Here is a 113,123-nt window from a genome sequence, read left to right as displayed (position 1 = left end):
ATTTCACCAAGTTTTTGTTCAACTCCGCAGAACTCTGCGTAGTGGTACTCCGCCAACTTTGCCTACCCTTAGAATTCATGACTCCGGCTATTGCACGCTGTGCTCTAGCGTTCTACTGGGTCCACCTTGTGTCCTGATAAATCTACAATCAATTCTTAGTTTGTATGATTCCAAATAATGTGTTCTATTTTGCAATATGTTTTCTCTCTTTTTCTCTCTTCCTTCCACAGTAGGTGTTATTTGACGATGTATTTGTTCTGAGCTGTGATGTGCTGTGATTTACCTGTATACAGAGGAATAACCATTATTAAACGATTCTAGTGCATGTTTGTGCTTTGACCATTCAATCTGAAGTTTAGATAAAGATAACTTAATAACTATTCCATGTGTTTGTCCTTACTTATTGATGATTTTATTAATATTGTGTGAATAATATTAGCTAGGCACTTCTTTATTACAGGTCCTCATGAAGGAGTGGCTTTCCATCTCTAGTTATCTGAGTCCCTATTAGCTCATACGGAGGACCTTAAGATTATGATTAAATTATAGAGTTTCTATGGGCCAAACTCTGTGTTATTGTGAATTGTGTTGCTGAGGATTGGGTTTACGATGTGGTGGGTAACCTATATCTGAGCTCACAAATTTTACACCTCTTCCCATGGATCACCACCGTAGACTGAGGCTGTGTCCAGTTGGCTCAGTGGAATTCACCATTTCAAATTATATGGAGGATAAGGACTTACCTGGTGGCCCGGAACTTGTCACACTCCTTTGACAGGACCCAGACACTCCAACACCTAGAAAAAGAAAAAAAACAGCATAACGGGAAAGGAAAGTAAAATGGGATAAGAAAAGACGAATACTACAGAAACAGAAGAATAATAAAAAAGAGGCTATCTTCCACTCTTCTTCAAAGAGACCCAGTGTGGCCCTGGTGGTGACAAACAGGACAGGAAAGGGCAGGCTGGGAGGACGCAAAGAGCTGGAAGTCAGATCTAGAGAGAAAGAACACGGAAGATATAGACCAAGGAGAGGATAGAATCATGAGGTGTGGAGGAGACAAATGTGTTGATAGTCAAGGGACTGCTGGGGAACATGGGAGGCAAGCGTGCTGATGGCCCAGTGCCTCCCCACCCGAGAAGGGCCCAGACCTGCACTAGGGCCCCACGACATTCATATTCCTTGAGGAATGTGGCTGCATCAGGTGGGTGCCAGGGTTAGTGGAAACTCAAAAAATGATGGGGGAGGTTTGCAGGAACATGGGGTGGCTGCCCACTGCTACAACGGCCATGTGTGGCGGCACGTTTTGCCAGATAAACCTTAGTATTTATAAGAGCCCTAAAGTAAGAGGCAGAAAGAATAAAACTGTTATGAAGAGAATACACTGGCAGAGTTCAACAGTTCTTTATTAGCTTCCAAACCTTCAGGCCAACAGATGATAGATCATTCCAAATGTGGCAGGACAAAGGAGGAATAGTGGGTTGTACCAAGTAGGTTAATTATAACAAAAACATCACACAATTTAGGAACCCGGAGATAAATAGCCTGACCCTGCAGTATACCAACATTTGTACAGAAACACGCTTAAAACAGCTAGCATAAAAACAAATAAGGAAGAGTACTACGTAAAAGCCATGTGTTTGTTTTATTTTATTTTATTTTTTTAAGATCATAAGCTATATAGCTTGAGAATGGTCTGGAGAGGGAGTCAAATTCTTGAAGCTGAAGAGAGATAAAAAACAGAGACACAGAGATACACAGAAAGAGACTTTAGAAGAAATAGAAGAAAAGGAAACAGAAGGCACTAGGAAACGTTACCTGATGGTTATCTTGTTTATTTCTCCAAGGGAGGCAGCCGCACCACCTGGCCCGTCCCAGAATACCTTGAAAGGAAGTAAAGATTTGCTTCAACCAAGAGCTTATCTGCATCAAACGTGAATCTCACTTCCTCTCATCTTCCAAAACAACTGTCCTTAACTTACAAAGAAAAACAAACTCTTGTTCTCTGCAAAACCGTTGTAAAGCACCGTTGGTCTATGATTAAATAGAATATTTTTTTTAACCTTTTTATGCTTCTGGTATCTACGACCAAACCCACAACACCCTCCAAATCCAAACCTTGCACTGCAATGGACACACAATGAACCATGATCACTTGCTGAACAAGGTCCGAGTGAAGACACAGCCCAGCAACAAGCTAAACAAGGTCTGAGTGCTCATACAGCGCACCCACAGGCTGGACAATGTTCGAGTGACGAGACAACGCACCAACAGGCTTAACAAAGTCTAAGTGCACATTCAGCGCACCCACAGGTATAGGGGACTCTGAGTGAACAGACAGCCTACCCACAGGCTGAACAAGCACTGAGTCAAAATGCAGCCCACCCACAGGCAGAACAAGCACTGAGTCAAAATACAGCCCACCCACAAGCGGAACAAGGTCTGAGTCAAAATACAGCACACCCACAGACTGAACAAGGTCTGAGTCAACATACAGCGCAACCACAGGCTGAACAAGGTCTGAGTCAACTTACAGCACACCGACAGGCTGAACAAGGTCTGAGTCAACATACAGCACACCTAGAGGCCGAACATGGTCTGAGTCAACTTGCAGCGCGACCACAGGCTGAACAAGGTCTGAGTCAACATACAGCACACCGACAGGCTGAACAAGGTCTGAGTCAACATACAGTGCACCCACAGGCTGAACAAGGTCTGAGTCAACATACAGCACACCCACAGGCTGAACAAGGTCTGAGTCCACTTGCAGCACACCGACAGGCTGAACAAGGTCTGAGTCAACATACAGCACACCTAGAGGCCGAACATGGTCTGAGTCAACTTACAGCGCGACCACAGGCTGAACAAGGTCTGAGACAATATACAGCACACCCACAGGCTGAACAAGGTCTGAGTCAACTTACAGGACACCCACAGGCTGAACAAGGTCTGAGACAACATACAGCACACTCACAGGCTGAACAAGGTCTGAGTGAACATACAGCCCACCCACAGGCTGAACAAGGTCTGAGACAACATACAGCACACTCACAGGCTGAACAAGGTCTGAGACAACATACAGCGCACTCACAGGCTGAACAAGGTCTGAGACAACATACAGCGCACTCACAGTCTCAGAGAGCATATCCAAACAGCTAAGCTCACTTCTTCATAACCCATTTTTTCTATTTAGCGCCCATGAAATATACAAATTAAACCAACCTGGTTGACAAACAGCAAGTTTAAGTCTTTGTACATATTTCTGCCAACCCTCCATAAATCAGTCAACCACACTCAGATTTACAGAAACCATGCAGCGTCCGACCGAATGCTGAGAAATGGCAGCAATAAGGCATCAATGCATCCAATCCCTGCCCTTAAGGTGAACTAGGAGTGGAAGCGAGGAGACCCACCTGAAGGAACAATGTGTGAGCCAAATGGCTGGTGGGCGATGTTGGAGTCAAATGAGGAACATTTGAGATGGCAAGACCTGAAGGCCCTCCGTTGTGAGGGGAACCAGTCAGCCCATGATCAAGTGAAAAAGACGCAGATTGGATGATGACGTGCAATTAGTGACCTCTGCCCTGGAAAGGCAAGGGGTGAAGCAATGCCTTGAACGATGGATGGTCACCCATTCCCTGGCTGTCAATAGTGAATGGAGGGCAGCAAGGCTTCCCAGCACAGGGTGGGGCAAGTATATGAGCGAACAGGGAAACTATACAAGGGCCCACTGGTCATGCCAATATGGATGAATGTATGTATGTATGTGGTATTACTATCAAATGACACACAATTGATGGACGCAATGCAGAACAAATTAAAACATTCACACCCATTCAAGAGACCTGGGTTAAATCCATCATTATTTTGCTCACCATGCCACCCAGTTTACACCTGACAATATGCAAATCAGTCTTGACCCTGTGCCCCATGGGAACAGTCCAGCCCGAACTGTTAAGCCAGGTCCTCCCTGAACTGGAAACAAGCATCCTTGGACCTATTTCAGGGTTTCACCCGCCTTCAGCCAGGATAGCTTGAATCCAGTGGCACAGGGAGCCCGGACCCATGTCTGGGCATACCTGGCGCACTTGGGGCGAGGAAGCAAAGACACACAATTGAAGGGCGGAACACAGAACAAATCAAAACATTCACCCCCAGTCAAGAGCTCTTGGTTAAATCCATCATTCTTTTGCTCACCATGCCACCCCAAGTTTAGACCTGGCCATATGCAACTCAGTCTTGACTCTGGTCCTCCCTGGACTGGAAAGAAGAATCCTAGGACCGTTTTCAGGGTTTCACACATCTTCAGCCAGGAAGGCTTGAATTCAGATGCACAGTTGCCCGGGACCCACATCTGGGCATACCCGGTACGCTTAGGGCGAGGAAGCAAAGACACATAATTGATGGACAAAATGCAGAACAAATCAAAACATTCACCCCCATTCAAGAGACCTGGGTTAAATCCATAATTCTTTTGCTCACCAGGCCGCCCCGGTTTAGACCTGGCCATATGCAAATCAGTCTTGAACCAGTCTTGACGCTGTGCCTCATGGGAACAGTCCAGCCCGAACTAAAAGCCTGGCTGATGAGGGCTGTTAACCCGAAACCGGTCCCAGGATGCTTGTTTCCAGTCCAGGGAAGACATGGCTTGGCAGTTCGGGCTGGACTCTTCCCATGAGGCACAGAGTCAAGACTGATTTGCAGATAGCTATGTGTTAGATTTGGGGGTCTCTGATTGGCACAGGTAAGTACTTGGGACATACAGGGACCCTCTCCTCTAGTCAGGGCAAGGGACTTACTCTTCAAAATAACCCCTGCTCACCCTCTAGGTTGCGTGGCGCGAGCAGACACGGCTAATCTCAGAGCATTATGGGTTAAGCATTTGTAAATACACACAGTAACTCAATGACAACACCACAAAAGGGATACCACACTATGTTTTCTATCAAAAATAATTACTTTTATATAAGGCTTAGCACAACAACCAATTACGTTTAAAATTAGGCCACAATACTATTCAGGCAAAGCGTCCTTGAACAAATGCGTGATTCTTTTGTTCTGTGCGTGTTGCGCACTGCATACATGTTGCGGACTTCACCGGTCCGGGGCACACACCCTGGGGGTGCACGTCGAATTACAGTACATTTAGAGATGGGGAGTCCGGCTCGAATGAGGCGTGACGGCGGACTTGGAGCGGTGTCGGCCTCTCAGGGCGGTGATCTCGGCTGGTCGCGGCGTCATCTGGACGAGGCGTAGAGCGGGGGCCACGGGGCGATGAGGCGGACGATCCAGGTCCTTACGAGATCACAGTGCAGTGCGTTCGAGCCGTACCTTCCTTTCGGGCTGCTGTGTGGATGCGGGCAGCGCGGCACGAGGCAGCCAGTACGAGGCGTACGGGCCGGCTCTTTAGTGCGGCGCGGTCACAGAAATCAGGAGCGCGGTGCAAGGCGGCCAGTACGCTTCGTGCGTACGGGCCGTACTTCGCCTTGCACTGCACTCCGGTCTGGCTTCCAGTGGTGGGGGGGGGGGGCGGCAAAGCGAGCAGTGCGGCTCAAAGGGGAGAAGGAGGTAGAGTGCGGGCGGCCCAAGCGGAACGGTGCGGACACGGCTCAGGTCAGAGCGGAGTCACCCGGGGCAAGGCGGCCAGGCACAGGCTGGACAACAGACGGAGGGGGCGAAGCACACTTGGTATCGCGGCTCCAGCGGCACAGAAGATCGGGCAAAAGTCCAGCAGCTCGTCAGGGAAGGCAGGGGAGAGTCCAATAATCCTGGGACTCTGTTCAGGGGGCAAGCTCTCCCACAAGCCCTTGGAGATTGTTGAAGCACAAGTTTGCAAAGTGTCTTTAGTCTTTTCCTCTCCTTTCACAGCAAGGCACCCACTGTAGGCCAATCCCCCAGGTTAGGGACAGTAATCCTCCTTCAGATTTTCCAGGTCCTTCTCGTCGGGCAGAGGTACTTCGTGGTTCAAGCAGGATCTGATTTCTTAGGAGCAGGGCTCCTATATTTATACCACATTTCTTTTGTTCTTGCAGGCCAGGGGGCCTTTGCCCAGTTCAACCAGTTCTGGAGCACTTTGTTTACAGGACTCTGGCTTCTTCTTTCAGTGTGCAGGGCAGAGACATCAGACGCTCCACTGGAGGTGGAGCCAGCATTGTGGTGGCAGAGCACAGCCCTATTCAGAGTCAAGGGGCACTCCTCCCACCCACCTGGCTTAATCTTCCTATTCACCACTTGGCCGCCCAGACTGTCTCCTGGAATCCCCCAGCCCTGTCACACACAGAAACCAGACAGCAGATACACATCAGAGCAGAGGCGGGCTGACATGGTTAGGCAAGCAAACACCAGCTTTCTAAAAGTGGTATTTGCAAACACAGAACATTAAAATAAACCTCACTAAAATATGTATTTTATTATTCTGAGTTCAGGCATACTAAACTCGAATTTCTACCATGTTTCCTGAGTCTGTTAGGATCATAGGGTGTAACAATTCTAACAGCCCATTCTGGCCTACGAGAACAGGTAGCCTTGCAATAGTGAAAAACAAAAATGGCTGTAATTCACTATTAGGACATGCCACACACATCATGGCTTGTCCTACCAGTGCTGCAAGCCCACTAGTAGCATTTGGATTTACAAGCCCTGGCACTCCTGGTGCCATTTACTGGGGTCTAATAGTAAACCAAATAAGCCAATCATGGAAATCAATCAACATATACACTTTATATAGGGAGCACTTGCACTGTGGCACTGATTGGCAGTGGAACAGTGCTCTGAGCAGCCAACACCAGCAAAACACATGAGGCAACAGCAGCAAAAATGGAAGGGAGATCCACACCAAGGATGCCAGGTCTAACACTATGTCTGAACTGGGGTAGCGAAGTCAGCTAAAGAACGATGATGGATTCAACCCAGATCTGTGACTGGGGGTGAGTGTCTGAAAAGTTTCAGCGCTCCGTCTATCATTCCGTGTGTTTGCTTTGTTTGCCCTAAGTTGGCAGGGTATGCCCAGAAGTGGGTCCCTTGCTCACTTATCCACTGGATTCAAGCTAGCCTGGCTGATGAGGGCTGTTAGCCCAAAACCAGTCCCAGGATGCTTGTTTCCGGTCCAGGGAAGACATGACTTGGCAGTTAGGGCTGGACTGTTCCCATGAGGCACATGGTCAAGATTGATTTGCATATAGCTGTGTCTGAACTGGGGTGGCGTAGTGAGCTAAAGAACTATGATATATTCAACCCCGATCAGCGCTCCGTCCATCATCTCCTTGTGTTTGCTTTGTTCACCCTAAGTTAGCAGGGTATGTCCTGACGTGGGTCCCTTGCTCACTTTATCACTGGATTCAAGCTAGCCTGGCTGATGAGGGCTGTTAGCCCAAAACCAGTCCCAGGATGCTTGTTTCCGGTCCATTGAAGACATGGCTTGGCAGTTCGGGCTGGACTGTTCCCATGAGGCACAGGGTCAGACTGGTTTGCATATGAACATGTCTGAACTGGGGTGGCGAAGTGAGCTAAAGAACGATGATGGATTCAACCCAGATCTCTGACTGGGGGTGAGTCTGAAAAGTCTCAGCGCTCCGTCCATCATCTCCTGTGTTTGCTTTGTGGTATTACTATGGCATGAACCCAGCGAAAAAGGCAATGGAGTGCTGTAGATGGCCAAAGACAAGCATAAAGTCAGGCGAAAATCCAAGACGACCTCGCGGCCATCTGTGAATGGATGGTAGTTAACTACTTTCAACTGAAGTCCACCAAGTCAGAAGTGCTCCTGGTGGGCTGAGATGCTCATCGATGGGGCAATCAATGGTGGCCTGTGGCCCTTGGAACCCCACCTCAACCGAAATCCATGGTCAAGAAACTGGGAGTTTCTATGGATGTGCTCTCTCATTTGAGGGGCACGCTAAGACAGTGGCTGGCACTTGCTTTGGTGTCTTACATGGCCTGAAACCCATTTTGGGACTTTGACGCACCTGCTCGATAGTTGATTGTCCTATCCACCGTGCTGTCACGACTAGACTGCTGTAATGGGTTGCTACTTGGTGTTAATTGTGCTGTGACCAAAAGACTTTAATGGGCCCAGAACGTGGCTGCCCGCACACTCTTTGCACTACCTAGCTCCCGTTCTTTCTCAGTCCATGCTGCGCTCAATTGTAGCGGCAACATTTATCTCAAGAATAGATTAGGGGAATGCCCTCTATCTAGGTCTCCCCAAAACTCTGACTAATAGACTACAGGTCGTGATAAACGACGTGGCGCGACTGATTTTTAGACTCCCCAGAAGGACCAAGGCCTCTCCCTTACTACAGAGCCTGCATTGGCTCCCCATAAAAGAGAGGGTAGAGTTTAAGAGTCTATGCAGGGCCCATAAGGCAATTTATGGCCATGCACCTGCTTACATCAGAGACCGTCTGGAAGTGTATAGCCCAAAAAGAACACTCAGATCTTCTGATTCTCAGCTGCTGGTCTGCCCTCGGTACAAACTGGTAACCAAGGGAGGGAGAGCCTTCTCAGTGTTGGTCCCTCAGCTATGGAATAAGCTGCCTGAGGGGCTACGCAGAGAAGTGAATCTCCTGCGGTTTAGAAAGTCCTTAAAAACATTGCTGTTTGGAAAGGTTCTGGGTGCAATGTAAGTTGGCTGCTGCACTACCTCTTTGTGTTGCATGAAGTTATTGTGTAAATTCCATAAATTTCCGAGTGCCTAGAGACCTGTAGGTGATTTGGCGCGATATAAATCTAATATAACAATAACAATATAACAAGTACTGCCGTGTTTCAGACCTTCTCTGCCCGCTCCACTGGCTATCTAAAGAACAGAGAGTCTACTTTAAGAATCTGTGTATGACACACAAGATCCTGTATGGCCTGGGTCCACAAATTTTGAGCGAGCTGTGCTCTCTGTATGTCCCGGCTCGAGCCTTGCACTCTGCGGACCTGCATTTAGCCTGTGTCCCACGAGTGCACCGGACAAGAACAAGGGGGCGCTCGTTCAGAGCACTGGCATCAGCCCTTTGGAATTCCATTCTCCTTGCTGCCCGTAGCACGCAAGACCATTGGGCTTTCAGGAAAATTATCAAGTAGTGGCTTCCTCACCGTCTGCTCTGTCAGATTTAGCGCTGTGACGCCCTGTTGTTAGGGCAGCCATGTTCTCTACAAGTGCGTATAACATAACATAAAGTGATAGAAGAGGAGGCAGTTTGTTCACGGTTAATGCACTAGTGATGTAGGGTTCTTTAACGAGATGCATCTTCAACTCTTTCATAAATCGGAGCAGCTTTGGTGCGTCCTGATGGATACGAGGAGGCTGCTTGAATGTGCACTGCTCACCTCTCATCCTTTAGATGAACCTGGTGAAATCTTTTGAGATGAAACATATTTTTGATGGAGAGAAGTTTGTTTGGAGGGAGATCTCCCTGATTTGGGGCCGATTAGAGCACTCGAGGGCAGTCATGTGGGATAAGATATTGGGGGGCTTCTGACATTCTGACAGGTAAGGTCAGGGAATGTACCTGAGTGCTTTGCTTCTGTGCCGCCGCAGCACCGATGGGACTGCACTCGATGGGGAGACTAACAGGAAGTGTCCAGTGTCCACCAGGTGGAAAGGTTCTATTCTGTCTGTAGTTGTTTCAACAGGTGAGCCTGCATTATCTGGAGGGATCAAGAGGGTGGGGTGGGGGAGTGTACACTGGTTTAATATGGACTGAAGGAGGGGCAAAATGAGCAACATTTCTAAGAAGTATTCATGTATTCGTAAATCATGCAGAGTCAGGACAGGCCTCAGCCCACCAGAGCACAGGCCTCACCTCTGCTCTGTACCATCTGGACAGGCCTCACCTCCTCTGTACACCGTGGACAGAACTCCATTCCTCTGTACCCCCTCTGTATTGGTCTCGCCTCCTGGGCATCCCCTCTGGACAGTCCTTACCTCGCCTGCATTCCCTGGACAGGCTTCACCGCCTCCTCACCCCCCTGGACAGGCCTTGCCTCTTCAGCACCCCCTAGAGAGGCCTCAACTCCTCTAAACACCTCCCCCAACACAAGACAGGACTCTCCTCCTCTGCAGCCCCTTGGACAGGCCTCACCTTTTCTGTACCACTTCCGGACAAGCCTCATCTCTTCTGCACCCCTCCTGGACAGACCTAATCTCCTCTGCACCCCTCAAGCCCAGGACAGACTTCACCTCCTCTTTATCCCCAGCACAGGACAGGCCATAGCTACTCTGACCCTCTGGACAGGTCTCACCTCCCCATCACCCTTCCTAGACAAGCCTCACCTCCTCTGCATCCCTTGGACAGGCCTCGCCTCCTCAGCACCTGGCACTGGCAAGTTAAACGTGAACATCAGGCAGCTACAATTCGAAAAAGATTGGATTATCGGTATTGGAATCAGAAGCTCCAAATCTACCAAACAAATGCTCTTGATCAACGTAGATATTTCACCAAGCGCCAGGGAGAAGAGGCTCAAGTTTGATCACCTGCTCCGGATCATGTGTAACCTATTAAGTGAGTATGAATGTCTGACAACTGGAGATTACAACACAAACCTCTTTCAAGACTCTCCAGACAAGCACGACTAATAAGTCCTCCCATCATGAAACAAACAAAGCCTACCAGCAACAAATACAGTAAACTTGGTGAATAGGTGGTACCACAGTTCAACATCTGGGCTATATAACTTTGAATGGTCTTTTCTCCATGGACAACCCTACAAACTGGTCAAAAACAAATTGCCGCACTTATTCTTTTTAAAACTACACTATATTCAATAAGGAGATGCTCGCACTGATCGAAAAAAAATTACACCATCGCTGCACGAGGTGATCGCGACCATCGAACCCAAGTAATCACCTTGTCACTTAGTATAGCTCGGCACGCCAAGACATGTCTGACATCAAAAGGAATTTTTACAGAGAACCTTAAAAAGTTAAAATGGTCAAATCCTTTGATAGCAACAAAATGACAGCATGCCGAGCCCAGTTAGCAACAAGGAACCTTGATGATACCCCGCTCTCTACATCATGGGAGATCTTTTCTAGCCAACTGCTCACAAAAAAACAAAAGAGGCAACTCAACCACAACATCTGCTGAAATTAGGAAATTAAAGCACCTACGTAACTCATCATTGTTGTGTGTTGTCGTCTCTCCTTTTCAACCTCTTCATCTCGGATCTAACACAGTCACGTGAAGATGTGAACTCCCTCCCTCCAAAACTCGGGGGAACCAGGGTCGGCAACCTTTTGTACGCAGATGACTTTATCCTGATTAGTCACACCAGGATAGGGCTGCAGAGGCTGCCTGATCAGTTGTTCTCCAACACCACCTCAAATGACCTGGAATTAAATCTATATCAAAGACAAGGGTGATTACCTACGGGTGAAGGAAATAGCAAGGAGGTGGATAGCAGTATGGAAAAAGCATCGCAAAGCCCGCCTCAGACAAATATTTAGGGGTCCACATGGATAGGAGGTGCACCTTTTCAAAACCCTCTAATACCTGTTTTCAAGGCCAGAATCTCCAATTATCTTACTTACAGTCAGGAGATTATGTTAGGGAAGGACAACAGTCTGGTGAATAAAATAACAACAAGGATCTTTAATCAAGTGTTGAGCCTACCAAAATCCTGATCCCCGGCATTGATTCGACTTGAGTTTGGCCTCCAAATCCTCGAGCAGTTGGAGCTGGAGCATTTATCAAGCTGTGCAACAAGCTACGCTCGCCCAGAGAATCGAGCCTGGAGGCTATGATGTGGCAGGAAATATCACTTGGTCAACAGAGACCATCATATCAATACTACTTAGATGATTCTTTACAACTTCTGGAGGCAAAAGAAATCTGGGACACTAATCCTTCTCAACAAGCCTCAAAATGTTGAATAAAATGACCATTCGTTCCAGGTCTTTTCACTCGGACAGAGCGAAACTGGCATATCGTAAACATACTTGGACGGTTTTATCAGGGTTTACCTATTCAGAGTACTGGAAAAAAATATGTTTGGCACCATACAAATGATAACACCATGTGTAGGGGAGCGGGAGTAGTAAGGAACCCATTGAGCACGTGGTATGTCTTTGCTCTGTATTTCTTAATGACCGAAGAATGTTGTTACGGGGCGAATGGAACAAGCTTGGTGTTCGCTCCTGCCGTCAAGCCAGCCTTACATCCATGAACAAGAGCGGCAAAAAGGCTTACTCAATGTGAGAGCCGATGAGCCAACAATAATCAATTAGCACTGGGCTGCTCCAACACCATAAAAATGCTAATTTGCACATTTTCCGAATCCCTTTAAAGTTGATCTGTACTAAATAAGTGGGATTGTTAGTAGGTTTTTAGTAAAGACGAGAGCCTAGCTCCCTTCTTTTAATACGAAGTTAAAATGTAACAAATTATTAGTGACTTTTGACTGTAACGTAATTGAAGTGGTCTTTGGTTCAGAACTCACCTGGTGACGCAGTCCCACTTGAAGTAGAATGACCCTAAGAGCCCAAAAGATTTGAACAGGTGCTGACTAGGTTTTATGCAATTATTATTGTTAAATATCATAAGTTTCTACCAACTGCTCTCACACATGACACCTTTATTGGCCCAAGGGCCGCATTTGGATTTTATAGATTGTGAGGAAACTATGTAGCATGAATTCAGAAATGAGTGAACCTCCTTTTTATTCTTTTCATTGTGAGTAAACATCTTAACAGTCAATTGATATATGCTTTAGTATCTGTACTTCAATATTGTAATGATTTTTATTAATCAAATAATAAAGTAATCTATCTATCCTCTGCACATCTATCCAGACATGCCTCACCTTCTCTTCATTCCTAGCTGGACAGGCTTAACCCAGGCTGCAACCCCAAGCACAGGACAGGCCTCACCTCCCCTGCATCCTCTGGACAGGCATCCCCTCCTCTGCACCCCCTGAAACAGGCATCACCTCCTCTTCACCCCTGCACACCTGGACAGGCCTCACCTCCTTTGCACCCCCTGGACAGGCCTCACCTCCCCTGCACCCTCTGGACAGGCATCCCCTCCTCTGCACCCCCTGAAACAGGCATCACCTCCTCTTCACCCCTGCACCCCTGGACAGGCCTCACCTCCTTTGCACCCCCTGGACAGGCCTCACCTACTCTGCACCCGTGGACAGGTCTCACCTCCTCTGCACCCCTGGACAGGCCTAACCTGTTCTGCACCCCTCTGGACGGGCCTCACCTCCTCTACACCCCTGGACAGGCCTCACCTCCTCTGCACTCCTGGACAGGCCTAACCTCCTCTGCACACCCTGGACAGGCCTCATCTCCTTTGCACCCCCAGGACACCCCTCCCCTCCTCTGCACCCCTGGACAGGCCTCTCCTCCACTGGACAGGCCTCTCAGGTGCTTCTAACAGGAGCTCTGGTGAAGGATTTTCATTAAGGACAGAGGAGCCCAGAGTTCATTCCACCCCATACAGCGCCTCTGACTTCGCCCTGAGTCTCGGGCGCTATACACAGGCCCGAAGAGAGACACTGCTCCCCTGGATAGGCCTCACCTGCTCTGGACAGGCCTCCCCTCCTCAGCTCCCCATCTGAACAAGCCTCACCTCCTCAGCCCTCCTGGACAGGCCTCACCTCCTCTGCACCCCCAGCACAGGACAGGCCACACCTCCGCTGCACCCCTGGACGGGCCTCACCTCCTCTGCACCACTGGACAGGCCTTATCTCCTCTGCACCCTTGGACAGGCCTCTGCTCCTCTGCTCTTCCTGGACAGGCCTCATCTCGTCAGCACCCCTGGACAGGCCTCACCTCCTCTGCACCACTGGACAGGCCTCATCTCCTCTGCACCATTGGACAGGCCTCTGCTCCTCTGCTCTTCCTGGACAGGCCTCATCTCCTCTACCCCCTGGACAGGACTCACCCCCTCTGCACCCCTGGACAAGCCTCACCTCCTCTGCACCCCTGGACGGGCCTCACCTCCTCTACACCCCTGGACAGGTCTCACCTCCTCTGCACCCCTGGACGGGCCTCACCTCCTCTACACCTCTGGACAGGTCTCACCCCCTCTGCACCCCTGGACAGGGCTCACCTCCTCTGCACCCCTGGACAGGCCTTACCTCCTTTGCACCCGTGGACGGGCCTCACCTCCTCTGCACCCCTGGACAGGCCTCACCTCCTCTGCACCCGTGGACGGGCCTCACCTCCTCAGCACCCCTGGACAGGCCTCCTCTCCTCTGCCCCCTGGACAGGCCTCTCCTCTTCCGCTCCCTAATCAGTCTCAGCAGCAGGAAGAGAGCTCCTACCTGAGCAGAAACCTGTCCGAGCTCTCTCCTCCTCCTGGGGGCCTGGGGGCAGAGGCAGATCTGTGGTGTGAGGGGGGGGGTCTGTGAGGGTTTGTAGATGGAGGTATCTGCCCACCAGACAGGGCTCCTTCCTCCTCTGCAGCAGGCTGGACACATCAGGAGAGGCCGGAAGTGATGTCACAGCTGCTGGTGCTGTCTCTGCCGCCGCTGACCCAGAAGAGGAAACCCTTCTCCCTTTTATCCAATGTGTGCTCGGTGGATTTCATCAGCAGGCGAGGAGCGCCCTCTGATGGCTGCGGACGGAACCACCACCTCCAGGCTCCAGCAGTAAATACATTTCACACAAACAAGCAATTATACCTGTAAAGACCTGGGATTTCAGACGTGAATGGTTTTAAGGGTCATACAGTTCAAGTACAGGGCCTCACACTTGGTTGCTGCTGTAAAAAAGTATTTATAGCATCACTTCAGATGAGCATTTTCAAAACACTGACGTAAAGGACTTGAGAGTGTTTACAGAAAGGTGACAACTGGAAGTGCCAGTCTGTATTTAAATGAACATATCTGAATTTCAATGAATATATCTGTATTTCAATGAATATATCGGTATTTTAATGAATATATGAGTATTTCGGTCAGTTTTGAAATTAAAATGGGCAGCTTATTTATTCTTTTAAATAATTTATTTAGTTTTTCAAATCCACAACGTGCTAGATAGCAAAGTAAACAGAGGTAAATACCATGGAGTTTTATAGACCATATCAGTGACAATGAGGCATAGGTCATGTGTCAAAGCGACAATTGAAGGAATAGCTTATTTTTACTTTTGCTGTGTCTGTGGCTTATTCCTTATATTTGATACGGTTTTATATCCTCGAACAAGACTGAATTGTAGGTTCTAATTAAGTTTTGAGTTTCTGGTTTAAGAGCACAACTGTCTCCTAAAATATTAAGATAGCGGCCTCTTCCAGGCTTTGTTGTTTTGTTTACAATAACCCCCTCCCTCTCTCAACAAAGATTCACTGACAAAAAATAAAGCAATTTATCTTTGAAACAGCTAATTCCTAACACAGAGATATCAAGTATGAACCAGAAATTTCTCACACAGTTTGCATTGTATCATAAAAATGAGTGGGTGTTACTGGTCTAAGGAACAGGGGAGGGGCATTTCACTACTCGAAAATATTTTACTCCTTCACATAGGCCCCTATATCATAGTACGCTCGTCATCAATACACCATTGATTAGTGAGTATGTCAACTCTTTGTAGCATTGTCATGCAAGCAGTCTTGAATGCCTCGACAGCAACATTAGTTCAGATATGCATACATCAGAGCCCTCAAACCTCACTCATCACGAGTGACACTCACATATTTGGAGGTCGGTCTGAAGTGTCACTCAAACCTGGCTCATTCTTCCAAAATATGGGGATTAACTATAACTTCACACGTGACTATTTGGCACAGAGCAGACCCTCCTCACATTTTAGTGGCAAAACTTTTCTCATATTTCACCATAAGTATTGCACACAGTTCAGTGGAATGTTAAATTGAATGTCAATTTTAGTGAGACTTGGTTGTTAATTTTATCACTTTACATTTGTTCTGATCATGTCTATAAATTCAGTAATGTCTTTTTTAAATATGTAATTTTTTTATTGACTTTTCATACACAATGAGCATATAACAGGGATTGAAATTTTTATCAATTCAGCAGAGTCGAAGGGGGGCGTGGCTAGAGCGCCGATGGTGGAGGTCGCCTGAGCGCTCGGCTCCGCAATCGAGCCGCCATTAATCCTGTTTCCCGGGCACTAAGGGCTCCCCAACCCACTGATTGTTAGATGAGGAGGGACGCTGAGCCGGGGGGCGACAACGGAGAGGCGCGGCGAGGCACGGCCGTGGAGAACGAAGACCGATCGAGTGCCTGCAGACCGGACGGCGCCGAGCTCAAAATGGCGCCTGTCCCATCTTAATGCTCCTGAGACGGCCTGCGGTCCTGGGAGGCTGAGGAAACCGGCGGGGCCTTCCTTCCCTTTCCCCACTGTGGTGGAGCGACGCAAGTACCAGCTGCCTGACCGGTCGACGGCGCTCGTAAAATCTTCGAGCGGTGCCCGACGAGGACGCTGCTCGGTTGGACCCCTGGAACGCTGTGTGGCGCGGAGTTGGGGAGAGCGGCGGAAGTGGACTAGAACCCCATCGGACTCTGTGCGCCATTGGCCTCCGCCGCTCCGGACCTCGGGCATGCCGATTTGTGAGCCCGTCCTGACCACGCTGTGAAAATACCGAGCCCAGTGTAGAGGGTTGGAAGCCGAATGCGGGGGAGGGGGTGGCCGGCCTAGCCTTGGGCCCAACGAAGGTGACGGAGGAAGCCTGCAGTTTGAGTCGGTGGTGGAGGTGGTTCGAGAGAGGTGCGGCCTCTGGCCGACTATTGCATATTGGTGGTGGCCCTTCTCCCCCTCCCTACCCTCTTCTCCGAGGGAGACTGCTGCCATCCCACGCTTGGCCCCCTGATACCGCAACCCAACAAAGTGACGACTTGAGTGATTCGTGTGGGCCCACGCCAGGAGGCGATTGCAGCGAGTGCCATTGCTATTTGATCTGAGCAACCCCGGCGGCTCCACTACAGGCCTGACGACAAGTGTTAGTGGACTATAGACACAATTACGAGCGGAGCGACTTGAGTGGGCGAGTGGGCGAGTTCCTGGCTCGGCGCTCCCAGACCACGAGCGGAGAAACCTAGCGGTTGGGACCCTTCCCGTCGCCACACCAGGAGCTGGCTGAATAGAGACCCGTTGGGCCGCGCCGATCCACGAGCTGAGGCGGGGGCTGGCTGCGGCTTGGTTGGTGTCCCTCGGCTGGGCATTCGCCCGGTCCACCGCCGGAGACCACGGCCACTATGGGGAAGCCAAAAGGACCCAAGGGCAGTGCGCAGGCTACCTCGGAGGCGGAGGCACCGGACAAAGGAGACCAGCTGGGCCCGGAGATGTCGCGGGACCCGCACCTCCAACACCAACTGGACAAGATCCTGGCGGCGATAACCGACACGAGATCGGCACTCCAGCAGGACATTGCCCAGGTCGCGACGAGCCTGGGATTGCTCAGGGCTGACCTGGCAAGCTCTCCGACAGAGTTAAGGAGGTGGAGAGCTCGGTTAGCACCCTGGAGCCGGCGCAAAAAACACTGGCTGCCACCATGAAAGACGCCCTGATTCGGATCGACGCATTGGAGAGGAGAGCAGAGGACGTGGAAGGACGCAATAGAAGGAACAACATCCGCATAGTGGGCCTACCCAAAAAAATTGAAGGTGGGGATATGGTGGCCTATCTGGAGGAATGGCTCAGAGCGGTGGTGGCGACCGAGGGGCTCTCCTCTTTTTACACCCTGGAACGAGCACATAGGGTCCCATCCAGACCACCCCAACAAGGCCGACCTCCGCGTCCGGTGGTGGCACGGCTGCTGCACTTCCGAGACAGGGACCTGCTTCTTAATAATGCTAGGATAAGTGGACCCTTCCAGGTGGAGAACAGTAAAGTAAATATCTTCCCGGATTATACCTACTAGACCCAGCGCAAGAGAGCCTCTTTCCTGGCAATTAAGCAAGAACTGAGGAGTGAGGGTATACAGTACTCATTGCTATTTCCAGCGAGGCTCCGAATCATACTAGATGGCACGACTACATTTTTTGATACCCCTGATGAGGCGTGCAGCTGGCTGGAACTGTATAGAGCTGGCAAGGATGGCCCTGGGTCTCCTTTCCCATCAATCCCGGAGGTCAATCCACGGCAGAGGTCTAAAAGGATCCGAAATGGCCGGGGCAGACTTGGTCGACCCTCGACTCTGGAGACAACTGCGGAGCAGCGAGGAGTATTGGAGATGGTATCCAGTATGTGGGGGGCCTCAAGTTGGGCCCATAATCGAAGACACGGAGCCTGGCGGTGGGGAAGACCACACGGACACAGAGGACTCCGAAACTGACAGTGTACCCCTACCTACGATCACCCCAGAGACGGCAGAGGGACTTCTTGATGGTCAAGGGTGATTCCAGGTGAGCTGATTCCAACAATGGAGTGGATGGTGGGAGAGGGGTGAGCCCTCGCGGGGAATGTTAGCTAAAGTGATGATGGAAGGGTTGGGGATAAGACCTATGCTTTCCCTAGACTATAATGGCTCCATCGCAATTAGGTAGCTCGGGCGTAGGGAGGCTTCCTGCCGGTGCTTGACCCCCATATTGCCCTTAAGGCAAGCCTGCGGTGGCTACCGTCATGATAGTCTACGTTTTTCTGGGGACAGTTTGGATGGGAACTAGATTGCGATCTTTGGGACCTGTTCTGGGGAGGGGGGGGGGGAGGTATGGTTTGGGGTTGAAATGTTGTTGTTGGGGGGCGGGTACGCCATCTGTGCAAAGCGACTACTGTGCTTGACCTTACTGGAGCGCGAATGGGGGAGAAGTGGCAGGACACAATGGGACAATGGCTGAACTATCCACTTTGAAATGTATTACCTGGAACGTGCGCGGGCTGCATACCATGTCAAGACGCCACAAGATACATGCTTATTTAGTGCGTAGGGGAGTGCAGATTGCGTTGTTGTAGGAAACGCACCTCACGAAAGCAGAGGGACTAGCATTACAGCGCAGGTGGAGGGGACAGCTATACAACACCACATACTCAGCTTATGCTAGAGGCGCGTTAATTTGGATCAGAGCTGGGGTCCCTCTACAGGTGACGAAATACACAGTAGACCCGGAAGGGAGGTTTGTGGCCATAGCGGGCAAATTGGGGGGTAAAGACATAAATCTGCAGCATTTATGCGCCCAACGTGGACCAACTAGCCTTCTACACGGCACTGTCAGGTTCCTTGGCCCACTATCTGGCAGGGCCACTCCTGATCGGAGGGGACTTCAACTCGGTGGTGGACATAGACCTCGATAGATCACACCCCTTCCCCCCCCTCGCGGACTCACCAACATGCCGGGTGGCCAAGGGAAGACAGGAGTGGCAGACAAAATGGGGACTGATGGACATCTGGCGAGCCCAACACCCGTATACCCGGGACTACTCTCATTTCTCGGGCATGCATGAACTACATGTGAGGCTGGATGGGTTCTTGGGATCAGCGGAATTGGTATCCTCGGCCGTGAGATCTGAGTACTTGGCGAGGACAATTTCCGACCACAACCCTCTTCTGGCCGACTTCAGGTGGTTTCCGGGCACCCCCTGTGTTCCAACCTGGAGATTGCGCCCTGAAATGCTAGAGGATTTACTGTTCCGGAGCGAACTGGAAGACAGGATCACTGACTACTTCGCGGAGAATAAGAACACGACTGGGGAGAGGGCCACAGAATGGGACGCCGTTAAGGTAGTGGTGAGAGGCTATTGCATAACTAAGAAAGTGGGGGTGCAACAGGTCCTTTTGGAGGACCTTGGAAAGGCGGATCGAAAACTCCGTGAATTGGAGCTCTTGCGACCCGGGCGCCCGGAGCTGCAACAGCAGACCGCAGCGGCGAAAGAAGCTGTGGCTGTTGAAGTGGAAAGAATGCGTAGTTTTGATTATAAGACTTACTTGACCAGATCGCTAGTAGAGGGTGACAAATCGGGGGCGCTCCTAGCTTGGCTAGCTAATCCCACGAGGTGAACCTCTCCCACGGTTTCTATGCGTGACGCTGAGGGAGTGGAGGTCTATACCCAGCCCGAAATCCTCAGTTGTTTCATGAACTACTACGAGAACCTGTATCAAAGTAGGATGATAGCGGATACTGCTCCCATTGATAATTTCTTATGGGATTTTCCCATCCCTACACTAGAACCCGAACAGGCGAAGGACTTGGGGAGAGATGTAGAAATAGGGGAGATCCGCAGTGCCATAAAACGTATGGCATGTAACAAAACTCCAGGATTAGACGGGCTTTCAGTAGAGTTCTATGCCGCCTATGTCGACCTGCTGGCCCCACGGCTGTTGGTAGTATATAAGGAGGCAAAACACCTGGGGCGCCTCTCGGGCTCGATGCGTGAGGCCTTAGTAGTCCCCCTACTTAAACCCGACAGGGAGAGTGGCGATCCGGCATCCTATAGGCCGTTATCGATGCTCACGGTAGATTACAAAATATTAAGCAGCATCCTAGCGTCTAGACTACTGGGACACATGGGCTCTCTGGTGCATAAGGACCAAGCGGGGTTCATTCCCAAACGAAACACAACTATGAACATACGCCAGCTGTTCCGCCTGCTGGAGGAGGGCCACGAGGAGGCCCCCCGACCCATGATACTCTCGATTGACCTGGAGAAGGCTTTTGATAGTCTGGAGTGGGAGTACCTCCGTAGGGTGCTCAGCTGCTATGGGGTAGGGGAGGGATTCTTGCGATGGACAACAGTGCTCTATGCTTCTGCGATGGCGAGGGTAAGATCGGGACCGTTAATTTCCCAGCGATCTCCGGTGGAACGAAGTACGAGACAGGGCTGCTCGCTGTCCCCGCTGCTCTTTGCGCTGGCGGTGGAGCCCCTGGCATTATCGATTCGCACCGGGGCCCACTACGGAGGACTGAGGGCCCTATCGGGGCAACAGTTTATTTCCCTTTACGCTGATGACCTGTTGCTTTTCCTGGAGGATGCTGAGGGGGCCTTGGCTGGTGCCGATGCCGTGCTCACTTCCTTTGGTGAGATATCGGGCCTCAGGGTAAACTGGTCGAAAACTTGTTTATTCCCAGTTCGTAAAGGAGACCCTCAACCCGACACGCCCAGAGAAATCAGATGGGCACCCAACCGCCTGAAATACTTGGGGGTTTACATTCACCACTGCCCTGCTGACGTATTGGAGGGCAATATATCCCGTAGCATCAGGGCGCTGAAGGGTAGCATGTCCTTTTGGGCCACCCTACCGCTATCGATAGCAGGACGAATAGCGCTGCTAAAGATGGTGGCGCTTCCCCGACTACTCTATTATTTCAGGACGCTCCCGATTTGGATCCCACCTGCCGTATTCCGGAACTTGAGATCGCTGATTGTAGCTTTTCTCTGGGGACCGGGCCGCCGCAGAGTGGCGATTAAGACTTTGATGAGACCTAAGGTGGAGGGGGTGCTGGCTGTCCCTGATTTCGAAACTTACTACCTGGCAGCCCAGCTGCAGGTCTATACTCAAGAGGTGGCGCGGGAGTTCCGAGGTCCGGAAGAGGAGAGGGGGCTGGGAATACCCAGACATGTTCTCTCTTACATCGCAATGCAGCAGAGGCTTGCCCTACGGGACCTCAGACCGGAGGAACGCACTATTAGATCGTGCTGGAACCGCATGCAGCGTAAAACAGGAATGAACCACCCCTACGCCCCCGAAATACCACTGGGAATGCTTACAGCGCTGCCACATGGTGGGGATTGGTCGCAATTACAAACTTGGGAGGACGCGGGCATACAAGTAATCGGTGACCTGTACGAGGACGGAGCGCTTTTGCCCTTTCAGATAATCTTAGACCGCTTCGACGTACCCAGGGGCGACTTCCTGTTGCACGCGGCGATCACGAGGGCACTTCAGGCACACAGGCAGAGCGGTCTCGAAGAACCGCAGACGTCCATGGCATGTCAATATGTTATGATGGCAGCGGGGACGGTTCAAGCAGTGACGTGTTTATACTTCAGGATGGTTAATGAGCGGCTGCCTCCGCTAGAGGCACTCAAGGTCAAATGGGAGACAGATATAGGGAGAGACATACCGGAGACCACATGGGCCCACCTGATGCGCCGAGCTTGGAAGAGCACACGCAATGCACGGTTCCAATTGGTCCACTTTTATATACTACACCGAGCATATCTGACCCCAGAGAAGATACAAAAACACTTCGCCTCTGACACTGCGGCATGCCCTAGATGCCGGACGAACGGAGCAGACCTAAGCCATATGTTATGGACCTGCCCTGCTTTGACCTCCTACTGGAGGAAAACGATAGGAGATACCCTTAATAGGGTGACAGAGCAAACCCTGCAGTATGACATGGCAGTGGGGATCCTACATTGGTTCCCGCACACCCCCAAAACGAAAATTACCAGCAAATTCATTTACATGGGATTACTTTTAGCGAAACGGGAAATTACGCGACACTGGAAGGCACGAGTTGGTCCAACAGGCACTAGATGGCGCAACGAGTTCCTTAAATGGGCTGAGGGTGAGAGTACCTTGAGATACCAGCTAGCGAGGCGTCAACAGAATGAGAGGGCACTGGAATCTGCTCAAGCATGGGAGGCTTTGGTGCAGGCTTTACGCGACCACGATACGCAAAGTGACACGGACAGTGATAATAGCGAGCAGCCTATGTCCCTGTAACACGACAGGTGTAATGCATTTTACCTAGACTGCGAACAGTCTCCTGCCGTATGCCTTCTGATATTCTAACAATGCACCGATGGCGTGGGTGGGGAGGAGGGGGGGTGGAAAGAGGGAGGAGGGAGCGCTTCCAAGCTTCCAAATAACTTCTTGACAATTCGAAACTGATGACCTGCTGCTAGACCTCTGGGAGAGTTTTGTTGTGTTGGGGGGGATTTATTTCTTTTAGAAAAGCAAATGTAAAAAGGTCTTCATAACTGGTCATGACTGGCTGAGCATAGGACCCACGTTCATCGTTGGATTGAAATCTGCCGCCCGACCCCCGGGTTGTGGGCTGAATGGCTGTGTAACAGTGATACCTGAACCTCGCTGCTGACATCACCGATTGCACTAGTGCTGACCGATGTATAACTGTGAATTTCTATCTTCAATAAAAATATTTTTTTTTTAAAGAAAAAAATTAAGCAGAGTCCAAGATACTGTGTAAACTAGAACTGGTGAGACGACATTGATAACAGGGAAAACGATAAATAACATAACATCTCCAGATAGAGGTGATGTGTCCTAGAAGATACCGCAGAAGATCAGGGAAGGAGGACGAGGGGGAACAGGAGGGGAAGGGACATGGAAACAGGAGAGAAAATTCAGGGTGCCAGGCCCCATGGTCGCCCCCCAAAAAACCAACTCCCACTAAGAAGGCCGTAGCCAGCTTACTCTTACCATGGGGAGTTAAATCATGGAATATTGACATTGGGTGAAGCAAGGTCTGAGGGGCCATCAATTGCGTCGCCACCCCTTGGTTGGTCATCAAGTTATCCCAAACGGAGCCCAGTAGCACAAAGTACTGTGCAGTCCACAGGAAATGCAAAATGTCACAGGCGAGTGCGCTACACCATCAGCACCTCCAGTACTGGAATCGTGTGCCATATGTGCTTTATAGATCCACTCCGGCGTCCAGTGCCAGTGGTGTAGGAACTTGAAATAACTGATTTCAACCTGACCTCCTGAGGTATACTGCCATGATCTTTCCAAAGGTCATGGGAGTCCTGCTCAGAGAGTGAGAGGCCCAGTCTCTGCTCCAGCAAACAGCATAGATTGTAGGCAGCAGTGCTTTAAAAAAGTCGTCAATCACCATGGATCTATCAAGGCATGATCATCAATAATGTCAGAGAGAATGAACCGGTCTCGGGGCTGCCTGGTCGTTTGGTTTCTGGACTTGTCAAGGTGCCATATTCCAGCACCCCCCTCATGAATACCCGGGCAGTCCCAAAAGAGAGCAGGAGTTTGGTCAGCCGCCGGGGCATAGATAGAGCCCACACACAAAGACTCATTGAGAATCTGAACCTTGGCAAAAATATATCTGCCCAGGGTGGTCCCACCATGTCTGCAGTGTGCAAACCCCCAGGGATTTGTGAAAACAGATGTCCAACCCACTCTCCCCATGTTCTAAAGGAGTAGATGGGTGTGTAAGGGTAGACTGGATCCCGCTGGCATGTAGTACCGTACTCATCCAATCCCTTCTGAATATATCATGTTCAATAGGTGACAGGTGTGTGTCCTTGAGCAATGCTACATCATGGCGGTGCATCTTCTGAAATGAGAGGATTTTCTGTCTCTTGATAAAATAGGTCAGGCTGTTGTCATTAAGGGGCATATTTACAAGGAAGTGGTGGAGCACGGTGTTGGGCTCCTTGGCTTAACGCCACGCTCTCCACTTCTGAAATGCAGGACTACACCGTATTTACAAGAATACGGTGCAGCCCTGCATTTCTCCCTGTGCTGGTGCTGAATTTAGCTGCCTAGCGCCAATGCAGGCAGCCTTGCACCATACTGCAAGGGTGCCTGCGTTGAGGGGAGCTGGCCTGCCAAGTACCATGCATCAGGGGTTAGAGTAACACATTTCAATGTGGTGGTCGGCATCACCGTACTGGAATGCAAAGTCACAAATGTTTTTGGCTTTCTGAGCTGTCAAGTGCTGGAGCGCTGCTATAATAATTAGAAGTCAAACTGAGCAAAGCTGGCAGCGCACATTTAGGGGTTCTGGTTTAGCTACATTCAGGCATGGTATGTTTGTTGTTATGTTAAGTTAATTTCTATAGCGCATGACTCACCCGGGGGCATCTCAGCGCTCGCCTAGAAATTTGGCCCGAGGACTGAAGGTCAGAACAGAGTTAGAGCAGGAATACTTTTAGTTGTTTCCTAAAGGTGCTGTATATGGAAATTTTGTTTCGGGACAGCAGTAGTTTATTCCAGTATCTTGGGGCCAGATACATAAAAGCTTTTCCACCAGTCTGACTCAAACGTATACGAGGAACCTGTAGAAGGCCTAGAGTACTGTATCTGAGATCTCTGTTCCGTGTATGAAAGGTGAGTTTCTTTTGTAGATAGTAAGGGCCTCTGCCATTCAGCGCATTGTAAGTGAGACGACAGATTTTGAAAAAGGATCTCTTCCTTACAGGTAACCAATGCAGCTCTCTCAGCAAGGGAGCAGAAGGGGAGCCAGCAGGGCGGCTCAGTAACCAATGCAGCTCTCTCAGCAAGGGAGCAGAAGGGGAGCCAGCAGGGCGGCTCAGTAACCAATGCAGCTCTCTCAGCAAGGGAGCAGAAGGGGAGCCAGCAGGGCGGTTCAGTAACCAATGCAGCTCTCTCAGCAAGGGAGCAGAAGGGGAGCCAGCAGGGCGGCTCAGTAACCAATGCAGCGCTCTCAGCAAGGGAGCAGAAGGGGAGCCAGCAGGGCGGCTCAGTAACCAATGCAGCTCTCTCAGCAAGGGAGCAGAAGGGGAGCCAGCAGGGCGGCTCAGTAACCAATGCAGCGCTCTCAACAAGGGAGCAGAAGGGGAGCCAGCAGGGCGGCTCAGTAACCAATGCAGCTCTCTCAGCAAGGGAGCAGAAGGGGAGCCAGCAGGGCGGTTCAGTAACATTGCAGCTCTCTCAGCAAGGGAGCAGAAGGGGAGCCAGCAGGGCGGTTCAGTAACCAATGCAGCTCTCTCAGCAAGGGAGCAGAAGGGGAGCCAGCAGGGTGGCTCAGTAACCAATGCAGCTCTCTCAGCAAGGGAGCAGAAGGGGCGCCAGCAGGGCGGCTGAGTAACCAATGCAGCTCTCTCAACAAGGGAGCAGAAGGGGAGCCAGCAGGGCGGCTCAGTAACCAATGCAGCTCTCTCAACAAGGGAGCAGAAGGGGAGCCAGCAGGGCGGCTCAGTAACCAATGCAGCTCTCTCAGCAAGGGAGCAGAAGGGGAGCCAGCAGGGCGGCTCAGTAACCAATGCAGCTCTCTCAGCAAGGGAGCAGAAGGGGAGCCAGCAGGGCGGTTCAGTAACCAATGCAGCTCTCTCAGCAAGGGAGCAGAAGGGGAGCCAGCAGGGCGGCTCAGTAACCAATGCAGCGCTCTCAGCAAGGGAGCAGAAGGGGAGCCAGCAGGGCGGGTCAGTAACCAATGCAGCTCTCTCAACAAGGGAGCAGAAGGGGCGCCAGCAGGGCGGTTCAGTAACCAATGCAGCTCTCTCAGCAAGGGAGCAGAAGGGGCGCCAGCAGGGCGGTTCAGTAACCAAAGCAGCTCTCTCAGCAAGGGAGCAGAAGGGGAGCCAGCAGGGCGGTTCAGTAACCAATGCAGCTCTCTCAGCAAGAGAGCAGAAGGGGAGCCAGCAACGCGGCTCAGTAACCAATGCAGCTCTCTCAGCAAGGGAGCAGAAGGAGCGCCAGCAGGGCGGCTCAGTAACCAATGCAGCTCTGTCAGCAAGGGAGCAGAAGGGGCGCCAGCAGGGCAGCTCAGTAACCAATGCAGCTCTCTCAGCAAGGGAAGAGAAGGGGAGCCAGCAGGGCGGCTCAGTAACCAATGCAGCTCTCTCAGCAAGAGAGCAGAAGGGGAGCCAGCAGGGCAGCTCAGTAACCAATGCAGCTCTCTCAGCAAGGGAGCAGAAGGGGCGCCAGCAGGGCGGCTCAGTGACCAATGCAGCTCTCTCAGCAAGGGAGCAGAAGGGGAGCCAGCAGGGCGGCTCAGTAACCAATGCAGCTCTCTCAGCAAGGGAGCAGAAGGGGCGCCAGCAGGGCGGTTCAGTAACCAATGTAGCTCTCTCAGCAAGGGAGCAGAAGGGGAGCCAGCAGGGCGGCTGAGTAACCAATGCAGCTCTCTCAGCAAGGGAGCAGAAGGGGAGCCAGCAGGGCGGCTCAGTAACCAATGCAGCTCTCTCAGCAAGGGAGCAGAAGGGGAGCCAGCAGGGCGGCTCAGTAACCAATGCAGCTCTCTCAGCAAGGGAGCAGAAGGGGAGCCAGCAGGGCGGTTCAGTAACCAAAGCAGCTCTCTCAGCAAGGGAGCAGAAGGGGAGCCAGCAGGGCGGCTCAGTAACCAATGCAGCTCTCTCAGCAAGGGAGCAGAAGGGGAGCCAGCAGGGCGATTCAGTAACCAATGCAGCTCTCTCAGCAAGGGAGCAGAAGGGGAGCCAGCAGGGCGGTTCAGTAACCAATGCAGCTCTCTCAGCAAGGGAGCAGAAGGGGAGCCAGCAGGGCGGTTCAGTAACCAATGCAGCTCTCTCAGCAAGGGAGCAGAAGGGGAGCCAGCAGGGCGGCTCAGTAACCAATGCAGCGCTCTCAGCAAGGGAGCAGAAGGGGAGCCAGCAGGGCGGCTCAGTAACCAATGCAGCTCTATCAGCAAGGGAGCAGAAGGGGCGCCAGCAGGGCGGATCAGTAACCAATGCAGCTCTCTCAGCAAGGGAGCAGAAGGGGCGTCAGCAGGGCGGCTCAGTAACCAATGCAGCTCTCTCAGCAAGGGAGCAGAAGGGGAGCCAGCAGGGCGGCTCAGTAACCAATGCAGCTCTCTCAGCAAGGGAGCAGAAGGGGCGCCAGCAGGGCGGCTCAGTAACCAATGCAGCTCTCTCAGCAAGGGAGCAGAAGGGGCGCCAGCAGGGCGGCTCAGTAACCAATGCAGCTCTCTCAGCAAGGGAGCAGAAGGGGCGCCAGCAGGGCAGATCAGTAACCAATGCAGCTCTCTCAGCAAGGGAGCAGAAGGGGAGCCAGCAGGGCGGCTCAGTAACCAATGCATCTCTCTCAGCAAGGGAGCAGAAGGGGCGCCAGCAGGGCGGCTCAGTAACCAATGCAGCTCTCTCAGCAAGGGAGCAGAAGGGGCGCCAGCAGGGCGGCTCAGTAACCAATGCAGCTCTCTCAGCAAGGGAGCAGAAGGGGAGCCAGCAGGGCGGCTCAGTAACCAATGCAGCTCTCTCAGCAAGGGAGCAGAAGGGGAGCCAGCAGGGCGGGTCAGTAACCAATGCAGCTCTCTCAGCAAGGGAGCAGAAGGGGAGCCAGCAGGGCGGGTCAGTAACCAATGCAGCTCTCTCGGCAAGGGAGCAGAAGGGGAGCCAGCAGGGCGGGTCAGTAACCAATGCAGCTCTCTCAGCAAGGGAGCAGAAGGGGAGCCAGCAGGGCGGCTCAGTAACCAATGCAGCTCTCTCGGCAAGGGAGCAGAAGGGGAGCCAGCAGGGCGGATCAGTAACCAATGCAGCTCTCTCGGCAAGGGAGCAGAAGGGGAGCCAGCAGGGCGGCTCAGTAACCAATGCAGCTCTCTCAGCAAGGGAGCAGAAGGGGCGCCAGCAGGGTGGGTCAGTAACCAATGCAGCTCTCTCAGCAAGGGAGCAGAAGGGGCACCAGCAGGGCGGGTCAGTAACCAATGCAGCTCTCTCAGCAAGGGAGCAGAAGGGGAGCCAGCAGGGCGGTTCAGTAACCAATGCAGCTCTCTCAGCAAGGGAGCAGAAGGGGAGCCAGCAGGGCGGCTCAGTAACCAATGCAGCTCTCTCAGCAAGGGAGCAGAAGGGGAGCCAGCAGGGCGGCTCAGTAACCAATGCAGCTCTCTCAGCAAGGGAGCAGAAGGGGCGCCAGCAGGGCGGGTCAGTAACCAATGCAGCTCTCTCAGCAAGGGAGCAGAAGGGGCACCAGCAGGGCGGGTCAGTAACCAATGCAGCTCTCTCAGCAAGGGAGCAGAAGGGGAGCCAGCAGGGCGGTTCAGTAACCAATGCAGCTCTCTCAGCAAGGGAGCAGAAGGGGAGCCAGCAGGGCGGCTCAGTAACCAATGCAGCGCTCTCAACAAGGGAGCAGAAGGGGAGCCAGCAGGGCGGCTCAGTAACCAATGCAGCTCTCTCAGCAAGGGAGCAGAAGGGGAGCCAGCAGGGCGGTTCAGTAACATTGCAGCTCTCTCAGCAAGGGAGCAGAAGGGGAGCCAGCAGGGCGGTTCAGTAACCAATGCAGCTCTCTCAGCAAGGGAGCAGAAGGGGAGCCAGCAGGGCGGTTCAGTAACCAATGCAGCTCTCTCAGCAAGGGAGCAGAAGGGGAGCCAGCAGGGCGGCTCAGTAACCAATGCAGCTCTCTCAGCAAGGGAGCAGAAGGGGCGCCAGCAGGGCGGCTGAGTAACCAATGCAGCTCTCTCAACAAGGGAGCAGAAGGGGAGCCAGCAGGGCGGCTCAGTAACCAATGCAGCTCTCTCAGCAAGGGAGCAGAAGGGGAGCCAGCAGGGCGGCTCAGTAACCAATGCAGCTCTCTCAGCAAGGGAGCAGAAGGGGAGCCAGCAGGGCGGTTCAGTAACCAATGCAGCTCTCTCAGCAAGGGAGCAGAAGGGGAGCCAGCAGGGCGGCTCAGTAACCAATGCAGCGCTCTCAGCAAGGGAGCAGAAGGGGAGCCAGCAGGGCGGTTCAGTAACCAATGCAGCTCTCTCAGCAAGGGAGCAGAAGGGGAGCCAGCAGGGCGGCTCAGTAACCAATGCAGCTCTCTCAGCAAGGGAGCAGAAGGGGAGCCAGCAGGGCGGCTCAGTAACCAATGCAGCTCTCTCAGCAAGGGAGCAGAAGGGGAGCCAGCAGGGTGACTCAGTAACCAATGCAGCTCTCTCAGCAAGGGAGCAAAAGGGGAGCCAGCAGGGCGGCTCAGTAACCAATGCAGCTCTCTCAGCAAGGGAGCAGAAGGGGAGCCAGCAGGGCGGTTCAGTAACCAATGCAGTGCTCTCAGCAAGGGAGCAGAAGGGGAGCCAGCAGGGCGGCTCAGTAACCAATGCAGCTCTCTCAGCAAGGGAGCAGAAGGGGAGCCAGCAGGGCGGGTCAGTAACCAATGCAGCTCTCTCAGCAAGGGAGCAGAAGGGGAGCCAGCAGGGCGGTTCAGTAACCAATGCAGCGCTCTCAGCAAGGGAGCAGAAGGGGAGCCAGCAGGGCGGTTCAGTAACCAATGCAGCTCTCTCAGCAAGGGAGCAGAAGGGGAGCCAGCAGGGCGGTTCAGTAACCAATGCAGCTCTCTCAGCAAGGGAGCAGAAGGGGCGCCAGCAGGGCGGCTCAGTAACCAATGCAGCTCTCTCAGCAAGGGAGCAGAAGGGGAGCCAGCAGGGTGGTTCAGTAACCAATGCAGCTCTCTCAGCAAGGGAGCAGAAGGGGAGCCAGCAGGGCGGCTCAGTAACCAATGCAGCTCTCTCAGCAAGGGAGCAGAAGGAACCAATGCAGCTCTCTCAGCAAGGGAGCAGAAGGGGAGCCAGCAGGGCGGCTCAGTAACCAATGCAGCTCTCTCAGCAAGGGAGCAGAAGGGGAGCCAGCAGGGCGGCTCAGTAACCAATGCAGCTCTCTCAACAATGGAGCAGAAGGGGAGCCAGCAGGGCGGCTCAGTAACCAATGCAGCTCTCTCAGCAAGGGAGCAGAAGGGGAGCAGAAGGGGAGCCAGCAGGGCGGCTCAGTAACCAATGCAGCTCTCTCAGCAAGGGAGCAGAAGGGGAGCCAGCAGGGCGGCTCAGTAACATTCTGGCCACCGTGTTCTGAATCAGTTGTAATTTAGTAGGCAGGGTCTCTCCCACTTCCGCCAACAGAGCATTACCATAGTCTAATCGGCTGATGACCATGGCTTGAACTGAGGTTCTGCGGTGATTAGTGGGCAAGTAGGGAAGAATTTTGCAGAGTAAATGCATACTATAGTAGCAGGAGCTAGTAGTAGCAGCAATGTGGTCTTTCATGGCTAATGACTGATCTAATTTTAGGCCTAGATTTTTAACACATTTTTTAGGAACAGGAGCTGCTCCCAATTGTGAGGGCCACCATTCATCAGTCCAGCGAGCTGAGGCTTTCCCCGTTAGCATGACCTTGGTTTTTCCAGGATTCATATGGAGGCAGTTCTGTGTCATCCAGCTAGAGATTACAAGTATTCTGCTGGAGAACCGCAATTTCTCTGCTTCTATCTTTGGGCCAATAGTAAATATAAGCTGAGTATCATCAGCATATGAAATTATCTCAAAACCTAGCTGTTCTACAATTTTTGCCAAAGGTGCCATATATATGTTAAATAATGTTGGGCTTAGGCAGGAGCCCTGAGTTATGCCCCTGCCTAGATGATTGTTTTTTCTGACAGATATGGCCCTAGCATGATAGTTTGCATTCTGTCTGACACAAAGTTCTGCAACCACTTCAAGGCTGTCCCTTGAATGCCACAGGAAGCTAGTCTCTCCGCGAGCACTAAATGTGAGATGGTATCAAAAGCCACGGAGTGATCTAGAAGGATCAGATCCTCCAATGTCTATTTTCTGTCTGAGCAAGTCAGTTACAGCTAGCGTGGCAGTCTCGGTACTGAAGTCGGGTTGAAACCCGGATTGTGATGGATCCAGAATTTCGTTGGACTCCAGGTATAGACTTAGTTGTTTGTTAATTATACTTTCCAGCAGCTTGCCCAATAAGGGTACCAAAGAAATAGGGTGGTAGTTTCTGAGTTCTCGGGGATCCGCAGTCAGTTTCTTCAATATTGGACGTACGAACGCTTCCTTCCATGTTATTGGAATGGTACCTGATTGTATTGAATAAATATTGATATTTAGAATTGCTGGCACGCAACGAGTGGCTAATAGGGCCATTGTCTTTGGAGGACAAAGATCTTGGGGTGAGCCAGATTTTGAGAAGGAGAGAGCATTGGAAACTTCCTCAAGCGTGGTTAACTCGAAACAATCTAAGGTGCTAGCTGCAATTTTTTCTAAGCCCTCTGTTCTAGTAGAGGCTTCAAGGTCTTGAGAGGTGATCAATGAAAAGTTAGCATAAATATCAATTATCATTTCTTGAAAATAGATTGCTAACGAAGTACAAAAATCTTGTGTTTTCATAGGAAATTGTCTACAGACATGAAGAGATACGAAGTCTTTTACTATATTGAAAAGGGCCTTTGGGACATTACTGGCACGTTCAATTTGGTTAATAATAAATAGACGTCTGGCTGATTTTAAATTCAAATTACAGCTAGACAAGAATTGTTTAAACCATAGTTTGTTTTGTGGGTCTTTACTAACTCGCCAAAGTCTCTCCAATCTCTTGCATTTGTATTTTTCAATCTTTAGCTCCGAAGTGCACCAGGGGGCTGACGGTGGACAATAGGGAGAATGAAAAACTGTCACAAAGGCGGTATTAAATTCTTCCAACGTCGTAGGAGCGTCCTTATCCTTCTTTGGTGATTCCAGGTGAACATCCTCATTAAAGGCTTCTACAGAAAGATTTCGCCAAGGTCTTGCACCACTTGTTTTTTCCCTGCACTTAAGTCTGCGCTCTTAGGGCATGGCTGTTGGATAGAGAACTTAATCATTGAATGATCGGTCCAAGTGAGAGAGTCTGGGAGGTTACAGGTTGGATGATCAATATTAAAAAAGATTAGGTCTAGCGAGTGGCCAGCTGGATGAGTTGGGCCTGTAACTCTTTGGGTGAGTTCAATCATGTCAAGAGTAGAGAGGAGTTTATTAACCTCAGGGTTCGTATGATTTTCACCATGAAAATTAAAATCCCCCAACAAAAGAAATGTATTTGAGGAGAGCACATGTATAGCAATTAGATCTATCAGTTGGTCCGTGAAATTGGTCTTAGGAGAGCTCTTCCAGGGAACCCTCCCTGCTCCCGGGACCGACGTTACAGAGCCTAACAGCAACCTAGGTCTGATGCCGATGCCTGACACAATTCTGCCCTCCTGATGCTGGACCATGGCCGAGCAGGGGAAGGTAGTACAATAGGTTTCCTGTCACAGGGAGGTCGCTCCCCACACTGCATCAGCACCACCTGTCTGCCCGTGTCTCCCAGCTCCCTGCTGTTGCCTCGGACACAAGTTCAAGGCCCTCCTCCACCCGCTGGCTACCACCTGTGCTTCATCCCTGGTGACCAGTGGTCGGTTGCTTTGTGTAATTGTATTGCTTGTTGTATTGTTTATTTTGTTTGCTTCATTCCCCCTGTTACCTCTTGCGCTACTTCTGTGCCCTTCTGCCTTCTCGCCGTTCCTCCTGTGGTTTCTCCGTCGCTGCGTCTCCTGCGGCCCTGCCCCCCGCTCGCAACACTTCACCTTAATGTATTTTGTTGGATTGTTAGTTGTTCTCCTTTCCATTCCTTCTTTTCCTATTGTGCCGTTTCTGTGCCCTTTTTGCCTTCTGTACCGTCGCCGTTCCCCGTTTTCCCGCCGCTGCGCCCCCTGCGGCCCCAACCCCCCGCTCACCCATTCATGCGCCCCCACCTCCCAGATGCTCCTCCCTCCCATCTTCCCTTCTTATGGCGGCTGCTGCACGGTGAGGAGAACGACCCTTGACCCTTTCACAGGCAGGTGGCTCCCCACGCCGCAACAGCACCACCTGTCTGCCCGTGTCCCCCAGCTCGCTGCAGCTGCCTTGGACGCGAGTTCGGGCCCTCCTCCACTTGCGGGCTACCACCTGTGCCCCATCCCTGGTGACCAGTGGTAGGTTGCTTTGTGTAATTGTATTGCTTGTTGTATTGTTAATTTTGTTTGTTTCATTCCCCCTGTTGCCTCTTGCGCTACTTCTGTGCCCAGTGCCCTTCTGCCTTCTCGCCGTTCCTCCCATGGTTTCTCCGTCGCTGCGTCCCCTCCGGCCCGTCCCCCCACTTGCTACACTTCGCCTCAGTGTATTTTGTATTGGATTTTGTTGGATTGTTAGTTGTTTTCCTTCCCATTCCTCCTTTTCCTCTTGTGCCATTTCTGTGCCCTTTCTGCCTTCTGTACCCTCGCCGTTCCTCCCCAATTTTCCTGCCGCTGCGCCCGCGCTCCCCCGCTCGCCCATTTGTCTGCCCCACCACCCAGCTGCTCCTCCCTTCTACCTCCCCTTCTTATGGCGTCCACGCCTGGACCGCGCCCAGAGCCAGAACACCTGGTCCCCGCGAACGCCACAACGCCCGTCTCTGCTACTACTTCAGCTCCCTCCACGTACTCAACCCCGGATGATCATTCACCTGCTGCCTGGCTGCCCCGAAACGCACCCAAGGACCCTTCTCCTGCCGGAACTGCAGCTTCACCGGCATCCGGCCCGCCAATCCTCCTACCAGGAAAGAACCCGACTCCCTTAGATGAATTCATCTCAACACTCGCAACACTAGAAAGCATGTTAAGACTCACTTACCAGCCGGGATGAGATTAAAACTGTGGATCAATGTTTTGTCCACGGGGCAAAGTAACATAATTAGGAAAATTAGTTAAATTAGGATTGCTATATAAGATATAGTGCCAAAGTTCATGATGCCATCTTTGATGTAATCTTTCCTAGTTTTTCAGTGCAGGGCAGTAGAAAAACGAATTTGCAGGAAGTCGCGCTGAGGTTGGCACTTCTTTACGATCCCATAGGGATTCTATAAGGACAGTATCCACTTGTCCTAGCTCAAATTTACATTTTGTTACAATCAGTCAGGGAACTTGGAGTCAAAGAACTTAAAGTATAAGTAAAAGATTCCTATATTCATTTGAAATTTCAATGCTCCACGTTCGATTTCTGAAGAACGAATAAATCATTGTGGCTTCTCTCTGCGCTTCTGGTTAACGAAACACGGCAGAGAAGACCTACAACATAAACGGGATGCAGCTGGCAGCCGCAGCGTGTACATGCCGTGTTCAAAGGCCTCGTGTAAGATGATCAGTTGAGTGGCGGTTTAGCTGCCGCTTGCGGTGTGGTACACGTGGGATTATACGAAGTATGCATCTAAGACTACCCAAGGTTACAGTCCTGTTTTTCTATTACAAACTTACTTCAAATGTTTTGTTTGATTTAAGTTATTCCTGTAACTGTTCAAAACGAAGAGATTGATCTTGAGAACACAATTTGTCACAAGGGTAGGCTGAGAATTAAGAAAAACAACAAATCTCCTGGTTTTATAGATGCCATCTTGTTTTTTAGTGGATGTCACTGTCTGTGATGGTGAGACCGGGACTGTTCTCAAAGATTCACAAGGATTTTTTTAAAGCACTCGCTACCTTAACAGAGCCAGTTTCCAAGCAATCAAAGTGTTATGGAGCTGATGTAATGTGATGAACGGACAATTGAATTTATATGTATCGCTTTTCATGACTTTTTATCTATTGATTTGTTTCATTTGCCATCCCCATGTAATTTTATTCTGATTTGTGTCAATACAATTTATCTTCAAACATAACCTTTCCTGCTGTGTGTCTATTCTCTTTTACATTGATTGTTATCATTGTTCTGATATAACTGCTGACTAATGCTTCAAGTAATCCTAAGGATACATTGAGTTCAATTTTGTGAATGAACTTGTTAATAACAGATATTGATTTAAGAAATTGCGTATAAAACAAATCCCTTGTAGACATCTACACTAACCACATGTGCACACATGCACGATTCAGGGGTGTAACAGGGTGTCAATGTGACACCCTGCCACCCTTGAATATGCTCCCACTATTACCAATTCGGTATTTACCGAATCGGTAATAGTGAATGGCTTCCTATTCATTCCAGGGCCATAGGAATAAATGGGAAGGTATTCCTCATTACCAAATCGGTATTACTGATTCGGTAATAAGGAATATTACGGAATCAGTAAATTTTACCTATTTTTACCTACATCATATTTACCGATTCTTAAATTCCGAATCGGTTAAATTCGGTATTTAAGAATCAGTAAATTGAGATTACCTACATCAGGCCCTAAAGGTATAATAAGGAGATAGCGATGCCTAAGATCTTATTTCATACCAATCAAGTTACTTCCTGTGTAGACTTGGCTCACCAAATGTAGCAATAGCAGGCAGAAAAGGCTTACTTTAAGGTCCAGTACCGTCTAATCTATGTTTCTTCTAAACACTAAGGGATTCAATAAACTTTATTCGGTTTTATAAATGGAAAAAAACATAAAAGTCATAGATAGGATGACATCTACACAATAGTGTTTGGTGAAGGTGTATGTAGGAGAACATGTTGCTGCCTTACAAATGTCTTCTAGGGGAATGTTCCCTAAGAATGCCATGGAAGCCCCTAGATGGCGTGTTGAGTGCGCTCTAGGGGGAATTGTTTACATGCATTTTGCTTTCTGATAGCATATTTGAATGCATTTTACTATCCACCTGGCAATTCCAGCATTGAAAATTGGGTTGCCTTTATGAGGTGGTGAGAAAGCCACAAACAGTTGTTTTGTTTTCCTAAAGGCTTTAGTCCTGTCTATGTAATAAAGTAAAGCTCTTTTGACATCAAGCGTGTGAAGACCTCTTTCCGCTACAGAATCAGGGTTTTGGAAAAATACTGGTAACTCTACTGATTGATTAAGATATAATGGAGAAATCACCTTTGGAAGAACTGTTGGGTTTGTTCTAAGAATCACTTTGTTGCGATGTATTTGTAAAAATGGTTCTTGTAGGATGCTTTTATACAGCATGCTGCTGGGGTTCTGGACAAGGAGATTGAACTGGCTATTAGACAATTATCTTGCTCACCTTTCCACCCTTTCCTAGGGGTTTCTTCTATTGCTCCATATGCCGGTTCCCATACTCAGTCCCCTCAAGTAGGCTTGGTGGACATACCTCAAGATATGCCTCAAGACCAGGCTGGGGGTATCGTCCCCCTTACACCAGTTGTTGTCACACGGGTCGGTGCCCAGTCTCCAATTTTAGGTCAGCCCCTGGCATGACCCCTGGCAATGGGTGGGGCTCAGGAGGCGCTAAGAGGAAGCTCCCCTCGGTTGGGCGCCCTTGTAAACGCAGAAATAACATTGGATCACAGTCATCTTCAGCAGTCCACCCAGAAGTGCCTAACCTGGATGCTATTTCGTTAGACATGCTCAAAGCAGCCTTGCTGTCAGCATTTGAAACTAAATTGGACCCCATCCTACTCCGATTTTCTACACTGGAAAGCAACCTGTCTGCACTGATAGCTACTTGCAAAGGGACCGTGTCCTTCTCTCCACAAGTATCCCTCCTACAAGGCCTACGATCTCGGCCACTATTTCCAGTCCCAGTAGTAGTGGCACAGAAGCAGGAGACAGAGCAGTGTCTATCACGAAGCAGCCTAGTCACATGGTAGGAGATACAACGGCACCTTTTGCCCAGGACTGACCCTCAGCACCGTCCAGCCAACCGGAGGGGGGTGGGGGCACCCAGAACCCAGTATCTTTTCAGTCTCAGGGTTTCAAAGTGGGCGGATTGTACAGTTCCGATGATAGGTGGGAAGGGCTGGAAGCCATGCCCCCGGGACTAGAATAACTATTATCCTAGTTTGGGCTCTATTCATCTCCTACCAGAGTCCACGACGCTTGTTGTGGTGTTAGCTAGAGTACCATGCCTCAACCCCGGGACCAGGGAAGACTTTTACCAGCTGAACAATAAGGTGGTGCACTGGCTCAATTCTAACACTGACCCTGGGCTAAGGGTGGAAAACCAAATTTTCATGGTGCGCCAGACACAGTGGGTTGGTAGCGCCAAGAAATCCTGGCTGGGGGACTGCATTATTGTCAATTTTAACAATCCAGTCATGGTAAGCCGAATCTTAAGCACGGTTGCCCAGTCTAACTACAGGTGTTGGAACTCAGCAATCTTGACACTCCCGCTGGGATACTTCTACAGACCCAAATATTACCAACTACGGTCCCAGCGCGAGCGGCTCCAAGAGGTGGGCAATAGGAGTCGTGCAGAGGGGATTATAGTGGTAAGCACAGCAAATAGGTTTACTCCTCTGAGCTCATAGGAAGATTGCGATTGACGATGAGTGGGTCCCTCGGACCCTGTGGCACCCGCATCCCAGGGAAATGTATCGCCACCAGAACAGGTATTGAGTGTGAATGGAGGGTGTAAATTTCTTTCTTGGAATATCACAGGGCTAGAGAGTAAGATTGAGAACACTGAATGGTTGGCCCTTGTTAAGAGTTTTGATGTGATATGCCTCCATGAAACTTGGGCTGGAGACAATAATTAGCACCTGGATGGCTATAAAACCCTCTTTGTTCCAGGTACCCCATCCAGGTCAGGGAGAGCCAAGAGGAGGCTTATCACCTTTGTTTCTCTAGCTGTCCTTGGCATCTCCGCTACCTGTAGGAAGGAAAATGCCATTTACCAGTGTGCATCTGTTCTTGGCATGTAGAGCTGCAGAGATTCACACTCTGTGCATAGATCGCCATCTGGTGTGGGGCTCGGATGCTTGCACCTTGTTGTTGTCTTGGAAGAAGTCTTTTTAGTCACAAGATAGGTGACTTCTCCTTTGGAGGATAGTGCGCATGGGCATCAACTCCATCCTCAGATTGTTTTTCGCCATGAAGGGAAATGATGGAGTTTGTAAGAAACAGAGATGTCCATGAGAATGTATCTAAGATAACACTGGAACTGATACAGGGTCCGGGGAGATGGGGGTGGGGGCGTGTGAATCTCTGCAGCTATACATGCCAAGTTCAGATGCATACTGGTAAGTAGCATTTTCCGTTTGAGGCATATGAGTCGCAGAATTCACACTCTGTGCATAGACTGTACAGCTGTGTCTCCCCTAGCGGTGGTCGCCTGTATCTGTTGCAGTGGTTTGAAAAAGTGTTTGCCTGTACATCTACACAATAGTGTTTGGTGAAGGTGTATGTAGGAGAACATGTTGCTGCCTTACAAATGTCTTCTAGGGGAATGTTCCCTAAGAATGCCATGGAAGCCCCTAGATGGCGTGTTGAGTGCGCTCTAGGGGGAATTGTTAACATGCATTTTGCTTTCTGATAGCATATTTGAATGCATTTTACTATCCACCTGGCAATTCCAGCATTGAAAATTGGGTTGCCTTTATGAGGTGGTGAGAAAGCCACAAACAGTTGTTTTGTTTTCCTAAAGGCTTTAGTCCTGTCTATGTAATAAAGTAAAGCTCTTTTGACATCAAGCGTGTGAAGACCTCTTTCCGCTACAGAATCAGGGTTTTGGAAAAATACTGGTAACTCTACTGATTGATTAAGATGGAATGGAGAAATCACCTTTGGAAGAACTGTTGGGTTTGTTCTAAGAATCACTTTGTTGCGATGTATTTGTAAAAATGGTTCTTGTACGGTTAAAGCCGGAATCTCACTTACTCTCCTGAGAGAGGTGATTGCGACAAGAAAAGCTACTTTCCATGTAAGGAATTGTAATTCGCATTTGTGTAAAGGCTCAAACGGGGGACCCATGAGCCTAGTAGGAACATTGTTTAGGTTCTACACTGGAGACGGTGGCAGTCTGGTTGGAATTATTCTTTCAAGGCCTTCCATGAAGGCTTTGATAGCAGGTACCCTAAACAATGACCAATGTTTCCTGTTTTGTAAGTAGGCTGCAAGAGCAGCTAGATGTAATCTGATTGATGAGTATGCAAGATTTCATCTTTGTAGATGTAGTAAATAGCAAATAATGTTCTGAATTGAAGCATCGAATGGGTCAATTTTGTTGTTATTGTAGTAAATGACAAATCTTTTCCATTTAGCTGCATAGCAAGCTCTAGTAGTGGGGCGTTTGGCTTCTTTAATAATATTCATACAGTCCGTGGGAGGTACAGGTAACGGAACTCTAAGATTTCAGGAGCCAGAATGCTAGATTCAGTTGTGCTGGATCTGCGTGCCTTATCTCTCCATTGTTCTGCGTCAGCAGTTTTGGGGACAGATGTAGTTTTTGGTGTGGAACTATTGAGAGTTCGAGGAGTGTTGTGAACCATGGTTGCCCTGACCATGTGGGAGCAACCAGGATCATCTTGAGAGACTAATGTTTGAGCTTGCGTACTACTAGTGGGATGAGTGGGAGTGGCGGAAAAGCGTATGACCAGTTCATCCATATTGCATTGCCCTTGGACAATGGGTTTGGGAAACTGGCAGCCAAGGTGTGGCATTTTGCGTTTGAGTGTGTGGCAAACAGATCTATGTCTGGTTGGCCCCACATTTGGAAGAAAGGTTGAAGGACTTGTGGATTAAGTTCCCATTTGAGTATTTGTTGAGTCTGACGTCTTAACAGATCCGCTATCTGATTGTTTACTCCTGGAAGATGTTCTGCCAGGAGATATATGTTTTGTGTAATGGCCCACCTCCATATACTTTGCGCTAGGTGAGACAGCTGCAAAGAATGTGTTCCTCCTTGCTTTTGTATGTAGTACATTGCTGTCATATTGTCCATCCGGACTAAGGCAGCCTTGTTGAGAAAATGTATTTAGGAACAAGAAATATTGCCAGTGGTTCTAGGTGATTGATGTGGAGCGCTTTTTGTTGAGTGGGCCACTTGCCCTGAATTGTGTGATTTAGGAGATGGGCTCCCCAGCCGGTGAGTGATGCGTCTGTTGTTAGCACTATTTGTGAAACTGGCTCTAGGAACGGTCGTCCTTTGGAAAGGTTTTGTGTGTTCCACCACTGCAGAGAGCGATGTGTTTGGCTGTCTACCAACATCAGATATGTAAGTTGTCCCTGACCCTTATTCCACTGACATGCCAAACATGCTTGTAAAAGGCGCATCTGAAGTCTTGCGTGAGGTACGATGAAAATGCAAGAGGCCATCATCACTATTAGCTGCATAAACACTTGTGCTTAGAGAGAGTGTTGAGGCTGAAACCTGGTGATGAGGGTTTGCATGCTGTCTATCCTGGCTGGATTGGGGTATGCTAGAGCTTTGCAAGTGTCTATTGTAGGTTGAAGGTGTGACTTGGTGTAGTTTAGTGTGATCCCAAAGTTGTGTAATAGCTGGAACATTTGATAAGTGTGATGAACACACTGGCTGTATGACTTGGCTTTTATGAGCCAGTCGTCGAGGTATGGAAATACGTGGATTTGCTGCCTTCTTAAGTGCGTTGCTACTACTGCAAGGCACTTTGTGAACACCCTGGGTGCTGTGGTTACCCCAGATGGAAGGATCTTGAACTGATAATGCTGGCCGTCCACTGTGAATGCTAGGTATTTCCTGTGAGAGGGGCGAATGGGAATTTGGAAGTAGGAGTCCTTGAGATCTAGTGTGGCAAGGAAGTCGCCTCTTTGAAGCAGTGGAAGGATCTGCTGAAGAGTGATCATGTGAAAATGCTCTGATTGAACGTAGAAATTAAGAGGTCTGAGGTCCAGTATTGGTCTTAGAGTCCCGTCTTTTTGGGGGATTAGGAAATACAGGGAGTAAACCCCTGTTCATTGATGTTGTATGGGAACTGGTTCTATTGCGTGCTTTTGTAGCAGTGAAAGAACTTCTTGTTTGAGGAGTGTTAGATGTTCCCCGGACATTGGACACTGTTTGGGAGGTAAGTTGAGGGGAGTAGCAGAAAGTTCCAGGCAGTAACCATACTGGATAATATGTCTTATCCACTTGTCCATAGTGATTGAATTCCAGAAAGGTAGGAACTGTGATAGTCTCCCTCCGACCGGAGTGGAATGGGCTGGAGGGAAGTCACTGCTTACTAGTGGGGGAGGTGCGAGTGTTGTTGTTACCTCGACCTCTCCCTTTGTTGTTACTTTCCCTGTATCCACCTCTAAAATATCCCCTACTTGAAGAAGTTTGTGTGGTGTTTTGTATGAAGAGGAAGAGTTTGGTGGAAGTATAGGAGAGTGTGGAGGAGGAGAGATAGGATTGGTAGGAAGAACAAGAGAGTGTTGTATGGGTTTAGTAGCACAGTTTTTTTTCTTAACATGCACTGCAGGAATGCCTGCTGTATCCAGTTTCCTCTTCGTGTGGAACAGTAGACACATGTCCGGTTTTAGGGTCTATTTGGAGTGTTTTTTTATTCGGATCGATAGGATCTGGTCGAAAAAGTTCTTCCTCTTCGATAGACGCTTTCGGTGCTGATCTTTTCGGGTCCAATCGAGGTTTGGATTTCTGCTCCGGAGCCTTGGAAGGTGTTTTTGGATCCTTCGGCTTCGATGTGGAGGAGGAAATCTTTTTCAGTTCCGAATGTGTTGGTTTCGGATCAGATGCCTTTTCTTTCGGTGCCCGGGGTGGTCGATGCTGATTTCTTTCTGGGAGTAGGCTGTGCTTCAGACTTCAGTGCCGATGGAGCCTGTGGGACACTTACATGCGGCTTGCTCGGTCACGAGCTGCCTGAAGCGTGTCCTTGGTCTTTGGAGCCGAGCCAGGGGGCGGGGCTTCTGAACATTGTTTTCAGTCACGACTGGGGCCAACAGGCGAAGTCTTGACCAGGGCCTTCTTTTTTGCAGGTGGGGTTGGGGTTGCGGAAGTGGTACTCACTCGTTCTGGAGGGATGGGGTGGTCTGAGTCGGAGTCGTCTGCTTCAGACACGATTTCCAGTTCCTCAGAATCTTCTCCGGGACATAGGGCCTTCATCAAAGATGTCCACCGGTACCAGAGCTGGTTGCTGCGCCATGATGTGTCTTTTTGGATCGAAAGGAGGAACAGGCCTGGCAATTATTCTCGTTGTGCTCTGTGCTCTGTCGAGAGACCCAGATTACAGACCTTGCGGTGGTCACTGTGTGGAGTCCTTTCCATGAGCCGTAGGCCTGAATGGCGTCGTGAGGCCCAGCGGCCCGTGTCGACGACCGGAATGGGATTTTTGAGGAGCGCATTGAAGGTCACGCGATCGAGAAACAATACCGTCGAATTTTATGATGGTTTGCGTGTCGAAAAGGTTTGGAGATATGATGCCGAACCGGACCGTAGAAGTTACATCCGGACCCGATGGCGGAAAAAACCAATCTGAGGATGGAGTCGATACCCATGCACACTATAGTCCAAGGGAGGAGTCACCTATCTCGTGACTACAAAAGACTTCTTCAAAGACAACAAGGTGCAAGCATCCAAACCCAACACCAGATGGCGATCTATGCACAGAGTGTGAATTCTGTAGCTCATATGCCTCGAACAGTGTGTTTCTGTTGCAGTAACTTGGTGCAGAAAAAAGTGAAGAGTCGACATGGCACACATCCTTGTGTGCCACGCCCATAAACCACTGCCCTGGCATACATCAGTCACTCCTCTAGCTAGGTGCACTATGCCAGTGGTGAGTGTACAGGTGCATGAGCCCTATATCCCTACAGTGCCCAAGTCTATTTCTGGGCATTGTAAGTGCAGTGCTGCCATTAAGAATATATGGTGCTGTGAGTTTGTCATTACGAACTCCACAGCACCATAATGGCTACACTGAAGACTGTGAAGTTTGGTATCAAACTTCTCAGCACATTAAACCCACACTGATGCCAGTGTGGGATTTAATGTAAAATGCACAACAGAGGACATCTTAGAGATGCCCCCTGAAACTCAACCAACTCCTGGGGACCTGACTGAGTGGCTGCTTAGGCTGCCACCACCAGACATGTTTCTGGACGCCTGGGTCGAGAGCTTGCTGCTCTCGGGGGCCTGAAACAATGCACATCCTGGAAAGTGCCAAGCCTCCTCCACCAGAATAGGCAGGGTTCACGAAGGGGAAACTTCAAAGGCATGCCACCTTTGTGAGACTCTCCAGACCATTTGCCGCTTTCAGCAATGGGTCCCCACGGGTTCTACCCCCCCACTTCGGGCGGGAGAACTGGCGGGAAAAACAAGTGCGGCACCTCTGCCAACTCCACCCCTAATGTGGGGGAGGCGAGGTGAAGCACAACCATCTTGAGGATGGGGGTACCCATCCAACCAGGGACAGGCTCCTGCCCCCCTCCCACTGAATTGTGACAGAATAGGGGGTGTACCCACCCCAGGGAAGGGACCCATTGGTCCCTGCCCTTTACCTACCTGTAACGCCCCTAAATTTAGTATTTATTGACAGCCTGAACCTTCCTTCCTCAGATCCAGCAACAAGAAAAGAAGATAAGAAGGACGAGAAGCCGTGCAGAGCTAAGAGGATGACGCCCACTGACTTGGCCCCAGCCCTACAGGCCTTTCTCCCCTTGAACCTGCTCCTGCGAAACCCCGGCCTTTCCAGCAGCCAGCACCCTCATAACCCCCAGAGGACCTGGCTGCCTTCACTTTCAAGACTGTTTCTCCTGTGAACACCGGACGTGTTTAAACTGCAGCTTCTGGTGCCAACCAGAAACCGAGAATCCATCCCACTCCACACTCGCCGAACCAGACCCGAGCTCTAGTGGAAAAACACCACAAGGAGGTCCCCCCGGCGATCCTAACCCGAGATCCGGCGACCCAAGACTTGCCTCAAGCCTCCAGAAGACGTCTGTAGCCTCAATCCAGAGGACCCCCCTACCGTGACCGGAGCGGGTAAGAAAATCCGGCGTCCAAAGGCACCCCTACATCCGACGCCCCACGGCCTTGTGTGCCCAACCCAGCGGTGCCTAACCAACCTTCAAGATCCCATCTTACCACTAGAAGTGGTGGTCGCTCCTGGAAGATCCTCGTCCACAAGCCTGCAGTGTTTCTTTGTCCTGGAGAATCTCCATTGAAATCAACAGGGCACCCGACCTCAAAACAGCCCCTGCGCCCGGCCGCCCTAGTGCCGCTGAGGGTGCACCTTTGGTCCCCAACTTGCCCTGAGGTAAACCCTAGGAGCTTTGCTCCCACAATCCTGTGGCCTGCTTGCCAGCCGCCACCAAACGAAGCCCCCTATCCTCCATAGGATAACATTGGGCCTCACTCTGCAACCGGCCGTCCTAGTGCCGCTGAGGGTGCAACAACAGTGCATCACTGACCCTGGGAGACCCCCTGAGCCTAACCCCAGAACATTAACTCCCACAGTCAATTTTCTTGCCTGAAAACCGTTAACCTGTTTTCCCTCCATAGGATAACATGGACACTTTTTCTCCAAAATGTTTCGAAGTGTGGAGTTTTGAAATCTAAAAATATTTTTTTAAACTGCACAAATAACCAAAACGTGTTTACTTACCTGTTTCAAGGGAATGTCCCAGTGCTGAATCTAGGTATCCAAAGCAATACAAAAGGGCAGAGCGTTTGAGCAAACCAAACACTCACCCCCAGTCAACTGATCTGGGTGTAATCCATCACCATTCTTTAGCTCACTCCGCTACCCCAGTTCAGACATGGCCATATGCAAATCAGTCTGACCCTGTGCCTCATGGGAACAGTCCAGCCCGAACTGCCAAGCCATGTCTTCCCTGGACCGGAAACAATTATCCTGGGACCGGTTTCGGGTTCATAGCCCTCATCAGCCAGGCTATCTTGAATCAAGTGGCAAAGTGAGCAAGGGACTCACATCTGAGCACACCCTGCCAACTTAGGGTGAACAAAGCGATACAAAAGGGGATGATAGACGGAATCTAGGTATCCAGCACTGAGTTAGAAAAGTAACACGAAAAGTTTATTGTAGAAGCCCATTCATTTCAATGTACTGCTCCAAAAAGTTTCCAAGTGTGGAGTTTTGAAAACTGAAAATATTCTTTAAAAATCATGCGAATAACCAAAACCTAATTACCTAGCTGTTTCTATGAAATGTACCAGTGCTGAATCTAGGTATCCAGCACTGAGTGAGAAAAGAAAAGCAAGAAGTTACTTACCTGCAATTTAGTGAAAAAGCCTATTCATATCAATGTACTGTATTTGCTAAGTGTTGCATACTTCTTCTCCCCTGTAAATCAAACAAAGTACAATTTCTACTGCATACTTGAACTGTGTTCATACAAGTAAATGATTACCGCAAAGTATTTTTATGCTTACCTGTGCCAGACTTGCTTGGTTCTAGAAATAAAACAACAGTATATTTTTTATACAAAAACAATTGGCCTAGAGTTCAGTTCTTGAGTGTGTGAATTCATTTGCTGACTGAGTGTGTACATCAAATGCTTAACACTGTCCTCTTATACTACATGTGTAGGGACATCATGCAAGGAGGAGTGGAAGCTATGGGCTGTGCACGACAAGCAGGCTTACACATGGAACATACTCCCAAGGGTGTTGAGCTTAACTTCATCTTGCTTGAATTTGATCTAACATCTGTAATAAATAAGCTGCCTCAGGGGAAAACAGACATTACTCCCACCTTTATTGGGAGAGGGTGTGAGACCGTTATTGATTTCACCTTTGTATATACCCCCTTTTACTCTCTGGTTACCGATTTTTCTGTGCAGGCGAGTGAATGCAGTGACCACAACCCCATTTGTGTCTCAACTGGCTGGACCCTAACACTCGGACAAATCAAGGTGGGCGGGGGGCTGGTGTCCCCCTTACAGAGGTGGAAGCGGGAAGGAGCGTAAAGTGCGGGTGTATTGTCCACAAGCTACTCCACGAGTCCCTTTTAACTCGGTGTTGCAGCGAGTTTGCCACCTGTCTCGACGATGAGGCAAGTGCTCCAGACATCATGGGTGCATTTGGATCCATGTCTACTGTCATAGTTACTACAGGCCCCGGGTGGGGTCTGTAAGCAACCAGGTCCACGATGGTTTGACTCGGGGTGCTCCCAGGCTTCCAGGAACCTGAGACAGGCCTTGGGTGTTAAGCCCCGAGACTGGGTGGCGGTCAAAGGACTACGAAGAGCATATAAGGCTGCTCTAGCAACTCGCGAGTCTGTCCTGAAGGAGGAGGCCTGGATCAATTTAGTGGAGGCTAGTACACTGCGTAATAGCTCAAAGTTCTGAGGCATTATTAACAGCCCATTTCTATCTGGAAATAATGCTAATTTACTGGATGCCCAAATCACAGAGGATGATTGGGTACATCATTTCGAGGGTATCTAGGGGCAGGAAAGGGTGGAAGGCAAGTCAGAACTTATTTTCACCACGCAAGAGGTGAGTGCCGGTATTCTGGGTCTATCTAAAAACAAGGCCCCCGCGCCAGATGGGATCCCACCAGATCTCTACGTCGCCCACTTGAAAACCTGGGTGCCTGTCCTTACAGCTGTCATCAATGCTGCAGTCCAGGTTGGACGCCCAGATTCTTGGGCTTTATCGATTATAGTACCGGCATTTAAAAAGGGAGATCGGTACAGTACCTATTGTTATAGGCTCATTTCTCTTCTGGACTCAGTGGTGGGCCGCATGGTACTTGACACACTTGTATCTTGGGTTGATGAAAACAACTTTTTATCCGATATCCAATAAGGCTTTCGCCCAGGTCGTTCCACTGTGGAACAGTGTTTAAACCTGTACATGGTTCTGAACAAATACACTGTGGCTCGTTCCAGCCCCATATACCTAGCCTTCAAGGACCTGTCCTCAGCATTCGACTGTGTCAATAGGTCCAAGCTGTGGCAGTTGATGTCCTCCATTGGCATTGACAGTAACATCATTTTATTTCTGAGGGATCTTCACTGTGATTCAACCGCGGTTGTCCGCTATTCAAAGGATCTGAAAGTGTCCAGTCAGCTTGACATCAAGAGAGCGGTGTGTCAAGGGTGCATTTTAGCACCCGTTCTTTTTAATCTATATATTAATTCCTCAGAGAAGGCCCTTTGATCACACATGCTGATTGTCCCCAGGTAGGCAAGCGTAGCCTGCCAATCCTATACGCAGATGACGCAGTCCTTGGGCGAGAACAGCTAGGTGCCTACAAATTCTTCTGAATTCTTTTGCCCTTTTTATGAAGGAGTTAGACCTTTCGTTTAATCATTCCAAGTCGTTCATTATGCAGGTGGGACCTCGTAAAGCTAAGCAGTTCACTTTTAAATTCGGACTTTCGTCAATACCGAAGACCAATATTTTCTCCTATTTGGGAGTTGTGTTTGACGATTCCTTGAGTTGGTGCCCTTTGCTTACTTGGAAGAAAGGTGATCTAGTGAAAGCTTTTGCAGCTGTTTTTAACTTTGCCAGCAGAAGGGGAGGGAAGCCAATAGGGTCTCTTTTGAAGACATATGAAGACAAATATATCTCAAAGGTTAGTTATGGGAGTGAGATATGGGGCCACATTGGGGTAGGGGCAGAGCAAAGTGCTGAAAACTCTTTCCTGTGATGGGCCCTTTCTGTCCCACAAAGCACCCCGGTTAATGTTGTGCACAAAGAGTTGGGGATGCCTTTCCTCTCAGATGTACTGGATTTCCGTCCCCTGGCTTTGTGGCTTAATATTTGGGCTAATTAAGAAAATACACTTAGCAAAGATGTCCTACAGGAATGCCTTTCACTTGACCATGTCTCAAGCATCCGATGGCTCCAGTATAGAAGAGTTGGCCTTACCAGGGTAGGTGGGAACTATTCGCTAACCCTGAGCGCATATGTAAGAGGGACCTTTCTCTGGTCAAAGAGTGTTTTTTAAAGAATGAGCTGCTGTGATAGAGAGGGAAATGAGCTGTGTAAGCCTAGTGTGCATAAGTACATTGTGTTAAAAACTGTACCAACCACCGAACCGTATCTTCTAGGGCTTAAAAGCATTCATGATCGTTTTCTATTGATCCGGTTTCGGCTCAACATCTTCTATTACCTCATGGCACACCCTTGCGTCCTCCACAGAGGCTTATGTCTCATGCCCTGTGGCTGCAACAGTGAGTCTCCTCAGGACATGATGCACTTTTTATTGTTTTGTAGTTTTTATGCTGTCCCTAGAAAGTTATTTATTATTCCCATTCTCAAAAAAGTGGGTTTTAGGCGGGTGAGACCAGCTCTTATCTTTTACAACTGCTCTCTAATGACACTGTTTTGCATATGCTTAACTTTTTACGGTTCGCTGCTAGACTCAGGTCCAGCTGCGATTAACTTCTGTACTGTAATTCATGAATTTTTATCTTGTGTTCTGATTAACTTGGACATATTATAATTGTCAATCTGTAATTTGGAAGATGTTTTATCATTTTATGTATGACTTTTATGGTTTTCTATTATGAAACCGAATAAATACAATAATCACTAGGGGATTCATTTAGAGGGTAGCATGGTATCCCTCACAATAACTCCAGGAGTCACAGTTCACACAATGGACATGCTTTGTTCCCCCTACTTCCAACATTACATGTACCCCTAATCACCCCTAATCACCTGCCCAAACCTCTCCCTGCTGATGCCAATGTGGTCCTCCGTCATCCCACAGACCATCTTTTTGGCCCCTTTGAAAGTGCCCATACAATAAAAATGCTGCAGTTGTAAATACATATCAACTACCATTTGTTGTGTTTGAAACATTTTATTGAATAATGAAACCTAATAAACATAAGCTGATTATTAAAACAAAACAAAACATCAGTTGCCATACACATAAGAGACAAAAGTTGTACATAAAAATCAACATACTGTAACACAGCAAAGTTATGTAGAGCACAATTCTTAATTTCGGGCAATCTTTAAAGTTTAACAATAGAAACGTTCATAAAGAACAGGAAAGGAAAGAAAGAAGGTGGGATACAGTGATTTCATTAATGTAATGCTTCCTACATATAGAAAAAAAAACTAATTATTTTCCTTAAGCAATAAAGTCTGCAAACTAAAATACTAAGAGAAATATATTGAACAATGAGCATTTCATGTGTAAATTGAATTTATTTTGAATGTTTTAACCTCCTCAGCATAATTTGACTCATGAGTACATCCTGAATGCTTTCTGGAAAGGAACCGCCTCATGGGGTTCAAATCACATCTCTTCTAACATTAGGATTAAAATGATAAACTTGAATTTCAATTCAATTCTTGGAGATCAACAACTTTAAATATATACAAAAACCATACACTTTGGTAAAATTGTCACCTAAACTTGAATTCAATCCACCTTTTTAATAAACACTTCCCATTCCAGCAAGCATTACAGGACCACTTGTGGTTATCTTCCCAATTAGTGATGTTTCAGATGTCAACAACAATAAATATGTTTAGAATTTTACCTCTGAAAGCAAAAACATGCCATTTCTGAATCATGGTGCAAAATAAAATGTAGGAACAGAAGGGCATCTTTAGGTATAGCATTCATTAAGGTTTGACCATGCTTGAAACTAGAATTCCTGATTGTTTGGACATTTAAATGTCATATTTTTGAAAGAGTTCAAACAGACCCAGCAAGAGTTCCGCGAAAAATAGAAGATGACTGAATTGTACTTAGAGAAAATGTGCTGATAATTAATCTATTGATGTAAAATACAGTGGTCAGGCAATGCTTGTGAATCGAATCTATTCAGATTTTAACTCCATAGTTTGTTCAATAAATTGACTGAGCATAATACTTGAGGGTCCATCTCTCAGATCAGTTGTATTACAGTTTTATTTGCGATAACACTAAAAGATCAATGATATATAGATTTTAAAAGCCATGGGTGGAATTGATCCTTCGTCTAAATTTAGATTATTGTCTGGAATAGAAACCAGTTCAAACAGATCAAATTTAAAAGGAGTGAATATGTTTGTTATATTGGTTTAGAGTAAACCCAGAAGACACACATTGGACCTAAAACTCAGAAAATGTATCTAAAGATTATGATTACATCCTATGTATGTCCATAGACCGCTTAGGTGCTTTCCTGTTTAAGTGACAACATTTGCGAATATATTTAACAAAACATTAAAGCTGGATGTCAGAAAGTCTTTAAGTATTGTGTAAGAGTTATGTGTAATGGTTTTTATTTGATCTGAAGCAACACTTACACTAAATAGGTACGTGCACAGGTTATCATTCAACTAACATTATTAGCAAACTTAATTTGGAGGGAATTGCGAAAAATTGTCTCATGTACCAAGGGTTTTATTGTTCAAAAATCCACTGGTTGGGTAATTCACAGAGTTTGCAAATGCTACCCCCTTTTTGAAATGTACTAAGCCCATTTAACAATTCAGAATTTGGAAGGGGAATGTTAATAGTGTCCCTTTTGAATATGTAATACATCCTTAAGGTATGTATTAAGCTTTGAAACCATATGTGGACTGCAAAACAGTAACAGGAGGTAGTAACCCGAGGGGGAGTTTCTGAATCTAAAAGTAAAATGGGGTGCATTAAAAATGCATTTATTTAAACGCAATAACAGACACAGGAGTGAGCTGACTCCACAAGCAATCACTTTTACCAAATGGATTATTAATGCAAGAACCTCAGTATTTTCTATATTGCTGAAATGTAGTCTCTAATATTTTTGAAATGTGGTGTAAATATTTGTTCCTGTTATTTCCCATTTCAATATTGTCATGAAATGTACCTATTCTTTTTGTCAAACATATTGAAATATCTTTTTTTTAATCTGTTTTATTTTCTAAATCAGGAGTAGAACATAGGTCCAGATGTGCACAGCGTTAAGCCCACAACCCATTGAGGGCCGGCCGCGTTGGTTTCAAGAGTTTCCCAGCATAGAAAAAGGCAATAATAAACTAATTGGAACACAGCATGTCGCCTACAACCCATGTTAGGTCGGCCGCGTGATCTAGTACATATAACAATATTAGCGTGTTGTGGGAAGTCTCAGGACCTGTTTAAAACCAATAACATTGAGAACACAGGCTAGAACCCCATATAAAGTGGATAGCGGTAGATGGACAGAAAAGGGTCGAAAAAAGAGATAGAAAGGAGAGGTATACAGCAAAGTAGGCGGTTGGGTGGACGGACGGGAATAGGCGTGTGACAGTGTCAGGTGTGGCGAATGAAGGTCTTAATGCTTGTTGAAGGGGTTGGCGGGCACTACTGTTCTAATTATGTGAGAAGCCTGTTAGGATCTGGCGGAAGTATAGCATCCTCAAAGAGTCGCAGCGCTTTTTAACTTTTGAGGGTAAATAACGTGCATGTTCTATTTTATAGAGGTATTAAACTAAGGGTCGCCAAACAGCTGTGAAGCGGGTGTCTCGTGATTGCAGTCGCGCTGTAAAAAGTTCCATAGTTATTACATACCACTAGCGCACAAACCAAGCGGCAATTGGGGGAGTCTCCGCTTTTTTCCAGTATAGTGCTATAAGTTGTTTAGCCGCCCCAAGCATGTGAAGTGCTATAGTCCAATCGCTGTGAGTGAGTGAGTGCATTTAGGTTATCAGGTTTGAGGTACTGGGCTTCCCCCTGGCTGTGGACTCAGGCAGGGGGAAGCCCAATACCTCCTTAATATGACTAAGGACTTCCTTCCAGAGCAGGATCAGGAGTGGACAATCCAATCAAATGTGATCATAGCCCGAATATCCTGGACTTGCTGCTAGGGAGGATAGACCCAAAACTGTGCTGTGTCCAGAACCGCTCCGATGAAAAGGAGCTTATAGGAGGGAATCAGGTGCGACTTCAGCACGTTAACTGTGAACCCCAGCAAATGCAGGAAGTCCGTCGTAGTCTGGAGGTGGGAGACGACAGCCTTGGCGAGCTCGCCTTCAACAGCCAGTCGTTAAGATAGGGGAAGACTGGAACCCCTGATCTGCGCAGATGAGCTGCGACCACCGCCATCACTTTCGTGAACACCCGGGGGGGCTGGTAAGGCCAAAGGGTAGCGTGGTAAACTGTAAATGCGTGTGGCCTACCGTAAACCGCAGGTAATGCCGGTGGGCAGGCAAGACGGGGATGTGAAAGCAAGTGGCCTGCAAGTCCAACGCTACCATCAAATCTCCAGGGTCGAAGGCAGACAAGACCTGAGCCAAGGTTAACATCTTGAACTTCTCCTTTCGGAGGAAGCGGTTGATGTCCCTGAGGACTAAGATAGGATGCAGGCCTTTGTCCTTCTTCGGTAACAAGAAGTAGTGGGAGTAGCAACCCCGACCTAATTCTGGCACAGGGACGCGTTTGATAGCTCCCTTTGCAAAGAGATCCATAACTTCCTGGAAGAGAAGGGCCAAATGATCCTCCGACATGGGATGAAATCACCATAAACGGCATGACCCTTATGCGCTCCGCTGCTTGCGGAACTCCGCGTAGACCCAAGAGTTTTTTTGTCACTTTGCGGAGTTCCTCACTGAGGAACTCCGCATAGGCTTAATCTTATCATTAATAAATAGATATCAGTCATATGTTAAGAAACAAGGGTGAGTAGAAACCTTTTGGGTGGAGTAAAATTTAAGACATTATTATTGTGATTTCTGGGCAATTAGTTGATTTTTGCAAGCACTAACACTTCTCTGTGTATAGTAGAGACCTTGAGAGTTTTGTAACTTTCAGATACTCAAATTGTGGATTCTGTTGCAATTAAAAATATTTCCAGGCCTGAAATTTTTTTGGATGTTGCATGCGGGCAGCCTAAGTTATCCTGCAAGAGTTTCTTGATGAATTCTATTGCAACTACAATATGTGCTCTCTCATGTAAAGTCAGGTTGTTAGAAGCTTTTCTGCAAACTCAAGATACACCTTACTTTTCACCTGGTGTGGATGCATTTCTCATGTTTAGTGAGATCTCTTTTCTGAGTATAACGTTTCTGGCTTTCCCCTCCTGTATATGGCTTTAGTCCAGTGTGAATTCTCTCATGTGAAATGACATTGTATTCAAGACTGAACCTTATCTACAATTCAGAACACACATAAGGCTTTCTTCCCCCGTGTGAGTTCGCTCAAGTCAAGTGAGAAGTAATTTGTAACCAAAACATTGCTTGCATTTCGATAAGGTTTTTCCCCAGAGTGGGATCTCTCATGAAGCATAACACTGTCTTTCAGATTCAACCTTTTATGTCATAAGGATTTTCTCCAGTGTGGAGTTTCTCATGGTGAAATAGCGTTTTTCTCTGCAGCTTTTCTGGCATTCAGAACACTAATAAGGTGTTTCATCAGTATGGAGTCGCTTATAGTTAGTGAGGCTGTGCCTATCAAATAGGAATTTCTGGCATTCACAGAAATTGGTAATGTTTTTCCCCTGTGTGCGACTGCTCATGTAGAGTGAGATTGAGTTTATAATTGATGATTTTCTGGCATTCGGAGAACTGAATCATTTTGATGGTGTGTTTTCTTATGGCGCTAGTAACCATCTCTACCTCTGAATCTTTTCTGACATTTAGAGCACTGATAATTTTATTCACCAGTGTGGATTCTCACATGTTCAGTGAGATATGATTTTTGGCTGAAACATTTTTGGCATTCGGAGCACTGATAAGGTTTTTCCCCAGTGTGGGTTCTTATATGCTGAGTGAGACTGCTTTTTTGAATGAAACATATCTGGCATTCAGAGCACTGATAAGGTTTTTCCCCAGTGTGGATTTTTATATGCTGAGTGAGACGGCTTTTTACACTGAAACATATGTGGCATTCGGAGCACTGATAAGGTTTTTCTCCAGTGTGGATTTTTATATGCTGAGTGAGACTGCTTTTTTGAATGAAACATATCTGGCATTCAGGACACTGATAAGGTTTTTCCCCAGTGTGGATTTGTATATGCTTAGTGAGACTGCTTTTTACACTGAAACATATCTGGCATTCGGAGCACTGATAAGGTTTTTCCCCAGTGTGGATTCTTATATGCACAGTGAGATGGCTTTTTTGACTGAAACATTTGTGGCATTCCGAGCACTGATAAGGTTTTTCCCCAGTGTGGATTCTTATATGCTGAGTGAGATCCCTTTTTTGCCTGACACATATCAGGCATTCAGAGCACTGATAAGGTTTTTCCCCAGTGTGGATTTTTATATGCTCAGTGAGATTGCTTTGTTGACGGAAACATTTGTGGCATTCAGAGCACTGATAAGGTTTTTCCCCAGTGTGGGTTCTTATATGCTGAGTGAGACTGCTTTTTTCACTGAAACATGTGTCGCATTCAGTGCACTGATAACGTTTTACCCAAGTGTGGGTCCTTGTATGTTTAGTGAGTCTTTTTTTGTCACTGAAACATTTCTGGCATTCAGAGCACTGATAAGGTTTTTCCCCAGTGTGGAATCTCACATGTGCAGTTAGAAGTGATTTAAGTTTGAAATGTTTTGGGCATTCAGAGCACTGATAATGTTTTTCCACAGAGTGGGTTAATGCATGTTGATATAGACTCGCTTTGACTCTAAAGCTTTTCTGGCATTCAGAGCACTGAAAAGGTTTTTCCACAGTGTGGATTCTCATATGCTCAGTGAGATAAGATTTACGCCTGAAACTTTTTTGGCATACTTTGCACTGAGAGTGGTTTTCCCCTGTGTGCATTCTGCCAAATTCTGTGAGATATGATTTATGGCTGTATCTTTTTGGGCACAGGTAACTTTTTTCCCTAACTTCGGTTATTTTGCCTCAATTTTAAAGTCGGGCTTGTTTAGATAATGTTCAGCACTTATCTCTAAAAGAAATTGTGTGTAATCTTCTCAACACTTGAATTGAGCAAAAAATGTCGGGAAGCAGTCCTGTAACACCTGTTGAAATCTTTCTAACAGATAATAGTCTTTAGGTAATAGCCTCTCCGGCAGCAACTTAATTTGTGACTGAAGTTTTTCTCAAATCTATTTGTATAGGTTCTTAGCAATGCAGTAATAAGGTGTTAGTCTGATATTTAATGATTAAACTGATAAGTACCTTTTTGCACTGGTGTAATGGCAGTAACTGAGGGCTTTAGAACGTGCAGAGTACTATTGTGGATCATTAGTCGCAGAACATCAGTTCCTTCTACTCTTTCTATGTTTGGGGTAAGTTTAAGGTTTGTAGTTCTGAGGATGAGGATTTATTTACATTAGATATAGCGCAACAGTGCTCCTTTAATCCATTTTTATATTTAACAGTTTTACATATGACTCCTGCACAACAGATAATGTTGAGGCGATTTACATAGAATTACAGAACAGTACACAATAAAAAGGAAACAATCTGAGATGGTCATTAACACAATAAAGTGGTGAATTTTTAAGGTTTTCGCAAGAAAGAGCAGAGTGGGTGAAGGTGTTTTATATCCCGAGGCAGATAGTCTCAAACTTGCGTAACTGGTTAAAAACGGTTGTTGAACAAAGGTGATTTCCCAATCTTTTGGTTGTTAACGTGTCAGCTTCGGAGTCTTCTTTCAGCGTGTTTTCTTTGATGGTATCCAGAAGAAACCTTTAGTTGTAACTTTCTTTTATGTAGTGTGTGCTTCCTCTCTAAAATTACATGATGCTTTAGATGAACGTTATTCTGTCATGCTGAGGCAATTTGTCTTTCTGATAATATTTCAGATGAGGATGCTGAAGCAGTCTTTCTACATTATTTCTGATGCTGTGTGCACAGATATGGCTTTGCTCTGGGTTAATGAAATGCAAAATTAAAGACTTCACTTACAGGTATAGTACTTTCCTCGCCACACTTAGATTTTTGGAAATTGTTTAAACGTAGAATGCTGGATGTTCTTCAGTTTTTCAAAATAATACTTCTTATGGCACTGACATTCAGTTGCTTAGTGCTAAATCTTGCTTTCTTCGTCCGTAATTTCAATCACCTATAGTATTAAAATTAAATAGTTAATACATGTACATTTCCAAAAATATAATTTACAAGCCAAATCAATGCAGAATTTTGAATATGCTGAGCTGTTTTTCAGACAGAGCAGAGTGCAGAATGGTAGCATGAGAGTACTTGGATGTAGGAGTGAGGTTTTGTAGAATTTTCAACATTTTATTAAGCTCACAAAGGATACATGTACCCTATGGAGTTGCAACATCGAATCCCAAAGGCAGATTTGAAAGTCATATGGACTGGTACCAAACAGATATTAAAAAACTATATTCTATTAATTAATTTGTAATGCAGATTTCAGGGAAGGGAATGACTCCTCCACGGACAACAGGAGTTTTCCCCTGCCCTGAGTTACCACCTACTTGTATCTGGTTTCCTGACTTTTGAGTTGTGGCCTCTGCCTCAAGCAAATCTATTGTGTGTTGCGAGGACTATGCCTAGACCAGGGGTCTCCAACCTTTTGTGTAGTCAGAGCTACTTCTGGCCAGTGAAAATCGTCGTGAGCTACTGAACCCGAAGCAACTCGCGCATTTTTCCGAGAGACCCCCCCCACGCCCAGTTTCATTGACTTTAAGCCTAATTTCATCAGAGCCCATACTGTGCATTTCTGCCCTCCATTTCACTCGTTTTTTGTGCCTTTCTGCCCTCTGTTTCACTCGTTTTCCCCTTGTTTTTTGTGCACTTCTGCACTCTGTTTCACTCGTTTTTTGTGCCCTTCTGCCCTGTTTCACTCGTTTTTTGTGCCCTTCTGCCCTCTGTACCCTCGATTTTGTGGCCTTCTGCTCTCTGTTTCACTCGTTTTCCCCTTGTTTTTTGTGCACTTCTGCCCTCTGTTTCACTCGTTTTCCCCTTGTTTTTTGTGCCCTTCTGCCCTCTGTTTCCCTCGTTTTTTGTGCCTTTCTGCCCTATGTTCCACCCGTTTTCCCCTTGTTTTTGTGGCCTTCTGCCCTCTGTTTCACTCGTTTTTCCTTTGTTTTTTGTGCCCTTCTGTCCTGTTTCCCTTGTTTTCTGTGGCCTTCTGCTCTGTTTCCTTCGTTTTTAATGCCCTTCTGCCCTCTGTTTCCCTCGTTTTTTGTGGCCTTCTGCCCTCTGTTTCACTCATTTTCCCCTTGTTTTTTGTGCCCTTCTGCTCTGTTTCCCTCGTTTTTAATGCCCTTCTGCCCTCTGTTTCACTTGTTTTTTTTGGCCTTCTGCTCTCTGTTTCACTCGTTTTCCCCTTGTTTTTTGTGCCCTTCTGCCCTCTGTTTCACTCGTTTTCCCCTTGTTTTTTGTGGCTTCTCAACTCTGTTTCACTCGTTTTCCCCTTGTTTTTTGTGCACTTCTGCACTCTGTTTCACTCGTTTTTTGTGGCCTTCTGCCCTGTTTCACTCGTTTTTTGTGCCCTTCTGCCCTCTGTACCCTCGATTTTGTGGCCTTCTGCTCACTGTTTCACTCGTTTTCCCCTTGTTTTTTGTGCCCTTCTGCCCTCTGTTTCACTCGTTTTCCCCTTGTTTTTTGTGCCCTTCTGCCCTCTGTTTCCCTCGTTTTTTGTGCCTTTCTGCCCTATGTTCCACCCGTTTTCCCCTTGTTTTTGTGGCCGTCTGCCCTCTGTTTCACTCGTTTTTCCCTTGTTTTTTGTGCCCTTCTGTCCTGTTTCCCTTGTTTTCTGTGGCCTTCTGCTCTCTGTTTCCCTCGTTTTAATGCCCTTCTGCCCTCTGTTTCACTTGTTTTTTTTGGCCTTCTGCTCTCTGTTTCCCTCGTTTTAATGCCCTTCTGCCCTCTGTTTCACTGGTTTTTAATGCCCTTCTGCCCTCTGTTTCACTTGTTTTTTTTGGCCTTCTGCTCTCTGTTTCACTCGTTTTCCCCTTGTTTTTTGTGCCCTTCTGCCCTCTGTTTCACTCGTTTTCCCCTTGTTTTTTGTGCCCTTCTGCCCTGTTTCCCTCGTTTTTTGTGCCTTTCTGCCCTCTGTTCCACCCGTTTTCCCCTTGTTTTTGTGCCCTTCTGCCCTCTGTTTCACTTGTTTTCCCCTTGTTTTTTGTGCCCTTCTGCCCTCTGTTTCCCTCGTTTTTTGTGCCTTTCTGCCCTCTGTTCCACCCGTTTTCCCCCTTGTTTTTGTGCCCTTCTGCCCTCTGTTTCACTTGTTTTCCCCTTGTTTTTTGTGCCCTTCTGCCCTGTTTCCCTCGTTTTTTGTGGCCATCTGCCCTGTTTCACTCGATTTCCCCTTGTTTTTCGTGCCTTTCTCCCCTCTGTTTCCCTTGTTTTTTGTGCCCTTCTGCCCTCTGTTTCCCTCGTTTTTTGTTTGTTGCCTTCTGCACTTTGTTTCCATCGTTTTTCGTGCCCTTCTGCCCTCTGTTTCCCTAGTGTTTCGTGCCCTTCTGACCTGTTTCCCTCGTTTTTTTGTGCCTTTCTGCCCTCTGTTCCACCCGTTTTCCCCTTGTTTTTGTGGCCTTCTGCCGTCTGTTTCACTCGTATTCCCCTTGTTTTTTGTGCCCTTCTGCCCTGTTTCCCTTGTTTTCTGTGGGCTTCTGCTCTCTGTTTCACTCATTTTCCCCTTGTTTTGTGCCCTTCTGCCCTCTGTTTGCCTCGTTTTTTGTGGCCTTTTGCCCTCTGTTTCACTTGTTTTCCCATTGTTTTTTGTGCCCTTCTGCCCTCTGTTTCCCTCGTTTTTTGTGGCCTTCTGCTCTCTGTTTCACTTGTTTTTTTTGGCCTTCTGCTCTCTGTTTCACTCGTTTCCCCCTTGTTTTTTGTGCCCTTCTGCCCTCTGTTTCACTCGTTTTCCCCTTGTTTTTTGTGCCCTTCTGCCCTCTGTTTCCCTTGTTTTTTGTGCCTTTCTGCCCTATGTTCCACCCGTTTTCCCCTTGTTTTTGTGCCCTTCTGCCCTCTGTTTCACTCGTTTTCCCCTTGTTTTTTGAGCCGTTCTGCCCTCTGTTTCCCTAGTTTTTTGTGCCTTTCTGCCCTCTGTTCCACCCATTTTCCCCTTGTTTTTGTGCCCTTCTGCCCTCTGTTTCACTCATTTTCCCCTTGTTTTTCGTGCCCTTCTGCCCTGTTTCCCTTGTGTTCTGTGGCCTTCTGCTCTCTGTTTCACTCGTTTTCCCCTTGTTTTTTGTGCCCTTCTGCCCTCTGTTTCACTCGTTTTCCCCTTGTTTTTTGTGCCCTTCTGCCCTCTGTTTCCCTCGTTTTGTGTGCCTTTCTGCCCTATGTTCCACCCGTTTTCCCCTTGTTTTTGTGGCCTTCTGCCCTCTGTTTCACTCGTTTTTCCCTTGTTTTTTGTGCCCTTCTGTCCTGTTTCCCTTGTTTTCTGTGGCCTTCTGCTCTCTGTTTCCCTCGTTTTAATGCCCTTCTGCCCTCTGTTTCCCTCGTTTTTTGTGGCCTTCTGCCCTCTGTTTCACTCATTTTCCCCTTGTTTTCTGTGGCCTTCTGCTCTCTGTTTCCCTCGTTTTTAATGCCCTTCTGCCCTCTGTTTCACTTGTTTTTTTTGGCCTTCTGCTCTCTGTTTCACTCGTTTTCCCCTTGTTTTTTGTGCCCTTCTGCCCTCTGTTTCACTCGTTTTCCCCTTGTTTTTTGTGCCCTTCTGCCCTCTGTTTCCCTCGTTTTTTGTGCCTTTCTGCCCTCTGTTCCACCCGTTTTCCCCTTGTTTTTGTGCCCTTCTGCCCTCTGTTTCACTTGTTTTCCCCTTGTTTTTTGTGCCCTTCTGCCCTCTGTTTCCCTTGTTTTTTGTGCCTTTCTGCCCTCTGTTCCACCCGTTTTCCCCCTTGTTTTTGTGCCCTTCTGCCCTCTGTTTCACTTGTTTTCCCCTTGTTTTTTGTGCCCTTCTGCCCTGTTTCCCTCGTTTTTTGTGGCCATCTGCCCTGTTTCACTCGATTTCCCCTTGTTTTTCGTGCCTTTCTCCCCTCTGTTTCCCTTGTTTTTTGTGCCCTTCTGCCCTCTGTTTCCCTCGTTTTTTGTTTGTGCCCTTCTGCACTTTGTTTCCATCGTTTTTCGTGCCCTTCTGCCCTCTGTTTCCCTAGTGTTTCGTGCCCTTCTGACCTGTTTCCCTCGTTTTTTGTGCCTTTCTGCCCTCTGTTCCACCCGTTTTCCCCTTGTTTTTGTGGCCTTCTGCCGTCTGTTTCACTCGTATTCCCCTTGTTTTTTGTGCCCTTCTGCCCTGTTTCCCTTGTTTTCTGTGGGCTTCTGCTCTCTGTTTCACTCATTTTCCCCTTGTTTTGTGCCCTTCTGCCCTCTGTTTGCCTCGTTTTTTGTGGCCTTTTGCCCTCTGTTTCACTTGTGTTCCCATTGTTTTTTGTGCCCTTCTGCCCTCTGTTTCACTCGTTTTCCCCTTGTTTTTTGAGCCGTTCTGCCCTCTGTTTCCCTAGTTTTTTGTGCCTTTCTGCCCTCTGTTCCACCCATTTTCCCCTTGTTTTTGTGCCCTTCTGCCCTCTGTTTCACTCATTTTCCCCTTGTTTTTCGTGCCCTTCTGCCCTGTTTCCCTTGTTTTCTGTGGCCTTCTGCTCTCTGTTTCACTAATTTTCCCCTTGTTTTGTGCCCTTCTGCCCTCTGTTTCCCTCGTTTTTCATGCCCTTCTGCCTCTGTTTCCCTCGTTTTTTGAGGCATTTCTGCCCTCTGTTCCACCCGTTTTCCCCTTGTTTTTGTGGCCTTCTGCCCTCTGTTTCACTCGTTTTCCCCTTGTTTTTTGTGCCCTTCTGCCCTGTTTCCCTTGTTTTCTGTGGGCTTTTGCTCTCTGTTTCACTCATTTTCCCCCTGTATTGTGCCCTTCTGCCCTCTGTTTGCCTCGTTTTTTGTGCCCTTCTGCCCTCTGTTTCACTTGTTTTCCCATTGTTTTTTGTGCCCTTCTGCCCTCTGTTTCCCTTGTTTTTGTGCCTTTCTGCCCTCTGTTCCACCCGTTTTCCCCTTGTTTCTGTGGCCTTCTGCTCTCTGTTTCACTCGTTTTCCACTTGTTTTGTGCCCTTCTGCCCTCTGTTTCCCTCGTTTTTCGTGCCCATCTGCCTGTTTCCCTCGTTTTTTGAGGCCTTCTGCCCTCTGTTTCACTCGTTTTCCCCTTGTTTTTTGTGCTCTTCTGCCCTCTGTTCCCCTCGTTTTTTGTGCCGTTCTGCCCCGTTTCCCCCGTTTTTCGTGCCCTTCTGCACTCTTGTTTCCCTCGTTTTTTGTGGCCTTCTGTCCTCTGTTGCACTCGTTTTCCCCTTGTTTTCCGTGCACTTCTGCCTTCTGTTTCCCTCTTTTTATGTGGCCTTCTGCTCTGTTTCACTCCTTTTCCCCTTGTTTTTTGTGCCCTTCTGCCCTCTGTTTCCCTCGTTTTTGTGGCCATCTGCCCTGTTTCACTCGTTTTCCCCTTGTTTTTCGTGCCTTTCTGCCCTCTGTTTCCCTTCTTTTTGAGACCTTTTGCTCTCTGTTTCACTCCTTTTCCCCTTGTTTTTTGTGCCCTTCTGCCCTCTGTTTCGCTTGTTTTCCCCTTGTTTTTTGAGCCCTTCTGCCCTCTGTTTCCCTTGTTTTTTGTGCCTTTCTGCCCTCTGTTCCACCCGTTTACCCCATGTTTTTGTGCCCTTCTGCCCTGTTTCACTCGTTTTCTCCTTGTTTTTTGTACCCTTCTGTCCTCTGTTTCCCTCATTTTTTGTGCCTTTCTGCCCTCTGTTCCACCCGTTTTCCCCTTGTTTTTGTGCCCTTCTGCCCTCTGTTTCACTCGTTTTCCCCTTGTTTTTTGAGCCGTTCTGCCCTCTGTTTCCCTAGTTTTTTGTGCCTTTCTGCCCTCTGTTTCCCTTGTTTTTTGTGCCTTTCTGCCCTCTGTTCCACCCGTTTTCCCCTTGTTTTTGTGCCCTTCTGCCCTCTGTTTCACTCGTTTTCCCCTTGTTTTTTGAGCCGTTCTGCCCTCTGTTTCCCTAGTTTTTTGTGCCTTTCTGCCCTCTGTTCCACCCATTTTCCCCTTGTTTTTGTGCCCTTCTGCCCTCTGTTTCACTCATTTTCCCCTTGTTTTTCGTGCCCTTCTGCCCTGTTTCCCTTGTTTTCTGTGGCCTTCTGCTCTCTGTTTCACTCGTTTTCCCCTTGTTTTTTGTGCCCTTCTGCCCTCTGTTTCACTCGTTTTCCCCTTGTTTTTTGTGCCCTTCTGCCCTCTGTTTCCCTCGTTTTTTGTGCCTTTCTGCCCTATGTTCCACCCGTTTTCCACTTGTTTTTGTGGCCTTCTGCCCTCTGTTTCACTCGTTTTTCCCTTGTTTTTTGTGCCCTTCTGTCCTGTTTCCCTTGTTTTCTGTGGCCTTCTGCTCTCTGTTTCCCTCGTTTTAATGCCCTTCTGCCCTCTGTTTCCCTCGTTTTTTGTGGCCTTCTGCCCTCTGTTTCACTCATTTTCCCCTTGTTTTCTGTGGCCTTCTGCTCTCTGTTTCCCTCGTTTTTAATGCCCTTCTGCCCTCTGTTTCACTTGCTTTTTTTTGGCCTTCTGCTCTCTGTTTCACTCATTTTCCCCTTGTTTTTTGTGCCCTTCTGCCCTCTGTTTCACTCGTTTTCCCCTTGTTTTTTGTGCCCTTCTGCCCTCTGTTTCCCTCGTTTTTTGTGCCTTTCTGCCCTCTGTTCCACCCGTTTTCCCCTTGTTTTTGTGCCCTTCTGCCCTCTGTTTCACTTGTTTTCCCCTTGTTTTTTGTGCCCTTCTGCCCTCTGTTTCCCTTGTTTTTTGTGCCTTTCTGCCCTCTGTTCCACCCGTTTTCCCCCTTGTTTTTGTGCCCTTCTGCCCTCTGTTTCACTTGTTTTCCCCTTGTTTTTTGTGCCCTTCTGCCCTGTTTCCCTCATTTTTTGTGGCCATCTGCCCTGTTTCACTCGATTTCCCCTTGTTTTTCGTGCCTTTCTCCCCTCTGTTTCCCTTGTTTTTTGTGCCCTTCTGCCCTCTGTTTCTCTCGTTTTTTGTTTGTGCCCTTCTGCACTTTGTTTCCATCGTTTTTCGTGCCCTTCTGCCCTCTGTTTCCCTAGTGTTTCGTGCCCTTCTGACCTGTTTCCCTCGTTTTTTTGTGCCTTTCTGCCCTCTGTTCCACCCGTTTTCCCCTTGTTTTTGTGGCCTTCTGCCGTCTGTTTCACACGTATTCCCCTTGTTTTTTGTGCCCTTCTGCCCTGTTTCCCTTGTTTTCTGTGGGCTTCTGCTCTCTGTTTCACTCATTTTCCCCTTGTTTTGTGCCCTTCTGCCCTCTGTTTGCCTCGTTTTTTGTGGCCTTTTGCCCTCTGTTTCACTTGTTTTCCCATTGTTTTTTGTGCCCTTCTGCCCTCTGTTTCCCTCGTTTTTTGTGGCCTTCTGCTCTCTGTTTCACTTGTTTTTTTTGGCCTTCTGCTCTCTGTTTCACTCGTTTCCCCCTTGTTTTTTGTGCCCTTCTGCCCTCTGTTTCCCTTGTTTTTTGTGCCTTTCTGCCCTCTGTTCCACCCGTTTTCCCCTTGTTTTTGTGCCCTTCTGCCCTCTGTTTCACTCGTTTTCCCCTTGTTTTTTGAGCCGTTCTGCCCTCTGTTTCCCTAGTTTTTTGTGCCTTTCTGCCCTCTGTTCCACCCATTTTCCCCTTGTTTTTGTGCCCTTCTGCCCTCTGTTTCACTCATTTTCCCCTTGTTTTTCGTGCCCTTCTGCCCTGTTTCCCTTGTTTTCTGTGGCCTTCTGCTCTCTGTTTCACTAATTTTCCCCTTGTTTTGTGCCCTTCTGCCCTCTGTTTCCCTCGTTTTTCATGCCCTTCTGCCTCTGTTTCCCTCGTTTTTTGAGGCATTTCTGCCCTCTGTTCCACCCGTTTTCCCCTTGTTTTTGTGGCCTTCTGCCCTCTGTTTCACTCGTTTTCCCCTTGTTTTTTGTGCCCTTCTGCCCTGTTTCCCTTGTTTTCTGTGGGCTTTTGCTCTCTGTTTCACTCATTTTCCCCCTGTATTGTGCCCTTCTGCCCTCTGTTTGCCTCGTTTTTTGTGCCCTTCTGCCCTCTGTTTCACTTGTTTTCCCATTGTTTTTTGTGCCCTTCTGCCCTCTGTTTCCCTTGTTTTTGTGCCTTTCTGCCCTCTGTTCCACCCGTTTTCCCCTTGTTTCTGTGGCCTTCTGCTCTCTGTTTCACTCGTTTTCCACTTGTTTTGTGCCCTTCTGCCCTCTGTTTCCCTCGTTTTTCGTGCCCATCTGCCTGTTTCCCTCGTTTTTTGAGGCCTTCTGCCCTCTGTTTCACTCGTTTTCCCCTTGTTTTTTGTGCTCTTCTGCCCTCTGTTCCCCTCGTTTTTTGTGCCGTTCTGCCCCGTTTCCCCCGTTTTTCGTGCCCTTCTGCACTCTTGTTTCCCTCGTTTTTTGTGGCCTTCTGTCCTCTGTTGCACTCGTTTTCCCCTTGTTTTCCGTGCACTTCTGCCTTCTGTTTCCCTCTTTTTATGTGGCCTTCTGCCCTGTTTCACTCCTTTTCCCCTTGTTTTTTGTGCCCTTCTGCCCTCTGTTTCCCTCGTTTTTGTGGCCATCTGCCCTGTTTCACTCGTTTTCCCCTTGTTTTTCGTGCCTTTCTGCCCTCTGTTTCCCTTCTTTTTGAGACCTTTTGCTCTCTGTTTCACTCCTTTTCCCCTTGTTTTTTGTGCCCTTCTGCCCTCTGTTTCACTTGTTTTCCCCTTGTTTTTTGAGCCCTTCTGCCCTCTGTTTCCCTTGTTTTTTGTGCCTTTCTGCCCTCTGTTCCACCCGTTTACCCCATGTTTTTGTGCCCTTCTGCCCTGTTTCACTCGTTTTTTGTGGCCTTCTGCTCTCTGTTTCACTTGTTTTTTTTGGCCTTCTGCTCTCTGTTTCACTCGTTTCCCCCTTGTTTTTTGTGCCCTTCTGCCCTCTGTTTGACTCGTTTTCCCCTTGTTTTTTGTGCCCTTCTGCCCTCTGTTTCCCTTGTTTTTTGTGCCTTTCTGCCCTCTGTTCCACCCGTTTTCCCCTTGTTTTTGTGCCCTTCTGCCCTCTGTTTCACTCGTTTTCCCCTTGTTTTTTGAGCCGTTCTGCCCTCTGTTTCCCTAGTTTTTTGTGCCTTTCTGCCCTCTGTTCCACCCATTTTCCCCTTGTTTTTGTGCCCTTCTGCCCTCTGTTTCACTCATTTTCCCCTTGTTTTTCGTGCCCTTCTGCCCTGTTTCCCTTGTTTTCTGTGGCCTTCTGCTCTCTGTTTCACTAATTTTCCCCTTGTTTTGTGCCCTTCTGCCCTCTGTTTCCCTCGTTTTTCATGCCCTTCTGCCTCTGTTTCCCTCGTTTTTTGAGGCATTTCTGCCCTCTGTTCCACCCGTTTTCCCCTTGTTTTTGTGGCCTTCTGCCCTCTGTTTCACTCGTTTTCCCCTTGTTTGTTGTGCCCTTCTGCCCTGTTTCCCTTGTTTTCTGTGGGCTTTTGCTCTCTGTTTCACTCATTTTCCCCCTGTATTGTGCCCTTCTGCCCTCTGTTTGCCTCGTTTTTTGTGCCCTTCTGCCCTCTGTTTCACTTGTTTTCCCATTGTTTTTTGTGCCCTTCTGCCCTCTGTTTCCCTTGTTTTTGTGCCTTTCTGCCCTCTGTTCCACCCGTTTTCCCCTTGTTTCTGTGGCCTTCTGCTCTCTGTTTCACTCGTTTTCCACTTGTTTTGTGCCCTTCTGCCCTCTGTTTCCCTCGTTTTTCGTGCCCATCTGCCTGTTTCCCTCGTTTTTTGAGGCCTTCTGCCCTCTGTTTCACTCGTTTTCCCCTTGTTTTTTGTGCTCTTCTGCCCTCTGTTCCCCTCGTTTTTTGTGCCGTTCTGCCCCGTTTCCCCCGTTTTTCGTGCCCTTCTGCACTCTTGTTTCCCTCGTTTTTTGTGGCCTTCTGTCCTCTGTTGCACTCGTTTTCCCCTTGTTTTCCGTGCACTTCTGCCTTCTGTTTCCCTCTTTTTATGTGGCCTTCTGCCCTGTTTCACTCCTTTTCCCCTTGTTTTTTGTGCCCTTCTGCCCTCTGTTTCCCTCGTTTTTGTGGCCATCTGCCCTGTTTCACTCGTTTTCCCCTTGTTTTTCGTGCCTTTCTGCCCTCTGTTTCCCTTCTTTTTGAGACCTTTTGCTCTCTGTTTCACTCCTTATCCCCTTGTTTTTTGTGCCCTTCTGCCCTCTGTTTCACTTGTTTTCCCCTTGTTTTTTGAGCCCTTCTGCCCTCTGTTTCCCTTGTTTTTTGTGCCTTTCTGCCCTCTGTTCCACCCGTTTACCCCATGTTTTTGTGCCCTTCTGCCCTGTTTCACTCGTTTTCTCCTTGTTTTTTGTACCATTCTGTCCTCTGTTTCCCTCATTTTTTGTGCCTTTCTGCCCTCTGTTCCACCCGTTTTCCCCTTGTTTTTGTGCCCTTCTGCCCTCTGTTTCCTTGTTTTTTGTGGCCTTCTGCTTTGTTTCACTTGTTTTTTTTGGCCTTCTGCTCTCTGTTTCACTCGTTTCCCCCTTGTTTTTTGTGCCCTTCTGCCCTCTGTTTCACTTGTTTTCCCCTTGTTTTTAGTGCCCTTCTGCCCTCTGTTTCCCTCGTTTTTTGTGCCTTTCTGCCCTCTGTTCCACCCGTTTTCCCCTTGTTTTTGTGCCCTTCTGCCCTCTGTTTCATTCGTTTTCCCCTTGTTTTTTGTGCCATTCTGCCCTCTGTTTCCCTAGTTTTTTGTGCCTTTCTGCCCTCTGTTCCACCCATTTTCCCCTTGTTTTTGTGTCCTTCTGCCCTCTGTTTCACTTGTTTTCCCCTTGTTTTTCGTGCCCCTCTGCCCTGTTTCCCTTGTTTTCTGTGGCCTTCTGCTCTCTGTTTCACTCGTTTTCCACTTGTTTTGTGCCCTTCTGCCCTCTGTTTCCCTCGTTTTTCGTGCCCTTCTGCCTCTGTTTCCCTCGTTTTTTGAGGCCTTCTGCCCTCTGTTTCACTCGTTTTCCCCTTGTTTTTTGTGCCCTTCTGCCCTCTGTTTCCCTCGTGTTTCGTGCCCTTCTGACCTGATTCCCTTGTTTTTTTGTGCCTTTCTGCCCTCTGTTCCACCCGTTTTCCCCTTGTTTTTGTGGCCTTCTGCCCTCTGTTTCACTCGTTTTTCCCTTGTTTTTTGTGCCCTTCTGCCCTGTTTCCCTTGTTTTCTGTGGGCTTCTGCTCTCTGTTTCACTCATTTTCCCATTGTTTTTTGTGCCCTTCTGCCCTCTGTTTCCCTCGTTTTTTGTGGCCTTCTGCTCTCTGTTTCACTTGTTTTTTTTGGCCTTCTGCTCTCTGTTTCACTCGTTTCCCCCTTGTTTTTTGTGCCCTTCTGCCCTCTGTTTCACTCGTTTTCCCCTTGTTTTTTGTGCCCTTCTGCCCTCTGTTTCCCTCATTTTTTGTGCCTTTCTGCCCTCTGTTCCACCCGTTTTCCCCTTGTTTTTTGCCCTTCTGCCCTCTGTTTCACTCGTTTTCCTCTTGTTTTTTGTGCCGTTCTGCCCTCTTTTTCCCTAGTTTTTTGTGCTTTTCTGCCCTCTGTTCCACCCATTTCCCCCTTGTTTTTGTGCCCTTCTGCCCTCTGTTTCACTCGTTTTCCCCTTGTTTTTCGTGCTCTTCTGCCCTGTTTCCCTTGTTTTCTGAGGCCTTCTGCTCTCTGTTTCACTCGTTTTCCACTTGTTTTGTGCCCTTCTGCCCTCTGTTTCCCTCGTTTTTCGTGCCCTTCTGCCTGTTATCCTCGTTTTTTGAGGCCTTCTGCCCTCTGTTTCACTCGTTTTCCCCTTGTTTTTTGTGCCCTTCTGCCCTCTGTTCCCCTCGTTTTTTGTACCCTTCTGCCCCGTTTCCCCCGTTTTTCGTGCCCTTCTGCCCTCTTGTTTCCCTCGTTTTTTGTGGCCTTCTGTCCTCTGTTGCACTCGTTTTCCCCTTGTTTTCCGTGCCCTTCTGCCTTCTGTTTCCCTCTTTTTATGTGGCCTTCTGCCCTGTTTCACTCCTTTTCCCCTTGTTTTTTGTGCCCTTCTGCCCTCTGTTTCCATCGTTTTTGTGGCCATCTGCCCTGTTTCACTCGTTTTCCCCTTGTTTTTCGTGCCTTTCTGCCCTCTGTTTCCCTTGTTTTTTGTGACCTTCTGCCCTCTGTTTCACTTGTTTTCTCCTTGTTTTGTGACCTTCTGCCCTCTGTTTTCCTCGTTTTTTGTTTGTGCCCTTCTGCACTCTGTTTCCCTCATTTTTCGTGCCCTTCTGCCCTCTGTTTCCCTCGTGTTTCGTGCCCTTCTGCCCTCTGTTTCCCTCGTTTTTTGTGCCTTTCTACCCTCTGTTCCACCCGTTTTCCCCTTGTTTTTGTGGCCTTCTGCCCTCTGTTTCACTCGTTTTCCCCTTGTTTTTTGTGCCCTTCTGCCATGTTTCCCTTGTTTTATGTGGCCTTCTGCTCTCTGTTTCACTCATTTTCCCCTTGTTTTGTGCCCTTCTGCCCTCTGTTTCCCTCGTTTTTCGTGCCCTTCTGCCCTCTGTTTCCCTCGTTTTTTTGTGGCCTTCTGCCCTCTGTTTCACTGATTTTCCCCTTGTTTTTTGTGCCCTTCTGCCCTCTGTTTCCCTTGTTTTTTGTGGCCTTCTGCTCTCTGTTTCACTGTTTTTTTTGGCCTTCTGCTCTCTGTTTCACTCTTTTTCCCCTGGTTTTTTGCGCCCCTCTGCCCTGTTTTACTCGTTTTCCCCTTGTTTTTTGACCCCTTCTGCCCTCTGTTTCCCTTGTTTTTTGTGCCTTTCTGCCCTCTGTTTCACCCGTTTTCCCCATGTTTTTGTGCCCTTCTGCCCTGTTTCACTAGTTTTCCCCTTGTTTTTTGTGCCCTTCTGCCCTCTGTTCCACCCGTTTTCCCCTTGTTTTTGTGCCCTTCTGCCCTCTGTTTCACTCGTTTTCCCCTTGTTTTACGTGCCCTTCTACCCTGTTTTCCTTGTTTTCTGTGGCCTTCTGCTCTCTGTTTCACTCGTTTTCCCCTTGTTTTGTGCCCTTCTGCCCTCTGTTTCCCTCGTTTTTCGTTCCCTTCTGCCGCTGTTTCCCTCGTTTTTTGTGCCCTTCTGCCCTCTGTTTCACTCGTTTTCCCCTTGTTTTTGTGCCCTTCTGCCTGTGGTTTTCCTCGTTTTTTGTGCCCTTCTGCACTGTTTCCCTCGTTTTTCGTGCCCTTCTGCCCTCTGTTTCACTCGTTTTTTGTGGTCTTCTGTCCTCTGTTGCACTCGTTTTCCCCTTGTTTTCCGTGCCCTTCTGCTGTCTGTTTCCCTCTTTTTATGTGTCCTTCTGCCCTGTTTCACTCGTTTTCCACTTCTTTTTCGTGCCCTTCTGCCCTCTGTTTTCCTTGTTTTTTGTGGCCTTCTGCTCTCTGTTTCACTCGTTTTCCCCTTGTTTTTTGTGCCCTTCTGCCCTCTGTTTCCCTCGTTTTTTGTGGCCATTTGTCCTGTTTCACTCGTTTTCCCCTTGTTTTTTGTGCATTTCTGCCCTCTGTTTCCCTTGTTTTTTGTGGCCTTCTGCTCTCTGTTTCACTCGTTTTCCCCTTGTTTTGTGCCCTTCTGCCCTCTGTTTCTCTCGTTTTTTGTTTGGGCCCTTCTGCACTCTGTTTCCCTCGTTTTTCGTGCCCTTCTGCCCTGTGTTTCCCTCGTGTTTCGTGCCCTTCTGCCCTCTGTTTCCCTTGTTTTTTGTGGCCTTCTGCCCTCTGTTTCCTCGTTTGTCGTGCCCTTCTGCCCTCGTTTTCCACTTGTTTTTTGTGCCCTTCTGCCCTCTGTTTTCGTCATTTTTCGTGCCCTTCTGCCCTCTGTTTCATTCGTTTTCCACTTGTTTTTCGTGCCCTTCTGCCCTCTGTTTCCCTCGTGTTTCGTGCCCTTCTGCCCTCTGTTTCCCTCATTTTTTGTGGCCTTCTGCCCTCTGTTTCACCTGTTTTCCCCTTGTTTTTTGTGCCCTTCTGCCCTCTGTTTCCCTCATTTGTCGTGCCCTTCTGCCCTCGTTTTCCACTTGTTTTTCGTGCCCTTCTGCCCTCTGTTTCCCTCATTTTTTGTGCCTTTCTGCCCTCTGTTTCACTCGTTTTCCCCTTGTTTTTTGTGCCCTTCTGCCCTGTTTCCCTTGTTTTCTGTGGCCTTCTGCTCTCTGTTTCACTCACTTTCCCCTTGTTTTGTGCCCTTCTGCCCTCTGTTTCCCCTCGTTTTTTGTGGCCTTCTGCCCTCTATTTCACTCGTTTTCCCCTTGTTTTTTGTGCCCTTCTGCCCTCTGTTTCCCTTGTTTTTTGTGGCCTTCTGCTCTCTGTTTCACTTGTTTTTTTTGGCCTTCTGCTCTCTGTTTCACTCGTTTTCCCCTTGTTTTTCATGCCCTTCTGCCCTCTGTTTCACTTGTTTTCCCCTTGTTTTTTGTGCCCTTCTGCCCTCTGTTTCCCTCGTTTTTTGTGCCTTTCTGCCCTCTGTTCCACCCGTTTTCCCCATGTTTTTGTGCACTTCTGCCCTGTTTCACTTGTTTTCCCCTTGTTTTTTTGCCCTTCTGCCCTCTGTTTCCCTCGTTTTTTGTGCCTTTCTGCCCTCTGTTCCACCCGTTTCCCCCTTGTTTTTGTGCCCTTTTGCCCTCTGTTTCACTCGTTTTCCCCTTGTTTTTCATGCCCTTCTGCCCTGTTTCCCTTGTTTTCTGTAGCCTTCTGCTCTCTGTTTCACTCGTTTTCCCCTTGTTTTGTGCCCTTCTGCCCTCTGTTTCCCTCGTTTTTCGTGCCCTTCTGCCTCTGTTTCCCTCGTTTTTTGTGGCCTTCTGCCCTCTGTTTCACTCGTTTTCCCCTTGGTTTTTGTGCCCTTCTGCCTGAGGTTTCCCTCGTTTTTTGTGCCCTTCTGCCCTGTTTCCCTCGTTTTTCGTGCCCTTCTGCCCTCTGTTATAATGCATGCTTGTTGTGTTGTCCATTCGGATCAACATTGAAGCTCCTTGAATGAAGGTGCGAAAGGACTTAAGAGCCAGGAATATCACCAGTAACTCCAAAAGGTTTATGTGCCAAGTTGGTGGGTGTCCCATTTCCCCGTGACTGTGAGGGCTTGAAGATGCGCTACCCACCATTCGAGAGAGGCATCTGTCGTGAGGATGAAACTTGGAGCATCCACTACAAACAAACGGCCTGCTGAGATGTTAGGTATGCAAGTCCACCATAGCAATGCTCTTTGTATCTGGGACGTGATGTTGATGACATTGTCGAAGGACGCGGAGACTTGTTGCCACTCGTTGTCGAATTCCTCCTTTAAGGGTCTCATTTTGAGGCAACAGTTGCGAATTAGGGGAATAGGGGAAGACAGCATCTACAGAAGCGATTTGAACTGTTGAACAGAAACTTACTATTTTGTGCGCAGGAGAGTTGCCAGTTTGGAAATCCGCTGTTGCCTTCCGTTTGAGACAAAAGCCCTTGTTTGCTGTGTGTCTATGATGGCCCCCAGATGGGCAGGAGGAGGAACTCTGGGGGGAGAATTTGAAGGAATTTCACAAATTCCAGAGTGTGGCCTCTGGACACTATGTCCAAAACCCATCTGTTAGAAGGGGCGATCCTAGAGGGCCAGGTTAGTCTCTCCCGACCACTCCGTGAACCACCTCTCCCACAAATAATGCCGAGTCTTAACGCGAGGTCCTCGCCGGGGAGGACTTAGAGTCTAGGATCGTACACACTGAGTTCACACCCCACTTATGAACGGACACCACACAGTTGCTTTCAATAAGTAAGTTCTTTATCAACAGTAGAGATTTAGGCAAAATGCGATTGAGGGATCGTAAAGTCTCAGTGATGAGGAAGAGGGAAGCGGTACAGTCTCGATCTTTAGGCCAGCACAAAGCGTACCCTGCGCACAGCTCTCAATCCTGGAGCCGGGGGATACGGAAGATGGCGACCGTACTGGCTGTTCTACTCACTTCTTCTCGAACCCGGTCGTGGTGGTAGCGTCAATGGTCCAGCCGGCGGACCAGAGTACTCCTTGAGCCGCGACGAGGTCAGCAGGGTTCGATCCGGAGTGAAAAGAGTGTCTGTCAGTTCTTGAGGAGCCGCAACCATGTCAGCAGGGCTCAGGTTGTTCAACGAATGTCCTTTAGAGTTCAAGGATGAGCCGCAAAGAGGTCAGCAGGGCTCCGAGGTTCCAGTTCCTTCTTCACGAGGATGAGCCGTGACAGCGTCAGCAGGGCTCGATAAGGTCCAGGTTTTCAGTCTTCTCCCCAAGGGTTGAGCCGCGATCAGATCAGCAGGGCTCTCTTGTCCAGGATACAACTGACTACTAGTTCTTGGACGAGCCTTGATATAGCGCAGTGCCCCTTTGATGTCCGGACCCTCGCAGGCGGGGATCCCTTGCCTCAGGGCTGGTCATTCGAGGGTTCCGTCGGCTGGCTCTTTGATCCTTTAGAAGATGTGCCCGGGGATTCCCAGACGCCCATCAGGGTCTGGAGCCAGTTCTCGGGGAGGCCAAAGGCCACCAGCCCAAACCAGCCCACAGGGGAAGGCCAGAGGTGTGAGAGAAACCAGTCTCCCAGGGGAGGCCGGAGGTGCAATCGAAACTCCTTGTCTTATCTCACTCAGGAAGTCCTCTATCCCCAGCCGGGCATGGCGCGTCTGAAGCCTAAGTTTCGCAGGGCCTTATAATCAGGTAGCAATAAATACTGGGAACTGCTGTTATATTTCCTCTGACGTCAAGACTGGTTAAAAGCTACTTCTTTTCAGCAAGAAGTACAAACAAAGATTATTGACATGCCTTACGACGGCGAATGACTTTTTGGCCAGCACATTGATGACGCCCGCCAGGCAATAAAGAAAGACACTGACCCAGCAAGTGCTCTCGGCACTCTACAGTTTAAAAATCCGCCCTTTGGTACCGCGAGGGGTCGTGTCTCCTCTTTTTTTTGGGGAGGTTACAACCAATACCGGCAAGACCAACCCTTTCAAGGCCAACCGCGCTACTCCTCCTCCTTGGACCAGCAGTCATTTCGACAACCTTAGGCTGTTTCTTACAAGCAGTACAGAGGGAAATCCTCCTTCACAGGTAGAGATTGCTCAAAAAAGCAGTGATCACTGCCAACCGCTCTTCCCAGCAATCCGACCAAATTTGGACGGCGGATATCCCATTTCTTCTCCAATTAATCCACAATAACTACAGATAGATGGTGTTGGACCTGGCCTTGTGGCGTGGTTCCCCCCGTTCCTCAGCACCCTGATAGCCTAGCCACGCACCCAGAAACCCCTGGTCGTCCCGTCCCCTGTCCGCCCCGCTCCCTACTCGACCCTACCACCAGGCGACCATCCCCGCATTCCGCCATCCCTCTCCCCGGTACCGGGCGCCCAGAACCTGCATCAACCTACAGGGCCCCCGGTCGCCATTACCCCTCCCGAGGTCCCTGACTCCCTAGACCTTCCGTTGGATCCCCACCGAAACCAGGAAAACAGTCACACAGGCCCTCGTCACCAGCTGTCTGGACTACGGAAACACCCTCTATGCGGGAACCACAGCCAAGATCCTGAAGAGACTGCAGCGCATCCAGAATGCCTCAGCACGACTCATCCTGAACATCCCCCGCCGCAGCCACGTCTCTACCCACCTGAAAGACCTGCACTGGCTCCCAGTCAACAAGAGGATCACGTTCCGACTCCTCACCGACGCACACAAGGCTCTCCATGAAACAGGCCCGAAATTCCTCAACAGCCGCCTCACCTTCTACACACCCACCCGCCAGCTCCGTTCCGTCAGCCTCGCCCTCACATCCATCCCTCGAGTTCGGAAGTCCACCATCGGAGGAAGATCCTTCTCCTACCTGGCGGCCAAGACATGGAACTCCCTCCCCACTCACCTACGGAAGACCCTGGACCATCTCTCCTTCAGGAAACAACTCAAGACCTGGCTGTTCGAGCAGTAGTGCCCCCCCCCTCAGCGCCTTGAGACCCTCTCGGGTGATTCCATTGGAAAGAAGTTTTCCACCATGGCGGCAACTACTTTCCGGGCGGCCAAGGGACGGATGCGAGGGCGAGGCTGGCGGAACGGAGCTGGCGGGTGGGTGTGTAGAAGGTGAGGCGGCTGTTGAGGTATTTTGGGCCTGTGTCGTGGAGAGCCTTGTGTGCGTGGGTGAGGAGTCGGAACGTGATCCTCTTGTTGACTGGGAGCCAGTGCAGGTCTCTCAGGTGGGAAGAGATGTGGCTGCGGCGGGGGATGTTCAGGATGAGTCGTGCTGAGGCATTCTGGATGCGCTGTAGTCTCTTCAGGATCTTGGCTGTGGTTCCCGCGTAGAGGGTGTTTCCATAGTCCAGACGGCTGGTGACGAGGGCCTGTGTGACTGTTTTCCTGGTTTCGGTGGGGATCCAACGGAAGATTTTTAGAAGCATGCGTAGGGTATTGAAGCAGGTAGACGAGACGGTGTTAACTTCCGAGAGTGTCCGAAGTAGAAAAACAATGTATAACATAATGCTTGTCCAAGAGAAATGACATGATGTCCTGATTTAGACATTCCAAGATAGTGGAATAACATTCTCGCGAATGATGGCGATAATCTGTGTCCGTTTTTATTTAACTGTGCACCGTATAAACAAGACACATCTAATTAACAACATTAGGTGTTACACAACTGATATTTTGGGCACTCAGGTGACAATACCATCTGTCCCGTGTGAGATTTAAATATTTAGATTCACAAACTGAGTGAGGTAATAACAGCGCACAAATACGGTTTCGATTATACAATTTTTTGGCAAGATATTGAAAATATATCAATATATATGATGAACTGGTGTGTTTAAGATGGCCCTCACTTTTTGAGCAACATGTATTGCTCAGAGTTGATTACACTTCCGGGTCACATGGTTCAATCCCAGTGGTGCAGCACATATAGGCTATCGCTGACGTGACGCACTGAGAGTTCGACAGACTGCGCTGGATTGAATCTGTGAAATAAGTGAGGCTAGCATGAATGGTACTAAACTCAAGCGCGTCTCTCTAATGATAACCTGAATGCTAGACTTTACGTGTCTGCGATTCATTTAGGTAGCAATTGTAGTGAAGACAGGTTTCACTTTGGTCAATTTGCACTAATATTGCCTTTTTCTTACACTGAATATGACACAACCTATATTACCAAGGCCGGTAAACAAAACCTGGGTCAGACTTTGCCCAGTACGGCTAAACACAACTGTAAGAACTTGTTTTGCTGAGCCATCGAATGAGAACATCTCAATACCTCTATTAGTATTAACCCTGGATATACATCGAGAGATATGTGTGTGAGGCAACCATAATATGATGTAGAAATATAACAGCAGTTCCCAGTATTTATTGATACCTGATTATAAGTTGCCCATCTAGATTAAATCGTAATAAGGCTTGAGGTAGTGCAGCGTGTAGATAGAAACTACTAAATACAAATGACATATGTAAATTATGTCTAGATCTGAAGCATAAAAACTGCCCAAAGCCAAAGACTGGAGGACATTTGATCTTCGAACTATAGTAACTCCAAATCTAGTCCTGTGGATAAGTATAAGCAGGTAATAGCTCCATTGAATAATTAAGCAAGATAGTCCACTTATTATATATATATTGACTTCTGTTTTTAGACTGATAACAGGATCTCCAAAGAAACTTATTTAATTGTTGGTGGATATATACCAGGTCACACTTGGACCACATTGTGAAGTAAGCTGCCTAGAATTTACTACTGTGATTTTTTCTAAATGAAAGAAGACAATTGTATGAGGAAGGGTACATCTTCCTTTTACAATAACTTAATTGGAATAATAAGACAATTATTTGCCTCAGAGATGGGAGGCATTTGTTGAAACACGGTTATTTTTTAAATTTTGTTGAATTTCTATTGACTGTATTAATCAATTGCAATGATATATATGTAATTTGGTGGTTGGGCCAGGTGGAATGGGAAATGCTACTTACCAGTATGCATCTGTCCTTGGCATGTAGAGTTGCAGAGTCACACACTGTGCATAGATCGCCATCTGGTGTTGGGACCAGATGTTTGCACTTTGTTGTTGTCCTGGAAAAGTCTTTGGAAGTCACGAGGTAGGTGACTCCTCCTTTGTACCATAGTGCGCATGGGCATCGGCTGAATCAGCGCTGTGTCGTTATTCCTGCTTTCCAAAATCAATAAAATTAGTTATCAAAAAAGGATTTTTTTGCCGTAAATCATCAGTTGGCAAACTCCTTCACCCAAACATCAGACCTCATCATCCAAAATTATACTTTAGTCATACAAAAGCGTGGGAATCAAAGGACGAATTTACAGAACCTTGATGCAAAATAAAGACACCGTGAAGTTGCTAAACTCCTGTGGGTCTGTTATTCCTCAATTCACTTCTGGACAGGCCAGCAGTTTTGAAAATAATTGAAGGTTTTTTACAAATAGACAAGAAATGCACTGTAGCACTCTCCAGGCAACCTTGAAATGTCTCCTATGAACATGTAGAGCTGTATTAAATAGAGCTTTTCTGGAGGCCAAACTTTAATCAAGTCTCCTTGGAGGGCAGAAGTTTTAAACAGTAATACCAAGGAAAAGTTGTAGGATTAACTCCGATATTATCTAGAATGAGGAGAGATGAAGGTCTAGAACGTATTCTTAATCCAAATAGAAAAGAATATGGAGCCTTGGGCCCTTATTCAGAGTTTGGCAGACACAATTATAAACGTGGCGGATGTCCAGTCTGCAATATTACCAATGCATTAACGTTAATGGCTCTTCAAATATGGGAGGTGGGAGACCCACCACATTAGGAAGGAGTCCCCTGCCCTCCAAACTCTAAATAAGGCACTTGCTCAGCATTGGAAGCGTCTATTTTAAGGCTAGCGCTGAGTAGCTGATAGTTACCAGTGGTCGGCAAAATGTTATACGAGCTGCACAGTTACACAGATCTCGGTTGAAACCCTTAGTACAAACAGAGAGTAGAGGTAATAAAGAAACTGTACGGGCAGGATTGAAATGAAATGAAATGAAAAAGGCTTCTATATAGCGCATGGCTACCCAGAGGCAGGACTAAAGGAGGGGCCCTTAGGGAAAGAGACAGGTCTTCAGCTGTTTACGGAAAGCCAGGTGGTTAGATTCTTTCCGGAGAGAGAGTGGTAGGGAATTCCAAAGCTTAGCGGAATTGAATTAACTAGTTCTCTGTGACGATTGGTTCAGCGGTCAGTACCACTTTCTTTCTTTAGCGCTTGGACGCCTCAGGGCAGCAATCGCGCTTTATAAATCCTCCTTTCATTTCATTTCATTTCATTGTATGAGGAGTCGCAACCACTCGATCTGGCCCTCATTATTCTATGAACCTCTGCCAAGTGGAGCTCGTCAGAGCGAAGTCTTCTGGAGGCCTTGTAAGGTCTAACCAGGGCCCTGATGAGGGGTGGACCGTTTCCCTTCAGAGATTTATGGGCGACGCATTGAGCCTTAAAGCGGATTCTCTCCTATACCGGGATTGGTATGTTACTGACCAAACTCACTGGAGAAAAGAGAGGATTAAAAAATAGGATCTACCACATGGGATGGACCAATCAAAGTGATTTAGATCTGCGTTTAACATTATCAGTAAACAGAACCAGATGAGCTGACAACCTGCTCATGCCAGAGTGAAAACAGAATCATGTGTAGGCAGGCTACTGCACATGCAGCAAATTAATATGGCCTACTCCAGACAATTATAAAATTCTATATTCATTCTACTGACCTCCCGACAAATTAAACAAGAAAATCTTGCCACTAACATAAATGCACTAAACACACAGGGCCAGACGTAGGTAATCCCAGATTACTGATTCTTAAATACCGAATCATACCGATTCGGTATTTAAGAACTGGCAATCGGGATGTAGGTAATTTTACTGAATTAATTACCGAATTGGTATGATTCGGTAATTACCGAATCGGTATTTACCGATTCGGTAATTGCCATTCATTCCTATGTGCCTGGAGGCCCATAGGAATGAATGTCAATTACCGAATCGGTAAATACCGATTCGGTAATTGGGGGAAACATAGAAGGGTGGCACGGTGTCACTTTGACAGCCTGTTGCACCCCTCAATTGTGCATGGGTGCACATGTTGCAGACATACATGCCCTTAGGGCATGTATGTCTGCAACATGGCACTGTTTTAAAAGCCAAAAAAATGCTTTTGAAAGGGTTTTCATTATTTACCACCAACTTCTAGTTGGTGGTAAATAACGACTTCTTAAACCCCTGTAGCACTGATTTAAGTGCTACCTACATGTCAAAATACAGATTCGATAATTTTACAGAGTTGGTATTTTACCGAATCTGTAAAATTACCGATTCTGTATTTTAACATGCCCCTACATCCCAAAATCAAAATACTGGTCGGTAACGGCCGAAATCGGCCGTTACCGACCGGTATCTGCCTTCCTACATCTGGCCCACAGTCTCTAGCTGCTGCTAATATCAAGTGCACATACTTTCAAGATATCATCTGATGACTACAGTCTCACCCACATCCTTCATCTAACTTAAACTCCCCACTAAGCCCACTCATCATTCACTCCACACTCTCTACCACTAACCTTACTTTGTACTTTCCTCTAAGATCACCACTTTTGGGAACACCCTGCTACTTCACTTACTGCCCCTCATCTCTCTTTTATCTCTTTGCTGAACACTCTCACTTTAATTCTTTTTCTCACCTAGAGAACTGATTGCAATCCTCAAATCAGCCAATCCATCTTGCACACCATCTGACCTCTTCATGGGCATGAATGTTAAACACTTTTTGGATAAATTTCTCAGCTGAACCTCACTACTAAATCTCTCCAGCTTAACTAATATCTATTCACTGCTTCAAAACTGCTATTGTATTATTCCTTCTCAAAATCTTACTTGTGACGGTTTGTCACATGGCTCAGTTAGGCCCAGGGAGAAACGCTGCCATTTTAACATGGACACGTTCGACAAAGTTGCCTTTTCTTTCACATGATGACTTTTGACGCATTTGCATCTGTGAAAGTGAAGTATTAGTTTCTATGAAACTACATTTGCTTTCGAATTCCACTTCGTAAGAACACTATCAATACACCTTGACCAACTACGGTCTGAACATACATTGTACAGATGAGACGGTTTGTTATTCGTCCATGAGGCGAAGCAGCATCAATAGATCATGAACAAGGGCGGCCTGACTAAGGTCTCGGCTTGGGAACAAGAATGCTTTTTGCTATAAATAAACAAGCATTTCTGGGTTGGGGTAGAGGAGCACTTGCTGTCATTGCAAGGTCACTCCATGCCAAAACCTTAACCCAGCTGCTTGCCAATCACTCTACGAGGAGGGATGTCCAACCTGTGAGCAAGATGGGTGTCAGGTAGCACCTGTAGCAGAAAATGGGATAGAGGATAAGGAGTGCCATGCCCTACCTTCATATATTTCTCCCTTACTATAATCACAGTCCCCTTTTACCAGCTGGCCGCTTTGCTGCCAGTAAGAAGTGGAGAGAGGGGAATCGGCAGGAGGCCCCTTTAAGACGGAGATGAGGACAGACGTCAGACGATACATGATTCAAGAAGGCGGGATGGAGAGCGCATCAGGTTGGTCAGTAGTTGGTCCAGCTACATGCAGCAAGGGAGCGCAAGGTGGAGAAACCAGACGGAGAACGCCTAACAGCCTTCTGAGAGAGAGAACCGGAGCCCTGGAGAGGTCACAGCTTGTCCGTGAACAGAACACTCCAACCCGGCGGAGGAGGAAAAGCCGAAGAAGGAGACCAGACCTCAATGAAGGACGTATAGTCACTACGCCCCGGAGGGACGTGGCTCTTCCAGGTGCGTCCGGGTGTCTAAAGGGTTTTGGAAAGGGGCTCTGTCAGAGAGAGACGGGAGGGGAGGAGGAGGGGTGAAAGGGACCCAGGGAAAAGGATATAAGTGAGACGGAAAAGAAAGACAAGGGCAGAAATCATTGGCTACTCTTTTTCTTTTTTGTTACTCCAACCTCTACCCCCTCCCTTCACTTTTATGCATAGCTATTATTTATCCTTCACATCCTCCCTTGACTAAACCATGAAGCAAAAACACTTACCTGACCCTTTTCTTTCTGTCCGAGGGACGACGGCTGCCGATGCTCACCTAAGGGACTGAAGTGAAAGACCTTGTGGGAAAGAAGAATATAACAGAGACAATCAATCATTGTGATTTCCTGTAATACTAATACAAAGTGCACACCAATAAATTATTCAATGCAGTGAGCTCCTCCTTGACCGACTCTTCTAAATACTTGTTGTAGAATGTGGGCATAATTCCATTAGTCCGAGATGATGGAAAGCCTAATACAACAACTAATTCATGGTCAAGAAAAATTGGAATGGGCCAGAGAGACAGATGATGACGGCCCAAGTGGACAGGGAAATGTTCAAGGCTTTGCTCACCCAGCAGGTTGAATGCATACATAAGGTTGCTGACAGTCAAACGCACTAAACCACAAATCAACAGAGCCACCAAGGGGTACATGCAGGGCCCCCCAACATATCCCTCCAGAAATATCAACCGGCAGAGGACCCGGATGCCTTCCTTACGAATTTCGAAAGGGCTGCCCAAGCTGTGGATGTCCGGAGGGAAAGTGGCCTTTCTTTTTAGCACTGCTATTGACAGGGGAGGCCCAGGCTGGGTAGTAGGTGGCTAACCCCACAGTAAACACTCCTTACAAGGACATTAAGGCTGTCATATTGGACTGTTTGGGAATGGATCCCGAAGCATATCGGTCAAGATTCAGAAAGGAACGAGGTAAACCTGGAGGTACCCCAAAGACAATATTTTTAAAGTTAAAGGCGGCTGCTGATAAATGGGTAAGACTCCAAGAGACCAGCAAGGAACAAATATTGGTGGTCATTTATCTGGAGCAGTTTCTTGAGGCCTTACCAACACCCACCCAGAGGTGGCTATGTCAACAGCCACATCTCTCGGTGGATCAACCTGTGGAGATGGCAACGTCCTTTGCTCGGGCCCAACCAAAGACACTAGCTTTTGAACCTGATAGGTCCTCACAGTATGCCACAGGATGCATGCAAAATGAGAAGAAAACCGGGCCACCCCGGAGTCTCTGAAAGGCAAGCCCTCTAGAGGTGAGGCCGCTCCGTTCCAGGGACCCCAATGCTACGAGTGTTGGGAGTGTGGGTATATAGCTAGGACCTGTCCACCAAAAAAGTCAACGGAAGAACCGATGGATGTCAGTTGTATACCCAAAACCATCCTATATACAGAAGAAATGGGTTCTGGCTTCTACGTAAGTCTTACACTCAATGGAAAAAAACGTGACAGCCTTACTGGATTCGGGTTGTAGGCAGTCCGTCGTACAGAGCATACTGGTGAAAGACTTTCAGATCTGCCCGGAGCAGTGCTCAATTTGTAAAATATTAGGTGCAGGTGCTCACATTTTTTAAGGAGGCCACACCCACTCCCCCTGCCCCGCCCTTTCCTCAGTGGCCCCACCCACTTCATTTATTAGCTCCACCCACAACCATAAGCCTCAACACATCAGAGCCGCCTCCTCACCTCTTGAGTTCCGCAAGAAGCTGAAACCCCGGCTCTTCACATAAGCACCTTGGGGGGCTTCACACCTACACACCTGTCCAAGCGCCTGGATACCCTCTTGAGTGATTAATGCACTATGCAAATCAATAAAACATAACATAATATTATTATATGCGAACGAGGCTGCAGTGCGCCTGGTTCTGTGTATAACCGAAGGTTGAGTTGTGTGGGAAGATTGTTTGATGGATAAGTGACCGCCAACCTACGGCCAAGGAGTCTTAAGCGGTGATGGAGGCTGGCGTGGCTGCCAGGATGTAAACACAAAACCTGCTGTGTATCTTTCTTGAAACACGCTAACACTTAGCAAATATTAAAGCCAAGATATGGCACCAATCCTTTTATTGATGAAATATTAACTTCTATACTCAGTTTCCTAAAGATAAATATTATTTTAAGTGCTGAGTTGCGGTCTTAGTGATTAGAAAAAGCTAGTGATTATGATTTTGTGTGTCAAGCCAGGTGTGAAGTCACGCCTAAGTGTTTATTTATTGAAATGGCCAGAATGTCAACGTAGTTTTTGCCTAATACGCACAAACTGTACTCCGTCCTTTTCACTTTCTTTTGCCAATGCATTGTGTATTTTTTAAAGGAAAATAGCTGGTAAAGTTTCAAATAAATCAACGTCTGTGAGATTAACTTTTTTTCTCTTGCCATGATTGGTCATTCTTCTGTTCTTGTGTCCAAATTACGCAGTTTGGTACTGATGCAATAGAGTTTTCCTCTACCATGCCTATATATTGCCCACAGTGTAATCAATATCTTTTTTTTGTTTTTGTAAAAGATATTTTATTAAGGAAAGAGAAAAACAGAAACAATAGAAAGGAAAGGGGGGGATGAAGACACATGAAATGTAAATCAGAGAGGCACCCACGCAGGGGTCAATACAAAGAGGCCAGGCAGCAGGAAACGTTCATGAAGGGCTGAGCAGCGTCAACACACAGGGCAGAATGCAATGGTGCAAAAAAGAAAGAGTTCCAAAAAATGCAGCTCGGAAGAGCGTCAAGCCCCCTGAGAAGTCCGGAGGAGAAAGCCTGCATATTATCGGGCAAGTCAATGCAATCCAGAGGCTAGGTCGACCAGGTCCGTGCACGCCTCCTTGCAGTGCGGCCTCAAGGAAATCAGCATACTGTGCAAAACAATAAAAGCAATCGTCCACATCCCCTGGCAGAAAAGAAAAGCAAACCCCGAAAAAGGAAAAAACCCCTCTCCCCAGAGACTCCAACCTCCCCAGTGCGCCCACCCCCCCCCGATGGTGGCAGCCAGACAACAACCGTTCATACAGGCCCGGATCACACTTGAAACAGATGTAAAGCACGTATAGTGGGTGGGCATACCGCAGACGGCAACCCACGAGAAAGAAAGCGGACCAGTGGGCCCCATCTGAAAGCAAAATTCTTAAAGTTGTTCCTAAGGATATCTGCCATCCGTTCCACACTCAGCAGCCTCCAGAGTCTAGCAAACCAAAGGGAAAGAGCCGGGGCCTCCTTCTTTTTCTATGAGGCAGCCAGAGTGAGTTTAGCCGCCCCCAGGCAGAGCCAAAGGATGTGCTTGTCGGCCCTGGTCTGGTGCTCCAGAAGCGGGTCCCGAAGGCCAAGGAGCACAAAGCCAATGGAATCCGGGACCGGGTAGCCCAGGATCTCCCTAATATGAGACAGTATCTCCTCCCAGTAGGGGCGTATGATGGGGCAGTCCCACCAGATATGGCGGAAGTCCCCCAGAAGTCCACAGCCCCGCCAACATCTGTCAGAAACTGAAGGAAAAATCCTTTTCAATCGGGTCGGATATAGATACCAATCTAACATAGTTTTCATATGAGCTTCCCTAAGATCGATTGAATGATTAAATGTGTGTAGGTCGCGCCAAAGATGTGACCATTCTGCGTCGGAGAGGTCTCTTCCCAGGTGCCCTTCCCACAACTCCATGTATCTAGGGCGAGGTGAAACAGCCGTGGTTATCAGCAAGTCGTAGAGAAAGGAAATCACCCCCTTCATGGAGGATGTGCGGGTAATGTAGGACTCAAAAGCAGTGGGAGGCCTCGTTGCAGCGTCCCTCACCTCAGGAGACAGTGCCCAATGTAGCAGCTGGGCATGTCGGTAGCGTTCAGTAGGTGGCACACCATAATCACGCATGCAGTTCTGGAAGGTGAGCGGCTCATAGCCATGAAACAAGTGTGTAAGTGCATGGCAACCTCCCGCCTTCCATCTATCAAAAGGCCCCTCAACTAGCGCCGGCGGGAATGCAGGATTAAAGTGAATAGGTGTGAAGGGGGAAGGAAAGGAAGTCCACCGCTCATCATGAGAGACCGAGTCCCAAACCTTCAGAGTGGTGCTAGTAGGGGTGCTAATGTATGCGTTGCGAGGCCGATCCCCTTTCGCCTTCCAAACCAGGTCCCAAATAGAGCGACCCGCCACACTCCTGTCCATGTGCAACCAATGCTTCTCCGACTCCATTTGAGTCCATTCAGCCAACACCCGGAGTTGTGCTGCTATATAGTAAAGGAGCATGTCCGGCAGGCCAGCCCCGCCCTTCCTCAGAGGTCGGCGAAGCGTAAGAAAGGAAAGTCTGGCTCGGCCCCCTTGCCAGACGTAGCGCAGAATCATGGTTTTCAGTCGCCGAAAGAAACCCCCGTCCAAGGAGATGGGGAGGGCTTGGAACAAGTACAGAAGCTTGGGGAGCAGCGTCATCTTGACGGCATTTACGCGTCCAAGCCAAGAAATAAACATAGGCTTCCAGCGAGTCAACTCAGCCTGTATCTGAGACAGCAGGGGAGGGAAGTTAGCCGCATATAGGGTGGCGATGGAAGAGGTCAGCTGGACCCCAAGATATTGAATGGAGGAGCCCGCCCAGGCCAGGGGAGTGAGCGGTCGGATGCGCTCTACCTCAGAGGGCGGAAGCGTGAGATTAAGTATGTATGATTTGCCAGGGTTCACACGGAACCCTGCCACCGCTTCGAATTGGGACAGCACGTCCTGCACCCGCGGGAGGGAGGTCCCGGGGTCAGTTAGCGACAGAAGGACATTGTCAGCAAACAAAGAGATTTTATGCTGTTCCCCGGAAAAGGGGAGGCCCACAATATCCGGATCCTCACGAATCCTAATAGCAAGAGGCTCTATGCTAAGAGCAAAAAGTAAGGGGTATAGGGGGCAGCCCTGCCTTGTGCCTCGAGAATGAGCAAAAAATGGAGAGACATGGCCGTTCACCATGACCCTCGAGCGCGGGTCGTGATAGTTGGCCCGAAGCATAGTTATAAACGTGGGGGAAAAGCCAAACGCCTGCAGAGTGCTAAAGAGAAAGTTCCAGTCCACCCGGTCGAATGCCTTTTCGGCGTCAAGGCCGAGCAGGACAGCCGGGATCCGAAAGCGTTCGGCCTTCTCAATCAGGTGAACTAGGCGTCTAGTGTTATCGTGGGTCTGGCGACCCTTTATAAAGCCTGATTGGTCCGGATGAATGAGAGCTGGCATAAGGTCCTTAAGGCGAGCGGCCAAGAAAGAAGAATACAACTTAGCATCAATATTCAGGAGGGCAATGGGTCGATAGGATTCACACCTGGAGGGGTCTTTCCCCGTCTTGGGAATTATCGAGATCATAGCCTCCGCCATAGAACCCGAGGTGTGGCCCTCATCCCTCATGGCGTTGAAGAGGAGCACCAAGCGGTCCCCCAGCTCGGACGCGAACGTCTGATAAAAGGAGGCTGTATAGCCGTCCGGGCCCGGTGCTTTATGCGGCTTGAGAGACCGAATGGCAGATAGTACCTCCTCCCTAGTAATCGGGGCCTCCAGAAGGTCATTCCACTCTTTGGAGACCTGCGGTAGCGCCAGGTTCTCCAGATATGCTCGTTGAGCGGACGGCACCAAGCGATCCGCCGAGTACAGAGCAGCATAGAAATCACCAAAGAGCGCAGCCTTATCCGCGTCCTTATGCTCCACTACCCCGAAGGGGTTCCGAATACCACCCACATATTCTCTCTCACGTTTATCACGGAGCTGCCGTGCTAAGTGCTTCCCCACTTTGTTGCCCTGAGCGTAGGAGAGGCGCCGTAAGCGTATTAGAGTATATTCTGCTCGGTTATTATAATGCGCCCTGAGCTTCCCACGCACCGCCGCTAGAGGGCGAAGTGTTCTTCTAGAAGGATTCTGCTTATGTGCAGTTTCCAACGTGGTCAGTTCCGCCTCCAACGCCTCCCTCCTTTCCCGCCGAAGTCTATTCAGGGCGGAGTTCAGAGCAATGCATGTACCACGTGTCGACGCCTTGAAGGCGTCCCATTTGGTAAAGATCGAGGTGTCGCCAATCTTATTCAGCTCAAAGAACTCCCCAATGGCCGCCCGAAGCTTCTTGCAGGATTCCTCATCTCGCGTGAGGGATGCCGGGAAATACCATTTGCGATGAGGGGACGAATCAGGGGCCCAGTTCAAGCATGTCGCCAAAAGGCTATGATCCGAAACTGAAAGTGGAAAAATTTTGCTATCCCGCAGGTCACCCTGTAAAGATTGATGCACAAAGATATGGTCGAGACGGGAGTATGTGTGATGAACATGAGAATAGAACGTGTAGTCCCTAGTGCGGGGGTGGAGGGAGCGCCAGCTATCAATAAGGCCCAAACTTAACGAAGTATCGCGCAGCTCCGGGGAAAAGAGACCCGTCTCAGTTCTCTATTGATGCGAACAATCAAAATCTTTATCCCAAACCAAGTTGAAATCCCCCAGTACAATCAACGCTCCCTCCCCAAAGTCCCCAATCACATTCAAGAGAGACTCAAGGAACCCATGCTGCCCCGTATTTGGAGCATAGACCACCACCCACGTGCAGAGTTTACCCATGAGCATCCCCTTCACTATCAACCACCTCCCCTCTTTGTCCCCCCGCACCCCCACAGGTTGAAACTGAAGGGCAGATCGGAACAAAAGTGCCACCCCACGGTGCTTAGTAGTGGCAGATGATTTATAAATCAGGGGATACTGCCTGTGCTTGAACCTGGATTCATCTTTGCGGGCCAAATGAGTCTCCTGCAGGCCCACCACATCCAGTTGATGATCCAGAATATATTTCCAAATCTTTTGACGCTTCTGAGGCGAGTTAAGGCCTTTAACGTTCCAAGAACCTATCGTAACAGGCAACATCGAAACCAACCTCCACACCCATCGCTTCCATCAATGCAGCCCAACTCTAACGACACACCAGACGCATCACAGCCACACCAGGTTCCAATATACCACCACCGGGGACCATCCCCAACAAGCCCACAGGAGCCCTCAGGAGTCTCAAAAACAAACCATAAAAAGAGGAAAACGAAAAGTAGAGAAAGAACAATGAAAGTCAGACATGACCGTAAGGGTCGGGGGTAGAAGACCCAGGTAATGCCCCCCCCCGATTCCAGGGCCGGGGTAACCCTCCATTGGAGAAAAGTCCCACAGAGTACCTGAGATGGTAGAGCCCTCCGGCTCCCACTAGCCGCTGATGACGGGGCCTAGGCCGCCGAGGAGCTGTCCACTCGGCTCGATTCAGTCACCTGGGCCACCGAGGCCAAAGCATCTCCCCTTTCAGTCTGGCTCGCTGACGGGGAGGGCCCCTCCGTTGTGCGCTGTCGGCCCGCTCTCTGCCAAGGCGGGGATCGGGAGCGGCGACGTCTTCTCGGTGAGGCAGTAGCGTCCGCCGAAGCAGATGTTTCCTCCATTCCCAGCAAGTCCCTGGCAGCCGCCACAGTTCGCACTTGCACCAATCTGTTCTGCCATCGGAAGATGAGCCGAAAGGGGTGACCCCAGGAGTAGGACACCCCGTGTTCCCTCAGGAAAGCCGTGACTGGGCGAAAGTCCCGTTGCTTCTGCAGGGTGGTGGCCGCATGGTCCTGAAAAAGTTGGGGGCTGTGTCCGCGAAAAAGCAAATTGTTAGTGTCCCTCGCCTTCCGCAGGATCGTCTCCTTCAGCTGAAAGTCGTGGACACAAGCCAAGATGTCGGGGGGCGGCGAGCGCGCGCCACGCGGCAGGCCCACTCGATGTACCCTGTCCAGCTTGATCTCGTCGCGTTCGTCCTCCGCCAAGATGTGTAGAAAGAGAGCCTCCACATATTCCCGCAGATTGCCACCGTCTCCATCTGAGGGCACCGCTCTAATTCGAATGTTATTGCGACGGGACCTGTTTTCCAGGTCCTCGCAGTGGGTCTGGAGATCCAGATTCTGCTCACGAAGCTGGAGCAGGTCCTGCTGTAGCTGATGGACATCCCCACTGAGGCCCAAGTCATGGTCCTCCAGAGTAGCCACACGCTCGCCAATGCCGTCTACATCTCGACGGACTTCACGGAGGTCGGAGGCCAGTTGCGCTTTCAGTTCCGTGATATCCTCCTTGATGGAGGAAAAAAGCTCGATCAGGAAGGCCTTCGTGACCGGGCCGTCAGCGTCGTCTTTGGTCGGCGACTTGCTAGGGCCTGGGGGCGAGCCAGAGGCCCCCTTCCCAGGACCTCCCTTCCCCGGTTTATTCAGGCGATTCCTCGTCGACATGGTGCGACGTCCCAATGCCGAAGAGAGGAGGCAAGATGGCACCACTGCACCGATCGGTCGCCGATGACGTTGTCCAGCAAGGCCCCAGACAGGACGGCGCCTCCTTGTCACCTCCGTACGGCGATGGTCGCCAGCTGGGCCACTGGAACCACAGGCGGGCTCATCACAGCGCCAATGTAGGGGACACGCACAGAAAAAGCTTCACTTGGTCGCCAGCCAAAGTCTCAAGTCCCCTCTCGCAAAGGGTCGAAGCCGCCCAGACAAAGCCCCGTAGGCCGCTCCGGAGCAAGTGCGTCACCAAGTTAACACCTCGACCAAGTCCGCCGTCCCGTGTCGTAGCTCGACGGGAGAAGGGACAAACCAATGCAGGGCGCCTCAGGAGACCCAGGAGAATCAAAGCCGGGGTTTTAATCGCCCCGGTACTGCTACACAAAGCTATGAAGGGCTCGGGGTGCCGGAGGAGCTCGCAGGCACGTCTTACTCCGTCGCCATCTTGGCCACGCCCCGTAATCAATATCTTTTGAACCTGTTAACCATTGCAAACTTCAATTTTCACACATCATTCAGTAAATAGCTGATTTTGCATATCAGGCAGAAGTGCAAATATCGGTGCAAAATGGTACAGCAGGAGAGCAAAGTGTATGACTCCTGACCATGGCAAACAGAAGTGGGACCCAGAGGTTGAGTAGCTTGATCAGGGTACTATCTTTTTGGAATGGGAAGTCAAGATTTGATTTTAGAACATTTTGTTCCAATAGCGTAGCCAGTGTGTCATGGGCCCTAGTGCAAAGCAGAAAATGCCCCTACCCACACCCACTGCTAGCTGCTGTTTGGATTGTAAACAACAGCAGTAGGCCAGCTGAATGAGGCTCAGTGCTACTGCACCTGCTGCATCAATGGAAACAACGTTCCTGGTTAATTTCAAACCAAGAAAAGTAGTCCTAAGATCAGCCCCTGCAAATAAAACCCTAAATAAACACTCTGTTAGGTTTTTTGATACAACTGAGACACATACATCCCTCCGTGTCACCACAACAGAATCATAACTCTGTACCAGCTCCTCGCTGAGGAGTCACTGGACCTAGGAGGTAAGAGTGTGATTGAGAGGGGTGGGCTGTGCCTGTGTGGAGCTTGTTCCAGAGTGTAACGCTGCTCTCTGTGGGATGCACATTCCTGTGGTGGCCATGGTGGTGTGTTAATAATGCTCGTCATTGCAGCATGAATGACTGGCCGTGCACTCATTGCACTGTCCTGTGAAGCCCGGGTTCTGCAGCGCCCCCGTGTGCACAGAGCATAAGCGATTGTGAAAGGTAGACTGGAGTCCTCGGCACACACGTTTGCCTCCGCCAGCGCCAAGCACCATCTCTGACAGATGGCTCACCACATTAGGCCTAAGAGCAAACTGCCCCTTCGGAGAATGACTGGAATGACTAGCTGGCGGTGGCGGTTAGAAACGCTGGGCTTGGACTGGTCTGTGTGCGCCTTTTTCCTTTTATAAAATTCAGAAACAGATCTTTCGGGGGAACACCAGACTCTTGGAAGAGACTACTTCTTTATTAGTTAAGATCTGACAAGAGGACTTTTTTATCCCTTTTGCTCAAGAAAACACACCCCCCTAGCTCTCAGCACTCTTTCCATCCCTGCCTCTTTGCAACATTTTTTCCTAATGTGTACACAAAATATGGCATTTGGCTTCCTGCTCATCACAGTTGTTTATATTCCTACCATAAATAAGCCCCAGCAGCAATCTGCACTTAATCACAGTTGTTTATATTCCGACCATAAATAAGCCCCAGCAGCAATCTGCACTTAATCACAGTTGTTTATATTCCTACCATAAATAAGCCCCAGCAGCAATCTGCACTTAATCACAGTTGTTTATATTCCTACCATAAATAAGCCCCAGCAGCAATCTGCACTTAATCACAGTTGTTTATATTCCTACCATAAATAAGCCCCAGCAGCAATCTGCACTTAATCACAGTTGTTTATATTCCTACCATAAATAAGCCCCAGCAGCAATCTGCACTTAATCACAGTTGTTTATATTCCTACCATAAATAAGCCCCAGCAGCAATCTGCACTTAATCACAGTTGTTTATATTCCTACCATAAATAAGCCCCAGCAGCAATCTGCACTTAATCACAGTTGTTTATGTTCCTACCATAAATAAGCCCCAGCAGCAATCTGCACTTAATCACAGTTGTTTATATTCCTACCATAAATAAGCCCCAGCAGCAATCTGCACTTAATCACAGTTGTTTATATTCCGACCATAAATAAGCCCCAGCAGCAATCTGCACTTAATCACAGTTGTTTATATTCCGACCATAAATAAGCCCCAGCAGCAATCTGCACTTAATCACAGTTGTTTATATTCCTACCATAAATAAGCCCCAGCAGCAATCTGCACTTAATCACAGTTGTTTATATTCCTACCATAAATAAGCCCCAGCAGCAATCTGCACTTAATCACAGTTGTTTATATTCCTACCATAAATAAGCCCCAGCAGCAATCTGCACTTAATCACAGTTGTTTATATTCCTACCATAAATAAGCCCCAGCAGCAATCTGCACTTAATCACAGTTGTTTATATTCCTACCATAAATAAGCCCCAGCAGCAATCTGCACTTAATCACAGTTGTTTATATTCCTACCATAAATAAGCCCCAGCAGCAATCTGCACTTAATCACAGTTGTTTATATTCCGACCATAAATAAGCCCCAGCAGCAATCTGCACTTAATCACAGTTGTTTATATTCTTACCATAAATAAGCCCCAGCAGCAATCTGCACTTAATCACAGTTGTTTATATTCCTACCATAAATAAGCCCCAGCAGCAATCTGCACTTAATCACAGTTGTTTATATTCCGACCATAAATAAGCCCCAGCAGCAATCTGCACTTAATCACAGTTGTTTATATTCCCACCATAAATAAGCCCCAGCAGCAATCTGCACTTAATCACAGTTGTTTATATTCCTACCATAAATAAGCCCCAGCAGCAATCTGCACTTAATCACAGTTGTTTATATTCCTACCATAAATAAGCCCCAGCAGCAATCTGCACTTAATCACAGTTGTTTATATTCCGACCATAAATAAGCCCCAGCAGCAATCTGCACTTAATCACAGTTGTTTATATTCCTACCATAAATAAGCCCCAGCAGCAATCTGCACTTAATCACAGTTGTTTATATTCCGACCATAAATAAGCCCCAGCAGCAATCTGCACTTAATCACAGTTGTTTATATTCCTACCATAAATAAGCCCCAGCAGCAATCTGCACTTAATCACAGTTGTTTATATTCCCACCATAAATAAGCCCCAGCAGCAATCTGCACTTAATCACAGTTGTTTATATTCCTACCATAAATAAGCCCCAGCAGCAATCTGCACTTAATCACAGTTGTTTATATTCCTACCATAAATAAGCCCCAGCAGCAATCTGCACTTAATCACAGTTGTTTATATTCCTACCATAAATAAGCCCCAGCAGCAATCTGCACTTAATCACAGTTGTTTATATTCCTACCATAAATAAGCCCCAGCAGCAATCTGCACTTAATCACAGTTGTTTATATTCCTACCATAAATAAGCCCCAGCAGCAATCTGCACTTAATCACAGTTGTTTATATTCCTACCATAAATAAGCCCCAGCAGCAATCTGCACTTAATCACAGTTGTTTATATTCCTACCATAAATAAGCCCCAGCAGCAATCTGCACTTAATCACAGTTGTTTATATTCCTACCATAAATAAGCCCCAGCAGCAATCTGCACTTAATCACAGTTGTTTATATTCCTACCATAAATAAGCCCCAGCAGCAATCTGCACTTAATCACAGTTGTTTATATTCCTACCATAAATAAGCCCCAGCAGCAATCTGCACTTAATCACAGTTGTTTATATTCCTACCATAAATAAGCCCCAGCAGCAATCTGCACTTAATCACAGTTGTTTATATTCCTACCATAAATAAGCCCCAGCAGCAATCTGCACTTAATCACAGTTGTTTATATTCCTACCATAAATAAGCCCCAGCAGCAATCTGCACTTAATCACAGTTGTTTATATTCCGACCATAAATAAGCCCCAGCAGCAATCTGCACTTAATCACAGTTGTTTATATTCCTACCATAAATAAGCCCCAGCAGCAATCTGCACTTAATCACAGTTGTTTATATTCCGACCATAAATAAGCCCCAGCAGCAATCTGCACTTAATCACAGTTGTTTATATTCCTACCATAAATAAGCCCCAGCAGCAATCTGCACTTAATCACAGTTGTTTATATTCCTACCATAAATAAGCCCCAGCAGCAATCTGCACTTAATCACAGTTGTTTATATTCCTACCATAAATAAGCCCCAGCAGCAATCTGCACTTAATCACAGTTGTTTATGTTCCTACCATAAATAAGCCCCAGCAGCAATCTGCACTTAATCACAGTTGTTTATATTCCTACCATAAATAAGCCCCAGCAGCAATCTGCACTTAATCACAGTTGTTTATATTCCTACCATAAATAAGCCCCAGCAGCAATCTGCACTTAATCACAGTTGTTTATATTCCTACCATAAATAAGCCCCATCAGCAATCTGCACTTAATCCCAGTTGTTTATATTCCGACCATAAATAAGCCCCAGCAGCAATCTGCACTTTTGTTAGCAAAGAAGTTTCAATGTGTCACCTTGGGAAAAACTGAAACTGTATTTAACAAGGACCCTATTTTACAAGGAAGACTGATCATCAGATTTTTTTTGTTTTTAGGGTGTATCCATTTCTGGTACTAACATTACTTGTCTTAAATCTCTCACCTCCAACTGGACTGACCTTTTACCCAGTGCTCTCTTGCCAGAAGTTTTTAGGGGATTCCCAACGGTTCCCTCTGCCACTTCCTCTGCTTGCTCCACGTCCTCTCATCGAACTCAACTATTCCTTCTCTTTTCCATGGGATTCCTTCGTGGCCAGACCTGGGGGATTGGATGGGGAGCAGCAACCAGCTCTCACGCTGCCAGGAGTGCCCCGGAAGTCGATTTGTGCCGAGCCCTGCCTGATCCATCTGCACTGAGGCCTCCCTGTCCCTGCAGAGCCTTGAAGCTGCCTCCAACCACAGCCCCCCTCACCGCTTCATTACTTGCTCTGCAGCTGACCAACTCAGATCGAGCCTCGAACAATGAACAAAGCTTCACCATGAAAAAGTCGGCACCTGCAACACTCCTCAGGCTTTGGAGCATACCCATGACTCTCAATTCTATAGACCCGGCCCTGAGAAATAGGTGCTTGTGCTTAGCACCTGAAAGCACCGGCACAAATTATGCACTGGCCCGGAGAAAAAGACACTCATCTGCTGCGTTCATGGAGACATCAGAACCTATCCAATAGCCGAAATCCCCATCAAGTTACCCAATGACAGTACTCTACTGGGTAGGTGTATTGGACAACCTATCCGAACAACTAATTTTGGACACAGACTATCCAGAATTCATCTCTTTGCTCAAAAGCACACTGAGGGAGACTCCTTCACCCCCTTGTACGCTGCTCACACAAGCCCCTTGGCTTTCGGACTGGTCATTTCAGTATGCCCATTTCAAAGATCTCACCCGCCAGAATGCCTGGCAACAAGCGCAGAACCCAGTGATGCCGTCCTCATTCCCCTCATTCATCCTCAAAAACAATTTAATATACAGGATAGAAAAAGAAGATGATCCCCCACAGTTAGTGGTTCTCAAGAGATTACGTGATCAAATATTTTTTGCCCAGTCACACATTCTAGCAGGTCACAGTGGGCCTGAAAAAATAATCCAGACTGTGTTGAGATATTTTTATTGGCCAGGGATATTCGCCAATGTAGATAAATACTGCAGGGTGTGTGAAATATGTCAGAAGAAGGAACCCAAAAAACCCCCTGGCGTTCCCGTACAACCTCTACCAATCATCGATAACCCCTTTGAGAGGATAAGTATGGATTTACTGGGTCCTCTCCCAAAATCGGAAAAATTATGTATCTATATACTGGTTATTTTCGATTACGCAACTCGATACCCAGAATCATTTCCCCTCTGAACACCAAGCACGAAAAAAAATCTGTGAAAAGTTACTAGAACTGTTTTCGAGGGTAGGATTTCCCACAGAGATTTTGACAGACCAGGGAACCCCCTTTGTTTCTCGTTTATTGAAACAAGTCTCTAAAACCTTGAAAATTACCCAAATAAGAAAATCGGTTTATTACCCTCAGACAGAGGGTCTGTGCAAGCGATATAACGCCACCTTCAATCTAACCATGAACAAAATTCTAACCACCGAAGGGAAAGAATGGGACATGTTGTTGCCCCTCGCCCTCTTTGTTATTAGAAGCCAGGTTTAGAGAAGCTTGGGTTGTTCTCCCTTTGAATATCTTTACGGGAGACAGCCACAAACCTTGCTAGAAATGACAAGAGAAGCGTGGGAACAAGAGAAACAAGAAGACACGCAAAACCTTCTAGAATACACCCAAAGCCTAAGAAACCGCATACAGAAACTGTGAGATTTGGCTCACGACAACCTAGAAAAAGCTCTAAGAAGCCAGCAGATGTCTTACAATAAAGGAAAGAGGTGACAACAGTTACAGGTCCATGACTGTGTGCTCCTACTCCTACCTTCCTCTATACGCCAAAAAAGGGCAGAATTGAAGGGACCATATGTAGTTGTTGAAAGGATAGGCCTCACTACTTACCAGTTACGCCTTTCCTCAACCAAAACCTAGATATACCACATAAATCTACTAAAGAAATGGTTGGGACCCCTCCCCAAAGACACCCATTACGTTTTGTCTGACTCAAAACCCATTGCTTCAACATTGAATAAATTGCCCATAAACGAACATCTAACAGAGGAACAAAAAGTGTCTCTTCAGACCCTCTTAGAGTCCTTCTCCTCCATCTTTTCCGACCTCCTGGGAAAAACAACAATACTCAAGCATGTAATTGTTACCCCACCAAATAAAGTAATAAAACAATGCCCCTACAGAATACCAGGCGTTAGGCGGGACGCAGTTCCGGCCGAAATAGAGAGCATGTTACAACTAGGAGTCATAAAACCTTCCAGCAGTAACTGGTCTCCCCCATTGTCATAGTTCTGAAACCTGATGGTTCCATTCGTTTTTGTATATACTTCTGAGCAGTCAATGCCATCTCGAAATTTGACTCGTCAGCACGCCACGGCCCCGGAGGGACTTTGCTCTTCCAGGAGCCTGGGAGTCTACGGGGCTTTTGGAAAAGGGGCTGAGTCAGAGAGGGACGGGCGGGGAGGCGGAGGGGTGAAAGGGACCCAGGGAAAAGGAAATAAGTGAGACGGAAAAGAAAGACAAAAGCAGAAATCATTCGCTACTATTTTTCTTTTGGTTACTCCAACCTCTACCCCCTCCCTTCACATTTATGCATAGCTATTATGTATCCCTCACATCCTCCCTTGACTAAACCATAAAGCAAAAACACTTACCTGAGTATTTTCCTTCTGTCCGAGGGACGACGGCGGCCGAGGCTCACCTAAGGGACTGAAGTGGAAGACCCTAAGGGAAAGAAGAATACAAAAGAGACAATCAATCATTGTGATTTCCTGTAATACTAATAAAAAGTGCACACCGAGAAATTCTTCAATGCAGTGAGCCCCTTCTTGACCGACTCTTCTACAATGGGGAGCTACAAACTCTCCCTCCAGGGAATGGGAGACAGAGACACACACACACATACACGCACGCACACACACACACACACACACACAGGAAAGCATCGTAGGGAAACGCCTGATACAGTTTTTATATGCTGGCATATGTACTTTGTTTTAGAAAGATGGTGGAACTATTTATTTTGTTCAATGTGCTTATACTGCTATTTACTTTTATCACCTCTTTCTTCACCGGAAGAACCCAGAGAGTCCGCCTCCCCCTTTCCGATCAAAAGCCACCACGATCACCTGCGGCGTACCCCAAGGATCATCCCTCAGCCCTACCCTTTTCAATATCTACATGGCACCGCTCGCCAACATCATTCGAGCACACCACCTCAACATCATCTCGTACACCGACGATACCCAGCAGATCCTCTCCCTCACCAGGGACCTGGCCACCACCAAATCCAACCTCCAAAAGGGAATGAAGGCTGTTGCAGACTTGATGAAGACTAGCCGGCTGAAACTGAACTCGGACAAGACAGGAGGTCCTCATCCTCAGATCCACCCGCTCCGCATGGGACGACTCCTGGTGGCCGGCTATGCTGGGAGCTGCCCTGATACCCACCAACATCACATGCAACCTGGAGTTCATTGTGGACTCCGCGCTCTCTATGGCCCAGCAAGTTAATGCTGTTTCCTCTTCCTGCTTCAACACCCTCCGCATGCTCTGAAAGATCTACAGATGGATCCCCACCAAAACCAGAAGGACGGTCACCCAAGCAATCGTCAGCAGCAAGCTGGACTATGGCAACGCCCTCTACGCAGGAACCACGGCCACACTCCAGAAGAGACTCCATTGCCTACAAAACGCCTCAGCACGCCTCATCATCGGACTCCCTCGCAACAGCCACATCACCACCCACCTGAGAAACCTGCACTGGCTCCCGGTCAACAAGAGGATCACCTTCAAGCTCTTCAGCCACTGTACAGCAGCACTCTGCAGCACCACTGTACAGCAGCACTCTGCAGCACCACTGTACAGCACCACTCTGCAGCACCACTGTACAGCAGCACTCTGCAGCACCAATGTAAACCACCACTCTGCAGCACCACTGTACAGCAGCACTCTGAAGCACCACTGTACAGCAGCACTCTGCAGCACCACTGTACAGCACCACTCTGCAGCACCACTCTGCAGCACCACTCAACAGTACCCCTAAACAACACCAATATAAACCACCACTCTGTAGCACCCCTCTGTAGCACCCCTCTGCAGCACCACTGTACAGTACCACTGTACAGCACCACTGTACAGCACCACTCTGCAGTACCACTCTGCAGCACCACTCAACAGTACCCCTAAACAACACCAATATAAACCACCACTCTGTAGCACCCCTCTGCAGCACCCCTCTGCAGCACCACTGTACAGTACCACTGTACAGCACCACTCTGCAGCACCACTCTGCAGCACCACTCAACAGTACCCCTAAACAACACCAATATAAACCACCACTCTGTAGCACCCCTCTGCAGCACCACTGTACAGTACCACTGTACAGCACCACACTACAGCACCACTCTACAGCACCCCTGTGGTTGTGTGTGGTTGTGGTTGTGTGTGGTTTGTGGTTGTGTGTGTGTGTGGTTGTGTGTGTATTTGTGGTTGTGTGTGTGGGTGTGGTTGTGTGTGGTTGTATGTGTGGTTATGTGTGGGTGTGTGTGGTTGAGTGTGGTTGTGTGTGGATGTGGTTGTGTGTGGTTGTGTGTGGTGTGTGTGTATTTGTTGTTCTGTGTGTGGGTGTGGTTGTGGGTGTAGTTGTGTGTGTGGTTGTGTGTGTGGTTGTGTGTGGGTGTGGTTGTGTGTGTGTGTGATTGTGTGTGGTTGTGTGTGTGTTTGTGTGTGTGTGTGGTTGTGGGTGTGTGGTTGTGGGTGTGGTTGTATGTGGTTGTGATTGTGTAAGGTTGTGTGTGCGGTTGTGTGTGGATGTGGTTGTGTGTGTGGTTGTTTGTGTGGTTGTGTGTGTGGTTGTGTGGTTGGGGGTGTGGTTGTGTGTGTGTGAGTGTGGTTGTGTGTGTGTGGTTATGTAAGGCTGTGGGTGTGGTTGTGGGTGTGGTTGTGTGGTTGTGTGTGTGTGTGTGGTTGTGTGTGTGTGGTTGTCGTTGTGTAAGGTTGTGGGTGTGCTTGTGTGTGGGTATGGTTGTGTGTGTGGTTATGGGTGTGGTTGTGTGTGGGTATGGTTGTGTGTGTGGGTGTGGTTATGGGTATGGTTGTTTGTGTGTGAGTGTGGTTATGTGTGTGAGTGTGGTTGGGTGTGTGAGTGTGTGTGTGGGGTTGTGTGTGGTTGTGTGTGGTTGTGGGTGTGGTTGTGGGTGTGTGTGGTTGTGTGTTTGTGTGGCTGTGTGTGTGGGTATGTGGGTGTGTGTGTTGTGTGTTTATGTGTTGGTTGTGATGAAAGGCTAGGCAGGGAAGGGGGTTTGAACAGAGGAGGAGGGCAGCGTGGGAGGTGGTGGAGGAGTGTGCTGTAAGGTTTACTGAGCCATGAAAGAAAGGAACAAGCAACTTAATGACCCGTGACTGAGGAGACAGATGGCGGCTGCAGCGTGTGCATGCCCGCATGAACGCAAGGCTGTAGCCAGTCTGTAGCATTTTCAAAACTCACTTACTAAAGTCTCTCCAAGCAGTGCATGCGCGCTGACTCAGCGAGACCTAAAAGCACACTGACATTTTTAATTGGTGAGGAAAAAAAGATTTTTAGGGTTGTGGGTGTGTGTTTGTGTGTGTAGTTGTGTGTGTGGTTGTGTGTGTGGTTGCGGTTGTGTAAGGTTGTGGGTGTGGTTGTGTGTGGTTGTGGTTGTGTGTGTGGTTGTGGTTGTGTAAGGTTGTGGGTGTGGTTGTGTGTGTGGTTGTGGGTGTGGTTGTGTGTGTGTGGTTGTGTGTGTGGTTGTGGTTGTGTGAGGTTGTAGGATTGGTTGTGTGTGTATGGCTGTGTGTGTGGTTGTGTGTGTGTGTGGTTGTGTGTGTGTTGTGTGTTTATGCGTTGGTCGTGAGGTAAGGCTAGGCAGGGAAGGGGGTTGCTACAGACCTTCTGTCGCAGCAGCAGGGGATGGTCCTCTATCCGAACCTGTCCAGCCTCCACCTACATGCGTGGAGATTGAGCAGCGGCAGTTGATGCCATTTGACTTGCCTCCTGAAGTCTGTGATGTCATTCTGGCAGCCAGGCATCTCTCCACAAAAACGGTATACGCCTGCAGGTGGAACAAATTTGTGGCATGGTCAACAGCAAAGGCTGTGGATCCCCTTTCCGCCCTTCTTTCTGAGGTTCTCCTTTTTCTTCTTCCCTGACCCAGCAGGGCTCTACTCTGGGCACCATCAAGGGATATCTTTCAGCTTTTTCAGCCTTCTTGAGGCTTCCTGATCAGCCTTCTCTCTTTAAGTCCCCCGTTGTAAGTAGGTTCTTTGAAAGGCATTACTAACATGTTTCCTCCTGTTCCTTTCGTAATGCCTCAGTGGGACTTGAATCTGGTATTAACCTATCTGATGTGTGCTCCGTTTGAGCCACCCATCAACTGTCCTCTTCGTCTTCGGACTCTCAAAACTGCTTTCCTGGTTGCCATCACCTCTGCCAGAAGAGTGAGTGTGCTCCAGGCTCTTTCCTCGAAGCCTCCTTTCCTCTCCATCCATCTGGACAAAGTTGTTCTGAGGACTCGTCCTTCTTTTCTGCCCAAGGTGGTTACTGCCTTTCATATCGCACAGACCATTACCTTGCCCACCTTCTTTCCGCCTCCGCATCCTTCGAAAGAGGAAGAGAGACTCCACCGTCTGGACCCAAAACGTGCGCTTTCTTTTTACCTGAACCACACACAACAGTTCCGGGTGGACAACCAACTTTTTGTTGGCTAAGTGGGCATTAAGAAGGGACGGGCGTGCACAAACGGACCATCTCTCAGTGGGTTGTCTTGTGCATCAAAGTCTTTTATTCCTTCTCCAGCTTCCTCAGTTTCTGTTCCGGTTTCTGGTTCATTAACTATTCCATTTGCACTGCCTCGAGAATCTTGAGAGTGTTGGATTTCAAGAACATTATATCTTTAGGCAGGCTCACTGATGGGTCTGGGCCTAAATCCATTTTTTTTGCTCACCATGCCATTGCAGTTTGGACCCAGCCATATGCAAATCAATCTTGACCCTGCACCCAATTGGAACAGTCCAGCTCGAACTGCCAGGCCAGGTCCTCTCTGAACTGGAAACAAGCATCCTAGGACCGGTTTCGGGCTTTCAGGCCTCATCAGCCAGGATAACTTGACTCTAGTGGCATGGATAGTGTGGGACCCACGTCTGGGCATACCTGGCCCACACGAGGTGACCAAAGCAAAACAAGCCTTGGCATAGCCAATAGGTCTCGCTTTTTGGATCTTATAACTATTTAGTTATGCAGCACAATATCCTTGGTGCAACAGCATCAAGGTCCCAAAGGCGAGACCTATTGGCTATGACAATGTTTGTTAATGTATGTTGAATATCTAATTAACTGTAGTACAATGTAAACAAGCATTGGTAAATGCATTAGGTTTCTCGTATCTGATTAGTAATTTAAAAAAAAAGTTTTAGCTTGGTGAGCAGTTCTGCAATATAATTTAAAGGAACTTTGAAAAAGCGTTATGACTTGTTTGAGAAAGGCAAATAATGAAAGGTAACGTGTGCAGTGCTATGCAGGGAAGAAGACTAGTTATCAGCGGTGTAAGTTGCAAAGAAGAGAACACGAGCAGAAGAATGTGAAAGTGCTAAGTGTCTGTATGTCTTGTGTGATGTAATTCATTTCTGGCAGGCTTCACTTTCCCAGAACATTGAGAGTGCACAATGGCGCTGCGGGGACTGTACGGATCCGATTTGAATGCACTTTCTTTTCTTAAGTCACAAATGTATGAAACAGTTCAGAGTCTGGAAAGCACTATACAGCCCATTGCCCTGAATGTTTACCCTCAGTGTCCTGAATATGCACCCATGCTAGTTAGTCACCCTAGTTGCATCAGATCAAAAATCAACGACTATGGCTACATTGTTTAGAATATTGAAAATGCTTCACGTCTGAAATGATGAAACTGTGAAAGTACTATAAGGAGTCTCTTTGAATTGACCAATAGTGAAGGGTGGTCCTGCAAGATAGAGACCCGTCTCAGCACCAGCTTTTAAAAAGGACTCGTCCCACTTTAAGCCCTGCGTATGACAATATGAAAGAAGCCTGTGAACAGATACAAATACTATTCCTCTGTAGAAAGTGCGCATGTTTACCTGCTAATAAACACAAAGCATCATTTCTGAAATTATGAGACTGTGAAAGAATTATAAGGAGTCTCTTTGAATTGACATACATAGTGAAGGGCGGTCCTGCTAGAGAGAGACCGGTCCTACTTAAATCTTTGCGTATGACACTATGAAAGAAGCCTGTGAACAGATACAAATACTATTCCTCTGTAGAAAGTACACATGTTTACCTGCTAATAAACACAAAGCATCATTTCTTCACGGCGCTTACATCAAATGAAATGAGTGCAGGCCCTGAATCTCTGCTTTAAACCCATCGACTTGTAACCTTGTGATGCACACTGTGGCTGCAGAGCATCCTTTCTGCACCCGGTTGAGCTCACGGCCACAAATGCTGCAATCCTATTATTAATAACCCTCCTCACCAGAGGCTCCTGCGGCCTCTGTTGTCTTGTGCAAGTGTCTCCAAGCGCTTTCTGGTTTGAATCAAACCTTTGCCTCCTCGGACACCTCTGACATCAGTCTCTCTTCGGTGGTTTTTGTTATTCCGGGTTAAGCGCAGCTGATTCAGGGCTTGACCCCATCTACGCGCGTGAACAAACAAGGCGTCTCACGGCTGTGCACGCGCAGCACCGCGGGTCACAGCTGTGCACGTGCGGGCGAAGACACTACTTCCTATCGCCGAGATAGGACCTTGCACGGAATGCAGCCTGTGCCCTGTGAACTGCCCTGGACAGATATCTCATTTTCAGTGCGCCTGCGCAGAGGAAAGACACTTGCCCCCCCCCTCCACAAAGAGGAGCCAACCCGAGGACCTTTGCACATAAATCTCAGCGTGTGCTGTGGCGCGAGGCGCCTCGTGCTCCGTGGCGGGAGGCAGTGCCTGTCCTCAGCGCATGCGCAGTTAACCCCGCGATCATGGTTCAGTCCTGGCCTCAGTCTCAGCAGGGCCGGAGTAGAACATCCGAGCACAGCAGGGAGCACAGGCCCTGTATGAAACCCCAGGTGAGGTCATGACCCACAGCAGGGAGCACAGACCCCGTATGAAACCCCAGGTGAGGACATGAGATACAAAGATTGTCTGGTGCTGGGAGGGTCTCGAGCCTGCTATACAGGATTCATGTTTGTTGTTGTTGTCTGCATCGATCGAAGATTATTTTGTATCAACAATGCTAATTGGCCCTCATTGATGGAGTTGGGTCACTCTTTTGAAGGCCTCAGCAAACATTGACATTTTTTTCTCCTGAAAAGTCTGTGTGATGAGAAGATCGACTTGAATTCCGTTTTTGGCTTTCACCAGAGTAAAGGGGGGCAGTCACGTCAATTGAAAGTGAAAGAACACACTCCCAGGAAGCACCGACTGCGCCTCATTGCACCTAGGCTGGGCGTGTACAGCATCATCTGATAAGGCTAAAACTCCCCCAAATATGTCTCAACCTCACTAGGGCCTCAGTAACCAGGTAGCGGTCGGCCAATGCCCATCAGGTAAACAAGCATTGGCATAGCCAGTAGGTCTCGCCTTTGGGACCTTATAAGTGTTTAGTTATCCAGCACAATATCCTTGGTGCAACAACATCAACTGTTGCATGGCTAAACACTTATAAGGTCCCAAAGGCAAGACCTATTGGCTATGCCAATGCTTGTTTTCATTGGTTCCTGTTTGTGCCTTTTAGAGATGCAAGCTTCAGTTTCGTCCTTGTGCCAAACTACTTCCGCCTTTTGTTGATCTAGGTCACGGGTACTCATAAACATTTTCCCGGGGGCTGCAAAGGTTGGTCTATGGTGTGACCGAGGGCCGCACTGATGCCAGCGGGGGTGTAAAGCCGGGTTAGGGAAACAAAGCATGTATATCTAGTGGCTGCCTTCAAGAATGAAGGTGTTCCTAAAGTTAAAGGCCTAGTTACCTCATTTTCCTAACTGCAATTAACCTGTAAATAAGTGTTGCTGTATTTGTAAGTTTCTTTTTCATGTTAATTCTGAATCAAGTAAAAGGCAGTCCATTGCTGCTGCTCACCAGGGGTCCGCATGTAAAGACCTGGAGTGCCTTATGCGGCCCCTGGGCCGTGCTTTGAGTATCACTGATCTAGATCCTCCCGGCGACCGTCCCAGCTACATGTGTATTTCAATGTTCTTCAAAAAGGGGTCGGGGTTGAGCCGGGGCCGCTGTATCTCCTTTGTTATTGGTGGTCCCATGGGAGTAAAAGCTGCTCATTCTGCTAATCCTTCCCTAACTTTCCAGAAGTGTCAGAGCAGACAGACTCGTCAAGTCTTCAAGGAAGTGTGAGTGTGACGAGGCTGGTTTATTAATTGACCACTTAACTAATGAGTCTCCTGCCCCTCCGTCCTCACTTAAGCCACAATTTGTGACACATTTGCTATTTTAAGGCTTGTAATAACATCACTTTTGTATATTTAAGTCTATACAGATACTGAAAACAACAAACCACAAGTACGAAAATGCAGAGTACAGGTGGCACGAGCCCTAAACAAAACAAAAAATAGGTTTTAGAGGGGCAGGGTTTGCAAAGTAGCATAGGCAGTGTGCAGTAAAGTCAGAGAGGAACATTGCAAGTTTATTATACCTCTCTTTAATGGTAATGAACCATGATTCACGTATTATAAGCACGCACATGAGCAGTGTATGCTCTCATGCACATAAATAAAGAAGGCTTAAATGTATTTTGGTACAACAATGTGGGAGAGTTTTAATGAAACGTGGGGGAATATGTTAACATTAACTTTTATTGGGCAGAGCAAGTTTCCAGTGGGAGAAAGCTAAAATATTGTAACGCATGATATAGAATGAATATAGTCCCCTCTGAAGCTGACTTGCATATCTATGCATTGCCCAGATATTCTATGCAGTAGTCTATTATTATTGTCCTTTTGCATGATAGCGTGCATTACAGTTAGCTTATAGATGCCACTTCTTCAGATGTTTAATTCACTAATTGTGAGCATTTTTATTTTGGTGCTCATAAATTTTCTCTATCTAGCTATTCATTTGATATTTACTTAATACGAGGCAGTTGGGGTATACCTGCTACTTGCTACCAAATGGGTGTTTGGACACACAACAAACTGGAACAAGCATTTGCAAAGCACTTTGTCTCGCATTCACGCAAGTTTGAGCTATTGGCATTGAAATGACAATGCCTTTTATTTATGTTTTGGTTTTCAAAACATAAATAAAATGCTTTGTCATTTACAATCCCAATAGCTTAAACTTGTGTAAATGCGCGACCTGTTGCTTTGCAAATGCTTGTTATCTTCCGTCTCATGGTCTTTTTAGTAACATTAGAAAACTTAAATTTGAAGCTTTTGTGTGGGCCCTTATGGCCTAGGGCGCTGTACACACAACCATACATTTCTAATTCGTTGTCAACAAAGTTTGAATTTGAATGATTCTGCCCAGGTTTAACCAAAAGCTGTCAGTTACTGAAACATTTTGCATAGTGTATTTTCCTGTCAACAAATAAACATGTGTGTGGCATAAATGCCTCGGTGCCTGCTTACTACTTTGAAGTACGATTGTCCTTATAGTAATGTCCCCAATTTAATTATATTCAAATGGCATTAGATTTATGGAATTCCCCCTTCCCACCCCACAACAGAACCAATCCTGTGGATTACCTAGATACCTGTGTGTGTGGTTTGATTGCCACAGTTGTCCTTGAGGACTCCGGTTCTGGTGTGCATTACTGGGTCAAAGGTGAAGATGGACAGATACTGTTTGGAGAAGTCGTGTCCAGCGGTAGCTTTGGCAGCGGCTATAAAGCGCTTGCGCCTCTTTGTCCCATGCTTCACTGTCATCCCACTGATTTTTCATGGAAGATTAAATCTGCCCCTGTAAGTGTATCCCGCCCCTGGGAAGCCCGTGGTATCTATTCAAAGCCATTCGCCTGTTACATTAAACCACGCAAGCTACCGGGGCAGAACCCACAGATGGCCGCCGCGGTGCGTGCGTCTGCGGCGCGGAGGCCGTGCGCACAGGACTTTTACGCGCTTGGTTTCTTGGCTGCCAGGTGTAATATTACTGGAGCACCAAGGCCGCAGGCCCTGGCTCTCATTCAGTCCATTTTTTTTGTAAAGGTATTGTTTGGGTGAGGGGTTAAGTTTCTCTTAATTTCCAACAGGAAGAGGATTTTTCTGCAGATGCGCCACTGAAAAATCTGTTAACGTTATTCATTGCATAGGAAATTATGGTGGTGGACAGGGTGGTGGTGGATGCGGTGGTGGTGGACATGGTGGTGGTGGTGGACATGGTGGTGGTGGTGGACATGGTGGTGGTGGACGTGGTGGTGGTGGACGTGGTGGTGGTGGACGTGGTGGTGGTGGACGTGGTGGTGGTGGACGTGGTGGTAATTGATGAGGTGGTGGGGGTGGACGTGGTGGTGGATGTGGTGGACATGGTGGTGGCGGATGTGAATGTGAATGTGAATAGGCTTTTATAGAGCGCACTTACACTCCAGGGAGCATCTTGGCGCTAGACATCACTGTCCCGAAAAAGAAGAAGGGGGGGATGCTGCTTAAGGTAGATCATATTCATAGATCCTGGTCTATGAATAAAGTGTAAGGTTAGATTAACGCCAAGCAGAGTGAGTCTTCGGTTTTGAACATCCATGTTTTGAGCGTTTTACGAAACAGTTTTTCGGAATGGATCAGGCGCATTTGTGGTGGGAGCTTGTTCCAGGCTTTGGCTCCAAGTACTCCGATGGATTTTCCACCTTTTGTGGTTAGTCTGAACTTGGAAACTGCGAGTAGGTTTAGGTTAGATGATCTGAGTGACCGTGAGGGAGTGTATCTTCCAAACCTTTGGGACAGGTATGTCGGTCCCGACTGGTGGTAGGCTCTGAACGTGATGAGCAGGATTTTAAATAACACTCTTTTGTGGATGGGTAACTAGTGCAGGGTTTTGAGTGCTTTTGAGGCAGATGATTTCCTGGGTAGTCTAAGCACCAGGCGGGCGGCGGCGTTTTGAACCATCTGCAACTTGTGCAGAACAGCTCTGTTTGAGCCTGCATAGATGCTATTGCAGTAGTCTAAGCGGGATGTGATGAGGGCTACTGCCACAGTCTTTCTAGCTGTTAGGGGAAGGAGGTCGAAGAACCTTCTAAGACCTTTGATGATATTGAAGCATGACCCTGCCACTGTACCTGCTTGTTGCTTAAAGGATAAGGCTTCATCAAACCTTATCCCAAGGTTGCGGGCCGACGTGATGGTGTTTGGTGGGATTTCGGCGTCTTGGGGCCACCAATTGGTGGGGGAAAAAAGGTTGTTTTGGCCGAAAGGGAGGATTTCAGTTTTACCTGAATTACATTTGAGATGGTTCGTTCGCATCCATTCAAAGGTTGCCGTCAGACAGTTTCTTAAATTTTCCTCCGCTTTGGAAGAGTTGTTATCCAGTACTAGGATGAGCTGGGTGTCGTCAGCGTAAGACATCGTGCTGATGTTAAAGGATGTGATGAGTTCAATCAGGGGGGTTATATAAAGGTTGAACAAAACCGGGCTCAGGCTTGAGCCTTGTGGTACCCCTGTTTTTATGGTTTTTTCATCCGAGCAGTAGTTTCCTAGCATGGTGACTTGACTCCTATGGCTTAGGAGGTTTTTCAGCCATTCGAGGGCGGTTCCTGCTAGCCCTGACTCTGTCAGGCGGCCTATCAACACGGGGTGTGAGACCGTGTCAAAGGCCGCCGACAGGTCGAGCAGGATCAGGACGGCCTTTTTCCCTTGGTCCAGTGCCATCTTGAGGGTCTCTACAGTATGTAGGAGGGCTGACTCCGTGGAGTGTTTGGCCCTAAAACCAGCCTGGTTAGGATGAAATAGGTGGTTTTCCTCTAGATGTTTAGTCAACTGTTTATTTACTGCAGCTTCGGTCAGTTTGAACAGTAGTGGGAGCAACGAGATGGGGCGAAGGTTGGAGAGCGTAGTGGGGTCAGGTAGGGGCTTTTTCTGCAGAGGTTTGACTGCAGCGAGCTTCCATTCAGCCGGAATGGATGCAGTGGCAAAAGAGGAGTTTATGATGGAGTTTATGGCTGGATTTACCGTGTCCACCAGAGTGTGGAGCAGCATTGGGGGGCATGGGTCAAACGGGGAGCCTGATTTACTGGAGAGGATTGCTTGTCGGGATTCGTCGAGACTGATGTGAGTAAAATTTTTCAGCTGGGGTTTGTTGTCACTTGGTCGCGTTTCGTCATAGGGGGGGGGTTCAGGAGGGTCAGGGAAGTCTGTGGTAAGTTTAAGTATTTTCTGTTCGAAATAGTCAGCTATGTCGTTACAGAGAGCCAGTGAGGGTGGTATTTCTTGCCTGAGGATTCTGGGGTTCATAAACTCGTCAACAATTTTAAAGATCTGTTTCTGATTATTGTTGGACCGATTAATTCTTTGAAGAAAATGGTCTTTTTTGGCGTTTTTTATCATAGAGTGATATAGTTTCCTAGCGATTTTATAGGCAAGAGCTTCCTTTGGATCATAGTTTTGACGCCATTTCTTTTCGAGAGCTCTGATCTCTGTACGTTTGGCTTTTAGCTCGGGGGAGAACCAGGGTGCAGATTTTCTATTCTCTATTCTATTCTATTCTATGTAGTGAGGATGGATATGGCGGTTGTGGACGTGGTGGTAATTGACGAGGTGGTGGTGGTGGATGTGGTGGACATGGTGGTGGCGGATGTAGTGAGGATGGATATGGCGGTGGTGGATGTGGTGGTGGTGGATGTGGTGGTGGATGTAGTGGTGGATGTAGTGGTGGATGTGATATTGTTAGTGGATGTGGTTGTGGTGGACATGGTCGTGGTGGACGTGGTGGTGGTGGACATGGTGGTGGTGGTGGACATGATGGTGGTGGATGTGGTGGACATGGTGGTGGTGGACGTGATGGTGGTAGATGTGATGGTGGTGGTGGACGCCGTAGTGGTGGACGTGGTGGAAGCAGTGGTGGTGGACATAGTGGTGGTGGACGTGGTGGTGGACATGGTGGTGGTGGACGTGGTAGTGGTGGATGTGGTGGTGGTGGATGTGATGGTGGTGGACGTGGTGGTGGTGGATGTGGTAGTAGTGGACGTGGTGGTGGTGGACGTGGTGGTGGACATGGTGGTGGTAGTGGATGTGATGGTGGTGGACGTGGTGGTGGTGGATGTGGTGGTGGTGGACGTGGTGGTGGTGGAGGTGGGTGTGGTGTTGGTGACCATGGTGGTGGTGAACGTGGTGGATGTGGTGGTGGCGCACGTGGTGGTGGTGGTGGACATGGTGGTGGTGGATGTGAAGGTGGTGGTGGACGGGGTGGTGGTGGACGTGGTAGTGGTGGACGTGGTGGTGGACGTGGTGTTGGTGGATGTGGTGGTGGTGGACGTAGTGGTGGTGGATGTGGTGGTGTTGGTGGTGAACATGGTAGTGGTGGATGTAGTGGTGGAGGACATGGATGTGGTGGTGGTGGACGTGGTGGTGGTGGACGTGATGATGGTTGACATGGTGGTGGTGGACGTGGTGGACATGGCGGTGGTGGACTTGGTGGTGGTGGTAGTGGTGGTGGTGATGGGTGTGGGGGTGGTGGACATGGTGGTGGTGGAGGGTGGTGGTAGTGAACGTGGTGGACATGGTGGTGGTGGATGTAGTGGTGGTAGATGTGGTGGTGGACATGGTAGTGGTGGACATGGTGGTGGTGGATGTGGTGGACATGGTGGTGGTGGATGTGGTGGACATGGTGGTGGTGGACGCAGTGGTGGTGGATGTGGTGGTGGTGGAGGAGGTGGTGGTCATGGTGATGGTGGACGTGGTGGTGGATGTGGTGGACATTGTGGTGGTGGATGTGGTGGTGGTGGATGTGGTGGTGAATGTGGTGGTGGACGTGGTGGTGATGGACGCGGTGGTGTTGGACACAGTGGTGAGGACGTGGTGGTGGTGGACGCGGTGGTGGATGTGGGGGTGGTGCACCTGATGGTGGTGGTGGTGGTGGTGGTAGTGGTGATGGTGGTGGACGTGATGGTGGTGGAGGTGGAGGGTGGTGGTGATGGACACGGTGGGGGTGGACATGGTGGATGTAGTGGATGTGTTGGTGGGTGTGGTGGTGGTGGACGTGGTGGTGGACAGGGTGGACATGGTGGTTGTGGACGTGGTGGTGATGGAGGTGGTGATGGTGGTGGACATGGTGGTGAATGTGGTGGACATGGTGGTGGTGGACATGGTGGTGGTGAATGTGGTGGTGGTGGTGGTGGACGTGGTGTTGGTGGATGTGGTGGTGGATGTGGTGGTGTTGAACGTGGTGGACATAGTGGTGGGTGACGTGTTAGTGGTGGACATGGTGGTGGTGGGGGTGCTGGTGGACATGGTGGTGCTGGTGGACGTGGTGGTGGTGGATGTGATGGTGGTGGGTGTGGTGGTAGTGGTGGTGGTGGTAGTGGTAGTAGATGTGGTGTTGGTGGATGTGGTGGCGGTGGTCGACGTGGTGGAGGACATGGTGGTGGATGTGGTGGTGATGGTTGACATGCTAATGGTGGACATGGTGGGGGTTGTGGTGGACATGGTGGTGGTGGTGGTGGTGGACATGGTGGTGGTTGTGGATGTGGTGGTGGAAATGGTGGTGGATGTGATGATGGACGTGGTGGTGGACGTGGTGGTGGATGTGGTGGTGGATGTGGTGGTGGTGGACGTGGTGGTGGACAGGGTGGACATGGTGGTTGTGGACGTGGTGGTGATGGAGGTGGTGATGGTGGTGGACATGGTGGTGGTGGACGTGGTGGTGGTGGTGGACGTGGTGGTGGTGGGGGATGTGGTGGTGGACGTGGTGGTGGTGAACGTGGTGGACATGGTGGTGGGTGACGTGTTAGTGGTGGGCGTGGTGGTGGTGGGGGTGCTGGTGGACATGGTGGTGGTGGTGGTGCTGGCGGACGTGGTGGTGGTGGATGTGATGGTGGTAGTATTTGTGGTGGTAGTGGTGGTGGTGGTAGTGGTAGTAGATGTGGTGTTGGTGGATGTGGTGGCAGTGGTCGACGTGGTGGAGGACATGGTGGTGGTGGTGGATGTGGTGGTGATAGTTGACATGCTAATGGTGGACATGATGGGGGTGGTGGTGGACATGGTGGTGGTGGTGGACATGGTGGTGGTTGTGGATGTGTTGGTGGAAATGGTGGTGGATGTGGTGATGGACGTGGTGGTGGACGTGGTGGTGGATGTGGTGGTGGTGGATGTGCTGGTGGTGGACGTGCTAGTGGTGGATGTGGGGGTGGTGGTGGACATGGTGGTTGTGGTTTACGGTGGTGGTAGTGGTGGTGGACGTGGTGGTGATGGACGTGGTGGTGGTGGACATGGTGGTGGATGTGGTAGTGGTGAACGTGGTGGTGGTAGACATGACACAATTGGTGGATGTGGCACGATTGACACGATTGGCCACCTCACTTTGGCACTAGCAACAAGGGACAGAGGCTGGACCTGGCAGCTATTTTACCTTTCGAAAAAGAGGGGAAAAGGAGACAAAAGTTTGGCTGAGGGGGACATTATTTCGCAATAAAATAACAGTTATTTCAAAATGCAAACAAACTTTGCCAAGGCAAGGGAAACAATGACATTGCAAGCTTTTCAAAGGACACAAATAAGGAGCTTTCCATCACCCCACCAGTATAAACAAGCCAAGCCACGAAAGCGAAAGTTAAAGTGATCGGACGGAGGCAGAAAGGAAAGCTATTTAATGACCCGTGACCGAGGAGACAGATGGCTGTTCTGTGCGTGCATGCGCACGTGCACTCAAGCTTGTAGCCAGCCATGAAATCCTGGGAAGCACTTTCGAGATGCCCTTTACTATAAGTCAAGCAAACAGCGCATGTGCTGTTCTAGGCTCGACCTAAAAATGAAATGTGATGTGTTTTCACTAGAATAATTAGGCTGATTGTTGGTGTCTCATCAGTTGGTGATTTTTAGGTCTTGCCTAGGCAGCGTACATGCGCTGTCTCTCCAAGACATCTAATAATCTATATGCTTGGGGATACTCCGCCTATTGAGGGATAATTTCTCCCCGCTTGCCATTAGTTAACTTTCCCTTTTTAGGTCTTGCCTGAGCCAGCGCATGCGCTGCTCTGTGAGACATTTTGTTAGGGCTTTTAAAAGTGCTGCCACACCACGGCACGGCCTAGCGCTTGCGTTCAGGCGCGCAGCCACCAGCTTTCAGCGCCCTGGCCTCTCCTTCTTTTGTGCGCAACACTCGCGTGTTTTTTTTTGCACGTGTGCGCGCACAACTCCCGGGCTTGTTGCTTGCGCTTCTTGTTTTATTTATAATGTTGGTATGTGCTGTACTTAACATGCCTCCTGACGAGATCCCTGGCACTTAAGTTTTTAACAAATTATTCAATGGGTGTAATATCTTTTCACAAGCCCTATCACCACCCACTGCACGCGTGTACATGTAGCACAGAGTTCCCGGGAGCTATAATTACACCCTGAAGTCAAAATCCTTTCGATCTATCAATTTTGCGAGTGGACGATCCCATCCCACGCGGTGGTAACTCTGTGTGCAGCCAGTATTTCGTGTGGGACTGGCCATTCAGCGTTACTTGCATCTCGGAGTGTGCCAGATATTTACTACCAGATTTAACAGGATATGCTTCACCTCCTCTGCACCCCGGACAGGCCTTGCATCCTTTGCTCCCCCTGGAGAAGGCATCTCCCCTGCACCCCACAGGACAGGCCTCACCTCTTCTGCACCCCTGGACAGGCTTCACCTCCCCTGCACCCCTGGACAGACCTATCCTCCTCTGCATCCCTGGACAGGCCTCTCCTCCTCTGCACCTCTGGACGGGCCTCACCTCCTCTGCACTCATGGACAGGCCTCACCTGCACCTAACCCCATGGACAGGACATGCTTCATCTCCTCTGAACCCCGGACAGTCATCGCCTCCTCTGCTCCACCTGGACAGGCATCTGCCCTGCACCCCTCAGGCCAGGCCTCACCTCCTCTGCACCCCTGGACAAGCTTCACCTCCCCTGCACCCCTGGACACACCTCTCCTACTCTACACCTCTGGATAGGCCTCTCCTCCTCTGCCCCCTGGACAGGCCTCTCCTCCTCTGCACCGCCACGGAACAGGCCTCACCTCTTCTGCACCAGCTTCGCAGGCCTCATCACCTCTGCACCCAAGGACAGGCCTCACCTCCTCTCCTCCCCCTGGGGAGGCATCACCTCCTCTGCACCTCTTGACATGCGTCTTTGCAACCCCCCCTGAAAAGGACATGCCTCACCTCCTTTGCACCCTTTGACAAGTCTCACCTCCTCTACCCCCCTGGAAGGCCTCTCCTCCTCTGCACCCCTGGACAGGCCTCACCTCCTCTGCACCCCTGGACAGGCCTCTCCTCCTCTGCACCCCTGGACAGGCCTCTTCTCTGCACCCCCTGGACAGGCGTCACCTCCTCTGCTCTCCTGGACAGGCCTCACCTCCTCTGCTCCTCTGGACAGGCCTCTCCTCCTCTGGACAGACCTCACCTCTTCTGCACCCCTGGACAGGCCTCACCCCCTGTGCTCCCCTGGACAGACATAACCTCCTCTATACACCTGGACAGGTCTCACCTCCTCTGCACCCCTGGACAGGCCTCTCCTCCTCTGCACCCCTGGACAGGCCTCACTTCCTCTGCACCCCTGGACAGGCCTCACCTCCTCTATACCCCTGGACAGGCCTCACCTCCTCTATACCCCTGGGCAGGCCTCACCTCCTTTGCACCCCCTGGACAGGCCTCACCTCCTCTGCACCCCTGGACAGGCCCCTCATCCTCTGCACCCCTGGACAGGCCTCACTCTCCCCCTGCACCCCTGGACAGGCCTCACCTCCTCTGCACCCCTCTGGATATGCCTCACCTCCTCAGCACCCCTGGACAGACCCCTCCTCCTCTGCACCCCTGGACAGGCCCCTCCTCCTCTGCACCGCTGAACAGGCCTCACTCCCCAGCCTGCACCCATGGACAGGCCTCTCCTCCTCTACACCCCTGGACAGGACTCTCCTCCTCTGCACCCCCTGGACAGGCCTCACTTCCTCTGACCCCGGGACAGGCCCCTCCTCCTCTGCACCCCTGGACAGGCCTCACTCCCCCCCTGCATCCCTGGATATGCCTCACCTCCTCTGTACCCCTGGACAGGCCTCTCCTCCTCTGCACCCCTGGACAGGCCTCACCTCCTCTGACCCCTGGACAGGCCTCACCTCCTCTGCACCCCTGGACAGGCCTTACCTTGTCTGCACCCCTGGACAGGCCCCTACTCCTCTGCACCCCTGGACAGGCCTCACTCCCCCGCCTGCACCCATGGACAGGCCTCACCTCCTCTGCACCCCTCTGGATATGCCTCACCTCCTCTGCACCCCTGGACAGGCCTCACCTCCTCTGCACCCCCTGGACAGGCCCCTCCTCCTCTGCACCCCTGGACAGGCCTCACTCCCCTCCTGCAACCCTGGACAGGCCTCACCTCCTCTGCACCCCTCTGGATATGCTTCACCTCCTCTGCACCCCTGGACAGGCCTCACCACCTCTGCATCCCT

The 113,123-nt window shown here is 48.6% G+C and overlaps 1 protein-coding gene across 1 annotated transcript; it reads right to left on the bottom strand.

The window, feature by feature from the left end:
- Nucleotides 1-52,698: 52,698 nt before the first annotated feature.
- Nucleotides 52,699-95,256, bottom strand: LOC147737334 (uncharacterized). Its single transcript, XM_086925710.1, has 5 exons — nt 95,185-95,256; nt 81,167-81,279; nt 79,698-79,766; nt 75,575-75,768; nt 52,699-55,839 (listed from the first exon to the last, which is right to left on the bottom strand). Exon 5 carries the CDS (start codon nt 54,585-54,587, stop codon nt 53,478-53,480), a length of 1,110 nt encoding a protein of 369 aa, XP_086781836.1. The 5' UTR covers nt 54,588-55,839; nt 75,575-75,768; nt 79,698-79,766; nt 81,167-81,279; nt 95,185-95,256; the 3' UTR covers nt 52,699-53,477.
- Nucleotides 95,257-113,123: the final 17,867 nt, after the last annotated feature.

Source organism: Lissotriton vulgaris, chromosome 1_1 (assembly GCF_964263255.1).
Source record: "Lissotriton vulgaris chromosome 1_1, aLisVul1.2, whole genome shotgun sequence".
Taxonomy (NCBI): domain Eukaryota; kingdom Metazoa; phylum Chordata; class Amphibia; order Caudata; family Salamandridae; genus Lissotriton; species Lissotriton vulgaris.
This window is presented reverse-complemented; position numbering and strand designations above follow the sequence as displayed.

Excerpts from the sequence above, each read along its gene's own strand:
- LOC147737334 (XM_086925710.1), bottom strand. The coding sequence starts at position 54,587 with ATGCACACAGGGGAAAACCACTCTCAGTGCAAAGTATGCCAAAAAAGT.